This window comes from Esox lucius, chromosome 24 (assembly GCF_011004845.1).
Source record: "Esox lucius isolate fEsoLuc1 chromosome 24, fEsoLuc1.pri, whole genome shotgun sequence".
Taxonomy (NCBI): domain Eukaryota; kingdom Metazoa; phylum Chordata; class Actinopteri; order Esociformes; family Esocidae; genus Esox; species Esox lucius.
In genome coordinates, this window is record NC_047592.1 from 17,723,435 (window position 1) to 17,849,314 (window position 125,880).

The 125,880-nt window shown below is 43.4% G+C and overlaps 6 protein-coding genes across 18 annotated transcripts; 4 read left to right on the forward strand and 2 right to left on the reverse strand.

Moving 5' to 3' along the window:
- Positions 1-10,504: 10,504 nt before the first annotated feature.
- Positions 10,505-15,812, forward strand: six7 (SIX homeobox 7). 2 transcript variants are annotated; one of them, XM_010898440.3, is made up of 3 exons: positions 10,505-11,307; positions 13,867-14,030; positions 14,201-15,812. In XM_010898440.3, exons 1-3 carry the CDS (start codon positions 10,885-10,887, stop codon positions 14,412-14,414), a joined length of 801 nt encoding a protein of 266 aa, XP_010896742.1. In that variant the 5' UTR covers positions 10,505-10,884; the 3' UTR covers positions 14,415-15,812. The 2 variants fall into 2 exon arrangements, with proteins under 2 accessions (XP_010896742.1, XP_010896744.1); XM_010898442.3 differs by having other exon boundaries at positions 10,505-11,292.
- A 6,480-nt stretch (positions 15,813-22,292) lies between these two features.
- Positions 22,293-28,797, forward strand: zgc:101810 (actin family protein). The gene is made up of 9 exons (XM_010898443.5): positions 22,293-22,966; positions 24,154-24,264; positions 24,436-24,594; positions 24,775-24,904; positions 25,068-25,204; positions 25,315-25,464; positions 26,389-26,534; positions 27,635-27,767; positions 27,909-28,797. Exons 1-9 carry the CDS (start codon positions 22,919-22,921, stop codon positions 28,077-28,079), a joined length of 1,185 nt encoding a protein of 394 aa, XP_010896745.1. The 5' UTR covers positions 22,293-22,918; the 3' UTR covers positions 28,080-28,797.
- A 74-nt stretch (positions 28,798-28,871) lies between these two features.
- si:ch211-168d1.3 (ras and Rab interactor 3) lies at positions 28,872-58,898 on the reverse strand. Of its 3 annotated transcripts, none has more exons than XM_020043534.3 (13): positions 58,703-58,898; positions 46,630-46,761; positions 46,102-46,216; positions 45,738-45,810; positions 45,543-45,634; positions 43,673-43,884; positions 42,722-43,015; positions 41,186-41,499; positions 40,241-40,464; positions 36,362-36,673; positions 36,052-36,183; positions 34,966-35,141; positions 28,872-32,947 (listed from the first exon to the last, which is right to left on the reverse strand). In XM_020043534.3, the coding sequence occupies exons 2-13, from the start codon at positions 46,759-46,761 to the stop codon at positions 32,624-32,626; spliced, it is 2,400 nt and encodes a 799-aa protein (XP_019899093.1). In that variant the 5' UTR covers positions 58,703-58,898; the 3' UTR covers positions 28,872-32,623. The 3 variants fall into 3 exon arrangements, with proteins under 3 accessions (XP_019899093.1, XP_019899092.1, XP_010896758.2); XM_020043533.3 differs by having other exon boundaries at positions 42,728-43,021; XM_010898456.4 differs by having other exon boundaries at positions 42,722-43,021.
- Positions 58,899-73,077: 14,179 nt separating this feature from the next.
- Positions 73,078-98,367, reverse strand: gal3st3 (galactose-3-O-sulfotransferase 3). Of its 4 annotated transcripts, none has more exons than XM_020043080.3 (4): positions 98,226-98,367; positions 98,009-98,149; positions 75,955-76,057; positions 73,078-74,703 (listed from the first exon to the last, which is right to left on the reverse strand). In XM_020043080.3, the coding sequence occupies exons 3-4, from the start codon at positions 76,035-76,037 to the stop codon at positions 73,389-73,391; spliced, it is 1,398 nt and encodes a 465-aa protein (XP_019898639.1). In that variant the 5' UTR covers positions 76,038-76,057; positions 98,009-98,149; positions 98,226-98,367; the 3' UTR covers positions 73,078-73,388. The 4 variants fall into 4 exon arrangements, with proteins under 4 accessions (XP_019898639.1, XP_019898640.1, XP_010896746.1 ...); XM_020043081.3 differs by adding an exon at positions 84,561-84,937 and having other exon boundaries at positions 98,009-98,367; XM_010898444.4 differs by having other exon boundaries at positions 98,009-98,367.
- A 10,213-nt stretch (positions 98,368-108,580) lies between these two features.
- ccs (copper chaperone for superoxide dismutase) lies at positions 108,581-112,576 on the forward strand. Its single transcript, XM_010898448.5, has 8 exons — positions 108,581-108,728; positions 109,089-109,161; positions 109,637-109,774; positions 110,202-110,376; positions 110,934-110,994; positions 111,258-111,335; positions 111,433-111,536; positions 111,641-112,576. The coding sequence occupies exons 1-8, from the start codon at positions 108,603-108,605 to the stop codon at positions 111,798-111,800; spliced, it is 915 nt and encodes a 304-aa protein (XP_010896750.2). The 5' UTR covers positions 108,581-108,602; the 3' UTR covers positions 111,801-112,576.
- Positions 112,577-112,676: 100 nt separating this feature from the next.
- rbm14b (RNA binding motif protein 14b) lies at positions 112,677-125,174 on the forward strand. 7 transcript variants are annotated; one of them, XM_029117347.2, is made up of 8 exons: positions 112,677-112,806; positions 114,157-114,307; positions 115,341-115,545; positions 116,347-116,474; positions 116,809-117,785; positions 118,313-118,384; positions 118,832-118,903; positions 119,151-125,174. In XM_029117347.2, exons 2-8 carry the CDS (start codon positions 114,164-114,166, stop codon positions 119,497-119,499), a joined length of 1,947 nt encoding a protein of 648 aa, XP_028973180.1. In that variant the 5' UTR covers positions 112,677-112,806; positions 114,157-114,163; the 3' UTR covers positions 119,500-125,174. The 7 variants fall into 7 exon arrangements, with proteins under 7 accessions (XP_028973180.1, XP_028973181.1, XP_028973182.1 ...); XM_029117348.2 differs by having other exon boundaries at positions 116,368-116,474; XM_029117349.2 differs by lacking the exon at positions 118,313-118,384.
- The last annotated feature ends 706 nt before the right edge of the window (positions 125,175-125,880 follow it).

The following is a 125,880-nucleotide window of genomic DNA, read 5'->3' on the forward strand; positions in this document are numbered from 1 at the left end:
TTTGTGATTTAACAGTCATGGCAAAGAGGTAGAGACTTGAAAGAAAAAATACTATTTGAAGCATAATGTTTAGATTAGATCAGATTAGATTCAACTTTGTCATTGAACAGTACGAGTACAGTAAATGCAGTTAGCATTTAACCTGAAGTGCATATAGAGAGAGCAGGACATTTACTTAGTATTGAATTAGTATAGTCTACACTCACCTAAAGGATTATTAGGAACACCATACTAATACTGTATTTGACCGCCTTTCGCCTTCAGAACTGCCTTAATTCTACATGGCATTGATTCAACAAGGTGCTGAAAGCATTCTTTAGAAATGTTGGCCCATATTGATAGGATAGCATCTTGCAGTTGATGGAGATTTGTGGGATGCACATCCAGGGCACAAAGCTCCTGTTCCACCACATCCCAAATATGCTCTATTGGGTTGAGATCTGGTGACTGTGGGGGCCATTTCAGTACAGTGAACTCATTGTCATGTTCAAGAAACCAATTTGAAATGATTCGAGCTTTGTGACATGGTGCATTATCCTGCTGGAAGTAGCCATCAGAGGATGGGTACATGGTGGTCATAAAGGGATGGACATGGTCAGAAACAATGCTCAGGTAGGCCGTGGCATTTAAACGATGCCCAATTGGCACTAAGGGGCCAAAAGTGTGCCAAGAAAACATCCCCCACACCATTACACCACCACCAGCAGCCTGCACAGTGGTAACAAGGCATGATGGATCCATATTCTCATTCTGTTTACGCTAAATTCTGACTCTACCATCTGAATGTCTCAACAGAAATCGAGACTCATCAGACCAGGCAACTTTCTTCCAGTCTTCAACTGTCCAATTTTGGTGAGCTAGTGCAAATTGTAGCCTCTTTTTCCTATTTGTAGTGGAGATGAGTGGTACCCGGTGGGGTCTTCTGCTGTTGTAGCCCATCCGCCTCAAGGTTGTGCGTGTTGTGGCTTCACAAATGCTTTGCTGCATACCTCGGTTGTAACGAGTGGTTATTTCAGTCAAAGTTGCTCTTCTATCAGCTTGAATCAGTCGGCCCATTCTCCTCTGACCTCTAGCATCAACAAGGCATTGTCGCCCACAGGACTGCCGCATACTGGATGTTTTTCCCTTTTCACCCCATTCTTTTTAAACCCTAGAAATGGTTGTGCGTGAAAATCCCAGTAACTGAGCAGATTGTGAAATACTCAGACCGGCCCGTCTGGCACCAACAACCATGCCACGCTCAAAATTGCTTAGATCACCTTTCTTTCCCATTCTGAAATTCAGTTTGGAGTTCAGGAGATTGTCTTGACCAGGACCACACCCCTAAATACATTGAAGCAACTGCCATGTGATTGGTTGATTAGATAATTGCATTAATGAGAAATTGAACAGGTGTTCCCTTATTATCCTTTAGGTGAGTGTATGTTACAAGTAGAATGTACAGATGTGCAATGAGGGCAAATACAGTGCAAATGGCAATTCTCAATGAAGGCAAATAGGGGAGGGCTGAAAATCCACTAGACCTCTGAAGGTATCTGGAACCAAGACGTTAGAAGCAGATCCTTTAAGTCCTGTAAGTTGCGTAGTGGGGCCTCCATGGAGCGGACTTGTTTGTCCAACACATCCCACTGATGCTCGATTGGATTGAGGTCTGGGGAATTTGGAGGACAAGTCAACACTTTGAACTCGTTGTGTTCCTCAAACCATTCCTGAACCATTTTTGTTTTGTGGCAGCAAACATTATCCTGTTGTAAGTGGCCAATGCCATCAGGGAATACCGTTGCCATGAAAGGGTGCACATAGTCTGCAACAACGCTCAGGTAGGTGGTACGTGTCACAGCAGCCACATGCAAAGGTAAGGCTCAACCTGTGCAGAGCAAATGCCCCTTTGCTACTAGGTGCCCTTTCCAGTTGACATGTGCCCGTCTGCCCCGGTGACGTATGCCACGGACACCGGCGGGCACCGTAGTTTTCCGCGTGCCACTCACTCCAACACCCTGTCCGTCCGTGTGAGCCGACAACTCTGCCCAATTTTTCAGATTTAGCACACGCCCCTCGTAAGGTCTGTGTCAAAGTAACATCCACATGAATGGCAGGGCCCAAGGTTTCCCAGCAGAACATTGACCAATCATCACGCTGCCTCCGCCGGCTTGCCCTTTTCCCACAGTGCATCCTGGTGCTATGTGTCCTCCAGGTAGGCGATGCGCAAGACTCCTCAATTGCTCCGTGATCCAGTTCTGATGCTCACGTGCCCATTGTAGGCGCTTTCGGCAGTGGACAGGGGTCAGCATGGGCACCCTGACTGGTCTGGGTGCCCCATACGCAACAAACTGCGATGCACTGTGTGTTACGCGAGTACAAATGGCAATTCTGAATGTGCAAAAAAGAATGCAAGTACAATGGCAATAGTACATGTGCAGTGCAGGCAAATTGAAGGTGCAAGGTGTTATGTGCATCTGAAATACAGGGATATCTGCATGATATTCAATTATGGCTCCCATTTGTAGGAAGTCTAATACCATTCTTTACCAATTTAGGTCACAGAATTTCAAGTACAATAAATGTTTTGTAAGATTGTGTGGTGGCTGTTCAGAGCTGGCCAAATGATGAGCCAACATTTTCCTTCAGTCATTAACCATTTATAAATGCACAGTTGAACCATACCGCTCTTTGTAGTTATTTTCCCACAGTTATTAATCAGTTATGAATGCACAGTTGAACCATACTGTTCTTTGCAGTTATTTAACCTATTTTGGATTGTTGGACTTGTTTGTCCTTTCCCAGAAACACCAGCGGGCGACTCTTATGATGTGTCTTGTTTAAATTTACAACCTAGAATTTTTTTTATCACGTTTGTTTCTTTTTTTACATTCTTTTTTTTAACATTTACCAGATTATTCAAATCTTCACACACATTTGGGTAACATTCCATTTAAACTCTCTATTTAGAGGAACAACACTGAACGACACAAACACTGCATACATTTTCATTCATCTAAATAACACTATTCTAGTTAAAAAATCCTAAAAACCTTTACCAATTGGCGATGCTAATCTTCTGCATGAATTTTTTTTACATTATACATCATTATGGCATAATATCTGTTCTGCTTCAGGCATTTTATGATCCACTGGACAGGAAAGTAATGAAAGGAGAGAGTTCCTTCTGAAAGAGCAATATGCCAGACCCAATGCCAAACCCACACTGCGGCAATTCAAGTTAAGAGAAATGTTAAATAAAAAATAAAAAAGTAGCCCTGAGAAATGCTAAATGAGTTATTAAGGCTATCTGTATGTATTTGAAAACCATGACTGTGCCAATCATATCATGAGGAGGAAATAGTTTATATTTCTTATAAGAAGAGTGTAATTACGCCACACACTGTATCTTAATTGGCAGCCACGAATGACAAAAAGATGTATGACGATAACACGTGGAAGAATCTTGTTAAATTATAGCTTTTTCTGGTCTTTCTCACTGCGCTAAGGCGAGATGTTGATTCAACCCCATGTCTTGAAATCCCCCACAAATATTTGCCTCCATCAGTAACTGCTATCTCAATCATCTGCTCACCCTGAGTCTATTGAAGCAAGAGATTTTGCCCTTTCTCCCCCAACAGCACCTCAGAATAGCAGAAGAGGAAGTAAATATATTGTTTGTTTGGTGAACCCCCCCCCCCCCAGGGGGCATACAGGGCTGTGAGTGAGGCCCTACTAGGAGGGGACAGAGTGGGGAAGACAAGGAAAGGAGGGGGGACCGAAGACCTGTCTGAGGGGATACTGGTATTCAGTTGCAAACGACTTGGTAATTAGCCGGCCCCTGCTTCACTTGCACAGGGGGAATTTGATTGTGTTTGAGTGTGTGTCAACATGTTTGTGTTTTTGTGTGTGTGTGTCACCGTGTTTACATGTGTGTGTCGATGTAGATGTGTGTGCTTAGCAGATGTGTTTGTGTGTGTTCTCCTGAGCTTTTTGTGTATGTGTGTGTGTGTGTGTGTGTGTGTATGTGTTTTTGACCCCATTTTCTTTGGGAGGAATAGGGTTTGGTACCAGTGATAAGGAGATAATACTAATTAGTTCTCCTCCCAGTTGCTTGTTAATTGTGTTGTGTTGTGGATTTATCCTGCATGGTTGGCTGGTTAATACCCTGACACCACAGGGCCTCCCAACCCACCCCCTGCCTTGCCTGTTGGCAAAATCAACAGCTCATTTTTAAGCAGGACGGCTTCTTGTTTAAGCCTAATTAATTATGCCATGTGGGCCTAACCCCCCCCCCCCCCCCCCCTCCCCCAGCCTGACTCCCAAATGGTGCCCCATTCCTTACGGGCTCGAATGTTTTCGACCTGGGACCCGTGAGCCCTGTGTAGGGACCAGGGGGCCATTTGAGACGTGGACCTCATCTTGTCTGTAAAGGGGAAGAGGTGCGTGGGGGAGGTGGGGGAGGTGGGGTGTACGATAAGTAGAGGTACATATGTGCATATGGTCACAGAATTAATTAGAACACAAAAGCATTATAATGTGTGTCTTTGTAATACTGGCTTTAGATAGTCGTGTTACAGCATCTTCTGGTTTTGTGTTGTTTGACCATGACATATGAGAGAATTGAAAGATCTCTTTCCTCTATGCAGAATATTTCCAGACCCTTGAGATCATTTGGTCTGTGCTTACGGGATGCACACTTCAAACCACAGGTTTTCAATAGGAGTCATGCCCAGAAACTGAGATGTGCGTTGCAAAAATTAGATTTGGTTGTTTGGTTACCATTTCTTAGTGGATTTCAAAGAGTGAGGGGTCATTGTCTTGCTGGAGGCTGCACTTGCACCCAAATGTTTTCATGATGCATCGGCTATTGGAAACAACCGGTAAAGATCAAAGTCCCACCATGTTTTACAGGATATATGAAGTTACTGTCTGCATACGCATCCTTCGTTTGACACAAACTCACACCGGATGTGTGTAGCCAAAGATTTCATCACCATGGAGCCCGGATTCACTTCATGTGCCGATACATTTGTTGGTTGCTCGCAATCCTTCCAAAAAAGCATGAAGGTGCATGAAGGTGCATGAAGGTGCATGAAGGTGCATGAAGGTGCATGAAGGTGCATGAAGGTGACTCGATTTCTAAACTTGACAACTCCATAATTGTGAGTTCTGTAAAGCTCCAACTAGGGCCACTGGATTATGTTTTGTATTATTATACTGTATCTGTCAGGTCCTGACTATGGGAGGCTGACTATAGAGACACCTCTAGGCATATCTGTGCCTGGGGGTTCTAGTCAGGGCCTGACAGCAGAGGTGCCTCTAGGCTTCCCTTTTGATTGTCCCCAATCAGAGGCAGCTGCCCCGCATTTGTTGTTTTTGTAAGCCGAATAAAAGGAATGTTTTTGTATCCTTGCTCTGCGCCTCGTGTTATGCCTACCCTCAAGCATGACAGAATGACCCACCAACCCTGGATGGTGGGGGAGGTCCCTGGACGCTGCAGAGCTGGACGGTGGGGGGAGGTCCCTGGACGCTGCAGAGCTGGATGGTGGGGGGAGGTGGCCAGCCCAGCGGCAACCTCACTAGCGTTCCCAAGCAGGGCCCCGTGGCTAGCCCAGGAGACCCCCACATAGCAATTGTTTTGGGGGGGCTATGGGTCCTGCGTGAAGTAGGTGAAGTGGTGCCCCTGCCACGAGACCAGTGGGGGCTCGTTGAAGAGCTACTACAGTCAGGGAGGCATGAGCAAATGGCAGACGAGGAGGTGCTCCTGCCACCCCACTTGTGGGGGCTCTGTGACAAACTCCTGCAACATCGGGACCAGGGGATGTTGTAGGAGGAGAAGACCTGTTGTGCCTCCCGTCCCTGCCTGCAGGTCCCCTGCCCAGTCCCTCCAGTGCCAGTCTCGGAGGGAGGGGACGAGGAATCATTGCCGCCACAACATCCGGAGTGGCTCGATGAGGGGTCCCTGCTGCCCCCCACGGAGGGGTGGTCCAACGAGCCACTACTGTCATCACTGTCAGCCCTTCAGTCCAACTCTGAGGGCGGAGTCTCCACCGGGGCTGGCTCCTCGCCCTCCCCCCCGTGGGTGTTCCTTGTCTTGCGGTCAGGAGCCTGCACCTTTGGGGAGGTACTGTCAGGTCCTGTCTATGGGGTGCCTCTAGGCATCTCTGCACCTGGGGGTTATAGTCAGTGCCTGACAGCAGAAGTACCTCTAGGCATCTCTGCGCTTCACTTTTGATTGTCCCCAATTAGAGGCAGCTGCCCTGCGTTGCCTCTAATTGGGGATCCTATTTAAGTGCAGCTTTTTCCACACTGTGTGGATCGTTGCTCATGCCTTTTGCAATTAAGTAACCGGTTGCTCCCACTACTTTTGTTGGCGGGTTTTGTAAGCAGAATAAAGCGAATGTTTTTGTATCCTTGCCCTGTGCCTCGTGTCCTGCCTACCCACAAGTGTGACAGTATCAAATAAAATAAAAAATTCAACATTTACGTTTCAGTAATTTAGCAGATGCTCTTACGCAGATCAGGAGTGCATTCATGTTTATATATTTCCTATTGAGTACCGGAGAGTGTCTAGTACTGAATACATCAATAGTTAAACATCCCCAACACCCTGTTACTGACAGGCACGCACACCCGCTCCCACACGTCCTCTCCTCATGCCACCTTCCTATACTAATGGCTTGGTTAAGCGGGTTTCCACTCTGCCTGTCTGCCCTCAAAGTGTTAATGGATTGGAGGGTTTTGTAGGGGTTCGGGCGGGGGGTGGTGAATGATCGTGTGGCGAATGTGTGCAAATGTATGTGTGTGTGTGTGCATGGATGCACACAAGGGAAGTGTCTGAGACCTAAAAAGGTCAGATTAACGGTAATGAGTATGATCTTCGCCTGGCTCATCTAATTTCTCCCCCTTCTGTGTTTCTCTATAATGGCTGTGAGCACAGACACTTGCACACACAGTACAATCCCCACAATACACCCCCACCCCCCCCCCCAGACTAAACAAATCATTAGGATTTAAAAGGCGTATAGCTTGGCTACCATTATCTGCTCTCTGTACAGGGAAACAACTTCTCTTTCCTTATGTTACTAGGTATTCCATCAATTTTTGTAAACAGTTTTACCTCATTTGAATGTTAAATTTCTGTCATATTTTCAGTTCAGGAACAAGCTGATAAACAACACAGGCATTTCTTCATATATTTAATTCCTCATCTTTACTGAGGTGCCAATCTTCATTATAGGCACTGTATGTTATTATTCAAGTATACATTTTAGTTATTGTACTGTTGTGATTTTACATTACTTTTTTCTTTATTTTTGCTTATTTACATTTCTCAGCATTTTGTAGGGCTTTTGGGGGAGAGGGATGATATCACTTCTTGCCAATGGGGGGGATTAATAACCAAAATCATATGGCAGGTATAAAATGTGATGAGGGTTTGAGTTAGTCTCAGTCATAGTCAGGGCCGGTTCAAGGCATAAGGAACATAAATGGTCACTTATGGCCCGCAATCTCTAGGGGGCCCCCTACCACTAGGGACCGCCAGGGGACCGGGGCACCAAATAAAATGTTGCTTACGGCCTTCAAAAGGCTACAGCCGGCCCTGGTCATAGTGTGGCATCAATTTAAAAGAACAAGCACATAGTTCTTTACCCAAGTTAACACCCACTAATGTTTTCCCTTTACTTTAATACATAACATAATACAAATGCAGATTTAAATTATGCACTGAAAATCTGAAAGACTGAAATCAAAACAAATCATGTCAGACCTTGTTTCACCTTTGTTAACATCTCATAGTCAACAAGTGAAAAACTAATAATACCAGTAATAACAGTTCTGAAAAATAATCTAATTGTCAGTGCTTTGGCTGCATGAATGTTATCCTCTAACTTGGATTCCAACAGTAAGAATCTACATAAATGTTATCCTCTAACTTGGATTCCAGCAGTAAGAATCTACATAAATGTTATCCTCTAACTTGGATTCCAGCAGTAAGAATCTACATATATGTTATCCTCTAACTTGGATTCCAGCAGTAAGAATCTACATAAATGTTATCCTTTAGCTTGGATTCCAGCAGTAAAAATCTATGGATAGGTATCCATCAGCCTAGCCCATCTGGATCTGCATTTTCAATTGAAAATGTAGCTACATGCTTAAAAACACCCATATCCATTATGAAGGCACCAGTAAAGATGTCTAAATCCCCTAAAGATTTGAGAAATCTGCCTAAAAGACCCAAGTGCATTCTAACCCCACGCACAGATCTCTAGGGATCACAGTAGAAGATTCACAGAATTACCCCTACCTCAATGTTACTCCTTATTCAAGATCCAATTTTTCTAATATTTTTAATATAGGATCAAGCTGATGAATTTTGTCCACAAAAAGGGAATATTCTCTCCTTAGATTATTAGGACGCATGGGCAGAAACGGTATCCAGTTCAAAAGGGATAGATCATGGGAAAACAGTCATCTTTGCCTGTCAGACCAGGAGAGACAACCATGCAAACATGACCACCTTCACCTTCTTTCAACTCTTTCTGCAGTTGACACTAGCCACGTGAACCCTCTGGATGAACAGTTATTGTTGACACAAGGAAGCAGTATTTCTGAATCTGGTTCATATTACTTCAAGGGGCTGAACTCTTCCTGTGGTCCTGCTGAGCCACAGATTTACTGTCTGACATGCTGAAGAAGAAATGTAATTGACTAAAAGTGCCTGAAGTTTGGGAATGTTCCTGGTGGTTCTGGCTGATGTGCAGCTACTAGCTGGTGGCTATCTTACCTTTGGTTTATGCTTAAAATGTTTGTCTATGAATTTTTCACATACATTTTTTCTCAAAACATTTAGAATAATATGACAACTAAAATGTTTTGTAATTTACATAATTTTTGTGTAACAAATTGCTTTTCCAATTGTTCCAGTGTCAGTCCTATTATTCCATTGGTTGAAATTTACCACAGTGCTTTGGTGCTTTACAGTTGGCTTAGAATGTAATAGCTAATCTAGATTCAGTTATTTTCAGAGGTCTAGAAAAAGGTAGCTTTCAAGCAAAATAGAACAAAAATCTCTCAATAAAATGAAGTATTTCCTTTATTCCTCCGCTACACAATTATGTTGAGTAATAAAGTCAGAATTACTTATCTGTGGTCTAAAACCTGTAATCAATCATGACCCCAAATATCTCCGGCTAAGCCAGTATTTTCCGGTATTGTCTGGTGAAGCCATAATTTGTGTTTTGTAGACAGATTGTTAGACGAGACTAAATCCCTTTACCTTACTTTAAACCATGACCCTTTACCTGACTACAACCTCTATTTTAAAACCTATATGCACACAAAGTCCTTAAGCCTGGTCTGCTTGATTAGTACGTGGTTTTTACAGTCTAGACTTAGACGGCTCGGTTGGTGTCAATTCCATCAATTAAGATGAATTGAAATTCAAATAAAATAATAATAATTGGCAATGTGGATCTGTCTCAACTGAGCAGAACATTAAAAAAAACATGTACTATTTCACAAAAGACTGGAGAATTATATAAGATCGGCTATAATATACAACATATGCCACGTTTGTTGAACCGCCTTCGTTGACAGACGCTTTTTCTAAACAAGATTAATAAGAATATTGTCCCTTAAATGATTAATAGGACTACCATAAGATCAGAGAGGGATTGAACCCTGAAGCAGGATCGTGCAGCCTATAACAGCCATGTGTGCTCGCTTAACATTGTCGCGCATAATGCACATCAACATGGGCTCCTGAGACCGGGGTGTGTTTTTCAAATCCTATACGATATAGTGTCCATTTTGATTACCAGGTGATTACTTTGTCGGGAACACTGAGTTGATAGGCCAAACATCCGTCTCGTTAATGTCGTTGCACGCGTTCGGTCCAACCGACGCACGTAATGCAGGTTTTTGTCATAACTTAATCGCGGTAGCTCCAGCGCTCAGATCCAATCCTTCTCCACTAGGGCTCAAAATGAATAAATTATCAAATACAGTTCTGCAATTAGTTAGGCTTGGAGATTAATTAAATATAAATTTCCCAATACTTATATTTTGCTAAACGTATGCCTACTGTACAACTATAAAGATTGGCAAACGCTGCAAGAGCACTATCACAATAGCCTATTGTTTTGATTATTCAACACTTATTTTATTTAGATTTAGTTTCATAATAAATACTAACTAGAGCGAATGGATAAACGCTTGATTGCACTCGTTTTCCTTCTCTATTCACTTCCCCTCTTTCTCCCCGTCCCCTGTCATGAAATGGATTTCACTCGGCATGCAGATCAGACCAATTAAATATCCTTGTTGTTAGCTTCCCAATCACCCTGACAGTCAATGTATCCCTCAGCTAAGCCAAACAATCTGATCAGGCTGTCACCTCTATACCCACTACCCCCCGCTAAGTGGCTAATGACCTCGAGGCACATAATCTCTCTGAAAACATCTACAAAGATGCTAATAGTATCCAGCTATAAATACAGGTTGACTCCTGGCGTTCCGTCTTTAGCCTGCAAGAGCGGGCCAAACTCCAACAAGCACCTGACACCAACGCGACTGTCACATATAACTATCTTATATCTCGCAAATACCGGGAACGTAGAAACAACTTATTTAAGGACTTCGCTACGAATCAGACGATTTCTTTTTTTTTTTACTACAAATCTACATTTGACTCAATCGATCTTTCACATGTAGCCACACTAACGGCGGTGCGTAAAAGGCCATTTGACGTGCGTTTGGGTTTCTCCGGCAGAACTGATACCTGAATGCGCATCCGATATTAGGAATTAAATGTCCATTGGCCATGCCCATATAGGAAACAAACCAACGCTTATTTAGAAACAAAGTTGACCAAGTCTAAGAAAAAAAGGGGGAAATATGTTCCCTCTGCCTATGTTCACCCCTGAACAAGTGGCTCGGGTGTGCGAGAACCTCGAGGAGACCGGAGACATCGAGCGCCTGGGGCGGTTCTTATGGTCCCTACCGGCCGCCGTCCCTGGTTCCTCCGGGGAGGCACTCAACCGCCAAGAGTCAGTGATGCGCGCCCGGGCACTGGTCGCATTTCACGGGGGAAACTTCGAGGCACTTTACCAAATCCTCCAGAGCCATCGATTTACGCGCGAATCTCACGCCAAACTCCAAGATCTGTGGCTGGACGCACATTACCGCGAAGCGGAGAGGCTCCGGGGCCGTCCCCTGGGACCAGTGGAGAAGTACCGTATCCGCAAGAAGTTTCCCCTGCCTCGCACCATCTGGGATGGAGAGCAGAAAACCCACTGCTTTAAGGTGAGACACCAAGCTGTAAGTAATATTCTTTCGCACCATACACAATTTTATTATTACACACCGTAGGCTATACAATAGGAAGAAGATAAGTCATATCTTGCTCTAATATGTTGTAAGTCTTCCCCTCTGGGTCGGAAATGTATGCACTCCCTACCGTAACGTTCTCTGGATAAGGGTGTCCGTTAAATTATTTAAATGTTATGTAAAATGTTAAAACAACTGAACTGAATTATTTCAGAAGGGTCAATTATGGTACATCATTACCCACATTTAGACACTTACAATAAAACTTTAGAACTGACTCCAGGAGGTCCTCCAATGGCACCTTGGCATTACAGGTGCGCTATGTTTGCAGAGCTCTTAAGTTGCTAATGTCACCGACCAGAGTTATCAGTTTTTCTCCAGCCCTGATCTCTGTTAACAGACTATAGGGTCAATGACCTCCTGCAAGATGAGATTGAACATAATACCTCACATAAGAGGCTGTTGGCTATTTCTATAGGGAATCTAATTTCAGCAATCCTGTTACCCACCAAGATCCTATTAAATTGTTCTAGTATGCAATTGTAGTGTTTCACTTCCTTACATAAAATTATTTTCGAGTAATGTGGGAATGCACATTATTTTCTTCCCAACATTCTTGTAATTTTTTAGTTGATGCCCTTGTACAGAGTATAGTAGTGAGAGCAGACATTTCCAACTTCGTCCCATACGGGAATCAAACACAATGTCAGGTGCTGCAAGTTCAATGCTCTACCAACAAAGCTACGTGGGACGATGGCTCACAAAGTGTCAGGAGGACACATCCTAAAATGTGACATCACATGTCACAAATCAAACAGTGTGAAAAGGTTGCAATTATTGATTGTAGACAGTCTGAACCACTGACCAATATACATCTGTGTCTTTTTGTGGAATCCCAAAACAAATTAGACCAATGTGAATGGTCTTTCTAACTTTCACCAACCTTTTGAATGCCAGGTTAAAGGTTAGTGCAAGAAACAAGCAACCTCAGAAAAGTCAAATCAATTGTCAGTAGGTTACACACAAATTATTGTTTGCTCCAAATTACTCGTACACTTCAAACAACGTCTAAATCTCCGTATGTAAAAAACCTTATGTGAGAAGTGTAAACAACATAGGGGAATATACACGCTTTAACACTTAAAACCTTCAACCTTTAGCCTGTGTTCCAGTCTGTTTTGCTAACAGTCCACATATGACACAGAGTACATGGAGGGGAACGTTAGCGCCAAACAGATCTGGATTTCAGGCTACTTAAATCTGCAGGCACTAATCCTGCCGTTAAAGAGCTCCATAAGAGCCTGTTGAATGGAGACCGACTGTGCTACAGGCTAGGCTATAGGTCACAGGCTTGAATCCTGAATGGTACCCTAGTCCATACAGTACACTACTTTTTACCTTAGCCCCTGCACACTATGTAGGGAACAGGGTTTCATTTGGGATGCGCCCAAGGAAGGAGTCGGTTAGATAAGCCTTTCATGTCAGAAACCTCTTGTGGCAGTATAAGCTAAGCTCCCTTTTACTCATGAGTTTCCATCCCTCACGGTGGTCAGTAATCACCTAGGGTGTGTCCCAAGTGGCACACTAGAACCCTAGTGCACTTCTTTTGGCCAGGGCTCATGAGGCTTAGGGCTCATACTTGTGACTGTTACACAAATGCAGCGGTCTGGGAACCAAGCTGATAATCACTAGGGGTGAATGTAGGGCTTAACAGTGTTTTGACTTTTGGATATTTGAAAGCCTATACAGACATCATCTGTTATCTTTGGGAAACCATTTATGTTTACCCGATTTTAGTTGCTTCACTGACATGTTGATGATAGGGGATGAGACAGTACGTTAACCAACACAATAAGTCCCAATTCAATGCGTATGAAAGCCAAGCAATGGGGAATGAGTCCTTTTAGGACACACGTAAGCTACACACCGCACAAACAGAGACCCATCACTGACTGGGTAGCCCTACACTTACCCTTGGAGATGAGCTACTCACTTCTGGCTGGTCACATTTCCGTATGGCCAAAACAGCGTAAGCCCTGTGTGTCACTTGCTGGCCCGGAGTGTTGTCTACCAGATTGAAGGAGTAAAGTCTGTGCAAGATCATTAAGTGAATGGGCTGAGGCTGAGCACTGAATGTTGCTATAGATAGAATTTAGAGCTTACGGGATGTCCCAACTGGCCATGCTGCAGCACCCTCTTGTGGTACAGTCTGATACTGCAGGCAAATAATCTTGCTCCCCCGAAGTATTAAACCTCTACTAATCGTAACGCATCCAACCCTCTCTCCACCACTAAGCCCTTCATCCTGAGCCAATATAAGAAAATAAAGTCCTTATGTTGATAATGCCGAGAATTATGATCCCCCAAATCCAATTTAATGAGATTATTTTCAGCATGGTTTAGGTCTTCCTGAGAACAATGGAAGGGACTAATAAAGATATTTCAGTGCCCTGTTTATGATACGTCTGATTGTGAGAGCTGTAGATCGTAAGGAACACTGTTGGTTACATGAAGCAGGAGACCAACTGCTGTTTCCTTCACGTTCCCCAGGAGAGAACCCGTAGCCTGCTCAGAGAGTGGTACCTCCAGGACCCCTACCCAAACCCGTCCCGGAAACGACACCTGGCACAGGCCACGGGACTCACGCCCACACAGGTCGGCAACTGGTTCAAGAACCGACGCCAAAGAGACAGGGCTGCGTCGGCAAAGAACAGGTAAGGAAATGAGAGGAAGGCAGGCCTGCTGTGTCTTCCATTCAACATTGAAAAATAAACCAATTCATCAAAAGGCTGCTTTTTGAGTGACGGATTGTTCTCTCAACTCTGGACAAAAGAAGCACAGTTACTGATCTATGAAACAAACTCGACTATCTCCCTTTTCCCAGACTGCAGCAGGATCCCGCCCACCTGCCTTCCGGAACCTCCCCTGAGGGTTCCATTCAGGAGCACCACGCCCACCATTCCCGCCTGCTGGCCGCCTCCCCTCGCCACCTGGGTAGCCCCGAGGCCAGCGACTGCAGCACGGGCACTGAGCCACGAGGCACCGGCGCCTCCACGCCGGACATCTCGGTCAGCAGTGACAGCGAATTTGAATCTTGAGAGTCGGGGGTTGATCGCCGCGGCACAAGGGAGGCTCTCATTGGCGGAATCCTGAGAAGAGAGATGTTTAACGGTTTCCAGCCAAGAAGCCCCAGCCCCACAGATATATTGAGACAATAGACACTGTAGAACTGCAGTCTGTCCACGGCCTGGGTTTGGATATTTGGACTTGCTATTTGAGAGGCTTGTGAAGACTTGATGTAGTTGCTGTATCTGATGAGGAGGGCTGGGGGTTGGCGATTGGACTACCCACAGACATATGCACTTAAAAGGCCCCTAGATTACTGCATGGTACACTGCCGTCACAAGGTTCTATGCTCAGTATGACCATATAACTGTTCCACTGACTAGTACAAAGAAATACCCAATATAATTCTTCCCTCTATAGATTTGGACTGGAACATGGGTACTGACAGTCTTACAGGCAGTCAGAAGCAATAACATATTCTATTACAGCAATGACAGTTCTCAGGCATGTATTTTATAGAAATATTATCCATTCCCGCTGTTATCGTTAGAGATTATACTGAATTATAATGTTATGTTTTAATGTTTACCCATTTGAAGTCGTATTTCACATATTCCTGAGTTGTCTACATTTCAATACAAGCTTTTATCTAATATCTTTATTTACAATGAAAACTGCCTTCTGAAGGCTGTTGGTTGATTACACGATCAGTTGTTGGTGAACTCTGAACTGCTTATGACCAGTGATTGGAGCTCAGTTTCGCATATCTCCTCATACACGCCACTGCCTTAAAAGGGAAGTATATGGGCGTTACAGACATACTGAACTCTGTTAGTTCCTCTTCCATTAGGCACTGTCTCTATACAGTCCCATCTGGTTTCTAAAGCTAACATAACACAATAGATATAGGCCTACATGTTCAAGGAAATCTTGTTATTTGTGTGAAAGATGTCAATGTAACTGCTGTACAACTACGCTGCTTTTTGTCCACAATGTCTCCATTGAAATATTAACCTATTTGAACCTGGTACATCTTTTCAAACTGTTGTATGAGGCATCATAGAGTGTGGAATCCTGCTCTCTCTGATGATGGACTGATTGTGCTTTTCTTGACTGAGGATACGAAGTAGGGCGAAGTTAGAGGAATACAAATTAAAGGAATCAAATTTAAAAGCATGTATGATACATAAAGTGAGCCCAACTTGGTCTTTACCCATTGATGTGCCTATAAACCTTGGAGGACAGAATAGCAACTGGTTTCATATACAGTTTATGGCAGTTTCCTCTTTAGGCTATAATAGCCGACCCATTTGAGTATCACTATGCAATACATTGGTTTATTGTAAAACAGTATTTTGTAAAAAGGTGTCTGACATAGTCGATGTATTTGGAATAAAGGAAACTATTTTTTATAGTTGTTGAAATCTGGACAATTGTCTCAAGCATATGTGAACTGGCACAAATATTGGACAGTGCTTTGAAAAGATGGGTTTCAGATGAATAGCTTTCAACTGGTGGGGCATATCCCAGAGTTTGGTTGTAGGAGATTCTAAATAGGTTTCTTGAAAAAGTACTTCTATTTAGTTTTTTAACAACAAAATACAATAGCATTTTATAATACATTACTATTCTATTGCCTTCTCTAAAGTGGAAGAGGGGAACCAAGTGTACTTTCCATGTGTCTACACTCGCAACTGAGCTCAAATGAGCTGATACACTGACAGAAAACTCTTGTTAAATATATTTAGGTAAAAACAATATAGCGTGGACAATATAACTGACAAGGCCTGTATTAAAAGTGCATGGTTATTGAGTGCCTGGTTATCACATATGGTCTAAAGATGAATAATTAGTGGAATTACCTATGCAATGCGTTCTTCCCTATGCCAAGTAAACGTTATTTAAAATACAGTTGCATAGCAACAATGGGCGGGGTCCTCCTATATGGTGAGTGTAGGAACATGTTTGGGTGGGCTACACTAACACAATGAGACTGTCGGATATTCATTGAGGGCAACATGTTTTTGTGAAGCAAAAAAGTAACAAAATAAAAACAATAGGAATAAAAAAAAAATAGTACACACCATAGGGAAGTAGTTAAAAAAACAAACAGGGAATAGTGTAAGGAGTGAAATGGAGTAGAGAAGTCAGCGTAAAAACTAAGGGCAAAAAATAAATAAACAACAGGAAGAATAAACAGGGCATCTGCAGAGTAAACCCCAAATGGTGAAGAGGATTTAAGTAATTAAGCAAAAGTAAGATGTTGGAAAACAAACAATATAAAAAGGCTGTGAGAAACTAGCAGTACATTTCCTGAGGAAAATGTGCTGTTCTTGCTAGCTACCCTACTTGCAAATTCAGAATGCCATTGAGAATTGCCACTTGTACCCACACAACTATTTATCCCACTTGTACATATGTTATACTTTATATATTTCTTGTAAATTTGTAAAATTTTCCACTGTACATTTAGAATTGCATTTACATTAACATTAATTGCATTACATATACATATACTTAATATTTTTTCTGCCATCCTCTATTTGCACTTCTGGTTAGACGCAAACTGCATTTTGTTGTACTGTACTTGTACTGTTCAATGATAAAGTTGAATCTAATTTAATAGCTGTTTAAAAAAAAGTATTTATGGAGTCAGTATTTTTTAAGCTTCAAGAGATACTACTGGTGAGGGTAATTAGTATAAATTAGCATACATGACATAGTTAAAGTTCATAAGTGTTACCAACGACAGTTTTCGTGTCTGTAGCTCGAACGGTTCAAATATAGAGCCTAATAGTTAATTAACGTTATTTATGCTAGTTAGTATACTAAGAGCATCAAACGTTTCATCATATGAACTGGGGATAGTCTCAAAATGTACAACTTGGTTTTGTGTCTGTAGCTGGACTGGGACCAAAAATCTCTTTTGGCAAAATCTCCTCTGGCATTTTGGCCCAGACCGGCCCACCACAATGGGTCAGACATTACCCACCAGCACACCATCCTCGCAGTCCCTTTGAATATACGTACCTACTGTATTGTTCCCCAAAACCACTACAAAGCTCAGTAGTAAGTGCCGTGGACAAGTGGACCAGTGAACTCCCTTGCTCTTGACTGACTCCCTGGTGATCAGAGGTGGCAGTGCAGCAGGGCCTGCACAATCTTCATACTCAAGTAGAATTGTCAAAGAAAGGGCTCTGTTAGAAGTCAAAGTATCATTTCAATTTTTTAATACAATTTTAGTATGTATAAAGTATAGAAGTCCGTCAAAATGATGCCTGTGAACTCCACACCAATGGACAGCAAAGATCTCCTCAAACAAGGCAACCTTTTAAAAGAGAGAAAAAGTGAGACAGAGACATGATAACTGGGAGTGGAAGAAGACAGGTGGACAGCCATCAGTTGGTGTGCCATGAAGTATAAGAGTGGACAGTACATCACACTGTCCAGGTGAACAAGAGACAGAAAGACAGAATGAAAGACCTAATATATATCAGCCAGTAGCTTCATGGTCCCTATTTCTAAACATCCTAATGTGCTATGAGCAGGATTTTACCAGGGATGTCAGTGATCTCTTTCTCTGCAAGCATCAACACCTCCCTCTCCACCCATCCATCTCTACCTACATATACGCAATATATAACAAAATACTGCAGTTAGTTATATTGTTTAATACATCCATAACACGATACATTAAACTAAGGGCTTACAGAACAATCTTTCCCATGTTGCTTGTGTCTAGATAGGTGTGTCTATTACAAGGACACAAGCATCAGGGAAAGTGATACAGTAGTGGATAAAAACTGTAATCAGACTTGCTTTTTCTAAAATAACATTTACATCATAGAGACAAACACATGATACACACTTCATTTAATAAATTATATGCTAAACGTTAGATGCAACATTTACTAGCAAGCCAGCACTGTGAAACAGAAGGTGAATTAGCTCCCATTCTGGTTCAGTTTTTAGCTTGCGGCTGGAGTACCTAACCAGCTAAGTTTTGTGTATTTACTTGCTTAATACTGGTGACAAACTTAGCTTAGAAAATCATTGCAATAAGCAATTTTACATCTTCCTTACCTCAAAGGATTGACTTCGTTTGTACTTAAAATCTGCGGATGATATCATCTTATTTAATCATCGCCATCATGGGCGCGCGCGCACACACACACACACACACACACACACACACACAAACAAACAAACAAACTCCTCCTGCTGCCCCCTCTCTGCGAGTCTCTCCCTGTTCATGAAGCTACTCCATGCTAACCACTTCACCTACTCTGCTCCTGCTCACTCTGTCCCTCGGCCCAGTCACACTCACACTGTGCCTCCTCGGCTTCCTTGTCCACATGCCTACTCCTCTGCCTGGCAGTGGCCATGGCCAGCCACCTCCCCTCCTTCATGTTCCACAACCACCTGTTGCTGCACAATGTCGGGTACTGTATATAATGAAGCTACTACAGCAAACGTCAGAGGTTTGCACATGTAGTGGAATCCGCCTCCAAAGCATAACTTATTTTGGTCTTATTTTGGTCAAATTCTCCGCAATCCCTTGTCCTAGCACCTTTGTTAGTCAATTTCGACACCCTCATCCACAGATTTTTGGCTCTGAGCAACTGCGTCTCACACGAGCATAGACTGTATAAATAATGGACGACGCCCTTTCGCTCTTTTCCATTGGTGAAAAATGAAGCCACCAGTGTCCTGATACGGCGCTGACATCTTGGACTTGCGTCTGCGCAGATAGCGATCTTGGGACCAGTTCTGCGCAGTAGTTATGCGCAGTAGCGAGAAGGAAGTAAAGCCGTAAAGCCGCGAAATCAACGGCCCCACCCCTGTGCCCCACCCTCACTCTCCCTCGCAGAATGCGCATACCGTAATCAATCGCAAGTCCAAGTACAGTACAACCTTTGCTTGTTAAACCTAGACGATATGTTATAGCCTAACTTACATCATGTTTAACCTTAATTTAGAATAGGTCTAATACAAAAATAATTGGTAACTTCTAGCTAACGATCACCTGCTAGCTATTAACATGGCTATTAACGAGGCTTGTTGTCTTTTAGCTAACGTTAGCTAGCCCATTACATTTATTTACTAATTAAATAGCTTATAAATTTAACTTACCGAAAAAAATTCAAAGATCGATTGGAAATGCCAGATCGGTTAGCACAATGTACTGCAGAACAACCCATTATGTCCGTGTGAAATTATATCAATTATAGAAATTTAGAGATTAAATGTAAAGTTACAATCTTCTCAGTCCTCCGAAGATTCAGTGGCTCCTCGGCTCAGATAGCTGTCAATCACAGCTGTGAATCACGACGTCACACCACCGTTTTTAGAGCATTAAATAACGAACTAAAAACAAACTTATTTTAAAAACAAACTCTTGAATTTACATTAGCGTGATACAAACTACAGTAAATAACAGAAACCAGCTTCGGAAAAAATATATTTGAAGGGTAATTTAATTGTTTAGTTGGTCTCGCGTCCCATTGAATAACATGGGGAGGGCGGGGTTTATGACCTATACTGGGACCACTCACCAGGGGGCGATCGAGACGTTTTGGCTTCACTTTTCAGGGCTTGTGCGGCACGCTTGGACACGAGAAACAGTTGACAGTAGGAGAGGGGTGGGGCCTAATGAGAAATGTGATTGGGCCAGCCCAGTGTCAATATAGAAAATTAATCAATGCTTTATGGGCCGGTCATTAGCAAAAACTTTTTATTTTTAAGTTACACCAGCCCCAAAAGTGCCTCAGCCTACCGGCATGCCAAATTCCCAGTCCAGGCCTGTTCAAAACATACAGCCTAATAGTTAATTAACGCTATTTACTATAATTCGCATACGTAAAATCAATAAATGTTTGCTCATATGAACTTGGGATAGCTAAACGTGTGTAAAAAAAATTTGCTATCGTAACTGTAGCTTGAACGGTTCAAAAGACACAGCCTAGTGGTTAATGAACGCTAATTATGCTAATTACCATGTGTAAAATCGATAAACATTTTCTAATTTGAAGTAGGGATATCCTAAACTGGTGAAACAAAGTCTGTAGCTCAAAAGGATCAAAAGATCCAGCCTAATAGTTAATTAAAGCTAGTGGTCATTAGAGTTAGCATAAAGGACTAGTTTAATTGTCAGCCCTGTTTAGAAGTATGGCCTAAGTCTGGAAATATACTGGCAAGTAAATCTGATGTACAGTTCGGGAGAAAAATAGTTTTAAAGGCATTTATTACCATTAGCTTGTGTTGAAAAGGGACAGAATTCTGTCAGCTGCCATTTTTCTGTCTTTTCAGATATCAACCAACAAATGCACATGGTCTTATATGGGGATGGTATTTGGATACAGTATGATTATGAAGTGCATAGGTTATTGTTCCAATAAATATTTACCCAGATGCATATTGTGCATACCTATATTATACAGTAGTCAGCCATTTTGCAAGTTATCTCTTACTCCTGAAAATGTTTAAGCACACAGGTATGAGACACCTGTATGCTTAAGGACAAGTCAATTGGATTTACATTTCATGAGAAGAAGATTTTTGTAGTTCTGGACAAATTTTCACTGTACAGAAAGATCCATCATGGCGGACTTTATGGGTTCTTGAGGCTTTTTTGTTCAGCATAAGAAATGAGGCAGGTACAAAAAAATCCTTTTGAAATTAGCAAATGGAATCGTGTACTACAGCGCCCCTGGTGGATGAATCTAGGCGGGGGTCTGTATCGTTGTTACACGTTGACGACTTTAACAGCAGTTGTTACCATGGACTTTTTGAGTTATCAAGCACTTTAGGCGCCAGGAATAATAATAATACTAACAATAACAATACTAATAATAACAATAGGGGTTTTCCTTACCCTAGATATAGGCAATTTGTTGGGCTGAATCTTGAAATCAATTGCTTTTTTACATGCTTTGATTTAGAGCTTAGCAGGCAGCCTGAAATGTTGTCCTTTAAAGGGCTTGAATTTGTGTATTTCTTGAAGTGGTGTCTTTTATACCGAAATTAAAAGTAAGCCTAATGGTCAACAAATGTGATTCAGTATAGCTGACTAAATATTTTCAGAATAAATCCAGACAGCTTGCTGGATAACATGTATGGTATGGTATGTTTGAAAGATAGTAGGCAAGACCAATGTTGCGCGCGGCGCACCACTGAAATTCAGCATGCATCGGCTTCCTAGAAACATCTGAAAACACCGAAGTTTTACATTTGAATTTGGTCATAGATCATGAATACATTATTGGAAAATACACTGCAACAATAGGATTAATTTGAATAGTAGCCAACAATTTCTGTGCTTTGAAACAATGATGCATTAACCCAAAAGTGCCGGCGTTGCACTCCAGAACGTTCAATAGCTTGAATCAAAACGGTGTGAGCGAAATTAAATGCATTATGTATGTGCCAACCACTAAATAGCATACATTGCAGTTTTGTGCGTACAACTTTAGTTATATGCTATGAAAGAAGCGTCAATGCAAAAAATGCAATGAGGAATAACAGTCACTCCTCACAACGTTTATTAAACGACCACATTTGTGAGTAATTACACATTTCTATTTGAAATACAACACATTTTATTGATCAGGGGTTGCCAACATATTCCTGGTCTATTCACTAATTGAATTATGGTCCACTTCACGGTTTAAATGAACAGGGCAAGGAGAGGGTTCGCCTAAAGGTAATTCAGATTTTACCAGAACTATTAAAGCCATGTATTTTGAAATGTTTTTTGGTGATGACGGTGTATTTTGCCTAAATGGGTGTTTGAGTGTATTTAAAGTACAAACAAATTATTTAGGCAATATGAATATGGGGGCGTAGGCAAACGTTGCAATAATGGCAGTTCGAATAGCGCTACTCCCCTGAGGGTGCGTTTTTAGGATTCACCTCTGGCGTGGTGTTGCTTATTAACTGCACTGAATCAAAGCATTTCTGCCCGCGCGTGTAGCGAAGCAAAAGTTCAGTAGTCAAAAACAATTAGGGGAAGCGAAATTGAATCTGATACTCCTGTATATCAGTTCTAACTGCGTCGAATGTATCTGTATTATAATACAGGCTATTGCAAAAACTGACAGACGGATTGCATCTACTTAGAATATGTCGCTATTGTCACACAGGCCGTCGCAAAACTTCGCATCATGTCTGAAGTTTTCTTAATTTTAGATTTTTTTTTTGGGAGGGGTTTATAAGGCTTGTCTACCTCAAATGCCATAATTTTCTTTACGTATTCATTTTATATGACTTACAGCTGTTTTGTGACCACAGATTGACTCACCACCTACCTGTGTTGCCGTGTCGATTCTCTTCTCCTGCCCCCGCTCTCGACCCCGCCCACAATATAACTTACTGAAACTGGAGAAATTCACAGCAGCCCTTCTGTTGTCCCTCGTGTTACGCATATTGAACAATTTAGTACCTGTATGTTTTGAAATAAGTGTTGTTTAATTGGATTAGACCTACTGGCTCGAGAGCGTCCACAATAGAGAATATTCTCACACAGCGTCAGCGGACCATGGACAGTGAGGGCAGAAAGGTGGTGGTCTGTGACAATGGCACAGGGGTGAGTAAGAAGCCAATTATGATAAAAATAGATGGAATTAAAAGCAACCAAGTGTTAACTTAAGAATCGTATAATGAATTACAAAACTTATGCATTACTGTAATTGAACAACCTGCCAGAAGTAAGGTAGGCTAAAGCTTAAACCATTGATAATGGATGAAGATAATGTCTAAGGACATTACTAAAAAGTTGCAGCATTTTGTTGTTTAATGTGGTAATGCATAGTCCCTTAAAAGAGTGTTTTTGTAGAAGCCTACATAAAAGCCTATTCTCTCGGTACAGGTAGGGGTGTGGGTCTGTTATGACTGCACATCTGTCTTGACTTGTCTGGGCGACTCCTAATCCACACACACTGCCTTACATGGTGGTGATGAGTTGAAGTAAGCTGTCATTGGACGGGAACCAGGAAGGAAGTTAGGAATACAACCTATTTAGGTTCAGATAATTCCAGTTGTTATTTAGTTAATCTTTACTAAACCAATGGATATTGGAAGATCATTTAAATGTTCTGTTATGCAAAGGCACACTACAGACTCACATGCCATGTTAACTGGTGACTGCAGGCTTACATACCCCGTCTTCACTTGTGGCTGGTGTTAGAGCTTGGAATGTATTGAATACTTTTAGGCTATGGAATGTGCATTGGAACCATAAGACAAGTTAGGGCATTTCAAGAAATTGTGTTGTAAGCTCACCGGTTAATGGACAGCAATGGCCCAATAACATTCACTTAAAAATACATTTCAAATTGTACTTTTCATTGTATTTTTGTTTATTGTTGGATCTAATTTCAAAAAATTACAAATGACGCATGATCTTAAAAGATGAACTGAAAATATATTTTGCAGAAGTTATCCAGAAGTGAAGTGCCATTGTTTGTAATATTCTTTCTTTGGGGGGGCAATTTACGTTTTTTATTTATAAAAATAAAGATGGAGGGAAGAATATGCTGAGGTATAAGTATGCCAGAAACAAACAAGCTGCGGCTGTACGTGGGCACCAGAGGAAGCCTCTCGGACCACTGGGTCATCCCAGGCCACGTAACGTTTTCTGTGGTCGCGTTTGGCTTTCGCTCAGTGCACAAGGCTAAGACTTTTTCAGGAGCCTGACTTTTACCTCTCATATGGAAGATCTATTGGAAGTGAAAATACCAATATAATTTTCCTCTCACGTTGATTCCCATGCAGTTTGTCAAATGCGGGTTTGCTGGCTCCAACTTCCCTGAACACATCTTCCCTGCGCTGGTGGGCCGGCCGGTCATTCGGTCAAACACCAAAGTAGGAAACATCGAAATTAAGGTGAGGTCAATTTAGGGGAAAGGCTTGACTATTGTCAACCCTCTCACTTATTATACGTTTTTCTAGATAACCTACGGTACTGTCTTAAAGTGCGATGTCTGTACTATCCTGACCAAAGAACCCCGTAACCTCCAAACATTAACAGTAAATCCATGCAACCGTAACTTCTAGGACCTGATGGTGGGTGATGAAGCCAGTGAATGTCGCTCGATGTTGGAGGTGTCTTACCCCATGGAGAATGGCATGGTGCGGTCCTGGGAAGACATGATCCATCTATGGGACTATACCTTTGGACCTGGGCGCCTCAACATCAACCCCCCGGACTGCAAGGTCACTGCTATTTCAGAAAAAAAAACGTTTTAAGCCTTTTTACACAGGTTAGTGTATTCAAAGGTAAAACAAAAGAGAAGGCGATAGGTAAAATTGGGTTTTTAGTTTTGTAAAACACTTTTTACACACCCTTATTCTCTGTATAAGTTTGGGGATCAATAAAGTTCCTTTTGATTTAAGGTGCTGCTAACGGAACCTCCCATGAACCCCACTAAAAACCGTGAGAAGATTGCTGAGGTCATGTTTGAGACCTACCAGTTCCACGGCATCTACGTCGCCATCCAGGCCGTGCTCACGCTCTACGCTCAGGGTATGGGCAGACGAACCACACAAGACATGGGTCTCCCTATAACTCTTAACATTGTATAAGTGCCTGGACTTGAGCTCGGCTAGCTAACACAGTCTCGTGTGATTAGTACCTGGTCGTTCATACTGTCTGTTCTGTGACCCTGCACATCCCATCCTGCCTCCAGGGCTGTTGACGGGCGTGGTTCTGGATTCGGGTGATGGTGTGACCCATATCTGTCCTGTGTACGAGGGCTTCTCCCTCCCCCACCTCACACGCAGGCTGGACATTGCAGGACGTGACATCACGCGCTACCTTATCAAGGTATGGACGAGACCGCCATGCCAAATCACACCCTATGTCATCCATAGTACATATTTGCTTTTCATGAACACCCCCCTCAGAAACGTCTTCACCTCTGATCCCTCTCTCAGCTGTTGCTGTTGCGTGGTTATGTCTTCAACCAATCGGCTGACTTTGAGACAGTCCGCATGATGAAGGAGAGTCTATGCTACGTGGGCTACAACATTGAGCAGGAGCAAAGACTGGCCACAGAGACCACAGTGCTGGTGGAGTCGTATACGGTACTGTAGCTAACTTCTGCTAACTGTATCCAGGAGGGTTACGAATATGATCAGTGCTCTTTATGCTTGGGTGGAAGTCCATGTTCTTGTTAGCAAATGCATTATGGGAAGGCAAATGTTGTTAGCATATGCATTATGTAAAAAGTCTGAGACCATTTGTAACCTAATACAGCCTGTGACTATAACTGTTTTAAATTAAGCATGATGTAAAATGAAATAATTTGTGATTTGACATCCAGCCCAAATTGTATGAAGGACCAAACCTGCCAACATTCTAAATAAATAAATAAATGTAAGGGATCGAAAAACTGATACCTTATTCATGTCACATATGCACAAACACTGCATGTGCTTAAACTAGAAATAGTGATTGGCAAATGGAGATGCAACAAGGATCTAAAACTGCACTCACCATCTTCACAGTCTGATTCCATCTGCCGCTCTGGGCTTGACTACTATGTGTCACTGTTAAAGTCCTGCCCCCTCATTTGCTTAAGGGCAAGGAAATACGGAAATAAATGAATACAGAAATAAATACAGAAATAAAAGAATACGCAAATAAATAAATACAGAAATAAATATATACCGAAATATAAGATTATGGAAATGAATATAAAAAGAAGTAAATACAGAAATGAATGATCAGGGAATTAAATAAATAGGGAATGATATTTGTTAATACATTTATTATTATATTTTACGTATATATTTATTGATACATTTATTTATTCATTTATTTATAATTTTGGCAGGCTTGGTCCTCCATAAAATTGAGAATAAAAAAAGGTATTCACAAATTCTTTAAATGTAGTGTGCTACATTCTTTGAATACTCCATGTTATTATCCGATAGTCATGAAGTACCTTTTACTAAAAAGATATAACTTTAAAAAATGGTTTTGTAAGAAGCTCTCCTCTGTTTTAGTTGCCTGACGGTCGTCAGGTGATGGTGGGAGGGGAGCGGTTTGGGGCCCCCGAAGCCCTCTTCCAACCGCACCTCATTAATGTAGAAGGAGCAGGAGTGGCTGAGTTGCTCTTCAACACCATCCAGGCTGCTGACATAGACCTCAGGTCAGAGATACACACCACACTTCTCCTGGACACCAGCTGGTTTAAAGTGGCAGTTGATTAGTAGTGGTTATTACATTTCACAAGTAGGCCCTACTTGGCTGCTAAAAGGCTGTATGCAGCACAAGCAAATAAACAAATGTCAAGGTGCTTAAGAGGTTTTAAACAATCACATTGTGTAGGTCTGGACCACAAAGTACTTCATGCCTCAGACAGACGGCTTGACGGTCAGTATCACAAGGGAGGGGCCCAATGTGGTCAATGGAAAGTGCTGAACTGCCAGATCAGATCGTATGGAGGCAGGCGGTGCTAACCCCAGCTGGGAGTCACACTGTGTGCTCCTTCTACAGTTCATTAGTGGCTGGACATGAAGACCTTACCCAGCCTTGAGCTGGAAGTGTTGTAACCAACCTTTTCATTGCCTAAGGGCAGATGTTCAGTACAGTTCAATGGGCCTCTTCTTAACTTAGAGATCTGCACAACAGTAATTACAAAGATTTGCAATAGATGCGTATATTACACATTTTACCACATTAAACTTTGTGTTTTTACATTTTTGTCTCCAATGTATTGTAATTGTTTAGTAGCTGTATTATACATATGAAGTGAAGCTATAATAAACCTGTTTGACAGGTATAAAATTGCAGAGCAGGCCCAGTTAACCTCAATTCTGGATCTAAATGACTTTGAAAGAGGGTTAATTATTGGGTCTCTTCCAGGATGACAATTCCCCCATCCCTAGGGTATGAGGGGTCACTGAGTATATTTGATGATTATGAATATGATGTGAATCACATGCTATAGCCTTCGTAGTAGCCAGGTCTCCACAGCTATAGGAGATTTTGAACTGACATGTTAGACAGTTCTCTACCACCATCATCAAAACACCAAATGAGGAAGAATATCTTTTAGAAGAGTTGTGTTCCATCCCTCCAGTAGAGTCACAGAGACTCATAGAATCAATGCCAATGTACATTGAAGATGTTCTGGTGGCCTCTGGTCCAGTACCTCACTGGGACACTATGTCGTTTTTTGTCATCAAACTGTACATTCTTCACTTGTTATGTCTGATTCCATATCGTAAACATCTCTGCCTCCTGAAGGTCTGACTTCTATAAGCACATTGTGCTGTCAGGTGGCACCACCATGTATCCAGGCCTGCCCTCCAGACTGGAGAGGGAGATCAAACAGCTGTACCTAGAGAGGGTACTCAAGGGCGACACCGAGTTGCTCTCTGTAAGCATACATCAGAGTCGAAGTACACCGACACACACACGCACACACAGATGGACACGTACACACGTATGGACATGACATCATGTCTTCTTGTATCTTATTTGACCATTGTTTCCCTCCCCCTTCCCTGCCTTCTTGCAGAAGTTTAAGATCCGCATCGAGGACCCTCCACGGCGTAAACACATGGTGTTCATGGGTGGGGCAGTGCTGGCCAATATCATGAAGGACAAGGAGTCCTTCTGGCTAAGCCGGGCTGATTACCTGGAAAAAGGCCTGAAGGTGTTGGACAAACTGGGGGTCGGTGTGAGATAGAGATGGGAAAGGTTCGCTTGGAAAGAGTTCGAATCAAAACATGGAGTTACGCCCATCAGTATTTTCTGACGGGAAACAATCATTTTTGTTTTTCTACAGTGTGCTCTAATGACAAAGACACTGGATAAACCGGGGGCACAGTAAAATAGAGGTGGTTAGTGAGACTGAACACAGAACAAAGAATACACAACACAGTTAGAAATGGTGATGCTGTTATAGAGAAAAATCTGCTGTAATGCCTTCCTGGATGCAAACTGGAATCTGTTTTATAAGTCTGTTAGAAATAGAATAGTAATTTTGTTCTAGTCACTGTCAAATGTTCATGTTTTTTGTAATTGTTGAATACAATATCTATACAGTGCACTTGCACAATACAATAGTACATGTAATGTTTAATGTTTTTAATTCTCATTTTATAAAAAAGAACCCTTGTCACGCCATTGTTTCAAATGAAATGGACTGTTGAATATCATTCCTTTTTTCCAGAAGGAACTTAAGAAACTTCAGTTGTTATTGCCCAAGTCAAATGGAATCTACAGAGTTTACTTATACGACTGTACTGTGATGGACCATTTCTTTAAGTTTCTTCAGAGTAGGTTTTCTGTTATCATTAAATTAAATGAAGAGATATTTGTTAATTATGACAGTAAAGAATAAGGTATTGTGATTGTTGGGAATTGAGGTTGCAGAATCTGTCTAATAAATAAAAAAAATAATTTGCTGTCTCCTAGTTCAGTTCTGGAAATATTTAAACTTGGGAAAAAAAATAATTCATCATGTTACAGCACTATGAACAGATATTGCAATTTTATTGCGATTTTGTATTACTGGACCAATTACAGCAATGTGTTGTTTGGACAAAATACAGCAATACATTCAAAGAAATAGTGAATGCCATAATGTTGCCTTTTTCCACACAATTTACACATGCATCACCTACAAAACCTGTAAAACTTCACATAAAAATTAAAACAGCATGCAATAGAGCTCAGAGAAAGTTTGTCTTTAAATCAACCACCTTCCAATGAAAATGTCATAAAGGTAAATATTTTACATTCATTCAATAAACTCAATTCATATTCACTATCATAAATATTCCACATTTTCCACAATTATTGTAATAATGAATTATCATAAGTCTGTATTGAAAATAACATTGAGTTGAACAGTCTGTTGGCAAAGAGGACTTGCAGCAGGAGTCGCCATGGCGACGTAGGTCACTTTACATTCAACCAATCACCATGATGTATAACATGGTTCCAGTTTTATTGGCGTCGTCACATAGAGTGTCTTTGCTCTGAAAAGCTCTTTCTTTGATGGAATGTTTTAGCAGTTTTACAGAAAAAGTTATACAAAGTAAAACAGAATTATAATTTTTTTGATAAATGTGTTTCTTTCTAACGTGAGTTTGTAAAATGAAATTATTGGCAAAATCTTAACAAGGTTATATTGTGTTTTTCAATAAAAAAAACGTCCTCAAACCTGTGGCATTTATAATGGCAGACATCAACAGTACCAGACTCAAGATCACAAAATGGCGTTTGCCTCTATACAGGTTAGGTTTATTCGTCATGAATCTTTTTCTAGAGGCAGCTCTGCCCCAAAGAAATTATATGATTGGTTGTCTCACATATGTATACATTTTTGTCCCACTCCAGTTTCCAACCTCACCTACACATTTACCTTGTATTATTATTTTTTCTATTCAAATATAGATCTACATTCATTGGTGAGGGCAGAGATTATGTTGGAACAACTCGAAAGCAAGACCAACCAACCGCAGGCATAAAAACGGAATTGTAAAACAGTTAAATGTTAATGTTAGGTTATATTTATAAGGAATAATATAGGTTATATTAAAAGGAATATTATACATGTTATATTTAAAGGAATAATCCACCCAGAACCCCACATTTCTATGATTTAGTTTGTTTATATTATTTAAATGTGGGAGAAGAACATGCTGTGGTCTTTGCATTTTGTAGCATGAAAAATGTGTATCACTAACTTAACTACAAATCCCACAATGCAATGCTCTCTCTGACCAGGCTGGCTGGCTAGGTTAATTAAAATCTCAGTGGCTTGGTTGCTAGAAAATGTCAACATGCAGTAACCCCAAATTCAATATCAGCATGACTTGTTAAGTATTTAATGCATAGTTAAGAGTGTTAGATTGCTGTAAAATCACATTTGTGGGCAGAATTCAAATTAGTTTGATGGTGAAATTTGATGGTTTTAAGCATTTTGAATAAAATAGGTATATTTGATTTGGACCAGTTTTTCAAGTAGAATTAAATGTACCAGCATGAGAACTGTATATACATTGTATTTTATTTTACTGGCTTATGGTTTTCACCAGATTAACAGATTCTTCAAGATTTGTGTGTCTGGGGGTTGATTACCCCTTTAAGGTTAAAGAGGATTTTTACAGTCAAAATTCATGCTTTAGTAGTCAATCCACCATGTCCAAGGTCTGGAAATATCATAATTTATTGTATGGTCACATCATAACTATGAAAAATGATCAGGGAAAAGGTTAGTCATTTCAAATTATATCATGACACAAAAAAGTGCACTCCTCTTCCATGCCATTGATTACCATAGACCAACATGGGCAAGGCGACTCCACTTCTGGCTTTGTGTAAACATACATCGAAACAATTATTTTCCTATTTATTAGCTCCAGCAAAGCCACGGTATTCCAATCCTCAACAGTGCAATTAATACAAAACTGTTGGCCCTTTTTGTAAATTGCCACCCATTTTCTATCTGTAGACAGCTGATAACAATGTGATAATGATGAATCCAGCTATCAAATAGCCAGCTAGCTAGACACCTCGTTCCTCGAGGTCCAGCAGTTTTTTAGATTGATATCTGTTCACTTTATGAAGGCATGGACGAGTATTACAGCCAGAAGTCTCTGTCAACCACTCCAATGATAGCAAGCACAGTAATGTCCTTGACAAAATCAAACATATTAATGTATTTAAATTCTTCACCAGCCAATACTAGTAGTTCCCCTTGGCATACTGCGGAACAGCGTGCTTGTCATTGAGTAAATGATGCTGTTTTTGTCTCCAGCCTGGCATGTGATGTTATGATTAAATAACACAGCAGACTATATAACAGTTATACCAAACAATCACATCACAAGCTCTTTCTCACCCATCAAAGTAAATATTACTTTATTATGGAACCATTAGCCTGGCTATGTTTGTCAGCATCAGCAAGTTAGAATCCTCTCTATCGTTGAACCCACCCACTCAGTTAGAGAGAGGGGTATCTTGGGAGTTGGACTCAAACATGCATTTGGGAACGATTTTCACAGATACCTAGGGTCAGACAGTTTTGAAATGCATTTTTGGGGATATTAACATCTGAAATTATAATTTAAGAAAACATTAGGGGTTAAGAATAGGGACAAAAAGAACAAACCCTGTTCAAATGCAATCAGAGAGCATACAAACCTGTCAAATGTTAAGTGGTGCCATCACCACTTACCTAATTACCTCATTTCTATGTTTATGGCTGAGCTGCCTCCACAGAAAGATTCATGGCGAAAGACGCTATCCGGCAGCTAGCAGCTGCTTTTATCTAGTCCTTTATCGGTAACACTGTAAATAAGTCAAAATAACCATGTCCGCTCTCGTCTAAGCTTCACACATCCCTGTGTGTATGACTTTCCTTTCTTAACTTTGGTATTGAGGTTTAATCTCGTAAAAAATATTCCTGTCGCTCTTACAGTACAGAAGCAATACTTCCAAAGGACATACTGGCAGCTAGTGGTTCAGCACCCCCCACCCCAACCCTTAACAACAGGGTTCCGAATATAGATATAGAATTTATAGAATTCATTTTAATTCTATGGTCCCAACCGAGGAGCAGCAGACTGATACACAGAAGTGATGCGACTAGAAGACAACCAACCAACCGGCCCTTTATCTAAGTTTCAGTCTCAAATAACGCCTTATTCCCCATGTAGAGCTCTTCTTATTGCCCCATATAGTGCTCTAAATTTGACACCACATTCCCATATAGTGCCCTAGATTTGGCACCACATTCCCTTAGAGTGCCCAAGATTTGGCACCATATTCCCAGAGTGCCCTAGATTTGGCACCATATTCCCATAGAGAGCCCTAGATTTGACACCATATTCCCATAGAGAGCCCTAGATTTTGCACCATATTCCCATAGAGAGCCCTAGATTTGACACCATATTCCCATAGAGAGCCCTAGATTTGAGATACAGTACATCAAAGCCCATGTAGTAGACAACTTCTTACCAAAACCCATAAAGTGCAGTGAATTACTGTTAAACGCTCACTATGGAATACGGTGCCATTTGAGACTTGACCCGGAGTCTTTAGCGAGGGCTGACAACACGTCCAAGACACAACACAAGTGCTTTTTAATCAATCAACCAATCAAAAGACGCTGAGATCCACAAAGAACCCTTCCCCATCTTCTTCCTCCTCCTCTTCATTCCTTTATCTCTCTCTCTCTCTCTCCCCATCCATCCATCCGCCTCCTTCCTTCTTCCTCCATCACTCCTCACACACGGACTCCCCCAGGTCCACGGCGCCCCCTCTGGTCAGCCGCCGCATCTTGCTGAAATCGTGGTCAGTGCGGAGGTAGGAGAGAGAGGGGCCTCCCTCGCTGTGGCTGGCCAGGTCCTGAGGCTGTGCTTGGGGGGGAAGGGCCCTCATCTCCCCCCCAGACCTCCAGTAGAGGGTGTAGAGCTGGGGCTCGGAGACTCCGAAGGTGGAGGCACAGAGCTGGGCCAGGGTGTCACTGCTCTCGCCGGCTCTCCACTGCAGCGTACGCACAGCGCTGCGATCACCGTCCTGAAACAGCACCCGGACGCACCTCTGAAAAACACACACAATCACACGCACACGCGCGCACGCGCACATACACAGGTAGAAAAACACACAAAATCACACGCACACACACACACACACAGACACACACACCACTCCGAGTTATAATATGTATCTGATTACTTCACAAAAAGCTTTCAAACAACACAAAAAGACTGGAGAGCTTCAACACCAGTTAACTTGGATCAAATAAATCAAAGACAGACTAACTCAATGCTGTATGTGACTGGTTATACACACAGCCTCAACAAACTAGTCTTTTCACACAGATTTTCATATTTTGAGCTACTGTATATCTCACATATCTCCATTCCTTAACTGAAATCAACATTAACCGGTCTACCTATAATAACCACGGTCTTCAGCGTCTATTCAACAGTCTTAATCGATACCGAGTCCCTATATTTTAAACAAACTCACTACTGTTTTATATCTACCTAAATCACACGCGCACGCGCACACCCGCCTCCTTTTAGCCACACTGTCCCTTCAGCCCTTACACTTACACTGAACAGGTCTACAAGACAACACTCCAATACACCATTATACAGTGTGCCATAACACACACAACACTGTCTAAATGCACTGCACAAACGTGTTACATAATTGGAGAACCACCTACGGCACCAGATGCCTCTATAACACACACACATACATAACACACACACACACACACACAATCCCTTAACACCCTTTACAATCACTCAAACACACCGGATACTGTCCGAGCAGTGAGTTCCCCGCGAGCCACTGTTACAACCACGTCATTAACAAACATTAAAAAAGCAGCAACTTACAGAGTCACTGAGCTCCTCGCCGTCCGTGTGCATATTGTGTTTGCTCTCGTCAGTGGGTTGCTGCCGCTCAGTAAATTTCATGTTATCTGACCGCCCACTTCTTCATAGCACTTAGCTAGCTCACTGATCTCCCTCAGTGGCAGGCACTGCAAATCTGTTGGCGGGTGTGTGTGTATGTGTGTGTTATAACTAGCCGCTATTTGAATAGAGTGAGTAGGCCACGTGACTGACTAGCTAACTACATCATCCGTACCGTTTAAATGGTGAACTGAAGGGTCGAATTGTGGGTGAATGGAGTGTGTGTGGCAGAGCTGGCTACTTTCTAAGTAAAGGTTTAAGTGAGCATACCCCAATTCACTAGCCATACTATTTTTATTGGTGATGGTCAGGTTCTGGGGAATAAAAAGTATGAGAACACGGTGTCTCAGGTGAGTGGGTTTGGAATCTTTTGGTGCAATTCCATTGGTTCTAATGCACCAGACACTTCAATACAGCTAAAGCATTTTGAAAATAAACAAATGCTATTTGAACCTGGATCCACTAACTGGCCCGTCCCCATAGAGATGTAGAGAGGTGCCTTCAGCATGAGCAGCATCTTTAACAATTTTCTAGTCAATTGGGGGGCAATGAAATCATTCTTCACATCACATAATTCTATCCATGTTTTTTTTTTATCTTGGTTTTACATTTGGTGCAAGAAGATTTATAGAATAACCTTGATTTAACCCTGTTTAAAAGTTAATCTATGTTGGGGCAACCCACCACCGAGTGTAACAACTCGGTATCAACATCTCTAGCGCCACAGAGTCTGGTTCCCGTTTAGGTTTCTTCCCATTGCCTAGGATGTTTTTTCTAGCCACTATGTCTCTGCCTTTACATTGTTTGCTCTTTGAGGTTTAGTTTTCGTCGGTCCTTTGTAGGTTTGCTGCAGCCTGAATGGATTCACTTTAATGACAACAAGTAAGGCAGTTTGGGTTCAAGAGGCTCGCTAGTGAGTTCCTTCAACTGGGCAGTAATAATATATACCCCCGACAAAGGAAAATCCTGAGACTCCATTTTGAAGCTGTAGCCAAAGCACCCATTAGCATGGTACCCCATTCCCTCCTTCAGGGATCCAGCTTATATTTTGGTTATACAGAAAATTAAGCATTTATAAAAAAAAAAACTTTATTAACAACATTGATTAAGTGATTGAAATGGTTATCTCGCCTGGTTTTGTTGTCTCTCTCGGTTGCTCTTGGCTTCCAGGCTGCGTCTGCGTCCCCATGCCCTCAACCTGTCCTGGGTCTCACGGGTAAGACCCCTTGGGGGAGGAGAGCTCCCCTCCACCTCCAGGCTCTGGATCAGACACAGGCTGGCATAGACACTGGTCAGATAGTAGCCACCTGGGAGAGGGAGAGCATCAGGGCGCAGCAAAATGTCAACACAGATATAGTTGTTCATCACTCAATATATGAGAAAAATGTAACCCTTAATTGAGGTAAAACTGTTCATTGTGTTTGTTCTTATTTACTTATTTTTTCTTAAGAACGTGTCTTCCTCTGTGCCAGAAAGCTATTTGAATACATTTCCAGCATAAAGCCTCTACTCTAACCAACACGTAGATATTAGCATCTGGAGTTTGCTACACGTCATTGAAACTTCGAGTTCCATGACCAGATGGGACACAAATAACAGCTTTTTGGCACCAACACTAGAAGTTGGTTCTGCATAAACAGAGATGTGGTCATGCAGAATAAAACAACGACATTGTAAGTACAGGGCTTGATTACGGTCTAAAATGTTCTGCTACTATTCTATGATGGCAGCTGGAACAATGTCAATCAGCTGTCTATGTTTCTTTATATTGAACAGTGATGCTTTGATGTTTTCAAATTAGATTTTTCTAAATACCAAAAGGTAAAGTTTATATAACACACCACCCCACCTCGTGCTTTATTGGTTTGATGCTTTAAAGATATTTAGATGAAACTTTTCTTTTATGCACTTTGAGCTGATGTTTTGTGTAATTAAAAGCATATTACCAAATGAATAATATTAGTGTATCATTATTATTCATGGTGTAGATAGGTGTAGGTGTATTAGCGGTGGATAGGGTGTAGGCTGATGTATTAGCGGTGGACAGGGTGTAGGCTAACCGTGTATTAGCGGTGGACAGGGTGTAGGCTAACCGTGTATTAGCGGTGGACAGGGTGTAGTCTAATGGTGTATTAGCGGTGGACAGGGTGTAGGCTAACCGTGTATTAGCGGTGGACAGGGTGTAGTCTAATGGTGTATTAGCGGTGTAGTGCATACCCTCCCCTGTCAGCCAGGATGGCTCCAATAGTTCCATCATGTATTCCACCTCCAGTAGGATCTGAGGTGTGTTACACATCACTACGACGTAGGACAGCGCCAGCAGGAAGTCCTCAGAGCTCACTTCCTGTCCTGAGAGTAGGAACGGGAATGGCGAAATATATTGTTTCCTTGCTTATTATACTATATAGCTCCTAGATTAAATGAACACAAATGAATAAAAAATAAATATAAATATAGTGTGTTTCGAATAGATAACCCATAGATAACACACTTTCATTTTACTCTATTTTTGTAAAAGCCCACTCACCACCGTCGCGGAGGGCCCCTGCGTCTTTCTGCACTTCCTTGCAGACCTGCAGAAGAAGCAACACTTTGTCTATGGGAGAGTGGGTGCGCTGCATGAGTGCCAGCTTCTGCTTCACCCTTTCCAAGCCACGAGCATCGGGCACGCCCACACGCACCCCGAGGCGCTCCAGCGCCCCCGGCTGGCAGGCCAGGAGACTGCAGGCTAGTCGCTGAGTGGTGCCGTCCTGTTTGTGGAGTGACAGGAGGACCTGGCCTAGCAGCGCCTTCAGGGGCTTTAGGACGCAGCCAAACAGGGCCTTCTCCAGGGCTAGGTCTGGATCGGGGAGCACGCGTGTACGTACACACGTACCCACAAACAGGCGGACACATACACACAAAGGAGGCACATACATTATATTTCAGTACATTTTACAGATGCTCTTATCCATAGCGACATACACAGTTTTTGATTGCTAACACTTTTCTCTCAAAACCCTCAAACTACTAGTTCTATAAACACAATCCACCCCTACCCAATCAGTTAGAATTCCAACCACGACCCAAACTCTTACACTATATCCAACCCCTCAGCTGAAAATAAACTTTTCCACATGGGCACCGGCAAAACATCCCCAGAAGGTCAGTTTTAGCTTGTTTTACTATCCTGGGGGGATTTTTGGGGATTTTCTAGTGCACTAGAGGTTGACATGAAAATAGTACTCCCATGGGTCTTGTAGGTCCCCAGGTAGAAACACACAGTTAAAGGTTCTGCATTCTCATTCTCAACCGGCCCGTCGCATTAACTAGTTAACTTAATCTTCTCTGGGGTTTAAAGCAACATAGACAGCCACTGTGTCGTCAGAAAAGATGACAAAATAACACACAATATGTTAGTCAACCGGGCCAGTGAACTGGTTGCTGTCTCTTTCCTTTTGCTCAGATCACTCGCACTGTGTATGAGGCCCTCCTCTAAAGTAGCTAAAGTATGCTATTGCAAAAAGTGTTTTTCTTTTTCTCCAACAGCCTTGTCGCATTACATAGGTATTTCTAACTTTAGGGGCTATGCCCCTAGCCATCTCTGCGCTGGTCTGGGGGTCATAGTCAGGACCTGGCAGAGATGCTTCTTGGCATCTCTATGGTTGTTTTTGTTCTCCCCAATTGGAGGCAGCTGTGCATCGTTACCTACAATTGGGGGTCCTATATAAGTTGAGTTGTTTGCTACACCCAGTGTGGAGTGTTGTTTGGCCAGGTCTAGTGCATTGGTCGCTGCGTTGTTTTTATTTGCCTTCCAACCGATTTAAAAGAAGGAGTTTTGACTACCACTCTGCACTTGTGTCCTGCCTCCACAGCCGTGACAGATATGTAAAATCAAGAAAAAAAAGAAAACTGCAGTATGATTTTCATGTACGAAGAAAACACATTTTCTAGTCAGGGAGTTTTCTTAAAAGTGATCTCACTGTTAAACGTTCACCCATCATATGTTCGATTATCTAACTTTTGCAGGATGGGAAAAAATAATTACAGGACAAGTCGCAACAGGAATAGAAATTCACTCCTGTTTCAACATCGAATGTGTACACACGCATACCATACACCTTCTTTACTGATGACATGAATGTACATTACTGAGGGCCAGGCAAAGTCCCTCACACATAAAGCTAATCTGGGCTCCATATTAATAACCAGCCCCCATCCTCACTCATTCTTCCTTGGTCCTTCCTTGTTTCGTTCTTTCTTTCTTCCCTCTCATTTCTCCTCTCTCTCTCTCTCCCCTTCCCTTTTCTACCTGTCTCTCTCCCTCCATCTGTCTCTCTCTCTCCCCTTCCCTTTTCTACCTGTCTCTCTCCCTCCACCTGTCTCTCTCCCTCCATCTGTCTCTCTCCCTCCACCTGTCTCTCTCCCTCCATCTGTCTTTCTCACTCCCCTCTTCCCCCTCCATCCCTTCCTGACAATCGTGATGCTCTTCAAGTGCATGTGGGACTCTGATATATTTTTATGATAAATGATGAGGGAGAAAAAACAGAGCAAATGCCTCCGCCGACGCAGTGTGCGTGTGCGTAAGCCAATTAAAGCAATAGCAACTGAAATCAGGGGAGTCCACTCCACTTTTTCCCAAAGCCTCAGCGCTCACTGCTCTGCCGCGGCAACACACACAAAGACACATACACCTACATCCATACACTCTCCTGAGAAATCTCAATGAACAAATGGCCCATTTCTACCATCCAGTAACGTATGCAGTGTACAGAGCTCTTTGGCAGGTTTAATGTGATAGATGAGGTCCTCTGACTTGGCTTGCAAAGCGTTAAAATCCTGATGACAATGTGAACTCCTTTAGATAAAACGAAAGCCACCCCCCTACGCACCAGGACGGTGTTGCCAAACCTTTCTCGCTAAAAGCCTCTGGACAGTCTGCCTCTCTGCCGTTTCCGCAGTCGGCGCTCTGGTTTCCGTGAGCAGGCTTGGGCCTGCAACGGCACATGCCAGTGTACCGCCCGAAGTACCGAAGGTCAGAACCCAGGTGCCTCGAGTTCTGGCCAGAAGGATAAGGTGCTAGAGTTTGTGCCCACCATGCCGGGGGGGGGGGGGGGGTGCTTACACCTTCACGGTGTCACAGAGCCAGTACTGGGTCCTACGCCATGGTCACCTATGCTGGGAGCTAGGCGGAATACCAGGACACCGGTCTCACCAGGCCTGGAAGCTAGCCGGAACAAGTAGAAGGTACCTGTCTAACCGCCAACCCCATCAAGTCTTACCTGGGGCTGTTGGAGGCGAAGCGCCGGGGCTACCTGATTGGTCACGCCCTCAACCCACTAACAAGGTGAAACCCGGGCACACGCTGCTCCACCTCTACATAGCTGCATCTGATCAGGACCAATTGGAGCGGGCATAGAGAGAAACACGCTGAAGGTATGCTCTAACCAGACTGCACTAACTGCCTGTGTGTGTGTGTGTGTGTGTTTGACCCAAAGACGACAGCGAGGACAACAAAGCCAGAGACTGAGCCCAGCACGACAAAGCCTCGAGCTCAGTCAAGGAAGAAGGCTGGAGAGTTTTGCCTAGCTCAGAATAAAATACACTGTCTTGTTTGGACACCGCCACTCATGGCTGCCTACAGCCAGGGTTGTTTGCATATTTAAAGTCAGAATTATTTTCAGGGTACAGGCAGGCACACAGGATTAAATTAGCCCCCCGCAGTAACAAACTAGATGCTACTGTAGACCAGAAGCAAGAGAATATGACGTGCAAGCGGATAAATACAATAGATCATTCAGGAAGCAACGTCACGGTGATTGAATTCTCATGAAGGAGGAGCAATCATTTTCCGATGAGAATATTCACAGGCACAGGTGTGTCCGTGACGGCCAATACACAAAGACACGGAAACACTGCTCAGCACACAGGATCCAAATAAGCCCTTTTAAGGTGCATTATTAAACACCCGGTCCAACAAGCGCACCCTGGTGTGAACGCTCCCACTGACGCGCTTGACAACATCAAATCGTGTTTGTGTTTCGGTCCTCCTGTCATGCACGCTTGGTTTGGTGCATTAACAATATGTGCTGCGTCACGTATGGCCCAGGTAGGAAATTCACTTTCTTCTTTCACCGGCCCACTGTGGAGTTTCATTGGAGTTTAATGGTGTTTTTTTAGGTTCATCATATTCTGGGAGGTATTTTTCGATAACTTTCTTTTTGGCTAATGGCTACTAGCCACAGTGGCCGGCGGTTTTGGCAGAAATAAGCGCCAAAGTCAAAAGAAACTCACCTCATTTGGCAGGTAGTGGGTGTTAATGTGCTACCCTGTGTACGGCACTGTAACAACATGTTTCATGGCTTGGATCCAGACCACCTGAAGATCCTGCCACTCAAGACAACTGGAGTAGAGATGATAACACTACCTTTCTCATTGTCTGGCACCAGGGTCTCTAGGGGGGGTGACAGCTCTCCGCTATCCAGGAGGAAGCTCTTGGCCTGGGAAAGGAAGCGCCGCAGTCCCAGGAGCACCCCCACGGAGGTTGTTGACATGGAGGACGATGGCGAAGAGGCAGCCTGGGCCAGGATGTCCCTCAACTCCTCCCTCTGAATCTCCAGGAAGTCCTGGACCAGGGAGCCAAACGCAGACCTCCAGAGACATAGAAACAGATTTGGACGGTGAGATTTGGATCAGAAACATTACAACAGATTTAAACAATGTTACATCATTAATTGCGGCCAAGTTAGCTCCAAATGGGCAATTTCGATTGAATTCAGATAAATTATACACTACCGTTCAAAAGTTTGGGGTCAGTTAGAAATGTCCTTGTTTTTGAAAGAAAAGCAATATTTAGTCCATTAAAATAGCATGAAATTGTTCAGAATTACAGTGTAGACATTGGTAATGTTGTAAATTACTATTTTAGATGGAAATGGAAGATGTTCAGCAGAATATTTACATAGGCGTATGGAGGCCCAGTCCAGCTTTATTGCTTCATTAATAAGCACAACAGTTTTCAGCGGTGCTGTCACAATCGCAAAAGGCTTTTCTAATGATCAATTAGCCTTTTAAAATAAACTTGGACTAGCAAACACAACGTGCCTTTGGAACACAGAGATGATGGTTGCTGATAATGGGCCTCTGTACCCCCCATGTAAAAATTCCATTAAAAATCAGCTGTTTCCAACTACAAGAGCCATTTACAAAAAAATAGCTTTTATTTAAAAAACAAGGACATTTCTAAGTGAACCCAATCTTTTGTGAACGGTAGTGTGTATATATATATGTTTTTTTATTCTTTTTATCAGATACTCGACATGAATAGAGGAATTGTCTGCTCTCTCTCTCATAGACATGGGAGTAAACTGACCTCCGGTCCTGAGACAACTCCTCCACAAGTCTAGTTAGCCTCTTCTCTGGGGCGAAGAAACAGACGAATGCTGCACTCATCCTGTGAAGACCTCCGTGACCCCCCCGCGAGCGCACCAAGGGCGGACGGCACTGGGGGTTGGGGTTCGCTTGTTTGAAGAACTGGTCCTCTGGTTCCGGCTCCTCTTCCTCCAGGCTGCTGAAGGAGCTGCTGCTGTCCAATTCAGCCAAGGAGGGAGCCGGGCGACCCTCGAAGGACAGGCATGACTCCTCGATCCTTGGCTGCTGTGGGGCAGGAGGGTCCTTTTCCACCTCCTGTCATGGCAGGTACATCATGGCAGGTATATCTTTTTACACTGTATCAACTCATCAGTCTGACAGGTGAGTATTTGTTTGTGTCAAAGCAGGTGATAGAGCGGAAGAGACATAAAGAGCGAGAGAGGAATATGAAAAAGGGAGGGAGAGAAAAATAAAGAATGACAGAATAGAGAGAGACATACAGCACCGTGAAAATTGCATTCCCCTTTATGATTTTCATTTTGTTTTTAATGTATACATACAGCTGGGAGATTTTTTTTTGAAAATACCAGAATAAATGTGTGGAGGAACATAAATGCAGATGCTTCCATACGGGTGTACTGCATGATACAATGAAGTATTTTACAGCTTATGCTCTGTGGCCAGTATACAAATGCTAAGCAGGTCTAGTTGACCTCGATTTTGGATCAAAATGGCAACGGAAAAGGACCTACGTGTTAGATAGCGCTCTCCACCACCATCATCAAAACACCAGATGAGGGAATATCTTTTGGAAAAGTTGGGTTCCATCCCTCCAGTAGAGTCACAGAGACTCATAGAATCAATGTCAAGGCGCAAGCTGTTCTGGTGGCTGGAGGTGGCCCAAGCCCTTACTGAGACACTTTATGTAGGGTTTTCCTTTAATTTGTCACTCGTCTATGTATATATATTTTTTATTTTTTTTCAGACTTCTAATACTTTTTTTCCCAATAAAATTATTAAAAATATAGGATAGATAATTTGTTAATATGTGCACTTGGGGCAGAGGCCTGGAACTTCCCAGGCCACATATTTTTTTTAATTCTGACAGTAAATTTAGTATCTTCAACCAAAGCCATGTATTTATTAAAGCAAACCCGATTTTATACATGATTTGTTTATTTAAGCAACACCCAATCTGAAAAGTGATTGCCCTTTTACACTCAATAACTTGTTGTACAACCTTCAGCTGAAAAGACTGGTAACAATAACTTCCTGTGGTGTTTGAGAAATCTCTCACATTGCTGCAGAGGATTTTTTCCCCAATTGGCCAAGCAGAGTTGATTTAACTCATCATTTGTGGATGAAGTTTGAGCATGAAGTGCTCTTTATAGGTCCTGCCATAACGGCTGTGTTATTTATTCACTAAGACGACCTAACATTAGGTTTCAGGTGAAGATCTGAAAACATTTGACAATAAAAACAGGAAAAATCTTAAAGGGGAGATTGTTTTTTACGGCTCTGTATCTCATAAAGTCACCTTTACCGGTGGTGGTACATGTAGATCCTCGTCTTCGGCCGACGCTGGGGACAGTGCAGAGGTCCTCTTCAAGACGCCAGCACCAGAATGGACCTTCCTCTCTGGCTTGGAACTAGACTGGAGGATGGTGGGCTGGAGCCTCTCCTGGTCCAGATGGTCCTGGTATTCTGAGGTCTCCCCACTGCCTCCACCACCAGAAAGAGTCATGAAGCTCTCCGTGGAGACACGGATCCTCATGCTGCGTTTGAAGCGGTGGCGTTTGTGTGACGCCCGCTGGCTTGACGGCTGCTTCTGCTGTTGCTAGGGAGAGTGAGTAGCTAGTGGTCTCAAAACCAACTGGTTCACATAATGAGTACTTCATACTATCTCATCATGGTTATGTTTGGTAATGGGGATAGGGTGAAACTGATCCCAGATTTAAGGGTAGACTGCAAGATGAAGACTATAAATCATATTCTGCTATTCTGTTGTCAGACTGTACCTCCAGTTTCAGACTGTACCTCAGGACCATACATCTTAAATTAGACACTGTATTAGACTGGCAACCATATCTCTAACCTTAAAAAAAAACAAGTCCTTAGATCAGTACCAGATGATGAATTCCAAAAGCATAGATAATCCAAATATAAATTAGGGTTGATTTTACTGGTGTGTAAATCCATTCAGTTAATCCACTTAAACACGTCCACCAAACCCTGTTATTTTGCCAGACTCAGTTAACTATGACAGGTCAAACTGGTAACTGGTGAGAAAAACTAGGCTTTGCTACAAACAGAAGTTTCCTAGAATCCCAACAAGATGCAGTCAAAATGGACTTCCCTTCTCAAACTCAGACCAGAAAGAAACAAATGGAATGTCTAGAGAGTGAACGGGAAGGAATCCACAGCTTACAAATATCCCAAAAATATGGAACCTTGTGGGTTACAACCTAATACTAGATTTAAAATGTACCTCTAGCTGTAGGAAGAGAGGGTTGATGAAGCAGAGAGATGCCTGTTTGCCACGGGACAGCAGGTAACAGAGGTCCTGCGACAGACCTGCCTTGACCAGGCTGGTACTGGTGGGTGGGTGCTGGATGCTGCTGGGCAGGGGCTTGTTAATGGCGGATGGGGCCAGCAGGTCCCCAGGTCCATTTTGGGTGTCAGAAAGTGAATTCCAGAACTCTTTTGGTGGGTGGAGAAAATCAAAGAGTAGCAAGACAATGTCTGGCACAGATTGTATTACTGAACATACCTATTCTTTAGTGTTAGGCAGGTAATTGATTCACACCCTGAAGAGATTCACAGTGAAGTGCACAAAGATTAACATTCCAGTCCAGAAACAAACCTTAGACCCTTGTGTACATCGAATTAATTGGATACACAGTGCAGTACATACGTATATGGAATGTGATTTTTGTTGTTTTGGCTCCAATCCATTTTAAAAAGAAACCATGGCTAAAAGCTGTGGCGACTGTCCGTTTTATTTCAGGATATTAACATTGTTGTAGTATTTAGTACTTGCAAATCCTTTGTGTTCAATTACTGCCTGAAGTCCACTAACCATAGCCATCACTGGATGCTGGGTATCTTCCCTGATAATGCTCTGCCCCGGCCTGTATGCAACCATCCTCTGTTACTGTTTGTTTCTGGGCATTTTCGCCTACAGTCTTGTCTTCAGGAATTGAAATGCATGCTAGATTATATTCATGATGGGTGATTGACTTGGCCAGTCAAGAAAATGTCCCTTTTGGCCCTGAACTGGTTGGTTGCAGTACATTTGAGGTCATTGTCCTGCTGCAGGGCAAATTGCCATCCAATACTTTCTGAGGCATTTTGGTGTCTCTTAGCAAGATGTTTCTGTATACTCTACAATTCACTCTCCTGCTGCTGCCAGCAGTGACATAATCAATGAAGACAAGTGAGCCAGTCCCAGTGGCAGCCATATATGCCCAGAAAATTTCACAAACATTTCACAGATACCAAAATGTTTGTATGTCAGTTGCTTAATTTCTCCACCTTCCTCTTGCCATCACTCCGGTACAAGTTCATATTAGTCTTGTAGCAAACCTTTTTCCAGAACTATTTTTGTTATTTTTTAAGCCATTTAGTTTTTCAAGTCAACTTGTGTTTTTTGTACCTTGCAGTGCTACCTCTGTAGTTCGGCTAGTGGAGTATTCTGAGAGCGGTATTGGAAGACACATGCATTCCTGATCTGTCTGAGGGTTCTTTGGTGTTTATTAACCTGTGATTATTTTATTGTTCTTAATGTACCAAACAGCTGATTTTGGCATGACAAATGTTTTGCCTATGTGGCTGATCCGATTAAATCTGATTTATCTGCATAAAAGATGCCCAACTTGACTTGCATTGACACTTATTTGTGCCTTGTGTTATCATACCAGCAAACAGCTCCAAATGCAAATGCAAATCCTAGTGCCAAGACTAAACATTTACAGCTCTCTTGTGGCTGAACTGATTAAAAAAAACACATGCCTAATGAGACAGACTGTGAAGCCAATTGTTCAAATACTGTTAGTCCACTTCAATGGGGGACCATGTACAACAAATTATGTAATTTATAAATGGTTTGTCTGATATGGCTGAAAAAACCTGCAAATTAAAGCAGACGCTGGTTCATAAATTTAATTTAACTTCATTGTTATTGTATCATCTCAAATCCATTACAGGGCTGGAGTACATAGATAAATCAACCAATCATGCATCAGTGTCCACTTATGGACTGCATTGAATATACAATATACTTCCCTTGTGTGGTTGAGACCCCATCCCACATTTGAGAATAATTTAATTCTGTACATTTTTTAAAAATAAATCCATACCTAATCCCATATGAGAGATGGCCTCCAGCTTCCTGTGGGAGGAGGCCTGAGCAATGGCTTCTGGCAGCTCCAGAGCGAAAGGCAGCACATCCCTGGAGACACAACATATTTCTATACGATTCTTACCGACATATAATGGGCCGAACAGCATGGGTGTTATTAACAGGTGGAGATAAATGTAGTGCTGATGATTACCTGCTGATACAGTAGAAGGCCACCAATCGACAAAGGTCTGGGAAGCTGAGAGCAGAGCTCTCCAGGGAAAAGGCTGGTAATAGGACAGAGTTAGACACCAATCACGGTTTTTCATTGTTCCATTGTAACACGTCTTTCATTGTTACTTCAAAGCAGTGTTTCCCAAATCCAGTTTTAAGCACTCCCAACAGTACACATTGAAGCCCAGACCCGCTTCAACCTATCAACTAATCATCAAGCCCTTGATGTGTGGAATCAGGTGTGTTTGCCCGGGGCTGTTCAGGGTACTTCAGGTCTTTCAGGTAGTGTTTTGAGAGGGCTCGTGTGTTGACTTTGTTGTACACCTGTATGTGCTGGCATTCACCTGAATCCTCTTCACATATGAAACACTCCTTGATGGAGGACGGCGCTCTCTCCGCGGCCACTCTGACACACAACACCTTCCTCTGGCTCGAGCTGCATTTACGGACCAGGAACGTCTACAAAGGAGTCCATTGTTGAGCTTCGAAAACGGGAGAACACTGACAAGGCATTGCCCTGTTCTAACTTTTAGCAATGAAGTTCTCCAGCAATTTCTTTCACTTTCACTGTTGAAAATTAACATTTGAACTACATTAAAAAGCTAAAGAGGGTGTGTGGATTAAAATAATGTTTTTAAGGCACAACACAAACTGTGTTTCATTAAGTCAAGCTGTTAAAAGAGCTGAAAAAATACTTTTAAACATCCCTCTTGAAACCACAAACTACAAGTTCCAAGTTAAAATACTCCATTAGAGTGACTTCCTGAATGTCTAACGGAATTATGTTTTCTCCATTAAACTGATTTAGTTGAGCTTAATCTAAACATGAGGGTGAGATTATGTATTCAGTGGGTGAGTTTGTTTCTCCTCACCCCGACGGGTTCTCTGAGCAGGATGTAGAGGGCGCACTCAGCATTGATTGACAGTTGCAACCAGACAGGGTGCGTGTGGAGGATGCGATCCAACACACTGAAGTTTCTCTGGGAGCCCGGGTCCCCCTGCATCTAGATGAAACACAGGAAGGGGTTCATGTATGGGGGCAAAACCATTGTAATAACCGGTTGTCATCAAAATGTATTTCATTACGAGATACAGCCTTTTTAATGCTATTTTGTTCCACTTTTAAGCGCATAGAGGACAGCCTGTTTCTGGTCAAATAACTCAAAATAGGACTTTTGTATTTAAGATAACTAATTCGTAGGTCTAACTTTTTAACTTCTGAGAACTATCATCACTATCACTGCTGATCAGCAAGATAAAATAGAAAATTCTGTATCTTAAGAACAGAATTGGCAATAATTCTTACATTTATGGGAAGCAAATAATGTAATTTAATTTAAGACCTATTAAGCCCTGTTGATAAGCCCACTTCCATCTTTCAGGTTAATGTTTAATGTCTCTACCAATATCTGCTTGTTGCATCCATGAGCCTTTCTTATTTTATCAGATTTGCCATTAAAACGTTTCCTGATTTTCCTATTTCCTGATGATTAATTCAGTTGAAGAAAATCTTTGATGTTTACAAGACGCCCAGATTACATGTGGGCTTTTTTTGTGGAACTACTCTTAACGTGTAAGAGATTAATGTTTGTATCCATGCATATATTACCATTTTACTTATTTTTATTATTTTTTTTAAGTAGTTCCATAGTTTAGTGTACTGCAACAACATGTTAGATGTCAAGCAAAGATAACTCATTTCCCAATACATTGATCATATTTTACTGTTAAAAAAAACTTCATTTGCTATTCAATGATGATTTATTTAGGAATAGCACTTTTATTTCAGCTGGGCTTAAAAAGTACACTTGCATAAAAAGCACCTCCCCTGATCAAAGTGTAAATTAAATTTAAAAAAGGTTCAATAAAACTTTGCATAGTGTTGTAAACTTGGTCCTCATTTGTTTTATATCCAATTGGTTACAACATTTCTAAATTTACATTTTGGTGGGCTTAATAGATACACTTTCCCTATGTATATACAAAAATAAACTTTGCATTAATTGAATACCAAATTAGATGTGCCCCCCCAACACATACAGATAAGCACAGAGGATACCCATTCTCTATCCTGTAACTCTCATTTATTCCTCTCTGTCAGAACTGCAGGCTGGATGTCACAGTGCTGACATTGTGTGGGCAGCCCAACAGCATTGCGAGCGTAGCAGCAATGGTTGCCTTGGTTACTGAGGCCTACACATCCTACCAGGCATTTCCACTCAGTAAGCGCACCCCCCTCAACACGAGGACAGACACACACACACACACACACCCTCCAGCTTCTGGCATGGTGAAAAGTCTTTGGTATATTTCTAGAAAGTATCGTGACTTTCCACTGTTGCACACAAAAAAACTATGTCTATTTAAATCCTTTCTCATACTGGCAATTCCTGGTTCACAACAACAACATCCTCCTCCTTCATATCCCAGAGTAAGGTGAGCTGCATTTCTGTACAGTAAGAAGTCTTTGTTATTGTTTTCCTTTATGACTTGATGATGATAACATTATTTAGATATGAAGTCTGCCAGAAAGTGGGTAACACAATGAATAAACGCTAATACTGTCTAATCACTACATCCCAGCTCATTAAAGACTTCAAAAGTCTAATATGCATTGAACATCTTGATCAGCCGGAGGCTTTGTGAGGAAACTGTCAGTCTCAATAGTATCTTTCAATCTGAGGGGCTGGATTATCATGTCTTTACAAACTGATTGAGTGGGGTAATAGAAAACACTCACACACACACTTCCTGTGTATCTTGTATGACTAACACTGGACATCCACCTCAGGATTGAGGTAGTGTAGGGGTCCAACATATCACCAGAAGCAAGGCCGACACACACCCACACACCCACTGATACACACAACGACACCCACACACACACACACACACACACACACACACACACACACACACAACGCCAAAGGCAAGAGATAAACCATGCCGGTTACTTCCAGGTTAACCTTACATAAAACAAAACTCTAAAACACAGCCCACACACACACGCAAACACACACACGCAAACACACACACACTTACGTAATGCTCAAAGAAGGAGAAAGGGAAGTGATATTTATTCTTACGTATGTATTATGTTCTTCCTAGAAAAGTCCATGATGCCTTGCACTCCTAAGTCCAGGCAGGAAGGAGGATATGGATAAGGTGATATGCACAAAGTAACGGTTGTCATGGTAGAAGTGGTTTAAACCGGGGGTTTTAAAACTTGGGTAGGCAGGAACAACCAGTATTGGCAATATTGGAGGAAGAAAATGCAGCTCCTATTTTTCACAAAATCATATATTGGTTTTATTTTAGGCCTTACATGAGCTGGATAATGTGATTTATATCTTTCTCTCTTATTCAACCCCACCAACAATCACATTTACCTACCCTATAATATATATAATTTTTTTTCACTGTGCTTTGTTACTGTGCTTTGTTAGTGTGCTTTTGTAAAACTGTATGCAGTTGTTATTCTTCTTCTTATTAAATCAGTTTTGCTTCCTAACCATCTTCATCATTTACACTGGGGACAGCTATTGGTGAAAAAACAAGCACTGTGAGTCTTTTCTAAATTAAATATTATTGATTGGAAATTCATCATTTGTTATCCTGATACCTAAACTGCAATGAGGAAAATCACACAATTGGATAAATGACCAGGTAAAATATAGTATACTATAAATTAATTGACTGGGATAACATTTCCTTGGAGAAATATTTTCTGTTTGGGCTGATTCACACTGAATCTTATAGAATGCTTAGGCAGATCTAAATGTGACAATGCATGTTTAAAATAAGTCCCTCCAAAACATTAACACAACATTAACACAGCTTCTATCAGTATAGAATACACTTAAAGTAACCAGATGATCCCAGAGTTATATAACCTGTAATTATTTAACAAAATAAAATAATAGAAGAAAAATAAAATGGCTTATGCTAAAAAGAGGTTGGGGGCCCCTAGCGGTTTGGGGCCCTAAGTGACTGCTTGTCGCTCATGCCTGGAGCCAGCCCTGGTTGTACCTTCCCAACAGAATGGTGTGGATGTACTGCATAGCAGTCATAATAAATATTTATGAGGGTTGACTGCTGATCAGCCAGTTAAAATGTATCTACTCCTTTCTTTAATTTAAATATTTATCGTAACAGATCATTAACTGTTAAAAGACAGACTTTCACTGGGCAGTTAAAGATATTATTACTTTTCAACAGAGTGCAACATGAGGAGAGAACTGAGACCCACATAGTGAAGTACTGTATTGCCACATGTTCATTGGTGCTTTATACTGTCGTTTCACCTTGAAATTCCATTGTTTTATCATTCCGCCTTTATGGAAACAGTGGCTAGGTCTCTAAAAAGCCTTTGGGGTACTAGTACACCGCAAAAAGCTGTTGCTTTCTTGGAGCTGATGTACTGTGTCACTGCATTCCCTAGGCGATGGCCTGCTTGACCCGTGGTTTGTCACTGGCCTGGTGACCTGGTGCCACTTACACCTGGTGACAAACCAGAGGTTAATGTGGACTTGAGGCAGGGTTTGGTGTCAAGAGGATGAAAGGGTCCAAGGATCTGAGAAACAAATGAGCAATTAACTGAATCTTAGGAAAACGAGAACCTAACAAACATGACAGCAAGTGTAGTGACCGAGTTTCAAATGACCAAAAGCGGTTTAAATGGTAGCTAGCTACTACAACGTTGTCAGGGCATTCTGGGGGACACACGCAAACAATAGAATGTGTAGCACTGGTGACATCATTGGAATTGTCCATCCCCAAGGTGGTTATTGGGTGCAGGGGGGGGGGGGTCTGATGTCATGGAGCTGTCTCAGCTAGTGAACGGTGAATCCGCCCACTTTATTGGGTGTCCTCCAGGGCAGCCACTCAATATTTCCCAGCCCCTTCTGATATGTCACAGTTTTGGCGGTTCACACTGAATGAGCAGCAGAGCATTTCTTGGTGGATCTAACGTCCCTACCCCTCAGCCAGTCTCGTTTCTGCAGGTCCGCCACCGTTTCCGGCTTCAGCTTGACAGTTGGTTTCCAGGTTTTTGGGATTCATGGACAAGTTGAAGGCTACCGGGGTACACCCACGTTCTACTTAACTAGTAGGAGAGTGGTATCCATACAGCTGGATGGTATGGAGGACGCAGGGCTGGTCTGAATTCTTCTGGTAGAGAAGATGCTAGCTAGCTGCTCAGTGCACTGCAAAAAAAGATCTGTCTTATCAAATATATTTAACTTGTTTTCAGGTAAAAAATTATCTAACCATCCATTAAATAAGGTACATTTTTCTTAAGCTAGAATACGCTGCCTGTTTTTAGAAAACATGCCTTGAATATTGTGCAAATTGTCTTGTTCCATTGGCAACTTTTTGTGCAGTGTGTTAAGGGCCAACCAGGCGCTATTCACAGCCCTTCCAGGCTGATCAATGCTACTTCTTGGCAGACCAGCTACAAGGTGTGTACCTCTCCCTTATCCTCGCCTGTGACAGAGTGGCACAGCGCCACCGTGTTTATTGACCTTGTCGTCAGGTGACAAAGCAAGACACATTTAGTGTATTAGTAGGGCCGATTTCTCCAAACGAGCTGCTCGATTTCCAGGGAGGGAGAAAACGGGGGAGAACACAGCATGCATTTTCTACCTCGGTCGGCGCCCACTCGTTTTTTTTTTGGTCGGGCTCCCAATCCCCAGAATGGGTTGAAATAGAGCTCGTCAAACTTCGCGTTCTCCCATCATTCATTGGCCATACCTGTCCGGCTCGAAATGAAACATGAAATGAAGGGAGGGTTTCCTTCCCACACACTCAAGGTGGTACCTGGCTGTCCCCCAGTATAAGCATTCAATGGTCGTTTGGTTCAATATCCATCTCCCCCTTCACTCCTGTGTCTCCACTTCACCTGTCTCACCTGTCTCCCCCCTATCGAAAAAATATATAAAAAAACTTTCCTTGATTTCAGGGTTTTCAGCTTCCAGCCTAGAACATGGTTTTCTGTCGGCAGCTGTGGGTGAATAGGTAGCCTATTTTTACCAGGGGTTGGCTGATAAACGCAAGCATGTTCACTGATTCACCTGGCTGCCGTGGTTACATAACCCTTTGTTACACCATATCTGGGGGCCCTAAGGAAAATATGAAAAAAACCTCCTTCAAGGAAACAACACTTTGGACACAATCTAAAATGTGGTACTGTAGAAAATAGCTCGCTAGCAAGGTAGCGGAGACAACGAACACGAGGCGAGAGAAGCATATAGTGTGAGGAAGGAAGTAGAGGGGAATGAAAGAGACAGGCATGACTGGTAGGGGAGACCCCTGGGAAAGTGAGGGAGTGTAAGTGGAGAGTGAAAAGCAGACAGGGAGAGACAGAAAAGGGATGGATCTACGGCACCTCTGAGAGAGAGAGAGAGAGAGAGAGAACAAGGCCTTCTAGACTGGAGGTGAGCAGCATACTTGCATGTGAGTGACAGAGGAAAGAGGCAGAGAGAGTGAGAATGAGGGGGCAGAGAAGTGGAAGAGAATGAGAAAACCTTGCTGTGAGAAATGTATTCAAATGAATGTCAGGTATGTCTGGCTGTTGTGATTAAACCTAACGAATAGAATAGACTCTGGTATCCTATTTTACTTGATAATGACCGAGAATTGGGGCTGTGAATAACGATGCAGGCTTTCTAACGTCAGGGGGGACGATAGCTTGCGAAGTCATCTGTTTGCGTGCGAAGAGGGCAAAGATAGAAACTCGCTCGTCAGAAGAGGGACGTGCGGCGCTATATATTTTTAGCTCCAACGTCAGTGGATGCCGTCGCGATCCAGCCAATTGAATCAGAGTAAGGTTGTGGACATGGAGTGAAACCATTCAATATGAATCATGGAAGTGGATAATTACTGTAAGCTGTGGGACTTTACAGTGTGTGTGTGTGTGTGTGTGTGTGTGTGTGTGTGTGTGTGGTGAGAAGGACAGGGGTTCTGCGGACAGGTGTCTGCGTGCCTGTAATAAAAGATGCTGTTGGAGAGCTGGAGGGTACACATTTGGGAGATCTCTGCTGTAATTTAGAGAAAGGAAAGGGAGAGCAGTAAAGAGGCAGTAGCCGGATGAGTCAAGCAACGCTGGCACAAATAGCGAGGAGAGGAGGGGAAAAGCTGTTGGCACAACTGTTAATATTTGTAATTTTAGAGCTGACATGGCCAACGGACAGGACAGTGATTCAGACCAGACCAGCATTATGACGATAAGTACCCAGTTCTTTCTCGGATTATAAAGTCAACAGTCTTATACCTGGACTGGTGGTTGACTAACCTGTCCTGTTTGCGAGTTAGTCAGCGAATGAATGAGTGTGTTTACAGTAGGTGTGTTTGTCAGTCAGTTTTCATCCGTCTTCTGTTCATTAGAGTTCTTGTTTGTGCTTTTAACAGCTGAAAACCCAGGGCACAGGGTAAGCGAAACCGTTTGTTTCTTTGTTCATTGATCTAAGAGCAGGCTTGCATTTGGTGCACTCAAGGGATATGGACAGATTATTTTCAAACTGGTTCTTGATCAATGACTACAGCTCCCTCTACAGTCATTACTGAACACACAAGAAAGCACTAACATGCAAACAGACTTGGCAATATACTTAAAGGACACTTTGGAAAGTAATTGATTTACATGACCAGCGCCATTTGTTCTAAATCCTAACACTAATCCTTATCGTAATACTAATTCTAACCCAAAAATTGTTAGGACATTTGAGGAATTACAGTACTCACAAGTGTTTCTCTGCATGCCCACACACACACACACACACACACACACGCACATATCAAGCACCTCTCACTGTCCACTCAGCTCTCAGAATGGACCAGGCTGACAGGTGGTTAGGGTCAGAGGGAGAGAAAACCTAGCCAACAGGCCTCTTGAGGGAACGTTATGCGTCACTGTGTGATGGGCGGAAAGATTCTACAGCCCCCAGTTGCTGGAGGTTTAGACCTCATCTCATGACTAAGTCAATGAATAATATCATGAACAGGAATGGGCTGTAGAGCACTTGTTGGGTTTTCAGGGACTGTTAGATAATGTCAGAAGATTTTTACTAAAAGAAAAGTAGGAAAAGTATATACAATATTTTATGTTTTTCAATCTCTATGGAGAGATCCTTCACCACCCTTACAAAAACGGTAAAGATAATGTAACTGTTTTTTCTAGAAAGTGAGAATGTATGAACTCTTCATGACCTCCGTGACGTGGTAGAATGGTGTATGTGCTCTTAATGGACAAGTATCCCCTGAGAAAGGAAACCTGGGTACATTTTAACTGAATAACTTACAAATAATATTGAGCCGTGCGAGATGATTTGATAGTAGCTCAGATTGTCTGTGAAGTTACCTGAAATGTCGAACTACCCCACAACCATGGTTATTACATCAGTGGTAGGGTTGAGCGGTATCCAGATTTTCATACTGTCATCATGTCCTACTACGGTGTTTACGGTATTACCAATGTACACAACAAAGGCTACTAAAAGAGGCAACTGGCCGCACATTACCAGAATGCTAGCAATATTATCATAGGTACAAGCTGTTTTCTTTTAACACTGTTAGCTTGTAATACTCATAACTAATACTTATAACTGGAAACAAAAGAACAAATTCATTTCAAAGATATTCCGTCTCAGGAAGTAACAGAATTCTTAGCTACCACTAATTTTTGTCCAGTTTAGACATTTTTTCCAAGTAAAAACTGAAAAACATCTTGTGCTAACTAACTTGTGCAGAGCATGTTGCAGGCCTTTTAACCAGCCTGTGAGTGTACACAGGCCTGACTAAGCAAAATGAGGGCCAATAAAAGTAAAGGCGAACAGGACACAAGCACTGTATCGAGAACTTATCCAAAGCTCTTTGTTGACTCCTCAAACAAAGCAGATAGCTGACTCCATGATGCCTCATCTCTTTCATTATTCACTGCGATTTTCAGGGAAGTAATACGCAACTGACATGACCAGTCTTAGCTGTTCTTAGCCACTGTATGAGGTAAAGCATTTGACGGATGGAATAATTAAAAGCCTATCAATGGGTGATGGCGGGGTTGCCATTTTTGTATTAGTCAGAGTACAGTACTGTAAATTATTCACAGAGGCACCACCAACCACAGCAGACTGTGCATTATCGTGTCTGTGTGTATATGAGTCTGTGTGTATATGAGTCTGTGTGTAAATGTGTCTGTGTGTATATGAGTCTGTGTATATGTGTCTGTGTGTATATGGTTAGGGCGTGTATAGGGTCATATACACACAGACACATATACACACAGACATATACACACAGACACATATACACACAGACACATATACACACAGACACATACACACAGACACATATACACACAGACACATATACACACAGACTCATATACACACAGACACATACACACAGACACATATACACACAGACACATATACACACAGACACACAGACTCATATACACACAGACTCATATACACACAGACACATATACACACAGACTGTGTGTATATGTGTCTGTGTGTATATGTGTCTGTGTGTATATGAGTCTGTGTATATGTGTCTGTGTGTATATGTGTCTGTGTGTATATGAGTCTGTGTGTATATGTGTCTGTGTGTATATGAGTCTGTGTGTATATGAGTCTGTGTGTCTGTGTGTATATGTGTCTGTGTGTATATGTGTCTGTGTGTATGTGTCTGTGTGTATATGAGTCTGTGTGTATATGTGTCTGTGTGTATATGTGTCTGTGTGTATGTGTCTGTGTGTATACGTGTCTGTGTGTATATGAGTCTGTGTGTATATGAGACTGTGTGTATATGTGTCTGTGTGTATATGAGTCTGTGTGTATATGAGTCTGTGTGTCTGTGTGTATATGTGTCTGTGTGTATATGTGTCTGTGTGTATGTGTCTGTGTGTATATGAGTCTGTGTGTATATGTGTCTGTGTGTATATGTGTCTGTGTGTATGTGTCTGTGTGTATATGAGTCTGTGTGTATATGTGTCTGTGTGTATATGAGTCTGTATGTATATGTGTCTGTGTGTATGTGTCTGTGTGTATATGAGTCTGTGTGTATATGTGTCTGTGTGTATATGAGTCTGTGTGTATATGAGTCTGTGTGTCTGTGTGTATATGTGTCTGTGTGTATATGTGTCTGTGTGTATGTGTCTGTGTGTATATGAGTCTGTGTGTATATGTGTCTGTGTGTATATGTGTCTGTGTGTATGTGTCTGTGTGTATATGTGTCTGTGTGTATATGAGTCTGTGTGTATATGAGTCTGTGTGTATATGTGTCTGTGTGTATATGAGTCTGTGTGTATATGAGTCTGTGTGTCTGTGTGTATATGTGTCTGTGTGTATATGTGTCTGTGTGTATGTGTCTGTGTGTATATGAGTCTGTGTGTATATGTGTCTGTGTGTATATGTGTCTGTGTGTATGTGTCTGTGTGTATATGAGTCTGTGTGTATATGTGTCTGTGTGTATGAGTCTGTATGTATATGTGTCTGTGTGTATGTGTCTGTGTGTATATGAGTCTGTGTGTATATGAGTCTGTGTGTATATGTGTCTGTGTGTATATGAGTCTGTGTGTATATGTGTCTGTGTGTATATGAGTCTGTGTGTATATGTGTCTGTGTGTATATGAGTCTGTGTGTATATGAGTCTGTATGTATATGTGTCTGTGTGTATGTGTCTGTGTGTATATGTGTCTGTGTGTATGTGTCTGTGTGTATATGAGTCTGTGTGTATATGAGTCTGTGTGTATGTGTGTCTGTGTGTATGTGTCTGTGTGTATATGAGTCTGTGTGTATATGTGTCTGTGTGTATATGTGTCTGTGTGTATGTGTCTGTGTGTATATGTGTCTGTGTGTATGTGTCTGTGTGTATATGTGTCTGTGTGTATATGTGTCTGTGTGTATGTGTCTGTGTGTATATGAGTCTGTGTGTACATGTGTCTGTGTGTATATGAGTCTGTGTGTATATGAGTCTGTGTGTATATGTGTCTGTGTGTATATGAGTCTGTGTGTATATGTGTCTGTGTGTATATGAGTCTGTGTGTATATGTGTCTGTGTGTATATGAGTCTGTGTGTATATGTGTCTGTGTGTATATGTCTGTGTGTATATGAGTCTGTGTGTATATGTGTCTGTGTGTATATGAGTCTGTGTGTATATGTGTCTGTGTGTATATGTGTCTGTGTGTATATGTGTCTGTGTGTATGTGTGTCTGTGTGTATATGTGTCTGTGTGTATATGTGTCTGTGTGTATATGTGTCTGTGTGTATATGTGTCTGTGTGTCTGTGTGTATATGTGTCTGTGTGTATATGTGTCTGTGTGTATGTGTGTCTGTGTGTATAAGTGTCTGTGTGTATGTGTGTCTGTGTGTATATGTGTCTGTGTGTATATGTGTCTGTGTGTATATCTGTCTGTGTGTATATGTGTCTGTGTGTCTGTGTGTATATGTGTCTGTGTGTATATGTGTCTGTGTGTATGTGTGTGTGGGTGATGAGCGTCATGCCTTTTCACTCCGCAATCACACTCACACTCCGCCCCCACAAAACAGGCTGGGATACAGCCCCGTGCACCCCCGGTACACACACACACACACAGACATACACACACACTCACTCACATCCATCACACCCACAGAGAGACACAGTGACAGCCTACTGGGGGGTGGTGTGGTGGTGGGGGACGTGGAGGGGGTAACGTGCCCCACCACATCAAACCCATTTGACATTAATAGGACCTGACAAATGGGATCAATACGCGGCCAGGCGTTAATCAATGGCATCACATCGGCTGCATTTTTTTCAAAATGACATTTTGGCCGGCTGAGCGGCGTTTCACGCCGCCACGCAGATTCAGACGGAGAGGGGGATAAAAGTGTTTCAAGCACATCGAGTGTACATGGGTTTTTATTGCAACGCTCGAGATGATTGGTGGCACAGGAGGGAAACTCCTACGCACGCAGACAGAATGGAGGAGGATGGCACTCCGCAAAACTTATGTAACCATCCAATCGTGTGAAAGTACACTCTCAGGTACCCTGTGAGAGACAATAGCGACACCCAAATGCCACCCTGTTACTGACATAGGGCGCTGCTGTTGACCAGGGCCCTATAGAGGAAATAGTGTGCCATTTGTGGCAGACACCCTATTCCCCAGCCAATTTACTGCACTTTAGGGTGACAGCAAGGCGGCAACCAACTGCTAGACAAAAAGACTGGTTAATAAGTAGAGGGCGTTGAAAATATAATTGGTCATTGTTTCTATTCATTGTAATGCACATATATTGTCAAGGTGACCACGACCAGGATCATTTGCCATTTTCTTCTATTTGTCTTGATTAATTTGTTCAGTACCAGATTTCTTAGATTAGGAAAAGTCTTTATCATTATAAAGAAATGTCCCTCCTGATGATCATTCCTACTTCCTGAAATGTTCTTATGAACCCACATGCATGTTCTATAGGACAGGCATTCAGGACTGAAGCTATGTACCTGTATGTGACATCAGACAGCTATTTCTGGAATGTTCTAAAAGTATGACAAGCAACATCAAACAGAACAACCAACATAAATCATTTTTATGACTCATAGACGGTTATGTTGGCCGGGAGATATGAAGTTAGATACCGGGTGTTCTAAATTACTGCAGGCAGCCGCAGACCGCTGAGAGACTGTAAGTGACCGGAAACACTGTTTACACCAAAACAATTACCGCCAACGCAACTTGAACTCTCAGCGCTGAAGAACGTATTTTTAGAGTGTAGACTAAGATAAATGGATTTGAATGAAATCCTGTTCATCATTACACCCTAGTGATGATGCGTGTACAGTAAGTTCGATTAATTACCGATTCTCCCCAACTTAGCTCGCACTTGACACTCCGCGCGCTCTTCGGGAGACGTCGAACGTGCATTTCAAAGGTTCTCCCACATACTTTAATTCCTTACCTTATCTCTCCTATGTTCCCTTCTTCTTAAGACGGCTAAATTGATGTGCGTAGGGTGTCCTTTCGTGTTCAATTAATCATCCGCGGGATTCTGGGAACAGTAACATTTGCCCTTCGGGCAGCCGTCCCTCCTTCGGTGACATGCTGTGAATTATCTTTTCAGGAATGCGCGGCGGTATGAGAGCGCGTCCCCTCCACCCCCCCGGACTGTTCCCCCAAAGGTCTGCTCAAATCTCTCTCGCTCTCTCTCTCTCTTTCTTTCTCTCTCTCTCTCTTCCTATCTCTATTCTCCCCCACCCTCGTTAATTTACTGTAGTAAGACAGCAAAAAAGTATTATAAATGACTTATTTGGCACTTATGTTGGTGGTCGGTAATTGAACCCAAATTCCTGCCGGATAACAATAATAAATATGTCTAAGTATGGTCCTTAATTACACAATATTCAAATGCTGACATGAATGCAAACGAATCATAGAGAATCATATGAAAATGTACAGAATCATATGCCTATGAGGAGTACCTAGATTATGGCTGGTATAAGTTGGTGCAACATGTTTATGGTTTAGTTGTTATCTTGCAGAATTTAATTCGGGGGTGTTTTATTTTCAGAAATGTGTGCACACGTCTGAAGTTGATCATGCGTAGCACTGCAGGGAAATGGGAGAAGTCATGTCTGAAGTGGGAATGCAGAACCTCTCAGCAAATAACCTACTACCAGACCGTTGCGCAGCGTAGTGGGCGCACGTTGGGCTTTTGGAGAAGTGCGTGGGAAATGAGTAGGTTGTAATTTCTCAATCCTCCACTCGAGGTCCCTCTATTCCACATTTAAGACGTATGACATTGCATTGGCATGCCAAAAAGTTAGAATTGCATTGATATTCTTACCTAAGATTTCAAGTGGACCAGCATGCAATTCAATGTAATCTTAACGGATAAGGATGTTGTGTCAAAATGTAGTTGTACAGTACAATTTGGATAAAGACCAGTATATAAAATATACCCTCCTAATACAACCCTGTTCCCCAAAAAATTTGGACGCTGTGTAAAATGGAAATAAAAACAGAATGCAAAAGTGTGGAAATCATTTGAGCCCTACATTTAATAAAGTACTATAAAAATAGTGACGTATTTTTACTACATATTTCAGTCTGGCCTCGCATAGTGAGCAACCTCTTCATCTTTTACTAATCAGACTATAAAACCAGATGATGAATATACAAAACGGCCCTTTACTCCACACATTCTGTCCATGTCCCAATCCATCGGTTTCTTGGACGTACCTGTCAGACAGTACCTTTTAGATAGTTCCTTTTGGGTTCTGAGACTTTGAGCGTGTGTTCAGATCCAGACACCTTCCGGAGAACAACCAATCGTCGGTAAGGGCGGTTCAGAATAGCGTTTGTGTAGCAGGCAATACGTTTCTTACCGGTTCAGTCATGGCGGGATACAATCGAACGCTGAGTATGTCATAAATCACCTCTCTGTCTTCCTGAAGTTCAATACTTCCCACAAATCGAAAAGCTTCCAGAGGTAATGGGAATTTCCAGCAGATTTGTCATGCCGGTCATTTCCTCCATTTAATGAAAGAAAGTGACCGGATTAACAAATCAGGAGAAATGACATATATTATCGGGATTCAGCCCCTCTCTCCTTTCCCATTTAGGTGCAGTAGATCACTCAGGACTTCCCCCCAAAAAGTCTGTGCTTGAGACACACATTTAGTTACACACACACGCACATACACAGTGTGAAGTTTGACATGAAACGAACAAGGTGTGTTATGGGGTCTGAAGACCGGTATAGAAGGCATGTCTCCCTCTGAGTCAATAATAGCAGGGAGGACGTTTATTGCTTCAAGTCGTTGAGGGTGGATGAGGGTATACGGCCATAGCTGCTCTGACTATATAGCCCCCAATTCCGTCTGCAGTGCACTACATGTAGCACTACGTAGAACCCTACAGGCCCTGGTCAAAGGTAGTGGACAAGGGTGTAGGGTACCATTGGGACTATGATTTTAAGGCCGACTGCTCAAATAATATTGGAATGGGGAAGTTTATAGGGAAACATATTACATTGATTGAGGGTATTTGGAGGCAAGGCGATGGTGTGGAGATGGATACTATGTGTGTGTTTCTGTGCATGTGTGTGTGTGTGTGTGCATTTGTGTGTGTGTGTGTGTGTGTGTGTGCGCGCACGCATATTTGTGTGTGTGTTTCTGCATATCTGTGTTCATGCACGTGTGTGTGTGTTTCTCTGAATATCTCAATACTTTTCCCCATCTCTTTTATGCCAAATGGCTACTTTAGACTATTCACCATATTAATGGAGGGTATTCTTCATTATTAGCCAACACACTGCTCTAACTCAACTAATGAACACTTACACACAACACACACATCACAATACATGCTTTGATAGTACACACACTTTTTATAAAAAACACCTATACTATCACACACACTTCATACTACACACTTACACAGTACATACACTCCACAATACCCCCCCAAACACACACAGACGCACACACACACACACACACACACACACAAGTCTCAGTCATTAACAGCGACAGGAGAGAATAAAAATGCATTAATGTGAAATCATCCTCATAGATGTAGGGTCACCATGAACCATCTCTTTCCCTCCCACACACAAACAAGTGCATGAACACACACACGCGGGCAAACACACACAAAAACACACACTTTCACTGGTATATGTGCTTTCAACAGCCTAAGCAGGTAGCTGCCAACTCTAACAAGACATTTTAATAAGACTCATCAGACGGTTGGAACGAGCGACAGATAGATGGATAAGGAACGCAGGAAGAGAAAACAGGAGAGAAAACAGACGGTCCAGATTGGAAAAAAAAAGAGCAGGATTAGATCTGAAACCGAGGAATAAAGCTTGATCACCACATGGCGAGGCTGTTTCTGTGTCCGGTCCGGTCCGGTCAGACAAGGGACTGGTGGGAAGTCTAACCGGAAAACATGTTGTCACATTGAGCTAATCCCTAGGCAGCTACAGCCGTCCAGTCATCACCAAATTAATCTGCCAGAGTACACCGGGATAAAACACAGCCCAAAAATACAATAATGCAATGTTATTAAAAAAGCAATCACAAATGCGCACGACAGTTACAGCTACATAATCCTTCCCCTGCCTACTTCGAGGCACATAAAGAGGGGGTGGGGGGGGGTGGTTAGTGATGGGCAGAAAGTGAGAGACAGGGGGAGAGTGAAAGGGAGTAATAGAGTCAGAGAGTTAAAAGTAAATAACTCTCAAACCTTCCATAACAAAGCTCTCATCTGCAGAGAGATGAAACTGGAGAAGAGCCTCTTAACCCACCTGGTATTAGGGACCCCTTCATTAACTCAAACAGACCCTACAGAGCAACCCAGGGAGACCCAACCAAATAATTAGAAAATAACCTCACATACCGAAAGGAAATAACCATACAACAAAGCAAATTGGAAAGCTACCTTGCCTGAAACTAAGAGTACACATTGGCAGAATACCTGACTACTGTGACTGACCCAAAATAAAAAAAGTGACTAAAGACTCAGTGAACATGGCCTTGCTATTGAAAGAGGCCTGCGCACACAGACCTGGCTGTCGAGAGAAGATAGACTATGTGTACACTGCCCACAGAGGTGGAAACCGAGCTGCACTTCCTTCCTATATAAAGTATAACAACATCAGAGAAACGTGTTACATACTGAACCACAAAGAATTTGAAATAACAAACACATTTCTTTGGCTAGGTAAATATTTGCAAATGTTTTACTGTACATTTAGCTAATAGTATAACAATCAAAATGCCTTTTGTCAGTCCAAATGGTGATCCAGCCAATCAAGATCTTCTCAGTGGTGAAGCTTGAGAATGTTTTCGGAGTTCTGGAGGGTCATGCAGAATCTTGTCGGCATGTTGTTGATCGTGTGTGTGTGTGTGTGTGGATCAGACAAACAGTTTTACTGACATGCACACCGTGGAACTTAATTCTCCCAACCTGCTCCACTGTAGTTTGCATGTACTTCTTTTCCTGGGTTATAACATGCCCAGTTTGCACACCCTGTCTCGGTTCTAGTAGGCCTGTGAGCGAACAAATGGCTCCAGGTCCACAGTAGACCACTGAACACTTTCAGATTCCCTTTACACATCCAAACTAACACGGTGCGTCAGGCCCCACAAGTCAGTATTGGAGAATTCAGCCGTTGACTCGCTAGACTTTTACTCCGAACCCTGAGGCCCAGTATTAAAGGCAATTTTCATTACATTATATTTGTGGGAAACTGTATTTTCCCACTGACATAAAATTACTTTTTTATCCTTACTTGTTTTCAGACGCATGCAATTTATTTTTCATTTTCTTGTCACTGTCCTCATTAGCCTCATATTACCCACGGGGCTTCATTTAATCAAACCCACATTACAGTACACAGTAGCAATTCATCCCACTCACAGGAATGCTTTCACTTTTCACAATTGGAATTTCCCATGGACATTTTATTGTAAATAAATAGGGTAAGACTGCGTAAACATTGCTATGGCAGGTTTTGAATTAATTACCTGTGGTGTTAGTTTGGAGTTTATTTAAATATGTAGGATTTTTAAGTTTTTCTGTAAAAGGGGGCATTGACTCTGCTGTCCTAGCTTGACAGCAGAGTCAATGCTGTCGGGACAGAGAAATGCTTTGGCTGAGCTGAGTGGCAGCTGGATTGAATTTACCACATGTGGAATCCAATCAAGAACCGTCTGTAGAAACGTCTCAAGGATGATCAATGGAAACAGGATGCACCTGAGCTTAGTTTCCAGTGTCACAGCAAAAAGTCAAAAAAAGAACGTAAATGTCATATTAGTATTGTATATAGTATTGTAGGATCCGAAACGCAAAACGTTTCCCAAAATCCAAGCTCCCACACCGACAGGCCCTGTGGTAGAGAATAAAGCCCCTTTCAAATTCCCTTCAGTCTAAAAAACAAGGCTTGGTTCTTGTTCATTATGATTTGAAAGGCAGAACTTATCCTTGATCCAAGATGCTACTCTGAAACAGGCCCTCTATTACAGAATTCAAATACTTTTCATACTTGCACCACAAGGAGCTCTCCTCAACTTTCAACTTTTTTTCCAACTTTGATCTGAAGACGCAAAGTCAGACTCATCAGGACTCATTAGTCCGCTGTTCATTCAGAGACAATGTCGAAAACAATTCATATATTTACCCTGTTAACGAGGGCGTGGCCGTCTGGAACAGAGTGTGTACACACACATGCTTACACACATACACGCAGACCGGCTGGGTCTGAACAAAAACCCATCGGAGGGGGAACAAACCCCATTCAGCTTTCGTAATCCAATTCTGAAAGCTGTCTTTTAGGGGGGGTGGGTGGCTCCGACGGAGAGAGGATTCTTTAATGTGAAGAGGGAGTCAAATTCCACATCGGCACAAAAACCCAAGCCCCCGCCCCATCTCGACCCCAACCCCCCCCCACCACCCCCCACCCCCACCCACCCACCCAATCCTACGGATCGCCTTCATTTTCCAGATCCCAGCGTCGCCCAGTTCACGGCGGACGGCTACATCGACTTTCCTCCTCCTCCGCTTTCCCCCATTCGATAACCCAGTAACACAGTGCTTTTATCAGAGTCTACTGTTACATGGTTTCTCTGGGACCCTATACAGCCAGCAAATGAGAGAGAGAGAGAGAGAGAGAGTGAAAGGGGGATGGAGACAGAGGAACAGAATGGCTTTGAAGAGACCTGCAGGGATCCCGCACGATGGGCCATTCTGTCTCTCTGTGGGTCGCTCCGGGTATCGACCGGGCCGACGACAGTGAGTCCGTTATTAGCTTTGTGCGGAGCTGGTAATACGAGACGGTCCCGCTCGGCTACTGAGTGATATCAAGTGTTTGGGGAAAGCGAGAGCTTTTCACACAAAAACACTCTATGTCCGGAGAACACACAAGCACACGCGCGCACACCCACGCACTATCCCTTTGGAGCAAAGACTGCTTCTAGCAACTCGGCTCCTGTGGTGATTTGGAAATCTGTAAAGTTGTAAGACTTTGTAAAGCTTACTTTCTTTCCAATCGACCACTAATCGAGGTGAAGGCTGGTGATGACAATAGCCTACGGGCTACAGACCCTAGAATACAGACCCTAGAATACAGACCTAGAATACAGACCCCAGAATACAGACCCTAGAATACAGACCCTAGAATACAGACCTAGAATACAGACCCTAGAATACAGACCCTAGAATACAGACCTAGAATACAGACCCTAGAATACAGACCCTAGAATACAGTCCCTAGAATACAGACCCTAGAATACAGACCCTAGAATACAGACCTAGAATACAGACCCTAGAATACAGACCCTAGAATATAGACCTAGATTACAGACCCTAGAATACAGACCCTAGAATATAGACCTAGATTACAGACCCTAGAATACAGACCCTAGAATACAGACCCTAGAGACAACTTGACAGAGCAGACGATTTGTTCTCTACAGCACGCTACAGTTCAAAGGTCAAAAATGAGACTAACAAGAGACTAACAACAAAAATGAAATTGTCAAGAGACTAACAACAGAAATACATTTCTTCAATGATGACAAGCAGAGTGGAGGAGGCAAGCTCAGGTGGAACTGTTCTGGCCTGTGAGAGGACAAATTACCATTTAAATAGCAACGGTTATCAGAAAAAAATTATATTGTCAACACAGCTCAGGTAAATGCTTTTATTGGTGGGCGTGGTTTGAGGCATAATATTGTGAACAAAAGGTACAGCTAAAATATAAATTTTGTCCCCCCAAAGTTATCGAATATATATTATTTATTCTTATATATCAAAGAGGACTCACGTGGAAAATAAGCATTTGAATTCTATCCCAATTTGAATCTCGTTCTGTGATTCCCGAGCACTTTGTAGCCTTATTTCCATGATACTTTTCACTTTCCCTCCTAGATTCTGGCACAATGTAGGAAATGAGGGACCATGTGGAATGCCAGAGATTTATTCTCATATATTCATAAATTCTCATAGAGTGCAAGCGATGATCTAGGATCTGGTTGCCTAATTCATTACAGTTTACACAACAAAACTCATCCTACGTCAGGATGAATCAGGATGAGTTGAATGAATACCTTGAAACCAAAAGGGTCACTCAGAGGATCCTTCTGTGAGAAGAGCCAATGACCCTGTTGGAAGCTTTGCGTTTCAGAGTGTTGTGAGGAATCAGCTCTCAGCCACCTCTCGCCTAAACTGACACAGTAACTTCAAGTTGGACAACGGGACGGATGTTTTCAAGCCTCTTCATCCTCCTCTTCTACCTCTCAGGGCGGCCTGGCACTGACTACTTCTCACAAGGTGCAGCTTCAGCTGTCTTACGGGTGCGCCCTGTTCCCTGTGAAGTGCCCTGCGTTACAAAGGCTTCCTGGTCAAAAGCGATGCACTGCAGTATACAGGAAATGGGTTGACATTTGGGACACCGCCTGTGGCTTAACACTCAATGCCTCTGAGAATGACCAGAAATACTGATGAACGGATGAACTTATTTCCCGGGCGATAAGTTGAGAGGATCGTCTCCAAAGAAATAAGCTGCCTGCCTTCAATGCTTGCCTGGGGTCTCCCCGTGGTGTGTGTTGTTTGGGTGTGTGTGTGTGTGTGTGTTTGTGTGTTTGGGTGTTTGTGTGTGTGTGTGTGTTTGTGTGTGTGTGGGAGTTTGTTTCAAGACTAGCCGACTTCTCTCCGTTTTGTAATCTTTCCTTGTCCTCTCTGAGACCGATTTTGCCCATTTACTTCACATTGTTACTTCATCGAGTAACATTATCGGTTAGCTTATCATAAATGAATTATTATTCAGGGCCCTTGGTAAACAAATACACCCAGTACTCTGGGGCTTGAATTACTTTGTGTGAAATCACCCCTGGGTGTTACAAATGAACAAAATATATCCTAATTGAATGATCTGCCACCTATCAGTTTTGTAGCCTACATTTTTTTTCTGTGGCTCAGTGGAGTCGGTCACGATGTCCAGATGTAACAGGTTGTTTCTGCAATTTCAGGTTACAATTAAACTAAAAGGAAACAAGTATCGGAGAAAAGGCTCTGCCCCAAAAACCTTCCCGTGCTGTTACCATCCACACCGTAGGGGTTTCCGGCCAAACGTGACAGTTGTTTTTACATGACACCACTTCCAGCGGGGCAGCTTTCAGGAGAGTGTCGTGTTCTACCTCTGTGAGGCAGCAGGAGAGACGTAAGCAAGTTTACATTAGCTTAAAAGGTCTAGCCGAGGGTATTCTCTGAAACTCCTAGTGTATTTATTGTTGTGTGAACAGGCCCCTCGCTCTCATCTACTTTATCTTCTCCTCCCCGCTCCCCTTCTCGCTCTGAGCCGTCTCCTTCCTCACCCACGTCTTCTTTATATCCCTTCTCCTTCTCGTCGGTCCTCCCTCTGGATTTCACTATATTATCCTCATCCGTTGGTGTCGGCTCATTTGCATGTTATTCAGCAGAACGGCTCTTTCTTCTTCAACTGCCTTCCTCTACCTTTTCTCTTTCTTTGTAATTCCGGGGGATATTTTTGGTTTTCTCACATTGTTCTAACAACTGTCACATGGAGATGAAATTTGGAGGAAGGTTGATAAGCTTTTTACATTCGTGTTGCAATACATTTTGGAGGACGTCTCGACAAAAGTGGCCATTTTAGACTCTGCATACCTTCACTTTGTCTCCCTTATGTGATCAGTCAATATTTCAGACTTCCTGGTTTGAAATCACCCCACCTGTATGTGTGCGTCTGTGTGTGTGTGTGTGTGTGTGTGTGTTTGTCTGTTCATGAGAGAGTGTGTTTATTCAGCTTATTTAGCTATCTCCACCCACACTAGGCCCAGGTGTCCTGTTGATGCATGAACTAATGTGTTGGGTCGCAAGCCTCAGCCCCCATCAATACGCTGACATAAACAAAGAACATTTGCAGCTACTTCAAGCCCCCCGAGGCTGTTATTCCCTGCTTACCGCCGGCGAGTCTCATCACTTCCCTCTCCCACGCACTGACCCTGCTCGCCTCGCACGCTAATGCACCAGTCCTACCTATGTTCCAACCGCATAATACATCTTCTCAAATGGCCACGGCGAGATACAGGAAAAGTTAGAAAATTGATGTGCTTGCCAACAGGAGGTGGCCCCCCAGATTAGAGCGAAGGCTAAGTTACATAAACGAGAGGCGGTTTCAGTTGAGCCCGGCGCTTGGAGTGCCAGATGGAGTCTAAACTTCTCTGTTGGTTCCGTGGGGGTATTGCAAGCTCACTGGAGCACAGACTGCATGGTGGAAAGGGAAAAAAACCCAGTGCCAAAACCCTGTTTCACTCATATACAGTCCAAGACCACCCAACAGTGGGACGGAGAGAGAGGGAGAGATGGAAAGAGAGAGCGTCATACTGGGAGAGAGATCCAGAGCGAACACTTCAAAATGCACCTCCAATAAACGGGAGCGTTTAGTTAGAGAAAAGAAAACATGAGCCAGTGTTTTTAATTACTGTAATGCTCCCAATGTTATAACCAGTCACTTTTTACTTGCTCCAGACCTGTGACTAACATTCGTTCCAATTTGGTTCACCTTTATGACTCTCTGAGGGTTCAGAGACAGAGACCGGCTTTGGTTAATAGATCATCATGAAGGAGCCCTATGGCCCTTTGTCAATGCAGGGCCATAAATAGGGTGTAGGAAGCCCTTTAGGACAAATCAAATGACAATAATAATGACTTTTTCTGTGAGCATAATGTTTTTGAAAGACCAACCCAAAAGACGTCATTTCAACATTCTTTAAAAGTTCAACGTATAGATTGACACTAGTTTTAATACCAGTCTCATGAGATAACATTCCACTCACCTCTCCCTTTGACACGTGATAGTGGATTGAAGATGAAGAGACTGGTAGTCAGGCCAGTAGTGAGATTGATAGTCAACCTAGTAGTTAGACTGGCAGTCAGGCTACAGTAGAGAGATTGGTTGTCAGGCAAGTAGAGAGATTGTTAGTCAGGCAAGTAGTTAAACTGGTAGTCAGGCTATTAGAGAGATTAGTAGTCAGGTTATTAGAGCGACTAGTAGTCAGGCTATTAGAGAGACTGGTAGTCAGGTTATTAGAGAGACTGGTAGTCAGGTTATTAGAGAGACTGGTAGTCAGGCTATTAGAGATACATATAGTCAGGCTTTTAGAGAGACTGGTAGTCAGGTTATTAGAGAGACAGGTAGTCAGGTTATTAGAGAGACTGGTAGTCAGGCTATTAGAGAGAATATTAGTCAGGCTATTAGTGAGACTGGTAGTCAGGTTATTAGAGAGACTGGTAGTTAGGTTATTAAAGAGACTGGTAGTCAGGCTATTAGAGAGACTGGTAGTCAGGCTATTAGAGAGACTGGTAGTCAGGTTATTAAAGAGACTATTAGTCAGGCCAGTAGTGAGACTGATAGTCAACCTAGTAGTTAAACTGATAGTCAGGCAATTAGAGAGATTCGTAGTCAGGTTATTAGAAAGACTGGTAGTCAGGCTATTAGAGAAACTGGTAGTCAGGCTATTAGAGAGACTGGTAGTCAGATTATTAGAGAGACGGGTCGTCAGGTTATTAGAGAGACTGGTAGTCAGGTTATTAGAGAGATGGGTCGTCAGGTTATTAGAGAGACTGGTAGTCAGGCTATTAGAGAGACTATTAGTCAGGTTATTAGAGAGACTGGTAGTCAGGCTATTAGAGAGACTGGTAGTCAAGTTATTAGAGAGACTGGTTGTCAGGTTATTAGAGAGACTGGTAATCAGGCTGTTAGAGAGACTGGTAGTCAAGTTATTAGAGAGACTGGTAGTCAGGTTATTAGAGAGTCTGGTAGTCAGGCTATTAGAGAGACTGGTAATCAGGCTATTAGAGAGACTGGTAATCAGGTTATTAGAGAGACTGGTAGTCAGGCGTGTGTGAATCTACACCCATCGTCCCTCCTCCTGGTTGTTATGATTGATTCATCATGTTAGAGTGTTGCAGTACAGAGTGAAATACTTTCTCCCTTTTCTCTCACTCTGTCTCTCTCTCTCCTCTATCTATCTCTTTCTATTCACGTGTTTGTTGTTCTTCACTGTTTTCTTTTCTTTTTTACTGTATCTGTGTGTGGTTGTGTGTTATTCTCCTTTCTCTGTGTGTGTTTTGTTTGTGTCATCCCGTGTTTTAATTCAAGAGTGGTTGGAATAGTTTGTGTGTGCGTCCCAAATGAGCCCTTATTCCCTATAAAACCGTAGTGCACTCCTTGGGCAGGGTGCTGTGTGGGACAGAGTTTGTGTTTTCACAGGCTCCTTTCAATTAGAGTCTCATTAGAACTCTGGCTGAGAGCGGCTTTGTCTTCCGTTTGAAGTGACACAGATCTGAGCTGTACAGTCAGACAAACACACACAAACAAACACACACACAAACACAGCTTCTCCACCTTGGCCACCTCAGTTAATGACAACTCCATGGCAACAGCTTTAATCATATGAGATTGGCGATGGAACATAGGTTGATTGCTTTTAATCAGAGCAAATATCAAACACTGTTTTGCATCTGTTTTCCCCTTTGAAAATAATGTATATATATATATATATATATATAATTTTTTTATGAAGGAGGTTTGATGTGATTTAGGGCTGCATTTGCATTTTAGGCAGCTTCGTGGCAGCTTGTGACTCTCGGGAATCTGAATCTTATATTGTATTCATATGCCTGTTTATACAGAAAGCCACATTACAGATCTTTTGCACTAAAAGTTGCAAAAGATCTGATCTGATTGTTAAAAATAGCAGAATCCGGCTGCCTGTGTAAATACAACAAGTATTTGTAAACAACGGGTGTATTTGCTTGTAATACCTTTCAGTAAACTCATAAAACTATTCATAACTAGTCAAATGAAGAAGAACAACAAACAACGTTGATTTGAATCATTCAATTTTAATGGTAGCTTTTTCCTACATGACCCATTACAGTGGTGTAGTGGTAAAAACTATTTGTGGGTGAACTGATCGACGATCATGGGAGAAAAGGAAAGCCCCCTACACCTTTAATCTATTGTTATCAACATGGTGGGTATACTGTCATGCCAAATAAAACCGTGGGTTAACTGTGTTTACTCCACACCACTGGTCCATCGGTACGAAGCTTTGGGATGTCTAGTTCTGATTGTCTCTAGCTGTATGATCTAGGCGATGTTCCCCCTAGGTACAGATCTAGGATCAGATGACCCCCCCCCCCAATCCTAATCTTAACCGTTAGCGGAGAAAATGTTAAACTGACCCCAGTCGAAAACAAGTCAATAAATATTGTACGAGAATGAGTGAATGCCATGTAAATTGAGACGTCGTCGTCAGAAATCCAGTCAGAGGAAAGAAACAGATCATGTGCGTCATTTTGTGTCTCGCTGAAACTTTCTTAACCAAGTCACAGAATTTGCTGAAAGAGACACTAACAACTGAATATGGTTCGTCGTAACAGAACGCTTTCGATCCGTGTCATTCTGAAACAGAATTTGACAGCTAAAGGTAGGAGTTAGGATGCACTCTAGTAGAACATTAAAGCGCTATTCTTGAAAGTCTGGCTAATATTGACGAGTGAATGACACAACCACCCTTCTGTCCTGGTTATGTCTCTCAAAACCTTCAAACCAGCCAAGGGATAGTACCTTGTGTCCTGAAAAGCACCTTATTTTCTATATAGTGCACTACTTTTTACCCACAAGGCTCTGGTTAAAATGAGTGCACGAGATATGGAATCAGGTGATGTTTAGGACAAAGAAAAATGAAGTACAATTAAAGAGCACTTTAAAAATCAACAGCGGTCAAAACATGGAGGGTTTCACAAGGGGCCATTCGAAATGTCTCCCTACTTGTTCCACCAGACAATGACTGAGTCTCAAATTGCATGCTATTCCCTTTATAGTGCATTGTGTCATTTCAATAGGGCGCCATTTGTGATCCACCCTAGAGCGTTATGAAGCGCCTTAAAGCACAATCCAATGGATGCTTATGCCAACACTTTGTGCTGTCTGAGTGGCTTTAGTGGTTGTCCTATGTAAAAAAAAATGAAATGTACAAATCATTAATCAGAACTCCCATGTACAGTACAGTACGTATTGCCAAAAATGGTTTGGTCCACATACAAAGTTCAGTTCCAAAATCATGAATATTAAGTTAAACACAAATAGGCAGTACTTCCAGTGATAATGATAATAAATAATATATACTCAGACGCACACACACAAACACACACGCGCGCACACACACACGCAAAGACACAACCTTGACAGATCCCAGGCCAGTTCGTACCATTCGATATAGGTAACAGGAGTGAAACATGCTCGACACTATAAAACTTGAACAGCCGACTGCATTAAAAATGGAGCGAATAATGAAGTGAGTTGCGTAAAAATCACCACACGACAGCCACCACACCGGGGACGTTTTCATTAGGCACGGAAGAAAGCGGACCGAGGCTGGGAGGGAATAGTGCCTAGAGGAGTGAGCAAACATGAAAACATTTTTTATTTATTTTTTGTATTCCGTTGAAAAAAAACATAGTTCCCTCGTCCGCTTTACTCCTGACGGGGTAAGCTGCTTTGGCACGGTCCGCGCTGTTCTGATGAAAACTCTCCGCCGTGTGTGTTACGTTGTGTAACCCAAGTGGTGGATCCATCCGAAAGAGAGCCTTCTCATGATTACATTATTAACACAGTGGCTCTCGCTCGTCAAATCTTTCAGCAGGCTTGCATCACCATGTTGGACTGAGTCCAGTTATTCTGTGTGTGTGTGTGTGTGTGTGTGCTTGTGTCAGTCGGTTATAAAATCCTTGCTTTTATATAGACTGACCTAGACAACTGTATTGCAAGAACGCCCCAGATAAAAGATGAAAAACGCGCCAACAGACACACACTCTTGTGCACACGTGACTGACCGAGTGCATACAGGAAAATGTCCCGTTTGTCAGAAGCAATCTAGTTCATTTGCTGGTCGGGAAGGGAGAGAGAGGGTCAGGGGATGGAGGAAGTGAAAGCTGTTCTAAAGCAGGACGGTCTGGAGGGAGAGAGTTGGTGTAGGCCTGCATTTGTGTGTCTTTGTGTGTAAGGGGGTTTGTTTGTTGGTTTGTTTGTGTGCACGCGCAGAGGAAGAGAGTTAGTGGGGGCGGGGGTAGGGGATTGGCCGGCGGTGAGAACTACATTGACTGACCCTGGTGCCGACCTTTGAAATTTGACCTGTGTCCTGGGGCATAACTCTCGACGTGAGAGAGGGGACTGTCATTCGAGGAGAGTTGGTTCCTCCTCCCTGGTGAAGTTTTGTGGTATTGGAGGCTTTAAAGTCCCCAACCCCCCCCCCCCCCCCCCCGCTGCCTTCAACACCACCTTCTCCAGGATTGGGGGGGCGAGGATGGCATTAGAGGGAGCGGCTGTGCTGTGATCGATTGTTCCATAAAGAGTTCACGCTGAGACAGGGAGTAAACCCCCAATGCCAACATTGGCATGGTCCCACCCCCAAAAACCTCACCCCCCCTCTCCTCCAGGGCCTCCTGATAAAGTCTCTGGGGACCAATGGTCAAGAGGGCAGTCTTCCTGTCTGTTTTTGTATGTAGCCTATTCAAATTCATACTGTATTTAAGGGGCAGGGCCCAGTCTTAAGTTAAGGCGTCTGCCTATTGGGGCCTGAGGGCCTATGCCCTAACCTGGTTGCCCTATTCTGGGTCTCTGGTGGTTGAGGTGTGGCCGTGGGCACTGAGGCAGGAGCGGGTCCCGGAGGCGGGGCCTCCTCGTGCAATTGTTGGTGGCGTGGCAGGACGGACCGCTTGAAGGGCAGCGGTTGCTGGGGCTGCGGGGAGCGCAGGGGGTACCTGCGTCGATAGCGCTGGGACTCCGACCGGAGCAGCACCTTGGTGTACTGAACCTCCGGCATGATGAGCTTCAGGCACAGGTCGTGGGCGAGGCCTCCTGGCCGAGTGGTGTTGGTCGGCAGATCGTAGCCGACGATGTCTACCTTGGCGCTGGGCTGCCACGGGCGCAAATCCTTGTTTTTGATCTGGGCGGCCGAGCGGAGCTGGGGGAGCCGTCCGCCGAAGCAGCCCCTCACCAGCCTCTCCTGGGCCCTGCGGAGGAGGCGCACCTCCCGGGCCACGCACGCCGGGCCCAGTGCGTCCAGCCGGCGCCACAGCGTGTCGTTGAAATGGTCGTAGAGGCGTGCGTCCAGGGCGTTCCAGGAGCGGATCTTGGCGGGGAGGCCCGGGGAGAGGCTCCGCTTGGAGCCGGACGTCCGCATGTTGAGCTTGACGTAGAGCATGTCCTCCAATTCCCAGGAGAGAAGGTGACGGAGAAGGACCAGCGACTCGTCAAAGTACTCGGCGATCATCACCAGGGAGAAGACGCGCTCCGTCTCGGCTACAAAGGCCCGGGAGTACGCTGCCACATCTGCCTCCGGGCGGTCCTTGTCCCCGCCCAAGTCAAAGGTCAACGTGTTTCGGGCGTACATGGAGTCCTTCTCGTCCGGCCTGTAGTAACGCCACGGTTCGTCCAGGAACACCTCCAGTGAACCGTTCGGAACCCGCTTAAAGCTCTGACAGTACTGGTTGTAGTAACTGAACAGCGACTCGAACATGGATCCCGGCTCTCTGAGTATGGTGACATAGATGGTGTCGTTGGGCATGAGACGCCGCATTTCGGCGCGGTTGAAGCGCATGTGGTTGGTGATCACGTTGGGCGGCAGAGTGTGCGGGTGGACCAGGTGGGTGCTGAAGGAGCGCGGGTAGCAGAACTGGTGTCCGCACGCCTGCACCGGGAGCGCCACGGTCAGGTTGTTGCGCTCCGCGAAGCGGAAGAGCAGGTTCTGCATGGTGGTGCTGGCCGTCTTGTGCGTTTTTAGGAAGGCCACGTTGGTGTGTTTGGGCTTGGGGGGGGACGAGTGGGTGCGCAGCGACGAACAGCCCAGATGAAAGGCTTCCATTGTCCTGAATGAGAGAGAAACAGGGTGAGGGGGTATTCATACACGATATGCAGTACTCTGCAATTGGGAAAATTAAGGTTTCTTTTCAGTTCATAATTATCGACACAATGTTGAGCAAACGTGCATATTTTCCCTCTATGTAATTCTCTTTTTGGTTTTTGGGTGTGGATGGACGGTCGCTGTACTCAATGGAAATTCCTATTGAGCTAGCTACTGAACTTCCACCAGCAAGTCATGGTAGCTAGCAAAGAGTAAAAAAAGGTGTAAAAAGTACAATGTAAAAGTGCTTTCCTTGTGTTCACCAGTAATTGGCTTTGTTGACAAGGTGAGGGAAGTTCCTAATTAAGAAATAAATACACTTCTTTTACCTGGTCATTTAGTTCCTAATTAGGAATATCTCTCACCTGTTCAAAACAGCCAATACACTGTTTTTTTCTGAACTGGCATCTAGCAGTATGGATATCAAGCTGACCAAATAACAATAACTCAAGCAATACTGTAGATCTAGTAAGCTTGCAATTGCCAGAGACCCTAGCTAGTGAAACATGAACACACTCAGGGACAAAGCTGTGGCATAATGGGGCAAGGAAGCAAAGACTAAAAGACACGAGGATCAAAGTGAAATGGAGAGAAGCCGAGAAGAATGAGAACAGAGTGGGAGGAAATAGAGAGGGAGGTGAGAGGAATAGAAAGATGAATAGTGTGCAATGAAAAGAGAGACAGAGAGAGTTTGAGTGCGGGACACAGGGCTGTAAAAGAGAGACGATGGCACAGGTTAAAAGGGAGGGAAGATTAAAAGATGAAACTTGTCAAAGATCTCAGCCTTTTCACATTCTAATTAGTCCCAAAGCTCTAGAAAATCCCTTGTAATTCTACGCAGGAGAACACCAACCCTGATGTACCTGTCAGTTTCTGTGCCCGAATACTATCCCTCTGTTAAAACGACTGTGGTACAATAAGGACTAATTAAACAGCCGACGTCCGAAAGACAGACTGACCGACACCTACCGAATCTGTCCCAGCGCGCGCGTGCGTGTATGCGCGTGCGTGCCCGTATGCGTGACACAGAACTCTGCTGAGAGGAGGGTAGTCCATAACAAAAGCCGGACTGGTGTGAATGGGGTGGATTCCCGCGCACAAAAACCCCGGCGTGCGGCGCGTTTGGGCGCCATGCGGTGCATGCGGTTCCAGCCCGTCGCCGTGAGCCCTCCTCCCCATTTAAGACGCCACCAGCCGCCTGTGGTCTGTGTCTTACCAGCTGAAGTGGCCCCCATGATGCAGCAGGAGACTGACGGTACTGACCGCCACGAAGACCAGGAATATCTTCTTCTGAGACATTGTCCTCAGCTTCAACGGGACTGAGTGAGGTGGGGACGAGGAAACAGGGGAGGGAGGGAGGGAGGGATGGAGGGGAAGAGAGAAAGAGGGAGATGATAGGGTTAGAAAAGGCGCAGGGGGGAAAAAAATACATTATTATACATATATGCAAAACCACCGGAGAAAAATAGGGACATTTATTCAACACGAAATTGGCAATATCCATTAGCACATAAGTGGATAGAGGCTTTTGTCACAATTGAATGGTACAGTAGTAGCCAGCAGCATCGGGTCCCTCTCGTTAGCCTCTTCGATAGTCATCATGTTAAGAGGACTGGCTGGGCCAGACCGGAATGCGGTGGATCCATTAACTCACTGCATCACATGATGACATCAGGAGGGGGACTATGGATCTGTCGAATAGTCAGAAAGTGTCCATCACATGCATTATCTCAGACACCAAAGGTCTGGTTTCATAATATATATATATTGTTTTGTGTATGGAAGGATCTGGTGGGCGAAAGATTCGCAGTGAGACTATTGTGTTTTTTGAGGAAACCTCCAAGACCGTTAGACCCCAACCCCCCCACCCAGGCGACTGCTAGCTTGTACTTGGTTTGATGTTGCGCCTTGCCATAGAGAACAGGCATTAATGGTATTAAACTAGTTTAATGGTATTAAGCTACGTTGCTTCAATTGGCTACAATCTCTCAGTTGGCCCAAGGGAGTCCATTATTTGTGTGAAGGCGGTTTGGCCACCATTCACTCCACACCCTCCCATTCCTTGGCACAAGCCAGAGCTTTTTTGCATCTGGGATGGACTCCTCATCGACCTAGTAACCACATTTTAATGAATTTCTCTAGTCCAGTGGTTCTTAATTCCGACCCACCAGGGCAAACCTGTTTGTTTACCATCTAACACATGTGATCCTAATCAGAGGCAATGAGTTCACAAGTGAAATCAACTGTGCTGTTGGTGCACGGCCAACGACAGAAACGAACATCCCTTCGGCTCCCCAGAGCCAGGACTGAGAGACACTTTGGTCTTGACTCAATGGTCCCTGACGATTCCATGGCACTTGTCGCCAGTATTAACCCCTATACTCGGAATTACTCTGAAAACAGTACAGTTATTACTCAGTGGAGTGGAGTGAAGGTATATATACAGTGGATATGACAAGTCTACACACCCCTGTGAAAATGCCAGGAAAATGCACACTTATGCAACCAGGTTATTGTGAGTTTTTAATTTTTTCCCCCCTCAATGATTTCAGTTTGTTTTTCAATTGAATTGTTCACGTTATAGCTCAGATTAAAGGTGGAAAAAGTTCTGACATGATTTATTTTTGTCTCATTCTTTTACATCACAAGAACCTGGCATTTTAACAGGGGGTGTGTAGACTTTTTATATCCACTGTGTATATATACACGCAGTATATTGAGGTGCATTTCAAATCAATATCTTAACAGGTTAGTTGACCAAGAACCCGATCACTTTTACGCTGGTACACTGCTTGGGAAAATGTGACAAGGGAGAGAAGCGAGGTTGAATGAGCCAATTGGAAGCTGAGGATAACTAGATTGTGGTTTGAGGCCAGTCCCCCCTGCTGTTAAGACAAGTGCAGTGGATCTATAGTGACCACTCGGTCAGGACATGTACCTTACAACCCCAAGGATTGAACATGCACAGCTCCAGCAGATTGCAAGGTGCTGATGAGGTAAAATGTCGCCCAGATAACCGCAGAGACCGAGGGCACAGTGGCACACGCGCGCACACACACACACGACAGCAGTAAGACGAGACGTCGTATTAAGCAACGAGTGTGTTTGTGCCGCATGGTGGATCATGTGTCTCAGAGAGTTAATAAGAAAGGGATTTAAGTGGCTTTCTGTTGGCGGGCACTTTCTCCCCAGACCCCACACAAACACACACACACACACACACACATGCAACACACGCACACACAAACAGAGCAGGCTACTGCCTAAATCATAGGGGTGTATTGGGTGTCTGGTGTCTGCCTCTTGTGCTGTCATATCTAAGCCGATCGTTGTGAAATCCAATCAGGCCATTTTAATTAAACCCAGCTCCATTCTAGTGCAGGCGGAGTCTGAGGCCGTGTGAGCGCGTGATGTCTACGCTGCATCCGTGGGCGCGCACGCACGTGTGTGTGTGTGTGTGACTGTGCGTTTGACCTCTAATTCTTTTCGGGGAGAATCTCTTTTGTCACGAGGTCGCGCGATGGGTTTATTTCTCGAGAAAGAACAGTGAGTTATTTGTCCACGTTAAAGCTGTACACATCGGTGTTTCACTAACGTCACGTCGGTTCAGACAGAGGTGGAGGAATTCAATCTGTCAATTTCTCTTCTTTCCTCGGTTGCTTCTCTCCATCTGTTCATCTCTCTTACCCTCCCTCGACCACTGTTTCTCTCCCTCTCTTTTCATCCATCTGTACTCCTCCACCTCTTATCCATCACTCTGGCTAACTCTTTTAAAAGAATATTACACCAAACCATGTCAGACAGTGGAGTCAAAGCACGTCATAAATAAGCATGGCTGACTGTGGAACGAACAACACATCACACATCTCACCATCTCAGCAATTCTTTGAAGCTAGCCTTAATGAAGGATTGAACAGACCTTAGCGCAAGCTAACTTCCAAATCCCTTGAGGCACAGCGGCAGATGCTTTTAGCTGATGCTGGCAACGTCTTGGCCTGGATTCATGCACTGACCCCTCCCCTTTGACGGTACCCAACTTTGCAAGACCCCAGATGACACTGTGGTAGACCTCCTTCACAAGGCCTTCCAGACAAGACACAAGGCCAAAAAAAACGTTATCCAGCTGGTCAGTTTAGAGTGAAGTTACGAGACTACAATTTCAAATCGATTTTGATTTCGTAACACTTCAATTTGCCTTGTTCTTGGTTTTGTCTGTTTGAACTGTGTGAGAAAACATCATTTATTTTGAAAACTCTGCCCAATCTACAGCACCATCCTTGAATTCTATCGAGGTCTAAAGGATTCCCCCCCCCCAAAAAAATCTAGGTATAAATGCACTTAGAATGAACTAACCCTTTACATTTCTCTGTCTGTTATGAAATCAGAAAATCTCAGGAACAGATGTCAACCCGCGGTAGGGGGTCACGCTCCCACAGTAATACCACCCACACACACACACACACGCACACACATTCACGCACGACTGACTGACACGCAATGCTCCAGCTGTTTGCTCGGCACTCTGCTGTCGGCGAGATGACCCGCTGTCCCCGACTCAGAGACGGATGAAGCCAGCGTCGCCACTGGCGACCGTGGGTACGGCGGTGTAACGAACGCTCTCCCAACCGGGGTTATCCACTTGAAGGTTAGAGAGGGATGCAGAGGTGGGAGGAGGATCCTAGGATACATGTCAATGCTAAATAGTCTTTAAACTCTGTTATGGGACGTTAATGGGCCACAGACGATGACTGAATTCCATCTGTGAATTCCAGAATTCCAGCCGGTCTCTTCCTGACAGAGGTAGGATTAAACAACCTCCCCACCAACAGTGAGTCTGCTGTGTTCCCGGAGTGGCAAACATCCGAATGCAGTGAGAGACACCTCCAAAAAGTACATCTACAACGTGACATCATTTTTGTAGGGACTCAGGGCCATATCTAGGTCCTAATAAATGTCTCAGAGTAGAGCAGCTGATTTAGAAACAGATCCCATCTATCCATGTAATTTTTTTCACTGAGATCTAAAGGCAAAACTGATTCAAGATCAGCACCCTTGGCCTGGTATGCTTTATACAGATATGGATCTGTTTGCTTGCATTGGCGTTAAGTATAATCATTCTAGGCAATTCTTGGAAAGAACGACGGCTTGAAATTGTGCTCCGCTTTGCATCCCAGTCCCTCCCTCAGTCCCTCCCTCAGTCCCTCCCTCTGTCCCTCTCGTCATCCGCTCCCCGGGAGAAAACATCCTCCGCACACGCCTCCTTCACCTCACACTCCTTTGTCCTCTCTCCTCATCCACCCTCCATCCCCCTCTAATCCCCCACGACCCCACCCCCCCCCAGACCCCCCGCCTTCTGCCTCTTTTCATTAGCCCCTCCCCTCCTCCTTGGCCACCAGACCAACCCAATTCCACATTCCCCCCTTCATCACCAACCCCCCACACCCATATCAAGCCCTTCTCCCCCACCTCGTCGACCTGGGCCCAACCCCACCCCCTCTACAGTAAGCCTATTCATTTTCAGACTAGTTTCCCAGCAGGCTTTTGGCCCACGTCCCAAATGGCTCCACGTTTCCTTTGTCGTGCACAACAGGCACCGTAGGGCCCTTGTCCGCCGCGGTCCGCCGCGTAGGGAGTAGGCTGTCGCTTGGGCCGAAGCGTCACATATCGGGGTTGACTCGGTGGTCCTGGCTGAGACACACATTACTGTTCCACTGCACCTACAAAAGCCTCTCGAGGAACACCACTCCTCGCTAAACCACCCCCATAGATGGAGAAACGGGACAGAAGATGGAAAGGGTGTACAATCTGACTGTGTACCAATGTTCATGTTGTCCAATTGTGACAGCGGCACTCATATAAAATTCCTTTGTACATAAACACGCGAGGGTTTTGGCTTGCTGTTTACCCATTCTTTCACCCCCTTTTCCCACCATCCCCAGTTAGTCATATCCAATTATATCTAAGAGTGTGTCTCATCACAACAACTCCAAGAGATTTGCCAGAGGCTCAGTAAAGTCTCACATTTAGACTGTAGTGGTCAGCCTGGTTCCACAAAAGAGCACTGCGCCACCTGGGAGAACAACAAACACCATTTCAAGTACAACTCTTATTAGAAAGATGTCTGGGAATGTTTAGAATCAACACCGATAGACCATTACCCAGATATTCTGTGAGAAAATAGAACTCCTCTTCAACAGCCAACCTCTCGTATATTCGGCTAAAACAATTTCAAGTGCTTTTCTGCACATCAGTTTAAAAGCGCTGTATACTGTATATCTGAATTATTACCATTATCAGAACTGGTAGATCAGCCATTAACTTGTATAAAAAACATCCTAATTTCCAAGTTAATTTTAGCCACATAGTTCCCCTTCCTTAAAAACACACTTGAGTCACATACATGCACTGCCAAGCACAATACTGTGTAAACGCCTTCATCCTGTCAACCCAAATGGTGCAGTGGTCTACGTCCTTCCCTTGCTAGCGGAAGGGCGTAGACCGTGGGGTCTGACTGGGCAGTGCATGTTAGACTTGAGGTGAGGTAATTGACATAGGGGATATCCATGTGCTGCTGTGTTCCAGCAACTTCTCTGGTGGGACACTTTGAGCGAGCATTTCCTCTTGCATGTTGGCTTGCATTGTCTTCCTGGTTGATGGAGCAGCTGTAAAATAAGTTGATTGGCTAGGTTTCGAAGGAGGTCTGACCCCGCAGGGGTTGTTGTAGCGGTGGCACAAGATCGTAAAAGTAGGGTTGGGAGACGAAAACAGCCATGTCCTTACCCTGTGTTTGTGTATAACAGCAATTACAAGTGATGCACTAGCTGCTAAAGAGTGCACAGGCTACTGAGCTAGTTAGTTGCCCAGCCAAAGGAGATTGATTTGTTTGAGAATAGTTTACCTTGCTGCAGGTTATTTACAGTAGTATGGTATTTACTGTGCAGTAGTACAATATTCCTTCCACACCAGAGACAGGTGCTTTTACCTACAAATAATGGTATAAGAACATCAATATGTTACAGTTTGCATATTATCACCTAGTTGTTTGTCTCTTTATTAAATCATAATGATAACAGAAATCACCCAAATGGCCTTGACACGCCTCACAGCTTCTGGCACACTGTAATTTGAAGTGATGAGACCAAAATTAAGCTTTATGGTCACTACCATAAGCACTATGTATGAAGAGGGGTCAACAATGCCAATAGTGAACAGAATACCATCCCCACTGTGAAGCATGGTGGTGGCTCACTGATGTTTTGAGGGTGTGTGAGCTCTAAAGGCATGGGGAATCTTGCAAAAATGTATGGCAAGATGAATCAGAAAGTTATCAGAAAATTCTGGCTGACAATTTGCATTATTCTGCATGAAAGCTGCGCATGGGACACTCTTGGACTTTCCAGCACGACAATGACCCTAAACACAAGGCCAGGGTGACCCTCCAGTGGTTACAGCAGAAAAAGGTGAAGGTTCTGGTGAGGACATCACAGTCTCCTGACCTTAATATCATCGAGCCACTCTGGGGAGATCTCAAACATGCGGGTCACACAAGACAACCAAAGACTTTGCATGACCTGGAGGTATTTTGCCAAAGCGAATGGACAGCTATACCACCTGCATGAATTCGGGGTCTTATAGACAACTATTACAAAACACTGCACGCTGTCATCAGCATAGGAATTTCACAATGGCCATGGCTGCCATTGCCCTTCGCTCTGGCTGTGATGCCCTGAAACTCACTGCACTAACCTTTTGGAAGGTGCAATCATGAGCAAATGGGTAGTGGAAAAGTTCCAACCTCCAAGTGGGAGAATACTGGAGAATTAGACCTGAACGCCTTTTGAGAGCTCAGAGAAGTAACGTTAGGTTTGACATCACTAGACATAGCAGCGTTTGTGGTAAAAATTTGAAAAACTAAAATTACTTTACGCACAAATAAGTCACTTAATTTGTTTATTGAGGTCGTACTCATTAGCGCAGGTGATTATGATGTTAAAGGATACTTTAAGGTTTACTTTTGTATTTCTGAAGTAATGTTAGCCTTCTGGCTAGCTAGCCTTAACACTACTTAACAGTCTATACCATTGCCTGTTGTTGTCATGTGAACACTCTCAACTAAAACCTCTGAAATTAAACACAATGAAAAATTCCAGAATCTATAAAAATGTTGAGGGAGGAGTAATTTCAAGGATTAAAACATGATACTTATATATAAATTATTATTCAAAGTATGATGTTAAAAGTGAATAATGTATGTTTTTATGTCATACAAGCTTTTCATGTTTTTATGTCATGCAAGCAATTCAAGTTGTTGTAAGCTCAAAATCCGCCTATTTCACTCATTGGCCTTTGTGCCCTGGCAAACATTTTCGTGACACCGAAGGCCAAATGGTCTTGCCCCTAAAATTATGAAATTCCAAGCCTAGATGTCATTGATGCTAAAGGGGGCAATACACAGTTTTAAGAACTAGGGGTATGGCGACTTTTGAACAGGGGTCAGTTAATTTTTTTCTTTGTTGCCATGTTTTGTTTTATGTTTGTGTCATTCTGTTATGAACTACAGTTGAATGTGAATCCTATAAGAAATAAAAGAAATGTTTTGCCTGCTCACTCTTGTTTTCTTTACAAATTGTATATATATTACCAACTATCCAAGGGTATGCAAACTGTTGAGCACAACTGTTAAGTGATTTTCTTTTCTTTCTAACCCAAACCTTAACCCTAAACTTAACCCCAGTGCTGTGATACCTAACCTTAACCCAAACCCTAATCTGAACATCCAGTGCTGTGATGCCTAACCTTAACCCTAACATTAACCCCAGTGCTGTGACACCTAACATGAACCTAACTGTAACGTTAAAATACATTCATTACATATTGTAGCGACATTAGTAAGGCCCGCTACTCGTTCCTTCCTATCCATATACCCTGTGTCCATATAACCTCTCCTTCAGATATGAATGTTGCTGGTTCGAAACATGACTCATTCATATTGTGCAAATTCACAACATTCATAAAATATGATATGTTCTTCTGACGTTCGTATAATATTATACGTTTTAATAGTGTTCGTAAGATATGTTACGTTTTAGCCAATTTGTAATGTATTATATGTTTTGGTAGCGCATTGTAATGTAACCTAACATAATGTAACATATCATATAAATCGGGGGCCATGGATTTACGTAAAATCATCTACACAGTCCCCTGAGACAATGTTGCAACAGTATATACAATAGTACTATGATATGTATAGTTTTAAATCTGTAATGGTTTGTGTAGGGTAGGAAGTAGGCGCAGGCAGAGTGGAGATTCCCACCGACAGGGAAAACAGAAGGGAACAGCACAAAAACAAACAGCATCTCAGGACAGACAATAACTGACAACACAGGGATGGGAAACTATTTAGGTTGTGGTTTTCCATCCCTGTATTGTCGGTTATTGTTTGTCTGTGGACTCCGCTAGCCTTGTGTTCTGGTTAACTTTTGTTGTTTTCCTGTTGGTTCCATTAAACGTATATGTTGGAACCACCACCCTGCCTGCGATTACTTCCACCATCAAGGGAGTGACAAAAATCGAAACAAGACGTGATAAAATATCAATTCTGATTGCAGCTAATTGCCTTCCAATTGAACACTGAATAAACATTAACGCTAACTTGCAGTGTGTAATTCGTACCTGGAGTAAGAATCCAAGAACAAAAAAACCTCCAGAAAATCATGAGAATGCTCATGAAAAAAGAATAGGTTTGCTCAACATTTAAACATATAGCTGAAGTCAAACACACCATTATATAGATTATGTAGCACACACAGACATACATACCCACTAGAATCGTTTTGCTCACGCACACTCGCAGTCTGAGCCCCCAGTAGGAGAATGGGAAGATGAACAAGACAGTATGGTCCCGGGTCTGTAAGTACTAAGGAGTTGGTAAGACAGCACAAACAGATCTGGAATCAGGCTAATACCCGCCTGCGAGGTTGAATGAATTATTCATTGTGAAATGACAATAAATGTGCTGTTCTCCCAAGTTCGTCTAATTCTAAAAAATTCCAAGCAGATGGCACACACCCTCTGGCAGAGGTTGGCTGTTGAGGAGGAGCGGACGGCGATGGGGATATGGAGGTACAGGAGGAAAGGAGGTCGGCGGCATTCGGGAGGAAGAGAATGGAAAGGAGGGCGATGCAGGACCAGTGGGACTAAGGAAGAGAAAAACAAGAAACTCAGGGATGGGGAAGGGGAAGGGAGATGAGAAAGTAAGCAAAGGGTCCGAGACAGAAAAAGACATGGGAAGAAAAAGACAGAGCGATAACAAAACAAAAGAATCAGACAAAGATACTGATACAGAGAGGGGAGAAGGAGAGGGGGGAAGGAGAGGGAGAGATGGGGGCTGGCTGGCAGCTGGGTATCAGTAAACGTGATATCTCCCTGCAACTGCGACCGCCCTCTTAAAGACTGTTATCAGATTACACAGACCACTCCAGATACTCTGTAGTGGTTCAGTGGGCGCTAAATACTCTGCTCCTCTAACCTCTCCTCCGCTGCTGGCCAGAAGGAGGTGTAGGAGGTTGATGTTGTTGAGGAGATTTTATTTTACATAAATGCATGCCAGCACGTTGCCAAGAGGGCCCCACTGGTAACAAGGAGGCACCCTAAGTCTATGGAGACATTCGTTCATCTTGCAAGCACATTCTGAACTACAAGCACACACGCAAAAGTACACAGACAGACATGCAGAGAAACACACACACTGTACCAAGACTGTTCCCAAGGTACTGCTATTATAAATCCAACCGGACAGTCGGTTTGTTTGAATAAAACACTTTTTTGGGAAATGTCCTGCTAAATTCTATTACGCAATGAAAGATTATTGTATGTTCTTTCCGCAGGGTAACTCCAGCGCCCACGCCAACTCTGCCAGTCACTCCTGTGGTGAATGCCTGACAGTTGGCCCTAGACCGGCCAGATCTGCTGCTAGACGGCACGTCACCTTGGAGCCCAGCCACGCTGGTGTAGGTCTCATCCCCAGTCCTTCATACATGTATACATTCAGACAATTGTTTTTTCACTATAAACTGCACTAATACAGATTTCTTGCTGGTAAATATGCTCTGCTATTCTTTTCTTGTTTTTAAATTCACGTTTTCTGAATGTGAATTAGAATCAGGCTCAGTTAGTTCCAATATTGTTCCAGGTATTTCTTTTACTTTGTATTGCATTCAACATACATTCCGATGGCTTTTTCGGCTCATTAATGGCTAGGTGTTTCTTCAATACCTTCAGGTTTTTTTACAGGCTTTATGTTGCACCTGGTCACTGGGGGATTGAGGGGTTGGGGCTCTGGGGCACTTGCCCCACCGGAAATCTGATATGAACCTTAATATTGTTTCTAATTTCAAATGAAAACTTTACTTAACCATACAGAATGTCGGGAGGTCCCCAAATAAGAAAACAACGAAAAGTGCAATCCTTTTGTTAATATCGCAGCAATGGTTTATGGGACTAATGGTGGCGGATGAGTAATAAATTTAACGCACCAGTAGTTTTGTTTCTTCGCGGCTATAATAGTTCCCCGCTCCGCGCCTGGTTGTGCACTGTGTGCAGGTCAACCGATCACAAAAGTTGGAACACCGAATCAGAGATGTAGCATAAGTTGATCATGTTTAAATGCTACTGCAATTCATTCTATTACTGCTAAGAAATGGACCAATGTTTATTATAACAGAGATAACGTTGCTAATGTTGACTTGATGAATCAGTGCAGCTGGCTAACTATTGTTTATTGCTGATGGTCAAAAGTCAAAGTCTTTTTTTTGTCAAGTGCACCGAATAACAGTTGTCATTCTGAACATAACAAAAAATAAAAATACTAAATATATACATAACAATTGTGACTAGAAGCAATTCCAGATAATGTAGAAATAAGAATATGGCCAGTATGAACAGAAATAAATTAAAAAATGCACATTTACGCTGAATGCACATAGAAAGTAACCAGAGCATATAAAGTGTTCATGTGATCAATTGTCAGTGTTTCTGGTTGAGAAGCCTTATGGTGTGGGGCTAAAATCTGTTTGAGTCTGGGAGTGTGTGACCTGATAATGTCCAATAACGTCTACCAGACAGCAGCAGTGTGAACAGACCATAGCCTGGGGCGCTGTGGTCTTTGATAATGTTCTGTGCTTTCCAAAGAAATTGTGTATGGTAGATGCCTTGCACGGAGGGGAGATGGTAGCCAATGGTACAGGCCTCTGGAGAGCCTTGTGGCCAGCAGCGGTGCAGCTGCCTTATCAGGCAGTAATGCAGCCTGAGAGGATGGTTTCAATGGTATACCTGTAGAAGTTGGTGAGAGTTTTTGCAGACATGAGTCTCCTCAGGAAGCTTAGGCATTTTTGGGCCATTTTTACTGCAGAGTTCGCTTCCCTGGACCAGGTGAAGTCATCTTTGATGAACAAACCTGTCACGCCTGGACCTTCCCACATCCCGGTTTCCAGTTCCCCTCAGTCCTTACCAGTTTCGAGGCGCCCCCGTTCCCGGTCTCCTGCTTATTAAACTCACCTCTTACCCATTGTACTAATTAGGTATCTAATTTAAGAGTATCGGCTGCTAGGTCGCATTGTCTAGTCTTGTTATCTTTTGTTACGTAACACTACTGTGTTACGCTTATTGTTTTGCCCATGGCTCCCATTTGTTTGTTATCATTCCTTTCTTTCGTGTGTTAGTCGACCTGTTTGGCACTTGCGTCCAAGACTCTGGAATGTTTCCTCTGTCGTGGTGTTACAACACTGAGGAACTTGAAGTCAGAGACTCTCTCTACTTCAGCTCCATCTATGTGTATGGGGGCGTGAGGTCTTGCGGACGTTGAGAGAGAGGTTGTTGTCCTAGCATCATGTAGCCAACTCACTTACCTCCTATCTGTATCGGTCTCCTCGTTGGAGATGAGACTTAAGTACGACGTTGGAGCTGTGTGTGGCCACGCAGTCATGTGTGAACAGGGAGTACAGGAGGGGACTGAGTACGCAGCCCTGGGGGGCTCCGATGTTCAGGGTCAGTGCAGAGGAGGTGAGGTTGCCCGTCCTCACCACCTGGGGTCTGCCTGTCAGGAAGTCCAGGATCCTGTTGCAAAAGGAGGTGTTAAGACCCAAGGTCCTGAGCTTGGGAACAAGCTTAGCGGGAACAATTGTGTTGAATACTGAGCTGAAGTCCACAAACAGCATGCTTGCATATGTGTTGCCTTTTTCCAGCTGGGAGAGGGCGTGGTGTGATAGGGGCGATGGCATCGTCCGTAGATCTATTGGGGCGGTGTGTTAATTGGAAGGGGTCCAAGGTGTCAGGAAGGGTGGAGCAGATGTGAGTTCTGACCAGCTGCTTGAAGCACTTTATGATGATGGAGGTCAGTGGTACAGGGCAGCAGTCATTCTGGCAGGTGATGGAAGTTTTCTTCGGCTTGAAGCAGGTGGGGACAGCTGACTGAGTAAGGGAGAGGTTGAATATGGAGGTGAAAACCTCCGCTAGTTGGTCAGCGCACCCCCTGAGGACACGTCCTGGTCCTCAGCAAGCCTTCCAGAAGGCCGTGGTGTTGGTCACCTCAAACTGTACATAGAAGGTGTTGAGTTGATCAGGGCGCGAGGCGGCGGTACGAGCATCACTATTGTTCCACCCTTAGTCGGTGATGTGTCGCAGTCCACACCACATGCGCCTGGGGTAAGAGCTGTGGTGGTTAGTCCAACGTAGCCTTGGAAGTCCCTTTTTCCATCTCTGACATCCTTCCGTAGGTCATATCTGGACCTCAAAGCCTCCAGGTCCCCACAGCTATAGGCAGAGGACCGTGCTCTGAGCTTAGCATGGACATTGCCATTTACGCAGGGCTTTTGGTTGAGGAATGTCCTGACATTGACCCTTGGTCCAATGACATCATCGATGCACTTGGAGATCTATGCTGAGGCAGAGTCTGTGTCCCCATCAGCTGCAACACAAAACATCTGCCAGTCTGTGGTGGTGGGGATTGTGGATGATTATTTTAACAGCTATCGTCACTGTTTCAGATTTGTAGCTAGATAGTTCATGTTTTGCTGTGTGCATACTCCAGGAAATATTTGATTGCTTGCGAAATTCTGTATTATGGTATTGATATTTCCATGGCACATTTTAATGTTTTTGCCGCTAGTTAATTAACGCAGATTATCCAATGTAATGTTCCAGGGCCAAAAGAGCTCTGGTAATATCTGAGGCCAGTCAAGGTCAGGTTCAGTGCAACTCTGTCTGTTTTGTGTGGGTAAATCCATCATGCACAAATGGTGTGTGAGTCAACTATGACTTATTTAGATACTCCATTTAGGCCTACATCTTTTTTCCCCTTTTTACAGAATAAAAAGCAGATGGTCTAGCCCAGTGCCGGCTGTAGCATTATGGGGGCCCTAAGCTAAATTTGATTTGGGGCTCCCTCTCCCCTATCGGATGAGGGCTCCCAAGAGGTCAGGGGCCCTAAACAACCACTTATGTTACTTATACCTGGAGCCGGCCCTGGTCTAGCTTCACTTCAAGATCTTTCTTAGAAAACTCTAGGGGAACAGGGGGAGGGCATTTATTGCCCGATGGTACAGAGACAATCCCTGGCCTGAGTAAGACTATTTATACTATGCTTCTTGTTACAAGTGCAATCACTTCTCCCTTTCTAATGTTCCTGTTCCTCCCTTTGCATTCTGGGTACTGTAACTGGAAAAAGTCTTGTGTCATGATGGCATATTTTGAGAAAATCTGATAACCATTATAATGCAATGTATGCATGGAAAGAGCACCAAATTTGTGAGCAAACCATTTATGCTCAATTCCATCAACACAGTCATTATGAATAGTTCATATAGTTTAAGTAACAAACCTTTTAATTTAATTACTTTTAATGACTAACTGGTTGTACATTTTTAAAGATGTTTGTTAATTTTTGTAGGGACTGTATTTTGAGTTAATACATTTACTACTTATTTCTATATTTTGAAGATTGCTTTGTGTTTCATTACTCACGTATATATACACACTTCTTTTTCTATTCTTGTAGGGACTTGATACCAACAACTTACTCTTAACCTCAAAAACATAACATTTATGCCTAAACCTAACCTTACCCTTAACCCCAATAACCATAACTCAGAAATAGTATTTGTCCCAGTGGGAATTGTAGTAGAAATTCACTGAACATTGTTCTTGTAATTACTTTCTTTTCCAGTAGGAAGTTACCAATAATAGTAGTCAAATATGATGGTGCAGTTGTTTTTGTAGTCAAATATGGTGGTGCAGTTGTTTTAGTAGTCAAATATGGTGGTGCAGTTGTTTTTGTAGTCAAATATGGTGGTGCATATTTGAGCAGGCTAAAAGTGTTAACATTCTTTTATCTTTATCGGGGTAATTTCCGTATTGGCCCCTTAAAGGAGATCCTGTGCAAATGTTGACTTTCCATAGTGCTTGACTGGCTTCATCAAAGTCAGAAGAACTTGAGAGTTTCCTGATCTTCCACCTCTTTCTCATGATTATACTCTTCCTCAGAGGAAGGTAACAACCCTTTTCTCTAAGAATTTTGCATACATTCCCTTTCTGCCTGATGATCCACGAGGATCTTCAAATTACGTAATCTGGTAGACTGATGTTTATTTTATTTGCCGTTTAAATATTCAAACCAAAGCAATTGTAATAGACCGTGTATTTTTAAATACTCAAAATACACAGGAACACAAACATTTTAGACGACCGATACTGAAATGTACTAGAACCCAGGTCTGAAATCCCAACCTGCAATACAAGGGCAGCTGTACCCAACCTTTTCATCTACCCCGTGGCGTGTGTGCGTGTTGTACAGATGTGTGTGTGTGTGTGTGTGTGTGTCCATGCCCAGTTCTCTGTCGGCCAGCGCAGGGGCCAGCCAGACACAGGGCTTTTCAACAGTAATCCCCAACAGTCAACTCCAGACAGTCAATTTAATCTAGCTCCCCTTGAATAGGATGTTGTACATCTACAATAAGATGAAAATAATGTTTAGCACCACCAAAGGCAGCCCACCTCCTCTGGACATACGCCCGACCGCAGGCTCCGCCCGGCTCCACAGACCACGCCCATCTGTTTGTTCACATTGGTCTGAAACTGGCAAACTGGCAACGGTCATTTTTTACATTTTAGTCATTCAGCAGATACTCTTATCCAGAGGGAATTATACTAGAGGGGTCATACATTTCTATTTATTTTTTTCTGCTGTCCAGGCATTAATGCACTAATGCATTATCTTGATATGCATTACGCATATAAACCATGACCAGTGATATGACCTGTGAACCTTACAATGCTGATCCTCTACCGCAATTGCCCTTATGATGGGACTCTTTATTCGGAGATGGACTAGATTTTTTTACACAAAGATACCAGAGACACTAGCTCCCACCTGTTCTCGTCTTTGGATTGGTATATAGAGCTAAATATGTTAATTTTTTTTTTTTATATTCAGAGTGTTGACATCAACCACACTTTTTCAATGGAGAGTGAGATGCCAGGCTAGCTTCATGAATACACAGGCACTGTTTCACATGAACAGGGACTAATGTTGAGTGTTTCTTCTCAAAGCTCCAGGTACCAGTACAACCTAAGCCTTAATTAACTTACATTACACAAGAAAGCTTCAATAATTCATTTTGCTATTTATTTTTATCTTCACTAAATTCGACCTTCATTAGTCCCGTACTAAAAATCTTGCTTAATAGTTCATTATAAATGCTCAACATGAACATATTGCTGCATCCACCTCTGCCTTTCGATGACCGTTGGTTATAGAACAGCAAAGTGGCATATTTATTATATTGTTGTTTCCAACAAACAGCACAACAATGTGAGAGTTTTAAATTCCTCCTGGATCTATTTCTGTAAATAACTAAATCATCTTGTCTAACTAAGATTCTGTAATTGTTGGTAAATGCACAGCTACACCCTTTGCTGTCTTATGATTTGCCTTCTAAAAGACATTTCTATTAGGTTCAGACCAGGATACGTCACTACGACTGGATGTAAATTGCAATGCTGAAACTTAATTGCATTGTCTTGTTTATTGACATATCCTTTACTGTGAAAGCCTGGGACTGACTCCCACTTGTGGTTTTGAGTGACAAATCAAAGACCAGTTTGACAGATGAAGTTAAATCTGAACTGCATAATGGAGTACCCCAGGGTTGAGGTTTGGGTCCATTGTTGTTGACACTGTCTGTTAATGACCTGGTTTTTCACAGTTTTTCCAAAACACTGCAGAAGTCACTAATGTATCTTAATTTAGTACTATATTAAAACTAAACTAAATACATGCTATTTTCTAGGAGCAACACCTCTGACCTTACTATCCTGGTAAGGACATAAATAGAACAAGATCTCACATAAATATTTTAAGTATTTGAATTAATGACAAACACATTAAATTATAATACAAAAGCACAAATAATTTCTGTATAATTTCATGGTTTTCAGTGATGTTCAATACAATCTATTTGAAAACAAAGAAGGGAATTAGAAGCATACTAATATGCCCATACGAATTATTCCTGTCCTTTTCCTTCCTTCAACACACAGCATAATTTGTCTTGCCTCTTTTTTGGGTTAAGGAACATGAAGATCACTTTATGTTACCCTGGGGTTCTTAGAGATGTCTACGAGCATCTTTCGATCAGCTGACTTGGTGGGACAACCTCTCCTATATAGATTGGCAGTGGTCTAGAATTTTCTACATTCGTAGATGATCTGATGGACAGTGAAATGATTTGTTTTGACTTGCCTGCAAGGCTTTGAAAACCTCCCAGACTCATGGGCATCAAGAATCTTTCTTCTGAGGGCGTCGGATAGATCTTTTGATCTTGACATGATGCGTTACCACACAGTCATATGGTTATGAGCAAACCAGGCCAAGTCTCACATCTTGGTGAAAGGCTGGACCTTTTCAAATGACTCTCTAATGGTGTCTAATTATTTGCACCTGTTTTGGGGCATCTGATTCTAATGTTAGCCATTCTGAGTGATGGTAAAAGTTGTACTTTTTCCACCCAAGGAAATTGCATTGCTCTTCATTTTAATGAAGCTGGTTGGAATATAACTCAAATTTCCATGGGTGAAATATATTTAAAACAAGATGACATTCATAGTGGTTGTGCTTACAATTTCACATGAATGGAGTTGGTTTTTCCCCTCTCATTTTATCCCAGTTGCATACAAGCTGCCATTTTCTGACAACACGTTTGCTTTTGTCCTTTTGAGTGATATACTCAGAATAATCTGGGGCTTTGCTTCTTCTGACCAAACAGTGCTGCTTTTATGTTTGCTTCTGCCTTTGTTCACACCGTGGCATAAAATCTAAAATAATACATTTTAATTATTTTTGCAGTCAAAGATTTACTTGAAAAAAGGTTTTACTATTATTATTTTGTCTATTATTAATACCCCCTCCACACTGAAAATATAAGCATAATAAAAAACGTTTCCATAATAAAAAACGTTTCCATAATAAAAAACGTTTCCATAATAAAAACCGTTTCCATAATAAAATCTGTTTCCATAATAAAAAACGTTTCCATAATAAAATCTGTTTCCATAATAAAAAACGTTTCCATAATAAAAAACGTTTCCATAATAAAAAACGTTTCCATAATAAAATCTGTTTCCATAATAAAAAACGTTTCCATAATAAAAAACGTTTCCATAATAAAAAACGTTTCCATAATAAAATCTGTTTCCATAATAAAAAACGTTTCCATAATAAAAACCGAGCCTTTTGTCTTACTGTGGACTGTTGTTCAACTTGCTAAAATGTTGTAAGTACTTACACACATACACACACACACACACACACACATCTGTGGCTGTTGAGATGCTGCAAGTAAATATTTAATCACAGGCCCTGTAATCAGGATCAAGTTCCTTCTTAAATGCGGGCCTGAATTGAGCCCACACACACAACACACAACTACACAACACTTAACTACACAACACATAACTACAGGGTTTGGCCTGCTGTGAGCCCAGCCCCAACACAACTATAAAACACACGACTATACACCACTCAATTAAACCACGCACAACAGCAGGCCACACATTTACACACCATCACACCACGACACACCACACGACACACAACTACAAAACAGCTTAGCCACCACACAACCAGAAAACAAACAACAACACAGCCAACTACAATTCACCCAACAACACACCCTGACAAGGTGAAGTCAAGACGAGAAGGCCGCCCCTCCAGACAGGAAACTCCCACTCACACTTGCTGTGACAGTCACATGTAAAGGTGTGAAGTCTGCTAAACTAGGAAAGAAACAAAATGTTCTCGTGGTTATTGGTATTGTGGAAACGTTGGCCGGATGGCTCGATCGATCAAAAGTGTGAGACCAAATGTGTTCACGGGTACATGAATTGGTATGAGGGTTCCTGTATTTTGTTTTCATCGTTTGGCCAGGGCCAGGTGATGTAAATCTAATGCTCTGGGGGGAGTGAGTTTGTGAGATGGACTGTCTGGTTTGAATGAATAGAATGTGTAATTTATGTTGGTCGAGTTCCTCTTTAACAAGTCTCCTGGCACATGTATCAGGCGCCCCAGCAGTAGTCATTACACACAGACTATTGTTGGCAGGTTGATGAAGGCTTGTATTTAAACTATAAGATGAATTGTCAACTGCTGCTGTCTGCTGCTGCTGTGCAAAGCTGATAAAAAGCAGCATCGCGGAGCAAAATGAGCCGATCTTCAGGCTGACAGTCACACCTGGTTTAGGTGCAGCCTGTCTACATTATGCTTAATTACACAAGGTGAGCAAGATGTGGATGTCAGTGGATGTGGCGTTGGCTAACTAGTCAAATGTTTTTTGAACAGCAACACCTTGCACATCTAAGAAACGAACAAAAAAAACTTGGGCGTATCACTGAATTTGTCTGATTTCTACGAAAAGAGGTGGTTTCCCCGTCGATTCTCTACAGCAAGCTGGTTCTGGCCTATTTAAACTAAATTCTTGCAGGAATTCACATACTGTGATTGGTCAGAAGGGGATAATTACCCCCCCCCCCATCATCCCCCCTCCTTTTATTTGAAGTGAAAGATTAGAAGTGTGCGAGCACCCTATGTTCAACTTTGCGAGACAAATGGTTCAATGCGCCAGGCGAACAAGGTCTACTGGGACCTTTAGTCCATTGACTTCCATTGAAACAGAAAAGAAATGTCTCCATTGTACTCCACAGAGTAACACTGTTTATTAACGGTGCATTCAAAACCAAGTGGGAAGTGGAAATTTACTACATGGCTTGAACGGCCCTCCAACTGGTAATTACTGTTGCGACACAGTTCTGTTCATTTGGTTTTGAGGAAGAAAACAATTGGTCAGAGTATAATTTTGCTTTTGATGTAAGATCATAACTATTCCAAAAACATAACTGTCCTTCCATCTACTCTCAGTTTCAGTCATTGGTCTAAGAATCTGTCGATAGGTGTCCATGTATCCAGTCTGTCAATAATTACATAAATTAGCTGGTAACCTCTTGTATAAAACATGAAAATGCCCTCAAAGTCGACGTTTTCTGAATAAAACATGACCTGTACTTAAACTTCAGCAAAGAATTACGCTAAGGACTGACGCCTAAAGTACCCCAGTGGTGGTGTATCTGTTATTTCAGCATTTTTTTTGACGTTTTCTTTCTTCAAGCAAACAGACATGAATGTCTCGCATGGATAGAACATGGGACAATATGATCCAGAGTCATCCATCCTCAGTACCTTAAAAAGCCTACAATTAGGTGATAGGAGCTTACATTGCCCATACTTGAAGGTATAGCTTACCCATTTTGCCAGATCCAATACCATAACTTGGTATTATACATGCAGACTTGTCCCATGCATATTCTGTAAGGGAATGAAATGTGAGTTTTGGAGGATACAGTATTCCCTTCGTCTAAATCCAAACAACATCCGTGCTAATATATCTTCCATAGAACGTCTTCACTGGCACCATTATTTAAGTGGCATTCTGATCTTTCCATGTACAGCCATTACATTCCTCTGGCTGTTTGTCCCATGTCCATATGTAATGATGTTTAAGACCTGTTTGGGTTTATAAGCACGCCTGTCCATACTAACCCATTACAAACTGTATTTATTAAAACGTGATATGTTGTAAAGTATATATCAACTGTATCTTGATGTTTACTCAGTCTAAATCTAACCCACGGCCTTAAACCTATTCTCCTGACCACATCCCAGTTTCAACCCTGTCATATCCTCCCATAACAGGTCAACTTAGTCACATATCAGAAAGGAACCAAACTTAGTCACAGTGGCAGAAAGGAACGAAACGGCCACACAAACCTACCTTCTGCTTAATGATTTCTGTTTGTTCCTCAGACAGTAGCCTACCATCCAACACCATCAGACTGGTAAAGGACAGACGGTTCATGGTTTGAAAAAATCAGCTTAATCCAAATTGTCTCAGTAGAGAGGGTTCAAAACCACTGCTTTAACTCACTCCTATGTCCATCATTCCTCTGCGTGTTGTCAAGGGAGTTAGCTAAAGCCGAGCACGCACAGATCGAGGATCAACCCAGTTGGATAATGCAAAAGCGTATCTGAAACACAGGCTTGTGGTCTACGTCAGGCTACCAGGATAGGGATGGTGTAAAATACTAGAGTGCAGTTATCCTTAGTTGCTACGTAGCACACACTTTATCATTTTGACTTTCTTCACTGAGCCGTGAGAGATAAAGAGAGGTAGTAGGGGACTGGGAAAAAGCGAGACAGAGGGGTAAGGAGAGAGGGAGAGACAGGGAACGTGTGTGTGTGTGTGTGTGTGTGTGTGTGCGTGTGTGTGCACGCGACGGCTATCACTGTTATTCATAAGCCTACACTGTCACTTCACGAGCACTCATTCATTATTCTGTATTACGTTTCCACAGGCACCGACGTGAACACAAAGAGAACACACTAGCATTTAGAGTGCTGCGTACAGGTTTCATATGTCTGGACAGAGAGTGAAGGAGAGACATTTGAATGAGATACAACTTATAGTCAACTGAGTTTAGGGGTTAATATATGTGGTGTCATGGTTTCATTATATTTATGTTTGACCTCAGTTTCGACTCTTTTGTTTCTACTCGTGCAAACACACACATACCCCCTGTCAATTGCGTTTGATTTAAATTAATTGACTGCTGTGAAATTGTTTTATTGCCACTGTTATATATAATAATAACCGGAGGCAAACAAGTATTCCAATCTAACAGTTTTGAACCGAGACAAATCTGCAGCCGCAAACAAAATCCGTTATAGCCTGCTAGACTAAACACACAGCATATCCCTCGTCCATGTCCAACTATATATAATCGGATATTGAATTACATGAGCATAATCACATATCTGACATCTGATAGGGTTAGAAAAACACCCACGGTCATAGGATAACTCCTCAGATCATGTCCCATTCAAATAAATCTTAATATTGAAATAAGTTGTTTACTTAAAAAAAATTATAGTTCTAGGCTATTGCAGAATCATTGAATTTAAAATAACATATTCAACTGAAATAGCCCGGACATTTTTACACTTAACCTCTATTTTCTGTTATCACCTCTATCCATTTCATGTTCTAATGATAGCCTAAACTCCTCTCATGCGAATTAATTAGGCCTTCATTATGTGAGGAGAGTGTTGAACCAATTTAATCTAAAATAATGGCTATAGAATAATCAATCATACCGGTCCTTCTGGGAGATAGCCTTGCTATATCATCATAATCTATTGAGTTAATGAGTTTCACTGAAGTAATGTTTGACATCCTCACAAGTTTACCGGTCTCGGTCTATTGAAGACAGCATAGGATAGGAGTGATACCAGCACTGCACTCCGATACAACCCGGTATTTAGGGATAATTAATTCCTACACAAATAAACTCCGATGGGGCATTAGCTATAGTGTTCATGTTCACTGGCCGCATCGGCCGGCATTGTAAGAATGAAAACCAGGGGAACTGGGGGCATGGGGAAGCACTGGCCGGATGACATTGGAAAAAACTATGAAACGTGTGGTTTTCTATTAAATACTATGCTGGAGGACAATGCCATGCAATAACAGATAAATATCATTCCATAGACATTTGTGAAATATCTATGAAGTTGAATACGGTTTGGAATTTAACCAGTAATGTTAGCCAATATTTAAACACAAAATCCTACATTAGCCTATAAGCTATTCTATTCATTCATCACCCACCTTTGTCATCTCACGACAGACAGACGCAACTGATGATGGTGCGGTTCTTGTTAGACGTTTTAGGCTGCCCCTCTTTCACCGGCACCCCGTGATGAGAGAAACGAATCTCCAGTCTTCCTTCGCCCTATTCTTCTTCGTCATCTATTCATATGTGATAAAAACATCAAGATGCCTGCAGGGATATGGAAATGTTGCAAGATGGAATCGGTCGTTTTACATTTGATTCGCGCTCTGTCTCGCTGTCGCAGTCCGCAGGTCGCTCTGCCGCTGTCTGTCATCAATGCTTTGAGACTCACGGTGCACAAACGAGACGGTCATGTCTTTCGAGACCGCTTTTCTTCAATAGCCGCGCCGAATGTACGCGCGCTCTCGCGCCACCCAGTCGTGGTGGTGGGACGAATAAGCAAGTGCACATACACACACACACACACATGCACACACGCACCTAAACGCAAACGGATGCTGCAGCTGCTACGATGCTGAACGACTAAATAATATAATGCAAGATGCTGGCCGTAGCCTATATTAGCCGACAAAACCAAATATTCAGATTTTCAGGGCACATAATCTCGTTCACACAGTAGAGTACGTTCTATAATTATTACAGGTTGATGAGGTGCTGTTTGAGTGTGAATGACCGATGGGTCATATTATGGAGTGACTGAGTGGCCATAGCCATGGCCTGAATCGGAGGCCGTTACATGGACAAAAGAGACAGACAATGCCTCATTAAACAACACTGTCTCGTCTCGTTATTAAACGATGTGTTGATCCTTAAAGTTCATGTCCCTTAGGAACATACCGCACATCACACACAATGGTGGTGTCCCGATTGGTAGCCTATTCACCACCCATTTGATAGTCTATTTCTCGTTTAGGACAACCCAGTCCTATATCGTCAAAAGTACTCTATAGGACCCTTTGAGTGTTTTTTTTATAACTAATTTAGGTCAGCAATACTTTGTGGATGCGTAATTTTTGTCGTTGTTTCATATTAAAGATTTACAACTATGAAACATGATTTTCATGGCCAGGATTTAGTTGTAATTTAATATTTCTGTATTCATAAAACATTACAATCATATTAAATATTAAACTATTTTACTGCCCTTGAGCAAGGCACGCAACCTTAGTTTCTAATTGTTCTGGATGAGAGAGCTTGTTAAATAACTACAATATTAAATGTCAAAGAATATTTACTTGCTCAAACACCTTTGTTGTTAACATTTCATAATAATTCAAACATTCTGGTCTACTGCTGTTACCAGTTTAATTTCAAATTATTGGTGTGCATAAAAACATACTCAACTAAATTATAGAGGGTTGTAGGTTTGGGAAAATCAATTTAAAGTAACAGAACACCTACACTACCATTCAAAAGTTTGGGATCACTTAGTAATGTCTTTGTTTAGAAAGAAAAGCTTTATTGCCATTGTAAATTACTATTGTAGCTGGAAACAGCTGATTTTTAATGACCCACTATCAGCAACTGCCAGTCCTGTGTTCCAATGGCACGTTGTGTTTGCTAATCCAAGTTTATAATTTTAAAAGGCTATGTGGTAATTATAATATCCTTTTGCAAATATGTTAGCACAGCTGAAATCTGTTGTGCTGATTAAAGAAGCATTTAAGCTGGCCTTCTTTAGAATAGTTGTGTATCTGGAGCATCAGCAATTGTGGGTTTGTTTACAGGCTCAAAATGACAAGAAACAATTAACTTTCTTCTGAAACTCATCACTCTATTCTTGTTCTTTGAAAAGAAGGTTATTCCATGTGAGAAACTGCCAAGAAACTGAAGATCTCACTTGATTGGAGCCATTTTCTTTCTACAACAGGACAATGATCCAAAGCACTGCTCCAAACTATAAAATAACTATTTAGGGAAGAAGCAGTCAGACGGTATTCTCTCTATAATGGAGTGGCCAGCACAGTCACCGGATCTCAACCATATTGAGCTGTTGTGGAAGCAGAATGACCGTAGGGTACGTAAGAAGTGCCAATTAAGCCAGTCCAACTTGTGGGAGGTGGTTCAGGAAACATGGGGTGAAATCTCTTCAGATTACCTCAACAAATTGACAACTAGACTGCCAAAGGTCTGCAGGGCTGTACATTGCTGCAAATGGAGGATTCTTTGATGAAAGCAAAGTTTGAAGGACACAGTTTTTATTTCAATAAAAAAAAACATTATTTCAAACACTGTCAATGACTATATCTCCTATTCATTTTCCTATTCAAGTTATTTCATATATGTTTTCATGGAAAACAAGGAGATTTCTGAGTGACCCCGAACTTTTGAACGGTGATGTACATAAAAAAATACTAAAAGTAATTGCCTTGAATGTGTTCAAAGAACAGTCCATTTGGGAAATAGAAGACCGATGATCTAACACTAATCTGATTTACATTGCAAAGCAGTCAGAACTCCAATGCACCCATTTTATGCACATATGCATATAAGTATAATATGCCAAGTCAGAAGCAGTAGTCATACTTGCTAAAGGCTACTTTGGTAGAGATAGGAATCCTCCTGGAGAGTTTGATGAAAATGTCATTCCTTTAGAAGTGCAACTGAAACGTATGTAGTTAGAAGTAAAGTCTAAATCAGAGAAACAGAAATTAAAATGTAATGAGAGGCTGGAGAAACTGACGTTAATTAAAGAGCAACAACATTTTGAATATGAGGAGAGGCTGAAGCAACTTAAAGAGCAACACAATTTGGAATGTGACAAAAGGCTGGAACAAGATAATTTAAAGAGCAACAGAACCTCGATGTGAGGAGAGTTTGAAGCAACAGAAATTTGAGCAGCAGAAGTTAGAACATGAGGAGAAGCTGGGGACAACAGAAATTCAAGAGCCACAGAAGTTAGAACATGAGGAGAAGCTGGGGGCAACAGAAATTTAAGAGCAACAGAAATTAGAACATGAGGAGAAGCTGGGGGCAACAGAAATTCAAGAGCAACAGAAGTTAGAACATGAGGAGAAGCTGGGGGCAACAGAAATTCAAGAGCAACAGAAGTTAGAATATGAGGAGAAGCTGGGGGCAACAGAAATTCAAGAGCAACAGAAGTTAGAACATGAGGAGAAGCTGGGGGCAACAGAAATTCAAGAGCAACAGATGTTAGATCATGAGGAGAAGCTGGGGGCAACAGAAATTCAAGAGCAACAGAAGTTAGAACATGAGGAGAGTCTGAAGCAACAGAAATTAGAGCAACCAAAATCAAAATATGGAACAAAAATATAGACTTCAGAAGTAAGTCCAGCCAAACATCTACCCAGTGACCACACCACACTGAAATGGGAGAGGTAGAACTGGAAGCACTTTAAATCAAGTCAGGCTATCCTAAAACCTGAACGAAGTTCAAACTCTTCTGGCTCCTCAAACCATCTCAGTAGTGCTCTCCACATAGGATATTCTCGACATCAACTGGCCCTGGTAACAATGAGAGGGAACAGCTCACAAAACACGCAGACATTTTAGATTTTCTGGAATTGTATTAAAAGACCCAGGGCTACTCCAAATGCCCAGGCCTAACAACTCCTCTGGTTAACAAGGGGGCTGATTCAGCTCAGCAAGTAGCTATTTTGTACACTCTATTTCCAGGGCAAGAAAATTAACATCTGTCAAGTTTTGCATTGGTGGATAGATATATCTTTTGTGCCCAAAAATATTCTATGCAAATATGCAAGTTATTTATAGTACAGAAAAATATTTCATAGTGTATTCCCATTAATATTCCAAAGACTCGTATTACAGTAATTTAGACAACATATCCCTTGTTTTACCGCAGATAGCAACGAGAGCAACAAGATGTACGCTGTAGCCTACTAGCAATAATCGTAGCAATAATTTTTTATTTTTAGATGCTCTGCAGATCATTTTCACTCGAAACTCAAGTGAAGGTTTGTGCTCATGACATTCTGGCTATCAACATTGTTTTGTTCATAACCAACAGCTCTTAAATGGACATCTGGACAGTTTTCTCTCATCTCTAAACGATATGTGTTTATCCCTAACAGGGTGGACATATCTCTTCCAATACTAAGGATGCGTCTCCAACCAGTTCTAATGAGTAATCTTCCCAGGTGCAGTATTGAAGATAGTTGGACAGTCAGCTCAAAGAAATGAAAGCATTTCCACTACTGTCCGCTTAGCAGGTCAATCTGTGCCCACTGGTTGGGCTGCTGGTGAATGGTGACAGGAAAGAATCCCCTCCACTGGTGCACTCGTGATGTAGTGCAGGTGGGTTTGTGGTACGTGGCCAAAATAACACAGCTAAAGGCCGGTCTTGGGAAGGACACAATGCAAAGCGCCTGGAGACTTTAGCTGTGGCAGCTGAAAATATACCACAAAGCCCTTATGGGCCTTGCTGCTATCCTCCTGAACTTAACTAAATACATCGCTAAATTATTTAAATGCGTATGTACTTTAGCAGGACCATTAGCTGTAATGTTATTTAGTGTTATTATAGGGAGGATTTATACATATATGGTTTTACTTAATTCAGATAGAACAGGTCATTTGTAGATTTTAATAGCTTGATTTGTTCTGTACAGTTATTAATTAATGTAATTGTTTTTTGATCAGCGTTACGGTGTATCTTGGCGACGTGCCACCTATTCAAGGAGGGCACCAATGGTGAACTTTTTTCGCTTTTGTCTTCACGTACGTTTGCTCAAATATCCTGTCATACAAACGCTCATAATGTAAATCATGGCGGGGGACACATAATGCCAGAGGCAGCCGTCACGTGGGAGGCATTGCGTCCGGTGATTGCTCTGCATGGTTGTATAACATCAAACAAATAAGGGCCAGCTGCACCCTATCGCGCAGGCAGAGTTTCCTCACGGTGTTCCAATATTCCAGGATGTTAATGACCCCATACAACCTTCAGGAGTGTTTGCAGTACCAAGATTTTTTGTTGGCCTCTTAATACAGAATGGTCTTAAGATGAGTTCATACCTAGTCTGGAGCCATAGGGAAATTTGAAGTGGGTTTGTGTCCGTGTTTGTATGCGTGCGTGTGTGTGTGAAGCAGTGATTCCTCTTGAAAGGCCAAAAAAATCCTGTTTCCCTCTGTGACTCACATTATTCCCCTTTACCTGCTGTCAAGTCTGGTGGATGTTAAATCGGGCAAGTGAGGGTAAACATTAAGCCTATCCAACAACTGTGGGAGAAGGGAAGCAATGGTCTTACACAACCTACTCTGTGTCAGGAGAGACAAGGTGAACCACTCTTGTCTCTGCAAAGCAGCTCATCCTACGTGCTGTTGGACTCTCCTCATGGATGGCCATGGGGGGGGGGGGGGGGGGTCTCATCACAGCTATAAACTATGCAAACTTTTGTCTCAGCTATACTGGTAATTTAGGCTTCATTCACTAAATCAAAGGATCATGAAGCCGCATGGAAATGCATTACACCATCCCATTATGACGCACATTTGCAAATTATAACCTTACACTTACATAAATTGGCTGCTATTTGGTTAGAGCAATCCAATGTTTTGGTGAACAAAGGGGCTAAATATTTAGGGGTATTTGAAGGACATCATAACAGGAACTACTTCGTGCAACTCCATGTGTCATATCAAGATTATAACTACCTTCTGTGTCCTGTTAACAATGGCTGATAGAATTGTACTGCAATGCTTTGTGTGCGTGTGTGTGTGCGTGTGTGTGTGTTTACATGGGCTTGACAGCAAAACCTCACTAATCTTCTACTGCACTCAAGCAGTAGTCTCTACTTGAACCACAGACTATGTTTTTGTTTGTTGGGGGGGGGGGTGAAGCAATTAATAAATGTATTTTTAGTGGATGGAAACTTTATACATAGTTGTCTATTGTCTGTGTTGGTTCACTAAAATAAAATAATTCCACCCACCTATCCAGAGAAAGGTATTCTTTCATTAAAAACGTTCTCTTGTATTTAGCCAGCATTTAGTTAGCAAAAACTCTGAGTTTGATGTGATTGGGGTCCCTTTTGTTAACTGTTGTATGCTAAAATGTCTACCCTGTTAGGGACAAACACATAATCTGAAAGAGATATGGTCACCCTGTTAGGAAAAAACACATAATCTGAAAGAAATATGTTCACCCTGTTGGGGACAAACACGTAATCTGAAAGAGATATGTTCACCCTGTTAGGGACAAATGCATAATCTAAAAGAGATATGTTCACCCTGTTAGGGACAAACACGTAATCTGAAAGAGATATGTTCACCCTGTTAGGGACAAACGCATAATCTGAAAGAAATAAATCCACCCTGTTAGGAAAAAACACATAATCTGAAAGAGATATGTCCATGCTGTAAGGGACAAACACGTAATCTGAAAGAGATATGTTCACCCTGTTAGGGACAAATGCATAATCTAAAAGAGATATGTTCACCCTGTTAGGGACAAACACGTAATCTGAAAGAGATATGTTCACCCTGTTAGGGACAAACGCATAATCTGAAAGAAATAAATCCACCCTGTTAGGAAAAAACACATAATCTGAAAGAGATATGTCCATGCTGTAAGGGACAAACACGTAATCTGAAAGAGATATGTTCACCCTGTTAGGGACAAATGCATAATCTAAAAGAGATATGTTCACCCTGTTAGGGACAAACACGTAATCTGAAAGAGATATGTTCACCCTGTTAGGGACAAACGCATAATCTGAAAGAAATAAATCCACCCTGTTAGGAAAAAACACATAATCTGAAAGAGATATGTCCATGCTGTAAGGGATAAACATATAATCTGAAAGAGATTTGTCCACCCTGTTAGGGATAAACACATAATCTAAAAGAGATATGTCCACCCTGTTAGGGATAAACACATAATCTGAAAATGAGAAAAATGTACGTATTCATCTAGATATCAAATGTCCCTTATTCTATTCTATCCTATCTATTTTTTCTAAACTAAGTAGACTATAACTATTGAGTAAAATGTGTGCTATTCTCAGAACCAGCACTTGATTTGCTTGTCAGAGCTTCAGTTCCTTAAATACTAATCACTCCCCTGCGGCACTGTGTACACTCCACTAGTATCCTAAAATCTCAGTAAACAACCAAAAGATTCTACGAAGAACCCCAAGTAATAATTTTTTAATTAAAAGCAAGGGACATTTTTTTCATTTCTATTGAAAATATAAATATAATAACTGTAATATACAGTAATGCACAGATGGTCTGCACAGAAGCTTATCATGTTAATCGGATTCATATGAATCATATATGAATCAATTACATCAAGTGAATAATATCTAATCCATTCCTTCATCATGTTACCATGGCCCTCTGACGAACATGAACTAAAAACAAACAACACATTTTATATGTTTACCTGGTGAAGTAATGACATTGTTTGTATGTTTGTGTGCTTGTGCGCATGTGTGTGTGTGTGTGTGTGTGTGTGTCTGTGTGTTTGTGTCTGTGCACACGTGGCCATGTGTGTGACAATGTTGCAACATTTAAGGGGAACCTCTGTCACTAAGACGTAGGATTCACCATACGTTCAAAACACATGCGTGCAAACATCTCAGGATACACGATTCCCCCACCGATCCCTCTGAGAGGCTTGTCATCACCATCAGTCACCACAGTGCCGTGCTTTTCCCGTGCCCCCGCACTCCTCCTCCTCGTTAAATTCCAGAGATAGAAAGGGTTTGTGTGCTTTTTGTGTGCGCCCCTGTGTTTGAGCCATGTCTCTTTGTACATCTGGGGACCGTGTGTCCCCACAAAGATAGTAAAGACTGATAAATGGGTCCCCACAATGGTTTTTAAGGCCCCCAGGAGGGAAAATGCAATTAGGTTAGGTTTAGGGAAAACATAATTGGTAATAGCGTTAGAATTGGGGTTACTTTTAGGCATTACCAGTTAGGGTTAGGCGTCAGGGGAAGGTTAAGTTTAGGCATATACATTAGGTTGTTGAGGTGAAGGTTAGGTTAAAGTTAGGGTTAGGATTATGGTTACGGAATGGGGAATACGTATTTCTGGGTTAGGTCTCAGGTCTCCACAAGGATAGAAAGGCAAATGTGTGTGTATATGTCTCCACTTGCCTCCCAAAGGGAAGAGAAACCCCGCTCAGAAACAGGATCAGGTGTACTGAAAGATCAGACCTCTCTCTCTCTGTACTTCCTTCTTTCTCTCTAGTATATCAGTGGCCTATTTCTTTGATTACTATGTCTGAAGTAGTCAACCACGGTCAACCGCAGATACTGAATTTTCACTTTTTCACTGTGCAAGTTGGAAAACTCTGCTATTTATTTGTATGGGTTATTTCAGCAGGTTGTCAAAAAGCCATTTTAAAGTATGGTAATGGTTATGTTAAAAAAGTTTCCCTGTCCGGTTGGTCAACCTGGTAGGCAGTCTATTTGAGCAGTGAGAAGTCCAGCCTAGCAGATGCTTATGCTATCAACAGTTATGTGATAGTAGGGTTGTTGTTTCATTTGTGACTATCAACATATCTGTGGAGACGTTTTAATGGACAGTCTAGGGCTATTAGTTTCATGCTGAATTCTGTACATTCACCACCATTGATAGCCACTGTCATCAAATAACATGAAACAAATACTATTATCCTAATTTTTTCGAGAGAATGTTGCTAGATTAAATCCTAAACCATCAAGGTGAAACATCTGCTGTCCTGTTCCTGAGCAAGGCACATTGGCCAGGGGCCTATAACATTGGCCAGGGGACTCCAACATTGGCCAGGGGCCACCAACCAGGTTAACCAGGCTCTGCATAGGTTCAATACCATTTTTCTGCTACTCATTATTGAGCTGTATGGGCTGGGGTACATTTAAGACAGTGCTTTTCATGATCTGTCCCAAAATAGGCACTAGACAATGCCTTCTTCCTACATGCGATCTTTCAAAAGCAATTTCCAGATTTCTGACCTCTTTCTCTGGTCTCCATTGATTTTGGCAACCGATTTAAGTCCATCCAACTAGCGTAAAAACTGCAAGCACCTATCAATGGATGGCGATTGAAACGAGGTTGAGACATTATGTTTTGTTAGAAGATTAAACACAATTATTATTTACCAATTATTATTCACCAATTGGTAAAAAAATTTAAAAATGTGGACATTTGTCTTTTGCAGTCCCTACCTCCTTTTGAACCTGCATTCTTTCACCTTCCTACCACTCTCTGATTTCACTACAGACGGCCCTCAAATCTCAGTGCTCTCATCGACTGCATGTGTGTGTGTGTGTGCCCAGTCAGAAACTGGGGCAGTTTACCAAGCAGGGCTGAGGGAGTGCCTACTAAAGTTACACACACACTCTCTCAGCACCACTACATGAAGTAGCCATTAACAGGGAAAAGGTGAAAGGCAAAAACTAAAAATAGCCAACAAGGGAAGGAAAATATTCCTGTGTCATAAATCTCTCCATTCCCTGTAAATAGTGCACTTCTTTTAACCAGCCCCCGTGTGTCCTATAGGGGAAAGGTAGCCATTTGTAACAGCCTTTGATATGAATGGCGTGTTCAGGTTCCTCTTCCCCTATATTATGGGGGTGTATTATAATCATGTGTGTCATTAACACTGGGCTAGTGTGTAGGGCACATAACCTGGTGTACGTATATGTTGCTTGGGGTTGAGGAGACATTTGGCTGAGGACACACCAACACTACCTACTGTAGTCAAGAACAATCAGTCTTTCTTTGCCTTGAACCGACCTCTTGTTCCAGACCACTGGATATTCCCTTCACCCAACCTCATGAAGACACGACCCCCCACGCACACCCTTAAACATTACATAAAACCATATGGCCTTTGACCCCAGTGCACACTGAAATGTCAGCATGGTGAGAAGCTTAGTCCCTAAACCAGGACTCTATAATCGGCAGAATGACTTTGGTAACAGTTACCTAATAATTGACCACAGGTTGGGATGCTTGACGGAGTATTTTGTCCAAACTAATACCATATTCACTACTGTGACCCACTCCTGGGCCTGTAGAGCTCTAATCAAAAATAGAACACTGTATAGGACATAGGACACCACATTGGACGCATACCTAGCGAGATTTATGTGCACAGACTATAGGCCATAAGTGTAGGTCACTGCATTAGCAAGTACATTCTCAATCCCAATCTGTGTGCTGACGCTCCTCTACTATGACGTCACTCATATTAACAGCATTGTTTGAGCAAGGCCTCCACACAGCATCAAGGAATTATGTTCCATATTTCAATTGTTTTTAGCAGATTGCTTTTGTGGCATTACCTCCTTCGTTGGTTTTAACAACACTTTCTGTCCAAAAATTATTTGGGCTAGCCTGTCATTATTTATTCATACGTATTAAACGGTTTCATTGTGTATTTTAGATATTTTTGTTATTGACTTGTGACAGAGGTAGAGGAGTTTATTAAGAACATTTACATAAATGTACATTTAGCAGACTCTCTTATCCAGATCGAATTACAGAAACAGAGCATATATTTTCATTAACTTTCGTACTGGGACATGTTGTATATACTGTAGATATTCATATTTATATGTATTTATTTAATGACATTATTAAAATGGTCACAAAATCGCTGTCAATTGACACTAGGTGGCGATGACGGACAAAAAACAGGTTTTCGACCTCATAAAGATGGCGGCTCGCTTCTCCAAGCTTGTGTCTGTTTGGAGAAAAGTAGGAAGTTTTCTAGTAAATTCTGTTATCATAAGCCAGACAACGACGTGGGACACCAAAATGGACACAGACACAACTATGAAGGTTTGAGCAATTTCTTAATATGCTTTTTCCAAATGACACTATCAAACGTTGTTCTGCTTCACTGGAATCTCCATACTGAATGTAAACAATTGCTCATTAAGTTACACATTCAGATGTTAGCTACTAAGACTTTACAGTCAGTAAACACATTTCAAATATATATCGACTGTCTGAATTGACTAGTTAATGTGTGCCAGTCGTGTCTTAGTATATATTGCCTGGTGGTTATTGTCAACAGTTGATATTGAAGTCAGGATGGTAGAAATCTAAGTTTGCTATGTCAATGCTTAACTTACATTTAGAGACAGGAATACAGATTGATGCTGTACTTCTGTATTTTACGTCACTGTTTCCTTATAGTTGGAGTTTGCAGTGCAGATGACGTGTGACAGTTGTGCAGAAGCTGTCCGATCTGCTCTGGAAGGAAAACCAGGTACATTTGAAACCATTCCGCATTTATTAGTGTGTAGTAGGCTTGTCATTCCACTTTTGCTGCAATGTGCATAACATAACACACTGTTAACTTGATTTGCCTCAAGGCTTATAGATATATATGTCCATCCAAGAAAATAAAATGAGATAAAGGAATGTTCTTATGTTTACTTACCTAGCTATTACTGTTACATTATCTCTGCAATACATCGCATTGAAATGCATTACATACCACAGGGGCTGCTCTTGTTGGTCAACACTGAAACAAATCCATTGGGCTCTTTCAAGCTTTTCATAATATTTTTCTACCGACAGAGATTTATATCATAGCCGGTCACTAGGCACCAGTATTTGTCACAGTGACCGATACCTTTCTCTTCCGCCACTCCTCATCTCTCCATTTTTCTATTCCTTCCTTCTTTCTCTCTGTTTCTTGTGTCATTTATCCTGTCTTTCTGTCTTTGTCTGGAGAGCAGGAGTACAGTCGGTGAGCGTTGACATGGGGAAGGGGGAGGTTCTGGTTGAGTCCACCCTGACGTCTCACCAGGTTCAGAGTCTTATAGAGAGTTCGGGACGCAGGGCGGTGCTGAAGGGCATCGGGGGACCAGAACAGGGTAAGACTGTGGCCACGCTGGGTTCTTCAACGCAACATGAAATCATGTCAGACTTACAAACCTGTCCGTTAATAGCTTAGCTCCACTTTTATGTCGGCAACTTGAGTCATTCGTTTGGGATGATTCCAATTGTGTGATTAAAGCACTGGCTCTATCCTAAACACTCGGACGAGAAATCCTAATATGTCCACAGAGCTTTAGTGGGGAGCCATCGACCCAAGGGTACATTACCCACGGGGCGACCTCATCCAATGCATTTACAGACTTGTGTGTCATGTAGGTGTTTAGTGGGTCTGTCACAGGTGTTTGAGGAAGCCAATGTGCATGTGTTCATGTACTGTGTGTGGGTGTGTGTGTGTGCGTATGTGTGTGTGCATGTGTTCATGTACTGTGTGTGGGTGTGCGTGTGTGCGTGTGCGTGAGTCAGACCTGGGTGCAGCGGTAGCCATGATAGGCGGTAGCGGTTGTGTTCAGGGGGTGGTGCGCTTCCTGCAGCTGTCCCAGGATCGCTGTTTGATCGACGGGACCATCGATGGCCTGGAACCTGGCGCTCACGGCCTCCACGTCCACACGCTGGGAGACCTCACACAGGACTGCCAGAGGTAACGTGTGTGTGTGTGTGTGTGTGTGTGTGTAGAATTGCCTGTATGTAAGAATTTTTAGATTACAATGCCAATCGTTTTTTGTTATTAGAGGGTTTTGCAAGGTTTAGTTTTAATGTGACATTATTCCTGATCTTTTTAAAGCAATAGCATAAGGCATGGAGGGGGGTTGTATGGCTAATAAAACACAGTTAATGTCTGTTCTTAGGCAAGACACAGAGTCATGGGACTAAACCCCAATGAGGTGCCTTATTGCTATCAGATAATGGTTACCAACTGACTTTAAAAATGTCATTCCCATTGTACATACAGTCTCATACCATGGCTTTGAGCATTCAAACCAACTGCTTTATAATATACCATATGAATTGCTTTGCTCCCAGTGTTTACTAGCCACCTTTCAGTTTCCCTGAAGTCAATTCAAAGACCACCTGGATATAACACAGCCTTTTTGTGATGGCATCACTCCAGCTCTCGACAAGTTCGCACTCAAACGATTGCCTTGAGAGGATCCTGGGAAGGGACTAATGTTTCTCTTTGCTTATGTGTTTGTACAGTTGTGGAGAACACTATAACCCCCATGGGAGACAACATGGCGCCCCACGGGACCCAGAGAGGGTACAGTTTCCTTGGCTTCACTCAGGAGTAGAGCTAGGTTGTACAGCATTGCCTTCAATTCCCAGTGAAACAGGGGTCCTTTCTGGGGCGACAATTTTCCAAAAATGAATTGTACTGTCTCATAGAGGTAGTTGAAGAGGATGTCATTGGTATAATAAAATAATTCAAATGAGGTTAGTTTGCTTCAATGGTTCGTTAGCCTGATAATTGTCTATGGTCAAAAGCAGTTCATAGTCAAGTTACAGAATGTGTTCTCCTCTCAGCATGTAGGGGATCTGGGGAACATTGTAGCTGGACCAGACGGCAGAGCCTCTTTTAGACTAGAGGACCCTCAGCTGAAGGTGAACCACGCCTTCTGTTACTAACCTGTGTAATTACAAAGGCAGGTAATATGTGGTTATACTAAAGGGACAGTCCACACCTCTTTACATCCTGCAGGTGTGGGAGGTCATCGGCCGTTCCCTGGTGGTGGATGAGGGTGAGGATGACCTGGGAAGGGGAGGACACTCCCTCTCCAAACTAACCGGGAACTCCGGTCAGAGGTGAGCTACGTGATGTGGGGGGTGGGGGGGTATATAATCTCCTTGACGCACCGGGTCTCACCCTTTCTCCCACTCGCTGCGTTGGGGCACTGTGTCGGGCACAGGCTGGCCTGCGGGATCATAGCTCGCTCCGCGGGCTTGTTCCAGAACGCCAAGCAGATCTGCGCGTGCGACGGGGTGACGCTGTGGGAGGAGCGGGACCGACCGCTGGCCGGGACGGGCCGCAGCAAGACCACCACCAACACGCCCGCTGCTCACCTATGATGGCAGACAAAAGATAACTTTTCAATACATCTCGCAACGGGGAAAACATTGACTCTTTAATGAAACATTAAAACCAGCCTGAATTTGTCGAATGTGAAATTGCTTTAGCACTTTGTTTTGTGCACATACAGTCAAACTGTTTTCGTTTTTTTGCAACAGGATCTCTGTCATGAATATAGCTCGTTAGTGCCACCCATTGTTTCAGGCTGTCTTTTTTGTGCCTAGAGTATACCGCCCTGAATGGTAAACCTTACTGATAATGCTCTTGTTAAGATGCACAGGGAGAGTGGGAGAGGTGAAGTAGGAGAATGAGGTTGAGGAAGAAAGACCCAATTGTTTGTCAATCATCCCCTTTTAAGTTGTCATTCTGCTAAGCTCGGTGATGAGAAGTCTGACCGAAAGAACAGAATAGGATATTAACTAGACATAGTCTTGATGTTAAGTCAAAATTAGGGTTTCAATACTTTGTTGAAAAAATGTAATAGCTTTTTTTTTCTTCAATCAAGCAGTCAGTGTTTTAATTCCTTTTTGGGTCAGTGTGAAACGTTCGGTTTTATCTCAAATGCTTTGTCAAGCGAATGTCAGGCCCTCCAAATCTGTTAGTTAAGATTGCAGTTCGTTTAGCACTTGCTTTCAAGTAGCCCATTGACCTGAGTCACCATTTGAATCTATGTAACCTGTGTTGTAATGTAAAGTGCACAATAAGGGATCAATATATATTGTCACCATTGTTTTTCTAAATATGATTTGCAATAAATGGCATCAATTGCTCTTTGGACGCTGATGGAACATGGCCATGAATTGATGAACGCCAGACTTTGGCTTAAACAAAAAATACACAAAGCAACTTTTTTCAAAACTGTTTTCCTAATATAATCCTGAATAATCAGCGTTCTAGTGTGGCAGTCACTTCGACCCCCCCCCTTACTTCCCCATTGGTGAAGAATGTCCGTCATTCTGAAAAACGGAAGCAGGCGCTACCATTTTGAAACACGGCACTGCTTAGGTAAGTAAGATGGAAGACTTCTGTCCATCTCTTTCATTCGATTTCTTTAATAACGAGGAAATATACGCGAAATAAAGACTAAAATAACTGTTACGTCTTATTCGGAAGAACGTACGACACGAAACACGAAAACGTGATCTCGTTACTGTTCGTTTTAAATGTAGCCTACTGTATCTCTTCCAGTGCGGGAAAATGCTGTTACGGTAACATCGTAACGTTTGAACTTGTATATATATTTTTTTCATGTTTCCCATTCAACTCAGTTAACTTAGTTAGCGTATGGTGTGTGTATCTATTGTGTTGATAAAATGCACCGAAAATAAAGCGATTGTTTTTGTTGGCTAAAACAGATTGTGTTATCACATTTCCGCCTCGAGGTTGGTTCATTTTCGATCAACAAACAAAACCTAAGCATCCCCTCCATTCTATATTTTAAAGAAAACAATGTCGACAGCAGTATACAATTTTTTATCTGTGACAAAATCATGTAAATCCGCAAGAGGTTTTTGTTACATTTTTTGAAACGTCGATCGGGAGATTCCCAACGACTCACGCCAAAAATAATAATTTGTCTCGTGCTGCGTCATCAAAAACGCGTTCCCTTCCTGATGATGACTAATCTGAACCCGGTTTAGAGCTGTAAATATAGGTGATTTCATTCGAAGGGAAGCAAGGCCGATGCATATCATTTCCAGTATTTAGTAGCATGTGTGCTTAGTATGCACCTTGCACACAGAACAGCTTTAACACGGTAGTGTCTAGTTCCAATAATTGCTTTAATTAACAGTTGGTATAGCAACTGGCCCAAATCCGCTAGTTGTTGACAAACCTTCAAGGAAGGCAGCCCAGTTCATAATAATAATTATCAATAGGGGATTGCTTATATTTTTCATATTGCACATGTACAAGGGATATCATGCGATTAGGAAATGTGCCTTTTGCACATCTCACACAAGCCAGGGAGCCAGGCAAAGGATCAGTAGCAACTGTAGGCAGGCAGGGTCAGAAGTCAATTTGTTGCTTAATAATAGAATAGGCTACATACCGAAGTTATCCTCCTGTCTTCAACGTAATGACATACAGGCCTGTAGTGTCTTCATTCTAACTAATGTATTCATCATTATTGTGAACAATCGTTAAATGCCATGGCTCTACGCATACTTAATTTCCGCTTTCACTTGTGTAATTACAATTCATTTTGTCCGTTGGTCCTTTCTAACCGTGTCTTGGACCGGTCGGCCCCTGCGTCGTCACGGGCAAACCGGTCCGACCAGCCAAAGTGTTAGGAAACATTTCGCATTCCCCGGATGTTCACGTGTCTGTCTGTCCTGCGTGATTGTCCCACCCCAGCGCCACCATGGACAAGAGCAACACGGTGAAGCTCTTTGTGGGCAACCTGGCTCTGGACACCACCCAGGAGGAGCTGTCGGCCATCTTTGAGTCCTACGGCCAGGTGGTCAGCTGCAGCGTCCTGCGACAGTTTGCCTTCGTACACCTGCAGGTAGGCCCTGTGTGTCCCCTGCCCTGTGTGTCCCCTGCCCTGTGTGTCCCCTGCCCTGTGTGTCCCCTGCCCTGTGTGTCCCCTGCCCTGTGTGTCCCCTGCCCTGTGTGTCCCCTGCCCTGTGTGTCCCCTGCCCTGTGTGCCCCCTGCCCTGTGTGCCCCCTGCCCTGTGTGCCCCCTGCCCTGTGTGTCCCCTGCCCTGTGTGTCTTTCGTGGATTTGACAGTGTTGTATGGCCTGAACACTTTCCCGTGTTCTTAACGAATAATCCTTTGCTTTAAAACCCCTGAGGGGGTGTGGACTGCTGTAGGATCTAAAATGAGTAGTTTGACGAGTCGGCTGGTTAACTTTGGTCAACTCTGTGAATGGACTCTAAATCGTTTGCAGAAAGGTTGTTCGACTTTTAGCCTGCTTAATCTCGTGGCTAACTCTGTTTACCCTGAATGACATGACTAAGATGTTACTGATGAGAGTTCACATGAAATATCTATTACACATTTATTAACAGGGTGGATGCATTTGAGAGTTTACACAGTAACATGTTTGTATCGTTTTATACAATTATTGTATCATAAGAATGGGGGAATTGTTTAATTCCGTATTGAAAAGAACACCAGACATACACGAATGACAGCAGTATTGATAGTTAATTGAAGGTGGCTTTTAGGTGGTATTCTGACAGCCTGCCACATATTACGACATGACATTTCTTTGATTTAGTCAAAAATGTGTATGTTCCACTGACCTGCCTAAAACTGACGTTTTAGTGTTGTCTCAATTATGAATGGGGCGTTCCTGTAGCCATGTGTGACACTGAGGCTTATTTACGAACTTGTAACAGAAGGCTTTAACAATATCCATAGTTAAAGCTTTCAGAACAGAATATCTGATGTTTTTAAATTTTTATTGTTTTTCTGTCTGTTACTTGGTATGTATCTAGGCTAAATCCATTTTATATCCAAACTCCATTTTATATCTTCTGATAGTTTTCTCCGTTTGTTAATATTTTCTAATCCAACCTAATGTACCTTCAGGGGGAGGGCGCGGCGGAGCGGGCCATCAGGGAGCTCAATGGCCGGGAATTCAGGGGGAGGAACCTGGTGGTGGAGGAGTCCCGGGGAAGGCCGCTCCACTCCACCAAGGTGTTCGTGGGGAACCTGTCGGGCATGTGTACCACCGAGGACCTCCAAGAGCTTTTCCAGACCTTCGGCAAAGTCCTGGAGTGTGACAAGGTCAAAGGTGAGCCCGGGCCCTAATCATGAAAGTGTTTACTCGTGGGTGATGGGAGACATACAGGACACCCATGGGTATGGAGTACTAGTTAGCAGCCGTAGACCTGGATAGACATCATACCTCTGTTTATTTCCTATCATGCAGTGTTTTAAAGCGTGTGCTGCACTATAGAGACCATCTACATGTTGGAATAGTCTATTTCGATACATTTTAATATGCCTGGTTGGAATTGGATCATGAACACATGATCAACCTGGTCATTGGATGGGAATCGCCAATTTAGTTGGACGGCCTGCCTAGCTGACTACATTAAATTGGCAGATGCCTTCAGTCCCGGCGCTAGAACGCATCTCCTCCAGGAAAATCCTCTGAGGATCTCTATACATCAATCAGATGTTGTACTGCTCAAGGAATTACTGCATTTCCAGAATATTGGTTATAGTGTTTATATACTATCACTTGAATGTAAAGTGTACCAGCACCCACAAAGAGTACTGGCACCTATTTCAGTTGCACATCATGCACTGGCCACCATTAATTTCCAGTTGACAGTGTTTAGGCCAAGGTATTCTTATTTGGGATGGGACATTTTCACTGTGCTTAGAATTTTCACTTGAATACCAATCAGGTAAGGTGCGTGGCTAGTTGTTAAGTGGTGTTTATAGAGCGGTAAGGTGTGTGTATTGTTGTAAAGTTTGTGTATAGAGCGGTAAGGTGTGTGTATTGTTGTAAAGTGTGTGTATAGAGCAGTAAGGTGCGTGGCATGCTTGGTGTGGTTCTAACTGGTGTCCCTGCGCTCAATGACAGCCAGGCTCTCCTCTTCTGCAGGCTACGCCTTCGTGCACATGGAGAACAAGGAAGAGGCCCTCCAGGCCATCGAGGCCCTCCACGGCACCTCCTTCAAGGGACGCCCGCTCTCCGTTGAACTCTCCAAGGTGCTGTTGCAGGATGTACTGCCATATAAATTTAATCCCTAGAACGGGGTACTGATCATTCAGTTCAAAGGGGGGTCTGGCGGCCATTTTGAGTGTCCCCTTGCTGTTGCAATCAAAAGACCATGGTCTGAAGGGGGAGTGATTGTATTTCTAGGTGTACCACAGTACCCTCAATGCTTTGCATTTAATTTCTGGTTTTATCTCAGTAAAGACGTTACAAATGGTTACTATAAGCTGTAGAACAACGTACCACCTTACCCCTGTTGCCCTGAGATGTAGACTAGTCCGGGTTCCTGTGCTGGCTAAGCTAACGGTGTCCGTCTCATCCATGTAGGTCCAGCCCTCCAAGCAAACGCCCACTGGGAAGATCCCATGCGTGAGCTGCGGCAAACAGGGCCATTACGCCGGGGAGTGCCCCGTGGGGAAGCCCTCTCTGGAACAGTACCAGAGCCAGGCGGCAGTACTAGCCGCGGCCGCCGCTGCCGCCGCCGGCCTCCCGCTCCAGGTCCAGCAGAGCGTCCACAACTCTGTCTACAACACTTCCACCTTTGACCCCACCTACGCGGCGCTGACCGGCCTCACCACCGGCGCGCGGACGGACAGTGGCTCAGTGAACCAGGCAGTCTACGGCGCCCTGGCGACGCAGGTGTACGGCGCCAACGTTGCCAACCAGCTTTACGGCGTCCAGGCGGCCAATCAGGCGGCGGCACTGACACAGGCCGGCGCCACCCAGGTGTACGCCAGCTCCATGAATCCCGGCCACGCGGCCCTCTACGGCCAACTTAGCCAGATGGCGGCCAACCCCGCAGCGGCATCTGCCGCAGCCTACTCCACGCCCGTCTACACGCACGCCATGGCCAACCACCACCCGGGGGCGGTCTACCTGGCGGCCCCTGGCGTAGAGATCCCGGGGGCGGCTGCCGTCAACCAGGCCTATGCCATCGCGCCGGCGCTCTACGGAGGTGCGGCGTCCGCCTATGGCCACATGGGGATCGGCGCCATGGGCGCCGCCATGAGCGCGTCGGGGGACCCGTCTGCGGCCATCTTCGAGGCGGCGCGGGCGCACTACTTCGTCCAGGGGCAGCAGGTCCTGGCTGAGCAGCAGAACGCCGTGGCGGCGGCGCAAGCGGCGAAGTCCGGGGAGAGAGACCGCAGCCCGCTGAGGCGCTCCGCCGGGTCCCTGCTCCCCGACCCCGTCATGAAGCCCTTCATGTACCAGAGGGCGCCCAAGCAGCGGCGGCCACTTCTCCCGACCCCAGCCGGGCGCGCGGCAGAGGAGGCGGCGGAGGCCGCCGAGGACCCAATGACGAGGTAACCGCTTTCTCCACCTCATCCCGCTCATCCCTTATCAGTCTTTCACAAAAGTCGCCTGGCCAGATCCAGTTCAGCTTGCTTTAAATGGAGAAAGTCTCTGTTGACGTCTCCACAGGGCCACGTGAAAATGATTACCCGCTCCCCATTGGTTCCGCGGGAGAACTCCTGTTTCTTTCAAAGCCTCTTTGGCCATTCACTTGGCAGTATACAACACGCCTGCCTGTCACTACAAACCTAATAAACGTTCAGTGGCTAGCGGACCTGGTGAACTGGGTCTGAACTGCTCAGTGCATTCTCTGTCGCATAAGGCTCTCTTCAGCCCATGTACGTCGTCCCGAAAGCCAGTTACTCAAGTGTGAAATTGCTACCAGTTTGCTAGCGGATGACGTCAGATGCTCCGTTTCTGGTGACATGCTCTTTTTTGTGTGTGTGTGTGTGTGTGTGAGAGTGTAAACAATGCAGTCCCTACGTGTTCATGGTCTAAAACGTTCCATCTGTCCCCTTTCCCTCCGTGTGTATCTTAGAGAGCAGTATCAACAGTACGCTGAATACTACCAGCAGCAACATCAGCAGTACCAACAGATCCAGCAGTTACAGTAATTAGGCAAATCCTGATTTCCACTCCACGTCTTTTAAGTCAGTCGACCGAACCACTACCCGCTGGCGCACGTGCTTGTGCGGCGTTGAGTGGCAGTTGGGGTTCGTCCCCGATGATTGCGGGAAGCGCCATCGCTGCACACTCTCTTTTTGTTTCCGCCACATTAACCTTCGACTGACGTTCCCTAATTACTGCTTACGCCGCGACACATTATCCTTCCTGTCGGAAGACTCCTAACCACAATACATCAAACTGCATCCACTCAAGTTCCGCAATGTGTCGAAAGACTACAATTCCCTACTGGTAGATGATCTCAAGCCTGTGAAGTTCCCCGTCGGTAGATGATTTAGTGGAAGGCGTGGTGTGAGGGGGACTACGTTGCCCTGGTGGTAGTTGATCTAAAACGTTCTATCTGTCCCCTTTCCCCCCTCCGTGTGTATCTTAGAGAGCAGTACCAACAGTACGCTGAATACTACCAGCAGCAACATCAGCAGTACCAACAGATCCAGCAGCTACAGTACGGACTACCTACCTACTTAACCGCCCCGCCCCTACCCCACCCCCCACCCCCCGAAACACTGTCTGCACTCCTGTAGATTTCCCCCTTTGGAATCTTGTTTGTGTACTGGAAAAAGAAAAGCCAAACGTGCTACGCCCCGTCGGTAATGCCAAACCCCCCCCCTCCCCCCGCCTGTGTCTCCCTCCTTATCTATCCTCCCCTTCTCTCTCTCCGCCCCTCCTCCCTCATTCTTTCCCTCCCTCAGGTACTACGCGGAGTACTACCAGCAGTACCAGCAGTACCAGCAGCTCCAGCAATACCAGCAGCTCCAGCAGCTCCAGTACGCCTACCCGCCCCCCAGCCACCACGCCGTGGCGGCCATCCCGGCCCACGCCGTGGCGGCCCACCACCCCCTCCACGGCCAGCCGGGCCACGTCGCGGCGCTGGACGCCGCCCTCAGGCCAGTGGTGCCCGCCTCCGCCGTGGCCGCCGCCATGGTGACGGCGCCCCGAGTGTATGAGCCGCCGCTGCCGCCGCCACCGAACCGCAAGGAGGCCGTCCTCCGCCGAGCCCCCGAACTCTCCCTTCACACGCCTGAGCCCCCCTTCCGATAGTCCACGCCCCCCCCCCCCCCTCAACCCCGCCCTCGCACACACCTCCTCTGTACCTCCGACCCCGACCTGCACCACACCCTCCTTCCTCTCAGCGGCTGTCTGTCTGTGTGTGTGTTCCTGTGTATCTGTGGGTATATATATATATATATCTGTGTGTGGTGGGTCCAGTCGTCCATCGATCACATTATGGACTAACACCACGGCCTGGGTCTTCGCGCCACGCCAACAGTGCGGTTCGAGAAACGCTCCACCTTGCGCCGCGCACGGTCGGCATCTCCGGCACGTCCGGCTTTTTCCGGCCGTCTCAAAAGGCGGCCCGGCCCCCCGTGATACACGGTCACTCTGGGAGACGAGGCCGACGGGTCCCAGCCGAGCGGCGTATCGTCCGCGCTGTTGCGTTGTGGTGCTTGGACCCGGAGTTGGCCCGGTGCTTGGGCCCGGAGTTGGCCCGGGTTTGTGTGTCCAGCATAAATTGGGACTGTGGCGCGAGGGCAAGAGATTGTGGCATCACGAACGCTCACAACACTGCCTTTGTTCTCCTCCACCATCTTACCTCCAGGGGGTGGGGGGGGGGTTGACATCACAGATCAGTCACACTGTGTTTTTGTAAGAACTACCGCTCTACCAACCCCGCCCCCCCCCCTCCAAACCCCACCTTGCTGTAACCAGAACACTGAAAGACACTGCTGCCATACCTCCCTTTGACCCGGTCTGTGTCTTCGCCTGCTCAAACAGACACGCTGGCGGGTTAAACCGTTCGCGCCCCCCGGATTTCGCCGGGCTGTCTTGCCTCCGCCAACCAGGCAGGCTTGATATTTGCCGGTTACAAGGTGCGACTATCTGCCTTTTTAGCCGAGGTTCACTTCAGGGGTCCGGAGTCCATATCAATTCAAGAAGTAAATTCCGAATGTAGAATTTAGATGGAATGGACCCCATCTGTGGTAGATGAAAGCCACATTTTAGCAGCAGTTAATTTGTACCTTACTACCAGAGTCTTACTGTATCTATGAATCTTAAGAGGCCTTTTTTAGTATTTGTTATTTTAGTTTAGTTATTTTCTAAAATGGTAGGTGGGGGTCACTGAAGAGTAAATGTTGCCCCCCCCCCCAGGGCCATGTGTGAGTTATTGTATGGATTTATAAGGACGTCTACTTTTTAGACTCGCTAGAGAATCATAGTGAGTGTCAATAAGCTTTACATTGTGCCTAAGCTTTGAGTGAAGTGCATTTAGCAGAGGGGAAATCTCCTTTTTAAAGTGCTTTTTTTTTCTTACATCTACGGTTGTCTTTTTAATCTGCAGCGGTGCGAGGACGTTTAGGGCAACGCACCGCAGTCCTTTTTGTTGTTGGCGGCATTGGTGCCGATGATGGGAAATTACAAGAGATGGAGCAGTATCTTTCAGTATCCCTCCGCCCCCATGTCGTTGCACCCCTGCTGTAAAACGACTCGCTACCCCCGTTCCCCCGCCGTGTCCTTCCTCTTCGTCTCCCTGTGGTTTCAGTGATTTCATGTCTTTTATCTCGCATATACTCTCTGTCTCTTTCTCTGTCACACATGGTTGCATCTCCTGTGGGAATTCGACTGTCACAAAATACACTGTCTTTGTTTGCTTGCCTTGTTCCTGACCGTATGTTTTTATTTGTTTTTAGAACCTTGTTATTATTTCTTTCCTTTTTACTTTTCTTTTTTTTTAACAGAAAGGAAAAAAAATGAAAACCGGCATGCTTTTTAATATGTATACTATACTACATATAGTAGCCACCATTTAAAATAAAGAATGTTTCTGACTACTGTGAGAAAAAACAACAAAAGTACCCTGAGGTGTCTGAGATGCATTTCTCCCTCCTTGTTTTTCCTGCCTTTTTGTCTTTTTCCACTCCTTCCCGTCTCTCCCTCCTTGTTATAAAAAAAACCAGACCCGTATGACGGGGGGACCAGGGTGGCGGAAAACAGGAGTAGCATCTGTCAATGTGTGTTCCCCGCCCCTTATTCTGCCTCGGTGGATGGGGTAAGTCCGGGTTTGGGATCAGAGCTCCTCTCCAGCCAGCTCTTAAGCTCTACTGACCAGACCGACTCAGTGTGTCGTCCTAATGCTATCCATTTTCTCCTGAAGTGTTTACTTGTGCCCTGGTGATAAGACGGTGTAAAATCTCCCCAGCCCCGTGCCTTCCCTAATTCACCCATACGCGCGGGGAACGAGTGTACACTTCAGGAGGAAGGACGGGTTGTTGGGACACGGCCCTTTTCACCCGTGCCCCCGGCAAAGGCTTCCATAACCTCTGACCTTCTGTGTTACTGCCGCTTCCTGCCAATGCCGGCGTCGACCTCATGCCGTTTGAATCGCAGATTCAGTGTTGAGCAGAGCAGGAGAGCATTGCTCGCTTGCAGATGACCTCTTTACCCTGTTTCCCGGTGGGCGGAAACGCACGCAGGCACGTCTGAGATGCTGGGGGAGAGGCGCACGTAGGATGTGCCATTTTGCGGGGGCCGCGGGGGGGGCGCGAGGCTGCGCTTGCTCCCACCGAGTTTGCGAAACGTGGCCGGCGATGCGTCTTGTCGCCGCGAACTGCCGTTCACGACGTGCATGTGTCATTCTGTGCTCTGTGTGTTGAAGCCACGTACCTACTAACTATTTCAACTGAAATAGGTCCTCGGGGCCCCCGTCCGGACGCCGGCGAGAGGGCGTGGCGCGAGGCGGCAGGGGGAAGACAGTAAACGTCGCGCAGGCAAATGGGGAAACTCGGTCCACTCCACCAAGGTAAATGAAACAAAAGCACTGTTTCCCCGTCCCCCCCAACCCCGCTGACTGTGCCTTGACCGAACCCCCCCAACCCCTCCCCCCACCCCTCTACCGCCATCACCACCACCGCCACCCCTCAGTAGCTGCTCTTTCTCACCTGCGTTGACATTGCCAAAGCCGGGGTGGGGGGGGGCTTCCCTCGGGGCTCTCGCACGCCGTGACGTCTCCTGACAGATTTCCGGTGTCTTGTCCCGTCCCTCGACATGCAACCGCTACAGGGACTGGGCCGTCAGTCACTGTGTGTTGTGCGTGCGTGCGTGCGTGCGCGTGCGTGTGATAGCGGTGCGTGTGACTGACTGGTAACCACTTGGTTGAGTGTGTGCGAGAGAGAAACTGTGTGTTTGACTGACCGTGTGTGTGATGTTTGTGTGTTACGAGGCTTGGCGTTCATCTGGATCCCTCGCTAGTGACTCCTCCACCGCCGTATTCGCCGCCCCTCCCTCCACTCCCCCAAACCCACCCCTTTCTGCGCCTGTCCGCCGTACACAACGCTTGCCGCCTCCTGCCGCCATCTTGGATCTGTGGCTCCTCCTACCACCCACCCAACCCCACCCCCTGGCTATGGTCGTAACCACAGCGACCTAGAGAGTGACAATGGACACAGCGTACGGTGGCCTAGAGGGCTCACTTGCCTGGACAGAATATTTCCTCATGAAAGAGACGTTTGGTTAGGGGGTGGCTTTTTTGCGCCGTGAAAGGTGGGATGCTTGGTTGCCTGTGAATGGGGGTTAAATCACTGTTTCACTATTTACCACTGGCACTCCTCGAATAAGCCAGTTCAAAGTGATCTAATTGGAGCTGGAAAAAATCTTCCGCGGGATCACATTTGTTCTGTCTGGCCCTCTCCGACCCCATCAAGAAGGTCCTATAAGACAGCAGGGTTGATTGCCTGCAGATTCACTGCAATCTCAGGACTCCTATAGGACTTCTATGGTGTGGGGACTCCTCTTTACTGGTGGCAGCTGCAGTCCCTGCTCTGACTAGTTGTCCTTGTCTTGTGTGTGTATCTGTTAAGAATCTCCTGTTCAAATGGATGAACGCACGGGCCTTCTGAACAGCTGAGCGGCACTTTGCTGCTGTGGGGTCAGAGGTGACGGGGGAAAGGGCGGGCTCTTCCTGTTTCTCTGTCTTGCTTATCCCAAAAATGACTCTTGCGTGTATAGCTGGATGGAAAGATGGATGGATTTAAGCCAGGTGAGTCGGTAATGTAGGGTCTGTTTTCCGCTGTTTCCCTAACTCCGATCCTGATCGTGGGGGCCCTGAAAGACTGGGATATACAACGCTGGCGCCGTGTGAAATAAGTAGTTCACCCGCTGTGTTATGGACAACATCTGCATTAACAACTTGAGCTTAGGCTCACATCCATTTCCCAAAGCCTTGGGGGATATTTGGGGATTTTAGATCATTTTCTACTGACAACGGAGTCAAAGGAACCCATGGGCACGCTCGCACGCAGACACATGGCATGAGAGATTCCGTCTGACAGTCAGTAGGAAATTACCCAGAATCCCCAAATATCCCTAATACGAAGGTTTAACGGTGGTCACGGCGAAACCAGAAACAAAAGTGACCTTTCGACCTCCATGATCAGGACATGGTGCACTGAATGCCTCAGAGATGGATGTGTTCAGTCAGACTTGTTGAGTCACATGCTTTTGCAAATGCTGCTAGCCGAACATGCATCTGAAAGTCCCGCCCCCTGGCCTGAAACCCTATAAGTTCATATCGACGGACTGACTGACAAGGACATGCATCTGTAAGTCCCGCCCCCTGGCCTGAAACCCTATAAGATCATATCGACGGACTGACTGACAAGAACATGGCTGCAGCCTCTCCACTGCTTCTGTCCCCTTCTCCCTCCCCGGACAGGAAAGGGAAACTTCCGATGCTCGCCCCTCTTCCCCGAAGGGTACACTTATTCACTCCCCCCTCAAAGAACATTTGTAAAAAAGAAACAAAAATAGGAAAAAAAATGAAGCTAAGGAGTGAACAAGTGCTCGAGGAGAGGGTGGAGAATTTGAATTGGGACACAGAGTTGTCCCATGGATAGACCCCTCAATCCTGTCTACTGTCAGTAACACTTAACATTGTTGCCAGAATGCTACCTAGTCACACTGAATATTATAATGTCACAGTGCACTTGAAACTGCACTGTAATCAAAGCGGGCTTAATTAAGAATCTGGGACAAGTCAAGTGTAGTTACTGTGTGTGACTGTGTGACTACATCTGGTTACGGAGGACTGTTTGTAGTCCTACTGGCTGTAAAGGCAACATAATGTGAAGTGTTAACTCAACAGCTGTCACCCGATGCCTATTATTTTTTTTTACTTGGAGTGGTTTTGTTTCTCGTGGGATTGGAGGACATCTTTTTGGGGAGGAAGCGTATGTGTATGCCAAACTGGATTGTTGGTTATGTTTTGCAATGAACTGATGTTCAGGAATTTGGTGCTTTTAAATACATTTACAGATAGAAAGAATGGATAATCGGCATGCCTAATTGAGTTGAAGGGTGACACATTCATGGTGGGGGAAATATTACAGGTCTGTTTTAGAAAATTAACTTGGAATCTGCTGGAGTGATGATGTTTTGTTTTCAACACTGTGCATTTTAAAAAGGTGATTATTGAACTAGTTTAGTATAGTGAGCAGTGCATAAAGTGGCCTTTTCATAATGAATTATGCTGAACAAAGGTGTCAAAACCACTCTGACAGATTCTGGTTAACTCTTGCACTGTGAAAATGTCACCTAAAATGTATTATGACTAATGAATATACACGGTTTAATTTAAATGTTATCCATTCTCATAATGCTTATGTCTTGAGGCACTGTACAATCTGCATGGCAGTCCAAAATAAATGAGATTTTGAAATAAATATGTTTCCTTCTCGTTAATCATGGATTATGCATATAAAAAAATTAAGTCGTGAATTGTGCCATTTAATGTCATTTTTCATGTTACACGGTTAGAGCTAACATAAATTCTCTTGAATGAAGGATATTATTCGGTTTTGACATGTCAATGGTGTTTCAGCCAAATGGTGAAGATTAGTGTTGATTATGCCTGTTAATTGATTTATACCTTGAGACACAATACTTCACAAAGGCCTGGTCATGTCAATATAGGCCTTGTTGTATTGTTGCAGTACATAACCTTATAATTACCCCCTTCATATACTGCTAGACATGCTATTGCTCAGTTCTTCCAGGGAACCATTCAGTCTTCCTACAATTGTATCACAGCACTGAACTATCTTTCCTTCTTCAAGTAGTCTAGGGCTTGATGTTTAGAATTGTATCTGGGTATATTCATGTCGCCTACTATATTGCAAACGGCTTTTCCGATTTTTATTATGGCAAGCCCCTACCCTATATTCTGTTTTGTTCTGTTTGTATATGTAAATGACAATCGGCGGGAATGAATATGTCTGAAGTGTCCTAAGCCTGGGCTGAAATGCATAACGAATGCACTGACTATGGATCCCTGGGGAGTGGTATGAAAGTGTCTCTTAACAGCCTATTCCTGTCAGTTTACTCGATTCATAATGACATTTTCCAGGGTCTAGCATGATTCATATCAGG

Bases quoted from the DNA above. Each gene is read 5' to 3' on its own strand.
- six7 (XM_010898440.3), top strand. From the start codon at position 10,885: ATGTTCCCTCTGCCTATGTTCACCCCTGAACAAGTGGCTCGGGTGTGC. The intron at 11,308-13,866 runs GTAAGTAATATT...CACGTTCCCCAG, and splicing joins TTAAGGTGAGACACCAAGCT to GAGAGAACCCGTAGCCTGCT. The intron at 14,031-14,200 runs GTAAGGAAATGA...CCCTTTTCCCAG, and splicing joins GCTGCGTCGGCAAAGAACAG to ACTGCAGCAGGATCCCGCCC.
- zgc:101810 (XM_010898443.5), top strand. From the start codon at position 22,919: ATGGACAGTGAGGGCAGAAAGGTGGTGGTCTGTGACAATGGCACAGGG. The intron at 25,465-26,388 runs GTACTGTAGCTA...CCTCTGTTTTAG, and splicing joins TGCTGGTGGAGTCGTATACG to TTGCCTGACGGTCGTCAGGT. The intron at 26,535-27,634 runs GTCAGAGATACA...TGCCTCCTGAAG, and splicing joins GCTGCTGACATAGACCTCAG to GTCTGACTTCTATAAGCACA.
- si:ch211-168d1.3 (XM_010898456.4), bottom strand. From the start codon at position 46,761: ATGCAGGGGGACCCGGGCTCCCAGAGAAACTTCAGTGTGTTGGATCGC. The intron at 43,885-45,542 runs GTATGGATTTAT...ACCCACCAAAAG, and splicing joins CATCTCTCATATGGGATTAG to AGTTCTGGAATTCACTTTCT. The intron at 35,142-36,051 runs GTATGCACTACA...TCCCTCTCCCAG, and splicing joins ATCCTGGCTGACAGGGGAGG to GTGGCTACTATCTGACCAGT.
- gal3st3 (XM_020043080.3), bottom strand. From the start codon at position 76,037: ATGTCTCAGAAGAAGATATTCCTGGTCTTCGTGGCGGTCAGTACCGTC. The intron at 74,704-75,954 runs GTAAGACACAGA...TCTCTCATTCAG, and splicing joins CATGGGGGCCACTTCAGCTG to GACAATGGAAGCCTTTCATC.
- ccs (XM_010898448.5), top strand. From the start codon at position 108,603: ATGGCGGCTCGCTTCTCCAAGCTTGTGTCTGTTTGGAGAAAAGTAGGA. The intron at 108,729-109,088 runs GTTTGAGCAATT...GTTTCCTTATAG, and splicing joins ACACAGACACAACTATGAAG to TTGGAGTTTGCAGTGCAGAT. The intron at 111,336-111,432 runs GTGAACCACGCC...TACATCCTGCAG, and splicing joins TAGAGGACCCTCAGCTGAAG to GTGTGGGAGGTCATCGGCCG.
- rbm14b (XM_029117347.2), top strand. From the start codon at position 114,164: ATGGACAAGAGCAACACGGTGAAGCTCTTTGTGGGCAACCTGGCTCTG. The intron at 116,475-116,808 runs GTGCTGTTGCAG...TCATCCATGTAG, and splicing joins TCTCCGTTGAACTCTCCAAG to GTCCAGCCCTCCAAGCAAAC. The intron at 117,786-118,312 runs GTAACCGCTTTC...TGTGTATCTTAG, and splicing joins GCCGAGGACCCAATGACGAG to AGAGCAGTATCAACAGTACG.